The following is a 144,179-nucleotide window of genomic DNA, read 5'->3' on the forward strand; positions in this document are numbered from 1 at the left end:
TAGGAGAAAACCTAGATGACCTTGGGTATGGAAATGACTTTTTATATACAATAGCAAAGGCATGATCCTTGAAAGAAATAATTGATAAGCTAGATTTCATTTATATATTTACTTTTAATTTTTTTTAATGTTTATTTATTTTTGAGAGAGAGAGACAGAGACAGAGTGCAAGTGAGGAGAGCAGAGAGAGAGGGAGACACAGAATTTGAAGCAGGCTCCAGGTTCTGAGCTGTCTGCACAGAGCCCAACACTGGGCTCAAACTCACAAACCAACCGTGAGATCATGACCTGAGATGAAGTGGGTCACTTAACCCACTGAGCCACCCAGGTGCTCCTAGATTTCATTTAAATGCAAAACTTCTGCTCTGTAAAAAACAATGTTAAGAGAAAGAAAGACAAATCATAGATTGGAGAAAATATTTTGAAAAAAACATTTGATAAAGGTCTGTTATCCAATATATATACACAAAGAACTCTTAAAATTCAACAGTAAGGAAGCAAATAACCTGATTTAAAAATGGGCCAGGGTGCTTGGGTGGCTCAGATGGTTAAGTGTCCAACTTAGCTCAGGTTATGATCTTGCAGTTCATGAGTTGGAATCCTGCATTGGGCTCTCTGCTGTCAGCCCAGAGCCCACTTTGGATCCTCTGTCTCCCTCTCTCTTTGCCCCTCCCCTGCTCCTGTGCTTTCTTTCTCTAAAAAATAAATAAACATGGGGCGCCTGGGTGGCGCAGTCAGTTAAGCGTCCGACTTCAGCCAGGTCACGATCTCGCGGTCCGCGAGTTCGAGCCCCGCGTCAGGCTCTGGGCTGATGGCTCAGAGCCTGGAGCCTGTTTCCGATTCTGTGTCTCCCTCTCTCTCTGCCCCTCCCCCATTCATGCTCTGTCTCTCTCTGTCCCAAAAATAAATAAAAACGTGGAAAAAAATTAAAAAAAAATAAATAAACATTTAAATAACAATTGGCCCAAAGTCCTTAGCCATATGACATATAGCCATATGACAAAGACATATGACTTATGACATAAGACATAATGCAAAGAAGCATATGGATAGATGCTCCACATCATTTGTCACCAGGGAAATGAAAATGAAAGCAACAATGAGATACCCCTACTTTCCTTTTTTTTTTTTAATGTTTATTCATTTTTGAGAGACAGAGAGAGATAGAGTGTGAGTATGGGAGGGACAGAGAGAGAGGAAGATACAGAATCTGAAGTAGGCTCCAGGCTTTGAGCTGTCAGCAGAGAGCCTGATGCGGGGCTCGAACCCATGAACCACAAGATCATGACCTGAGCCAAAGTCAGACACTTAACTGACTGAGCCACCCAGGTGCCCTGAGATAGCACCACTTTCTTATTAGATGGCCAAAATCTGGAAGACTGACAACACCAAATTCTGGAAAGGAAGGGAAGGAACAGAAACTCTCATTCATTGCTGGTGGGAATGCAAAATGCATTCCACGTATTCTATGCAAAACTAAATATATTCTCACCATATGATCCACCAATTGTACTCCTTGGAATTTACTCAAAGGTGTTGAAAAGTTATTTTCAAACAAAAATCTGCACATGGATGTTTATAGCATCTTTACACATAATTGCTAAAACTTGGAAGTAACCAAGATCTCCTTTAGTAAGTGAATGGATAAATAAACTGTGATACATCCAGACAATGGAATATTATTCACCTGTAGAAAGAAATGAGCTATCAAGCCATGAAACGACATGGAGAGACCCTAAATTCATTATTACTAAGAAGCCAATCTAAAAAGGCTATATACAGTATGATTCCAACTATATGGCATTTTGGGGTAAAAAAAGGAACAGAATTATGGAGGAAAAGATCAGTGGTTGCCAGAGATTGGTGGGGATGAGGGAATAAACAGAGCACAGATTTTTAGGACAGTGAAACTAGTCAGTGTGTTACTGTAATGGTGGGTACAGGTCATTACACATTTGTCCAAGCCCATAGAAAGTGTAATATCAAGAGTGAACTTTAAAGTAAACAATGAACTTCTGGTGGTTATGTTGTGCCAATGTATCTTCACTGGTTATAACAAACGTACCAATCTGGTAGAGCATGTTGATACTGGGAGAGGCTATGCATGCGAGTAGGTGGGGGTATATGGGAACTCTCTGAACCTTCCCCAATTTTTCTATACTTAAAACTGCTCTAAAAATAAATCTTACATAATAAATAAATAAATAAATAGAAGAAAAGGACTGAAATATTAAAATAAAAGCAGAAATCTAAAAATTATAAAACAGCAGAATTTGTTGATGGGCAATATTTGTTAGAAGGCAAATTCATAAAAATCCAACACAACCAGAAGTGGGACTGATAACAAGGTTTTCGGAGAAAAAAAGTTACGAGAGTGTACAATTTTAAATGAGATATTGAAGAGTCAGACAAGAAAGTCAGACAAGAAAGTCTGAAGAACTGGGCAGAATTGTGGAATATTTTGCAATCCTGTGATTCCTAAATGGGGTGTGCTGAAAATACAATGATATTTGACCCCAAGAGTTCAAAAAGGCTGAAATTGTGGACAGTACCTCCCTCCTCCCAGGTGTGAGACATCAGGACCTCCTAACCATATTATGGTAAGTTCTGATATCAGAAAATCAAACCCTTAAGCAAATGAAGTAAGTGGTAATTAGAAATGGAGCCAAGAGCAGTGAAGTCAAGTGTAGGGAGAATTTCAGGAGGGTTTGGGTCAGAAAGAATGTAGTAATGAGAGAATATTAAATTATGTAGAAAGAGTTACCTCCAAAAGCATGTGCCTCAAGATGGCTTCTGGTTAATTAAAGCTTTAGGTTGGTCTGTTCTCCAAGTAACTGTGGCCATCATATCAATACAATGGCTAATCATATCTGACATATCTGTGATGCCTGGTCTGTTTGACCCTCTGGCTCCCTCTGCCAAGTGAAGCTCCTGTCCTGGGCCTGGAAGCCAGCGAGGGTGGCAGTTTCTCCCACCTGTGGCTCCTCCTTGCACAGTGTGTAAGCTGTTCCAGAACAGGTCAGGTCAGCACAAATCCAACAGGGGCTGCGGCCAGTTCCCCCAAACTGATGAATAAATCTAAGGGTTCGGTGCTTGAAAATACAAACACAAAATCCTTGGTGAGTCAATTCAATAAAATCAGAAGAAAGGAGAAATGTACACAGTTAGAAATAAAAAACTAAGGAATAGCCACCAATACAGAGGAAATTAAAAAATTCTAAGTGCCTGTATTGTAAATCTATGCAAATATGTTTAAAAAAATTGATTGTAACTAGTTTTCTTAAAACAATATGTAACTAGGGGCCCCTGGGTGACTCAGTTGGTTAAGAGTCTGATTTCGGCTCAGATCATGATCTCACGGTTCATGGGTTCAAGCCCCACATCGGGCTCTGTGCTGACGGCTCAGAGCCTGGAGCTTCAGATTCTGTGTCTCCCTCTCCCTCTGCTCCTACCCCACTCACACTCTGTCTCTCTCTCAAAATTAAAAAAACATTAAAAATTTTTTTCTTTAAAAAAATATGTAACTAAAGGTGACTTCAGAAGTGCTTGAGGACCTAACTGACCCCATGGGAGGAATTCAGAAACATACCACTGGATGCCCAGACAGCCACCAGGTGCTTTCTTTTTCACTTACAAAAATGATTCTAAAACCAAGTATCTGGTTGCAGAATGTAGAGATTTTTGTTTAGCACACAAAAGCAAGCAGCAGAATGATTAATCTCAATTATCAATATTAGTAGGAAAAATCACAGGTAGGGATCATCTCAGGAACATTATAGTGGTTTGGTCTTAAATCTATAAATATAATACAACTACTAGAGCAAAGGAGGAAAACCTTCTGATCATCTCCATGGATACTGAGAGGCTATGACAAAAATCTAACTTCCCCAGAAAGCCTTAATAGTTTGAGAATACAAGGATACTTTTTTATTATGACAAGGAAAATACATGTCTTCATACAAGTTGAATGGTGAGACACTGAACCATCCCATTAATGTCAAGAACAAAATAGGTATGCCACCTGAATCACTATTATTTGACACTGTTCCCAAATGCAATTGCCTAAAAGAAAGAAATAAGGGAAATTATTGGAAAGGACAAGGCACAAGAAAATCTTAGAAACAGTAAGAAATTACCATTAAAGTGCTTGATTATGACATTAATATACAAAATCAACTACATTCCTACACATCCAGTTAGTAAATAAAAAGGAAGAAATCATTCCACTGAAAATGGTACCCAAATGATAAAATATCTAGAAATAAACAAGAAATTCATAGGCCTGTATGAACAAAACCATAAAAATTTACCAAGTGGTATAAACTTAGACTGAATACAAGCCTAGACTGTAGCAGTCTTTTTCAACGTTTATTTATTTTTGGGACAGAGAGAGACAGAGCATGAACGGGGGAGGGGCAGAGAGAGAGGGAGACACAGAATCGGAAACAGGCTCCAGGCTCTGAGCCATCAGCCCAGAGCCCGACGCGGGGCTCGAACTCACAGACTGCGAGATCGTGACCTGGCTGAGGTCGGACGCTTAACCGACTGTGCCACCCAGGCGCCCCCGTAGCAGTCTTAAGTAGGAAGACTCAATCTATAAATTCATTGTGACCTCAATTAAAAAAAAAATGTGTGTGTGTAGGAGAGAGGGAGTTAGAGAATACAGAGGGAGGGGGATAGAAAGAGAGCAGAAGGGAGAGGGAAGAATGGGTGGAGGGCATGGTTGTTTTGAAAATATTGATATTTGAATATTTGATATTAACATGGATAAAGCTTCAGATTTGAAAGGCATTCTTAGACAGATCATGAGTAAAAATAGCCCCAAACACTTAGAGAAACTTAGTTTACAAATGAGGTGGCATTTTGATCAAAATGGGGAAAACACTAACTGCCTTACAGGGATACCCCATTATATATTTTGTTGGCACAAGTGACCAACCAAAAAACAAATGCATTTTTACCTTAATTTCCTGTAATAAATGAATTCCAGAGAGTAAGAAGATGTAAAGGTAAACAAATGAAACCATAAGAATTTAGAAGAAAATATGAGTAAATTTATTTATAATCAGAATGGGGAAGGCCTTTTAAAACTGGAAACAAATCCCAGGATCTACCGAGGCAAATATGGATAAACTGACAACATAAAACTTAAAACTTTATATATGCTACAAAATAAATAACACCAAAACACAAATAATAAACAAAAATGTTTCTAAACAAATAAAAATATTTTCAAGACATAAGACAGAAAAGTTCCAAAGTACACAGGCAAATTAAGAAAAAGCCAAATAACCCAACTGTAAATTGTATAAAGGACATAAATTTACAAAAACTGAAATTTACAAAAAACATCTGAAAAGATACTCCATTTATAATAAAATTAACTTAATCAGAATAACATTGCAATGTAATCTGTCACCAGATTAGAAAAAAAATATTAAGTTTGATAATAGTGTTGAGAAAGCTGAGAAATCGGTCTTTTCATTACACTCTTGGTAGGTGTATCCATTGATCAGTCTTTGGGGGGTAATTTGGCAATACCTACCAAAATGTTAAATGCACATGTCCTTAAATCCAGCAATTCCATTTCCAACTTAGAATTTACACCAAAGTATAGTCACAAAAGTATGCTAAAATATAAATCAAGGATGCTAATTACAGATTTGTGTATAAAAGTAAAAACTGGAAATATTCTATATGTTCACTAATAGACTAACCAAAGAAATTATATCCACTGAGACAATGGTATGCCAAACAGCTATTAAGAAGAATGAGGTAGATCTTTATATGTTGTTATGTAAAGATAAAACACTAAGTGCAGAAAGCGAAGTGCAGAGTGCTGTGTGCATAGCATGAGTGGTTAAAAAAAAAAAAAAAAAAAGGAGTCTCTTTCCACACCCCATTTCTCCCTCTCCTGGCCTCCTTCCCTTTCTTTTTCTTCCCTTCTGGAAATGCCTCCTAGTCCTCAGAAGCTCACTCATAGGTGGTCCCTGTGGCCATTCATGCTTTTCTTTTCTTTTTCTTGCTTGCTCTTTCTTTCTTTCTCTCTCTCTCTTTTTTTTTTTTTACTACATGTGCATCTTTTCCTTATTATTACTTTTTAAAATGGCAGAGCATTATTTTAGTGGTCAACATACTTTTATTTGCTTTTTTATGTTTTTCTGTATAAAATACAAAACCAAAAAAGGTTTTTTCCAAGGAAAAATGTTACAGACATTAATTTTCAGATAGCAGTAACAAATGAAACATTCTCTTAGATATCAAAACACCTCTACTGATTTCTAAAATAGAAAAAAAATAAACACAAAAAGAAAAGATTGTGCATTGTTCATCTATCCCATGTAGAATGGGTAAACTCTGAGAACAGCCATACTCCCAATGGTGTGATGCTGGAATGCTTTTATTTATCAACCGCCTTATAAACAAGGTATCCTCTCTGCAGCTGCAATCAGTGCTCACGCGCCCACATGCACAAGCCTCCACAGAGCTTACGTGCCCACAGAGCATGCACCAAGCCTCCATATTCCTCAGTGCAAACCAATCCATGCTCATTACCCAGAAATGAGTGAAATAAATGGCTGGAGAAAGGTATGCAATTTCTTTTCCTCTGAAAATCTAATCTTCCCTCATAATATATACCCATCTCAGGGGTTAGAAGCAAATTAAAGATCCCCAGGAGCTCAAAGCCTTCTGTAGTTTTGAGCTCTGAGCAGTTACTATATGAAACAATAGAACAGGAGAGGTTCTGTTGTGTTTCCCTCTCCTGTCATTAAAAAATAAGGAGAATGGGAAAAGGCAAAGTGACTTTTGTCAGCTGGATTATGTTAAATGGTGAACCATGTCACCATGTAGGTTTAAAATTAAAGTTTCCTGGCTTTCAAAACACTTATCTCCAGGGAATCTACCTGCTCAAGCCACCTTTCTGGGCTAACATTGGGGTAGATGAGCTGTGGGTAAGCAGATCCCTAAAAATCAGAGACTGGAGTTACTGGTTGTATAGCCATTTTTAGCCTGCCAGCCCCTTCTGTTGACTTCCATTGGCCTTTCATCCAGGAAAGCCAGTGGCCACATCATTCCCTTCCCAGTTCCTGCCATACAGGGAATGAGAAGATGTCCCAGACCTTGCCCCTGGCCTTGACACATAAAGAAAAGCTTGGCATATTTTCACTTTATGTTGTGCATTTGTATGGACCCACAAGTTTCTAACACTAATCAACTCTAGTACATGTGAAATATCTAATATATTATTTTAAAAAAAAAGAAATACATAGCTGGTTTAATTTAACCTCTAGCTATTACACTGGGCTGGTAATTCTAATAGAACTCTATTTGTCCTTTGGGTGTTTCAGAATAGAGCAGACTCAAGTCCCCAGTGTCTGGGGGCAGCACAGGAAATGTGAGTCACTAGGAGCTATAGCAATCCCTCTGACTTGCCTGGGTCTAGTTCTAGTTCAGAATCAACACACATCTGTGTCTGTCCTAATTCCCTCCACAGGGTAGACTGGCAGGACTCAGGCTGGTAAAAGCATAATTTATAAGATCAACTGTGTGTGTGTGTGTGTGTGTGTGTGTGTTTTAAAATGTAGGAACAGCATAAAACTGTTTCTCTCTACCAACTGTCTATGGTAGAGAAAAATAAAACCTGAATTGCAGAAAACACCAGCAGTTAGGTTTTTAGTTTTAGTTTTGTTTCCTTTGACCAATAATTTGAATGGATCTAGTGACTGCAGCTTATTATTATTATTATTATTATTATTTTCAATCTAGGTTTGTAAACAGGCAAAAGCATATGTTGAATTTTCATGTAGGCCTTCTTGGCAAGTGACATGCAGGCATGCAAACCAGGTGTACAGGCTTCCCTTGGCAGTCCTGAGCCACTCTGACCTCTCTAAAGGGCTCACCAGGCACTGGGGAATGGGCAAAATGACCTCTCAGTGGTTCTGGGGACCCTAAGGATGTTCCAAGGATATCGAGGAGCCCCTCTGAGAGGATGAAACAAAAACGTGCTGAGATCCTATTACTGAAAGGAACAAGGAGACTGTAACGACATGACTGACAGCTACGGGTACATCAGTGTCCTCACGTTTAGTGTGGCTATGGGATTAGCACCCCAAATTATCCCCAAGCTAATGACATCACCTGTCTGTGCATTTTCCTACATGCTGGGGACCAGAACCAGATTAAGCAAAGTCTTTGGACACAGCCTCCACGAAGTTTGGGGCGGACATCAGGATGCCGATGGTGCAGATGATGGTGAAGACGGAGAAGGCCATGAGACACAGGCGGTCCACCACGCAGGCGGCAAACTTCCACTCACTGCAGATGGCCTCGCTCTCGTCCTGGCAGCGGAAGCGATTGGCAATGTAGCGGACCTCCTCCAGGATCTTGGCCAGGTCGGGATCCCCCTCGGGGGGCTGCCCGCCATGTAGGAGCTGCTCGTCGTGCGTGGGGGAGCAGGCCATGCGGCCACACACGACGCCCGAGTCGGGGGTGGGGGCACAGTGCACACCGTCCAGGCCGCGGAAGCCGATGTAGAGCAGGTTGCCGTTGGTGGTCGGTGGCCCTGCCACCGCGCTCATCTCCACGCTGGCCAGGCTGCAGCGGCGTGGCTTGTGCTGGCAGGCCGGCCGCACCTTGTCCTCCCCGGGCCTCTTCATGCGCAGGAACCATGCGCACCAGTTCAGAAGGATGACTCTGGTCTGGGGAGACAACGGGGCAGTTAGCAGGGTGGGTGGTGAGCCTCAGCTGATCCTAACAGCAAGGTGATCCTAGGACCTCAGCCCTACTTAGTGGACCCGAAGGGTGACATGCCCCTGCTCCTTCCGGGGTGAGTTTCCACAGGCAGGCAGTGCCAACACCTTACAATGGTTGAGTCAAATGTGAGCTACGCAGATGAAGGCAATGCAGAAAGGCCCCCCAGGATTGAGTGAATTCTCAGTGGCAGACACACAGCAATCTCTGGACAGATAAGCAGGTGGGAGGCGAGGGTTATCTTAGGAGAGTCCTGCCTGAGCTGTATGAATAAGACCAGTCATTTTCCCTCTCCAATCTTTCCTCAACTGTAACTAACAGCCATCATACCTAACTGCCTGTAAGGCACCCCAGTGTCCCATGGCACACCCCTGGAGATTTAAAGATTTTCAAGGGTGACCCTGTGACACCTATCAGATGCTGCATGAACGCCTAACTTGAAGCAGTCCAGACTGAGACACCAGATCCCTTGCGGTGATGACATATCATTACAAAGCAGTTTTTGTTGTCCTGATGAAAAGCAAGTGCCAAGAAAGTCAACATGGGACAGGAAATTAGGGTAGTGTGCTCCTAAGATTTGAGAGGTTGTGCTGTACCAACAGGTGCTAAGTGGTCAGGACATAAATACTTATTAAGTTGTTTTGACCAATGTAATAGAGAGAGTCATTAGGTTGTTTGTTTGTTTGTTTGTTTGTTTTGCCCCGGGGGCTGTGAAAAAATCCCCGAGACACTAAAGGTGCTGTGAACCAGGGAAGTTTAGGAATCTCTAACCTAATTCATCAGGACACAGTGAAGACTGAGTAACATGATATGTGGGAAAGTACTTGGAAAAATCTAAAGCAGGGGTTGGCAGACTTTATCTTTAAAGGGCCACACAATAAAGTCCATAAGGTCTCCATTGCAACTACTCAGCTTTGCTAATAAAGTACAAAATAGTCATAGAAAGCATGTAAAGAAGCAAACGTGGCTTTTTTCTAATAACATTTTATTTGCAAAAACAATTGGTGGGCCAGATTTGACCATCAAGGCCATAGTTTGTCAATCTCTGGTTTAAAGTGTTTTATCAACATATATCGCCCACATGCATACAAGATGCTTGAGAGAAATCACTGATCGTTCTTGTTTTTCCCTTTAATGAAAAGAAGGGAGCCATGTGAAGACTCAATCCAGATTAAAAAAAAAAAAAATTCTTGGAAGCCTATTTAGACAAGTGTGTGAAAAGTAGGCTCTTTCCCTGAAATTATCCAGATATTGATTTTAACTTTGGTTTATGATTGTGGGCGAACTCCATCAGCAACATAGCAGGTATGTTTCACATCTATAAGTTTAGGCAGTAAGTTGTGAAGTTCATGCCTGCAGCACTTTCTTGGTAATCGTTTTTATAACATCTTATCAGAGATAACTGCAATAGACCGGTCTGGAGAAAGGTAATGAAAGAACAAGAAGGCATAAGAGCAGGTTCACTTAAGCTGTAAAGATAACCTTTTGTTCATAGCAGATGGCAGTCTATATATCCTGCCCACACTCTATGGACAAACCTCCAGAGCCTGGAAAGGGCTTTTTGCAGACCCTGGAGGGTTTTCTGTGATCATTAAGGGGCAGGGCCACATGGCCCCACATGTGTCCCTCCACAGGAGGCTCCTAAGGCATGCCATTTCACTTGGGCCTCTCAGAGGTTCTGTGAAGTGAGTATAATCTCCCCACTTTACAGACAAAGAAACAGAGGCTTCAAAGAGGCTAATAAATTGGCTCAAGGCCACATAGTAAGCAAGTTACTTATGTGTTTAGACTTCCACAGCCTCATCTGTAAAAGGGTCTACCATGTCTTCCTCAAAACACCTGTGACTTCAGCCCACCCCCTACCCGCACTTTGAAGGCACAGGGAAGACTGAACCAGAGCTCAAGGGAGTGCAGTAGGCAATAAATGCGTCCAAACCCAGAGGCAACTGTGCACACGGAGAGCTAAGGCCAGGCGTGTCTGTGGTGGTGGTGGTGGTGGGGGGGGGGGGGACAGGGGGTGTTTGTGCATACCCTGGGGCACATCTCAAACTAATATTATCCACGCTGCCAGGTCTATTTTGAATTCCATGGCCTGAATCATTAGCTTTCAAGGCTAAAGCATCTCAAAAGATGAAATTATCCTCTTGGCACTTATCAAACTGTGCTCATGACCTCTTCTATTAGGTTATGGTTTTGTGTCTGGCTGTGCAAATGTCACATAATGCCGCTGCACTGGCAGTATCTTCTTCATAGCAACACATCATAATAAAAGTTCCTTGGAGGCTGTTTATGTTTCAAATACACACAGAAAGAAAGAAAAATGCAGTAGGGTATATAAATTGAAAGCGAGACATACAAGCTTCATGTTTCATTTGCAGCCATTGGTTTGGACACATTTGTGCTGAGAGGTGAATAATTAGCATATCGTCTTAATTAAGATTTTCTTTCTGGGGGCGCCTGGGTGGCTCAGTTGGTTAGGCGTCCAACTTCAGCTCAGGTCATGATCTTGTTGTTCATGAGTTCAAGCCCCATGTTGGGCTCTGTGCTGACAGCTTGGAGCCTGGAGCTTGCTTCAGATTCTGTGTCTCCTCTCTCTGCCCTTCCCCTGCTTGTGCTCTCTCTCTGTCTCTCAAAATTTAAATTTAAAATTAAAAACAATTTTAAAAAAAGATTTTTTCCTGGATACTAAAGTACTACCAGGTTGGTAAAATTGTTTTTTCTTCATGTCTTAAACATAAGAAATAATAATATATATTTTTAGCTTTATATCTGCATAAATAAACACTTGAAGGATAATGGAGGAATTAATTGAAATGGCCATCAATATTGGTGGTGGAAGCAGAGTGACGGGCAGGGATGAGAGCTGATATCCTTCCTTACAATTTTACTTTTATTTCGACTTTGGGAACACGTAACTGTATTACTTATTTCAAATGGAAGGATGGGTAGACAGAAAGTGTGTCAGGGTTATAAAAGTCAGATGAGAACGCAGGTGAATGTGGACAGATGTGTTCCAGCTTTTAATGAGGGCACCTTCTGAAAACAAGCCAATGGACTGCAGTGATTAGACATGTGTGGGAGATAACACCATTTCTGGGAGCTCACTCTACTGCTGATGCAATGAGCTATGAGAGAAAGTTTTTGTTAAGTGTAAGAATTTCCTATGGAAGAGAATCTAAGAGGACACATTAACTTGGTAAAGCCATTTTTTTAAGTAGTTTTTCTTAAGTTCACTTTTGAGTAACTGTAAATTATTGCACAATGAATATTTTTAGAAGGCCTGGAAACTCCCTGTTGCTGGAGGTTCACAAAATGCATCTTGCTTCTTGCAGCTGCATTTTAGCAAGTTGGTGAGTCCTAGACTCCTTTCTGAACTTGGATGCAAGGTTACAGATCTCCAAAGAAAAACAATCTTGTTTTCACATAAGAGGCTCCTTTAGCTCCTACTGCCCTCAGGCTATGCTCTCTGGGCAAGAAGACTGGAAGGATTGCAGGGCCCAAGTAAGTATCTTGGGTGGGGGGCATCCCTCCCCTGCCTTGGGTGTGAGGTGAGGAAAGCCCAGGACCCATGTGGCCTTAATCAAGGTTTCCTGAGTGTCAGGTGAGCGTCAGATACTGGACTCCTAAGGAGCACAGCATGTGACTAGGTAAGCATCAGCCTGCATGCCGGTGCTAAGCAGGTGCTGGTAAGGTGTGGCATGCTCTGGGCTGACACAACAGGCTGTTGTATTCAATCATTTGGTTTTCATCCTTTAGCTTTCATCCTATACTCCCTTCCCCACTGGTAACTACTAACCTTTATTTTATAGGCCTGTGGTAAGTTTACATTCCTACATATATTGACTACGCAGGTTATTACATGGCTCACTCTTTCTTACCCTTTTACTCCTCATTCTGTTTGGAAGATCCAACCACATGGCTCTGTGCTTATCTTGTCTGTTGCTTCCAACCACTGCACAGTTCTCTGTGGTGTACATGCAAAAAGTAGTTTCACAAACACTATGGTAGCAAAATGTACAGAGCAGTCTGTGTGTGAGCCCTCTTCCGGAATGTCCAATTGTAAGAACAATGCCATGGGAGCCTAAGAGCATGCTCACCAGAACTGTCCTCTACATATAGACCATGCAATAATGTAGATGGGTGGGGTGCTATGAGAAATATGGTTCTGTTTAGGAATGCTGGGCTGTGTGTGGGATTTTTCAGATAAATAAATCATTCCTAGAGCCTCCCTTGGGGAGGAGCCCTGACTCCCTGTGGTGAAGCACAGGAGGAACGCACCCACTTGGGCATCTTGCCGCCATCGGGGTCGTGGTGGTGATACTGCAGCACAATCACTGTCACGACCACAGAGAGGCCCACGATGATCATGGTGCTGGCAAAGTACTGGGCTGCAGAGACAAGAGACACAGGGTGAGACCCAGGGCCTCCATGGCACAATTATCACAGGGTGGCAGGCAGACCCAGACGGCGGTGACTGATTGCCTGGGGCTGGATGGTGAAGCCAAGAGCAGGGCAGGGCCACCTCCAGGCCTGCAGACTCCTGTCCACATTCCTGGCAGGCAGAGGCCAGCCCAGAGCACAGAGACCTGGTTTCCTGTCCACGAAAGCAGCCTGGCCTACCTAACTACACTGTTTTGAACTCCATCCATTGCCTCCTTCATTGAGGGTTAACAGAGCCTCACCAGATGCTGAAATGATCGTTCCCAGGATAAAGGATGTGGACTGTCACAGAACTGAAAACACTTGGGTGGTGAGGGTGTGGTCACCACAGGGATGACTACAGGCTGTGAACGTGCTGGGGGTGGGGATGGAACAAGGGCAAACCTGGGCATCACCGGCTGTCTTATGAGGCCTGGATAGCTAGTATTAGTGGAGAAAACGAGGCTGGGGCACCTGGTAGCTCAGTTGGTTAAGCATCTGACTCTTGATTTCGGCTCAGTTCATGATTCGTGACTTCAAGACCCGCATCAGGCTCTGCACTGACAGTGGGGAGCCTGCTTGGGATTCTGTCTCTCCCTCTGTCTCTGCCCCTCCCCTGCTCATTATCTCTCTCTCTCAAAATAAATAAACAAACATTTAAAAACAAAAAAGTTAAGAAAATGAGTCTGGCCCCATCTAATGAGAGATAGGAGGAGGTGCCAGTTGTGTGAGGAAGATGTGGAAGGCAGTGACTTTCCAGGAGAACATTAGCTTCAGCTCTGATGGGCAAGAATGGGTTTCTCCATCTTGGCCCCAAGGAGAAGCAGCATGGGGCATCCAAAACAGTCCTCCCCCAACCCCCTGCCCCCATCCAGTGGCTGCCATCTGTGAGTTTACACAGGCTACTCAGCCTGTTTGGGCTTTAGGTTATTCACCAGTATAACAGGGATAGCAAGCAGTGCATTCTTTGCAGGGTTGGTGCAAGAATTAGCAATTATATGAGCACAGGATCTAGGAGAAAGTCTGACACAAGGAAGACATTCCTTGATCAGCAACTCTGATTATTAGAACTTTGGTGTGGCTTTCAGCTCAAGGGGGGTGAGGTCTAAGCAGAAGACATTCTGTTGCAGAGGCTAAGTGTGTGACCACACACCTGGTTAAGAACACTTCCTTCTCTCCAGGCAGGAAGGAACTCACTGACCCACTGTGGAGACCAAGAGGTACCTTGGTGAGGAGTTGCCAGAGATGGACATTTGAGGCTTAAAGTTAGCATCAGGGATTTCTAAGAAAGGGAAGGGTAGTAAACAAAACTCTTATTGGTATGGGCTGAACTGTGGCCTCCTTAAATTTATATGTGGAAGCTCTAACCCGTGGTACCTCAGATTGTGACTGTATTTGAAGACCGTCCTTTTAAAGAGGTGATTAAGTTAAAATGGGGTCCTTAGAGTGGGATCTGATTCATTATGACTGGTGTCCTTATAAGAATGGGAAATTTGGACATACAAAGGGGTACCAAGGATGCACCCAGCAAGACCAATGTGAGGACACAGCAAGAAGGGGGTCATCTGCAAGTAAAGCAGAGAGGCTTCAGAAGATCTCAAACCTTCTGGCATCTTGATCTTGAACTTCCAAACCCCCAGAACTGTAAGCAAATATATTTATGTTGTGTAGGCCACCCAGTCTGTGAAATTTTATTGTGGTCTCCCTAGAAGACTAATACAATGACTTGTGGAGGTGTCCATGGTCAAAGGATCCCACAGCTGAAGTCTCAACAACAGAGGTCAGAGGCCAACAGCATCACATCTTTCTAGAAATAGGCTATGTATCAACCATGCTTTTTCCCCATTGGTTCATCAGTCAAGGCAGTTTCTGCCAACTGCCCCACAGGGAGTGCTTTCTGCTGAAAGTCTCTATTGAAAGTATTGTGTTCGAAGGTAGAAATAATGGGGTCAGACCCTCAAGTTGAAACATGGTTCCTTGCTCTCTGGATGGTACTGAGAGAACTAGGAACACCCACAAAGGCTTTTCATACCAACAATTATTCTCTCTGGCCAAACTATTACACATTAAGGGAACTCCACAAAGATGAGCCTTGGCTTCTTAGTTTGTGAAGCCTGGGAGTATCCATATAAGCTCCCCTACTCCTGTCCTCCCTAATTAACCACATATGGCAGCCCTTAGGTGGCATGGGTCAACAGGAATAATCATAGACTCCTTTCCTGTTTCTGATCTCCATCACCAAACTAGAGTAGGGATTCTTATATTAAACCTAATATCCACTGTCAGAACGTTTGCTTCCCATTCTCAAAACTGGCTGGAGGTCTGATTCCCTAACCAGGAATGGAACCCTGGCTTTTGGTGAGAGTACCAATCCTAACCACTAGACCACTGAGCACCCCTTTGCATGTTCCTGCTTATTCCAATCCAGAGAGGGGTGTAGCAACAAGTGATGCTGTCTTCTATTTCTGCCATCCTGCCCTGGGCAGAAAGTCATGCCTTACATCTGTCTTGGCCAAAATATAAATATATTTGTCCTGTTTACATTTCCTCACAAGCTTTAACTTTATACAGAGACATTGAGGTATCTCAGGAAACAACGGCTAAGAGTTAAAATGTGAGATCCTTACATTTTGGCAAAGAATTTGTGGAAAAACAATGACTCAGATATAGTTATAGTCACTATAGGTATATAGTCACTATAGGTATGGTCACTCCTTATGGCAAAGAGAGGATTGGGGGCTCTTCAGGGCACGGAGGACAGATTTATGCTCTGTTTCCATGCTAGGAAATCCTGGGTACTCTCTAAGTCTGTGTCTTCAAGAGAGGTCCAACACTTGCTTACCTATCAAGGGCACTGAGTCAGATGTCGCAGGCATGATCTCAGCCACCAGCAACATGAAGACAGTAAGAGAGAGTAAAACTGTTATCCCTGAAACATAAACACAAAGGTGCCTGAGATAGAACAGATTATAGGGACTCAATTCCACTTAACTGTGCCTAACCTGACATTCAAATAACTACAGAGGTATGGGGGAGGGGTCAGTGACATCCTGAAACTAGATGCAGAATCCTCTGTACATATAGGCATGGCCATTTTTTCTGGGGACTTCTCATCATTTACCAGAGTCCTAGATAGAGATAAGTTTAGGAGCCAGAATTTTAGAACAACAATACAAAATGAATTACGGAACTCAACACAAGTATGTCTCGTTTTCTTTACTACACTAGGATCTAGAGGTAGTTTCATATAGCATGACAAAACAAAACAAAAACAAAAAAACATGCTATCCAAAGACCTGGCTTTTGGTCTTGACTTTGCTATTTACTTCGATAAGTCACTTAACGTGTCTGAGCCTTGCACTTAAGATACGGGTTTGAGGATGATTTCTACATGTACTAAATATGGCCTTGGTAACTCTTTAAGATGTTGAGAAATTCATCTCACCATTCCAAATCTTAGTTTTCTTATCTTTGTATTGGATCTTAAGGAATCACCCTGTGGACAGCAATATACAGATGCAAACTGGTACTAGACTAAACTGTTCCCTGTCCATAACAAATGCTGGTCAGTTGCTACCAAGGAACAGGATTGGGTGGCAGGAGAGGAGAAAGCAAGGCCCCTCAGGACAGAACTCAGTAGTCTCTCGCTGGGCATTTTTATATTCTATGCAGGATCACAGGATCCTTCAGGTTCTCAGGAGGGCATGGACATCCAGCATGGAGCCTAGATCAGGAGCCTGTGGTGTCAGGAAGATGCCCTGGGCTGGCAGGTCAGCGTGTGATGCACCAAGAAGGCTCTGCAACATCTCTGCACCCAGAGCCGTGACAAGTCCTGCACTGTCCACAGTGATCCCTACAGCACTGACCTGGAGGCCAGGCCTCCTGTCCTGTTGCAGACTCCCACCCAAGATCAGGACACTTACCCAGGGATATTTTCTCCCCAGAATCTGCAGGGAGCAAGAAGACGAGGAGGGCCAGCGCAGAGATGAGCACACAGGGGATGAGCAGGTTGAGGCCATAGTAGAGGGTCCTGCGGCGAATGGTCACTGTGAAGGTGACATCTGGGTACGGCTCTTTGCAGCACTCATAGAACTTCTCACTCCGCTTGCCTGGGATTCCTCCATTAGCAGGGGGTGGGAAGGAACCATTGTCTGAATAAAATTACCCTGCTTGTTTATTTTAATGAGCATATCACACAAATGACCATGGGGTTTGTTGAGTGCTAAAAACCTGGATAATCAGTGTTTGAATAAACTATTTGTTTATTCAAAGAGGCCCAGAAAACTCCCTAGTCTTTTCTATGTAAGAACACAGCCAGAAGACAGCCATCTATGAATCAGGAAGCAGGCCCTCAGCAGACACCAGATCTGCCAGTGCCTTGATCTTAAACTTCTAGCCTTCAGAACTGTGAGAAATAAATTTCTATTGTTTATAAGCCACCCAGTCTATGGTATTCCATTATAGCAGCCTGAAAGGACTAAGACACCAGGATTATAAATAATACATTATAAGCTTTACACCATTATAAATGTAATTATTGTTTTTCTATTTAAAATCATCAAATATAGTTTCCCACGAATTGCAATTTACTGTCCAGCCTGATTTTAGGAATGGAGCAGATTCTAATATAAAGATGCCTATACTAGCACTGACTTGTTTAACTACATACTTTTCATGGAAAGCATTGAATTTTCTAATTGTTTTTTTTTTTTTTTTGGTTGTTGTTCTCATTGTATAGCTCTCAGTAAATTACAGAGATTGCTGCAGGGTTCAATAAATGTTCACACTGAAAAGCAGAGTGGAAAATCCCAAACTTTTAAAGCCAGCACAGGAATAAAGTGGCTTTCTACAAGGCCACTGGTCTCATGTCTTTGCTAGACTTACCCACAAGGTCCCATTCTCCGTTTGGGATATAGCCGCTGATATCTGCCTCTTGCATCTGTAGATCCAAGGACCACCCTCCGTAGGACCAGGACCCAAACTTGAGTTTGCACTGCTGCACATCAAAGGGGAACCAGCGCACATCAATGTAACAGGAGCTCTTGAATATGCCTACGTGGACAATGAAAACGGCCAGAAAAACTGAAATGGAAGGTGACTAAAATGGAAGGTGACTGCTTTAAATACACAGCATCTCACACTGTTGGTGGGAATGTAAACTGGTGCAGTCATTAAGAAAACTGTATGGAGATTCCTAAAAAAAATTAAAAATAGAACTACTATATGATCCAGTGACCCCACTTTTGGGTATATATCTGAAGGAAACAAAATCATTACTTGGAAGAGATATCTTCACTCCCATGTTCATCGTGTTCATTACAGCATCATTTGCAATAGCCAAGACACAGAATCAACCTAAGTATTCATTGATGGACAAATAAATAAAGGCAAAGATTATCAAATCTCTCTCTCTCTCTCTCTCTCTCTCACGCACACACACACACACACAATGGATAATACTATTCAGCCTTAAAATAAGATGGAAATCCTGTCATTTGCAATAACATGTGTGAAGCTGGAGAGCACTGTGCCAAGTGAAATAAACCAAAGACAAATACTATGTGATCTCATATGTAGATTTTGAAAAAAAAAAAAAAAAAAAAAAGGAAACAACTGAACTCACAGAAGTGTTGAAATGCCAGGAGCTGGGGGTGGTGGGGAAACGGAGAGGAGTTGGTCAAAGGGGACAATCTTTCAGTTACAAGATGAGTAAGTTCTAAGGCTCAAATGTACTACATGCTGACTCTAGTTAAAAATATCGTATACTTGAAATTTGCTAAGAGAGTGGATCTTAAACATTCTCATGGAAAGCAAAACCAAACTCAGCCATGTGAGGGGATAGATATGTTAACTTGATTGTGGAAATCATTTTACAATGTATATGTACATTGTCATCATGTTGTACACCTCATTACATTTTCATTTGCCAACTGTACTTCAATGAAGCCGGAAAAAAATTAAAATATAAATAATATATTTTAAAATACAAAAAAATACAGGGGCGCCTGGGTTGCTCAGTCAGTTAAGTGTCTGACTTCAACTCAGGTCATGAACTCGCGGTTCATGAGTTCAAACCCTTGCATTGAGCTCTGTGCTGACAGTTCAGAGTCTGGAGCTTGCTTCAGATTCTGTGTCTCCCTCTCTCTCTGCCCCTCCCCCACAATGCTCTCTCTCTCCTTCAAAAATAAATATATTAATGTTTAAAAATTTTTAAATATAAAAAATATATTTTTAAATTTAAAATATAAATAATTCAAATAAATAAATACATACATACAGAGCAATCCTTTGATTTCGATCCTCAATATGCTGTTCATAATATGCAGTGCCTATTCTTCATGGCCTAGGAAAGGGCTGACGAGTTATACAACACATTACTTATGATTTCAGCACGTCTTTTTAAGGAGGGCCTCATGCACACATTGTTCTGACCCACCTGTGTTCCCTTCGAGAGGAGGTGACGTAGGCTTCTGGGCATCTAGACTAGGGGTGAGTAGAGAAGCATTCAGCCCCTGCTCCTCCAAACTACAGCTAGACCTGTCCAGAATAAGCTTGGACATTTTTGGGAGATGTCTAGAAAGAAAACTTGGGTGAAGCTTTCTTGTTTTTTTTTTTTTTTTAAATTCAAAGACAACACCTTTATGCTCCATCGAAGACTGTTCTGAGGGATTTCTGTGCAAAGAATTAGAAGTTCTGTAAACTTGCCATGCCTGTGTATCTTCAATCTCTAAATAATAAGAAAGAAGAATAGAAAAAAATCCCAGAGAAATTGATAAAAATGACAAAGCGTTTATTTAGAAGCAGAATATGAAAGGGATATGAATATGAAAGAATATGTGTGTCTGTGTCTGTGTCTGTGTGTGTTTGTGTGTCTCTGTTTGGTGGGGGGGGCGCAGCGTGGGCATTTTCCTTATGTTAAAAATTGAGAAAATACTTGGTTATCTAGAAATCTATGTAGGGAATAATTTTAACTAGTTTAAATTCTAGATTACGAACAGAACAAAGACTGGTAAGTTTAAATTGAAGGCATAGCGCTTGGGCACAAGTGACAGTTTCCATTGAAACGAGTGATTCCAGGGGCACCTGGGTGGCTCAGTCCGTTGGGCGTCTGACTTCGGCTCAGGTCATGATCTCACTGTTTGTGAGTTTGAGCCCCACGTCAGGCTCTGGGCTGACAGCTCAGAGCCTGGAGCCTGGTTCAGATTCTGTGTCTCCTTCTCTCTCTGCCCCTTCCCTACTTGTGTTCTGTCAATCTCTATCAAAAATAAATAAATGTAAAAAAAATTAAAAAAAAAACAAAGAAAAAGAGTAAGTCCAAGCTAAGACAAGTTGGGAGTGAATTTCTTCCAGGTCAGAGAGGAGACCAGATAAACCCTTCTAGCAATTTATGCCCATGTACTCCTCCCTGCCCAGAGAAAGGCCAGAAGGCAAGAGAAGGCACAAAGAGCTAACTAAGGGTGCCTCTATTCCTGCGGACAGAGTCAGCTCTGTACATTTCTGCTACTAAATTTAAAAAAGAATGAATGGAGGAAGGGATGTAACAGCCTTGCAAACACAACCCTCACCCCACAACCAAGTTAGGAGAGGGTAATAACTTCCTGTCCCCTCAAGTCCCTTTAAATATGATGTTCAGTGTTACACCCAATGTTCATGGGCATCTGGAAGTCAATACAGACACTGCCCTCCCATTAATGGGCTAGATCCCTTCAAACCTACATTGCCTGTAGAAAATGTAACTCTATAACTGAATTATTCCATTTCTATGAAATGGCCAGAGAAAGAAAATCTCTAGTGACAGAAAGCAGATCAATGGTGGCCTGAGGCTGGCAGTGAGTATGGGGATTAACTGCAGACCAGCACAAAGGATCTTTTCAGGGTGATAAAAAATGTTCTAGGAGCGCCTGGGTGGGTTAGTCAGTTAAGCGTCTGACTCTTGGTTGCAGCTCAGGTCATGATCTCATGGTTCGTAAGATGGACCCTCATATTGGCTCTACAGGCTGATAGCTCAGGGTCTGTGTGGGAGTGTCTCTCTCCCTCTCTCTCTGCCCCTCCCTTGCTTGCACTTTCACTCTCAAAATAAATAACCTTAAAAAAATAATGTCCTAACACTAGATTGTGGTAATAGCTGTACAACTCTGTGAATTCACTAAAAATCATTGAATTATACAGTTAAAAGCAGTGAATTGTATGATATGTAAATTATACTTCAATAAAGCTGTTATAAAAATATGAAATAGAAAAGAAGGTAATTTCATAACCAAGTCTCTATTTCAAATCTTGTACCCAAAACATTTTTTTTTTTTTTGCCTGTGCTTCATTACATGAACAGAACATCATCCCAGATCTGTTCTACATGACCCCCAGGGCACAGTCTTGCTGCCCCAGACCAGAAAGTTCCAAACTTCTCCTGCCAATGTATGGAAGACTCCCACACTCACAGCACAACATGCCTGTCCTTACCAGGCTCCTGGGGCCATGGAGGCTGGGACACAGGAATGAAGCCCCAGAGGGGGCTATTGCACACAGGCAGCTTGGGGCTCAGGAGTACTGCTTCTTGTAGCTGAAAATAGCTTCAGCCTTCAAAACAATCTGTAACACCATATTCTTGTATACTGATGACTACTGGAGATAGTTTTTTAAAATAGCCCTCATAATAAAAGCTGCAACTCACAGCCTGGTGAAAAAGAATGTCTGTGCATGTGATGGAAGGCTCATCCCATAGCTTCAGTCTCCAACGGTCTCCACTGTTAGGTGGAAAGCCTGCTTGTGCTGGGGGAGGGGTGAAGGAACTGGGGAAAGTAAAATGGAAGCACGTGCTTTAAAACAGAAAACCTGAAAATCTATAGCTCTTCAGTCTGTACAAACATTATTGAGAGTTACCTGCCTTTGATGGATTTAATCACTTACACATTCATTTATGGACAGGTACCTGGTTGATTAGTGGTGGTTCTAAGGTGTATAAACATGGAATCTTCCCATGGGATGCTTATCCTCCACTAAGGAGGAAGAGCATTTAAGCAACAACTCAGGAGGCAAGGCCAGCTTTGCTGTGCTGTGAAATGAATAAGAAGGTATACGTGTGGTGTACAGTGTGTGTATGTGGGGGGGTGTGTTGTTGGTGTGTGGGTATGTGTGAGGGAGGTATGTGTGTGGGGTGTATATGTGGGGTTTGTGGTATGTGTATGGTGTATAATGTGTGTGTGTGTGGTGTAGGTGTGTGTGTGTGTGCGGGGGGTGGTGTGGTGCATGTATGTGTATGGGGGAGGTATATATGTGGGGTGTTTTGTGTGCCTCATGTTCTAAAAATTTAATCCACAGTGAATGCAAGTCCCCCTTGTCAGGTCATTTCCCGTTCTCCTTAAAACCTGCAATCTGGGCAACCCTGGACATTTTCTGGTAGGTGGTGTGTAATGTGTATGCATGTATGTGTTGTGCAGGGGGTGGTAGGTGTGTGGGTATGGTGTGTGTGTGTGTGTGTGTGTGTGTGTGTGTGTTGGTGGTGAGGTGGGGGGTGGTTGCAGATTGCCTGGGAGCAGGAAGTTAAATGGTTGCAGTGGGGAAATAATCCTGGAAAGAACATGCAAAAAATCATCTCAAAGATTTCTAAAACTCTGTTAATACCTACATGCCTCAAAGCATTAAAACCCAGGTTCCTCATGCTCTATATTATTCAGTGAACAGCCCAGGGCCCAGTGAATTGACAGAAATGATGGGCTTTTGGGAAAAAAAAATCAATCCCAGGAAGCAGTTAACCATCAACTGGTTGGGAAGGAGAAGAGAAGCTCAGTTAGGAATAAGTCATTGATGAGCCCCGCTTTGAAATCACTTGCTCTTATACCCAACACCCAAGTCCTCTGTAACACACACACTCAAGAAGCCAGCAAGTCCACCATCTCGCCCCAACACCTGAAGAGCAGCACCTGCCAAGATACGCAGTCTGGTGGGAGGGGAAATGGTGAGCTGAAATGGGTGGAGAGAATGGCCAGGGTTGCCCAGCTTGCAGGTTTTAAGGAGAACTGAAAATGACCTGACAAGGGGGACTTGCATTCACTGTGGATTCAATTTAAAGAACATGAGGCACACAATAAGAACATATGACACATGCCACCAAAGACAGTTTGAGCCATGACCCCAAGACAAAAAAAAAAAAGGGAAAGATGGCATCATCAAGTTCAGGAAATACATGCAAGCACACAGGGAAGAAAACAGGAAGGGGTGGTTGTGAATGAGGCAAAGGAGGCCCACCACTAGTGTGAGCAACCATTGGGGGATTAGCACCCCAAACATGCCGAAATTGTCTAACTACAGGAGGACAAAGGAAGTGGATCTTACCTGGAGGGAGGTACTGGCAATGTCCAGAAGAATTAACTAACACGTTGGTGTGGAATGTGGCATCAAATCGCTCATCAGCACTAGAAACACAAAAAGGATTTCATGAGTCAGCACTGCCAGGCAGTGGGTTTCCCATGCCCTTAGGTCTGTCGTGACTGTGCTGGAATAGCTCTGGCAGGTGCTACTCTTCGCGCTTGGGTCATGCCACCATTCACAGCCTGCCTGGGAGATCTCAGAGCAGAGGTTGGTAGAGGCCAATGTCCACCATCACCCCCTCATTTCATATGAACTGTTATTTTCATATGCATATAAAACAAAGTTCTCAGCAAAAGTCAATCCTGAAGACAATTTCATAGGACAGGAGCAGATGAGAAATTTCTATCTATCTGTAGGGTAGAAGCTCTCTGCCATTGACAGCCCCATGCAGGCATGGATTTTGATCCACTGTCCTCAAAGCTCCAGTTCCAGTCTCCTGAATGTGCCCAATGCTTGGTTGATGCTTATCCAATACATCTTGAATGACTGAAGCTGCAAGCGCAGGAGGTTGCCAGGCATAGGCAGAGCCCAGAGGCATACTGGGTACCATGAATAGCAATGACGGGAATGTGGGCAGGTGAAGAGAGAAGAATTAGGTATAAGTTTTAGATAGATCCTCCCCAGCCCCCTCCCTGCACATGTTCAGAAACTCCTGCAGCCAGCACTTAACAAATTCTATAAAGGGGATGGGAAGAAGACACAAAATAGGAAGAAAGAACAACAATTAAAGCCAACAGCCCTTATTATCCATGTCTTTTATTTTCTGTATTCTGATGCTTTGCTGACCCTGGATGAAGTGTGCCCCCCTTCCGCTCCCAGGTTAGCCAGTTCCCAGAGATAGCAGACAACTTGTTCACCAGTGTATCTCTCAAATGCAAACCATCAAATCCAGAGCCCACGCCCCAGCCACCTCCTTTATCAGGGTTTCATATTCTAGGCCTCTGTCCCTCTGCCCTAATAACCAGAGGGCCAGGTACCAGACAGCTAGGGACAGCCCCTATCACCCAGAGCCCACTGAAATTATTCACACTGGCCAATCTGAACTCGGCTCATCCTGCCTCACCAGTTCCATTCCACGGAAACCACAACAAAGGCTCTTGCCCATGTTCCCCCTTCACTCCCTCTGCCTCCTGACCCACCCCGGTGTTTTCTTGTGTGGGTCTGCATGGTGTGCTATGCTTCCTGTTTCTAGGGAACTGTGAATAAAAACTGCTTCCTCCATGACAGCTACTTCTGTGTCTGTATCTGTTAGCATACCTCATTAAAACAAATCCTGGCTATCCTTAAATAAAAAGAAACAGAACTCCCTCAAGAAAATACAGGCAGTGGGTCAAAATGCTAGCACCAAGGAGTTAAGTTCCTCTCCTTTTAGCAACTGGGGACCTGTAGTAAGTCTGCATACTTCTGCAGAGGCTGGGGCAGCCTTTCCTAATCCTGAGGTCCTCTGAAAGGGAAACTCAGAGGCACAAGATATTTGAGGACAGCACTCAGCATGAGAGACACAATTAAAGACACAGAAAAGATCCAAGAAGAAGAAGTGAACGAAAGGAACAAAAAAAAATTGCTCCTTAAAAAAGTAATATCCTCACAGAAATTCAAGAGGATATTGCATTTAGTAAAACACAGCAATACGAAAATTAAATTTTGACTTATGAAATAAATGTTTATAGACAGGTAGGAGGTCTGGCTGATAAGAATCACAAAGATGAAATGTGAGACATTGATGAAGAGGGCCTTCAGAGTACAAGGCCAGGAGAACTCACTCAACAGCTGCTGGAGAAACAACAGGGGCAATGGGTGGGAGGGAAGGGCCAAAGAAATCACACAGAGAAATTCTAGGGCTGAAAGAAACCAGTCAAGCATGAAGGCAAAGAGAGGCACCTTCAAGAACATTAAAGGCCTTACAGAGCTTGTGTCCCACGTGCTAGACTTGAGGATGAGCTCTAGGAAAATGAGAGTGAATACTGAAAAAGAAGAAATAAACTTTTGAACTAAAACTAAGTATGAGGGCAGGTGGGTGGTTCAGAGGGTTAAGTGTCCGATTCTGGATTTCAGCTCAGGTCCTGATATCATGGCTCAAGATCTAGCACCTGCATGGGGCTCTGCGCCGACGGAGTGGAGCCTGCTTGGGATTCTCTCACCCTCTCTCTGCCCCTCCCCTGCTCGTGTATACGCTCTCTCTCTCAAAATAAATAAATAAACATTTAAATAAATAAATAAATTGGGGTGCCTGGGTGGCTCAGTTGGTTGAGTGTCTGACTTCAGCTCAGGTCATGATCTCACGGTTTGTGAGTTCGAACCCCACATCAGTCTCTGTGCTGACAGCTCAGAGCCTGGACCCTGCTTCAGTTTCGGTGTCTCCCCCTCTCTCTGCCCCTTCCCTCTCTCAAAAATAAACATTAAATTTTTTCTAAATAAAAAATTATAAAATAAATAAATAAATAAATAAAACTAGGGATCAAGAAAATGGATTTCCATGATGAGCTGTGCAGTGGACCTAGAAAAGGCACAGAGGGGGTGTGTTTACACATTACAGCAAGATACGAGGTGTCTCTGAAGAGACTCAAGTAGATTCAGAGCAATAGAGAGAAGAAATAAGCTGGAAAACACCACAGATTCTGTTAAAGACACATTAAAAAAAATCACTGTAATAAGAAAAAGAAATGTCAACCACAAACTCTGCGGAAAACACTGTACAAAAAAAGTCAGGGTGTGAATATGAAACAAAAATGTGATGATGTGCAGAGGAAGAAGGAAGAGAGAGAGACTAAGCCACCACAAAAGGATAATCCTTTGAGATGAAGGACACACCCACCTCCTTAACTCTGAGCACACACCAAGGGAGAAGGAGGAGGGGGCAGGCTCAAGGTGCAAATATTCTTTGCTTGACTGTGGTCTGTACCCGACTGTCTCAATGAATCACATGATAAACAGGGACTAGGCACAAAATAGCTGAAAATGTGGACCTTCACAAAATCACTTTATACCATATCATGATTTTCAAACTGAGTTCTCAGGAACCATGAGATTCTGTGGATGTGCTTTGGAGTTTCTGTAAATGTTTATTCCAACATCTCATTTCCTTGTATTTTAAAATGCTAATAAAAGTCCAAACCCACTCAAATTTTTACAAAATTTTAACTCTTCAGAATAGACTACCTACCAGTGGATTAATGCATGTGGCCCATTTAACTCCTTTTTTGGTGGAAGTTTAAGCTAAAACTTCTCTTGGCATGGTTATGCTGTATTTATAAACCTCTTGTGAATGAGTTACCCAGTAAGACTTCAGTTTTGCACTGCTCTTTTTAAAACTTCACATTTGAGCCTACAATTCCAGCTCAGAACCAGCACATGTTTCCACCTCTGTAGCTACAACTGAGAGCACCGTGCGATTCATGACAGAGGATACATAGTTTTGCTTATTTTAAGCTTGGGTTTCTTCTCTGATTTTTACATTTATAACAAAGACTGTGAGCATCTGTTAGATCAGTGACTCAATTCTAGAAGGAAAAAAAAAAATTCCTCCAAGCTCTTCCTCCATACATTTGGATCAATTTTATTTTTATTTTTTTTTATATATGAAATTTATTGACAAATTGGTTTCCATACAACACCCAGTGCTCATCCCAAAAGGTGCCCTCCTCAATACCCATCACCCACCCTCCCCTCCCTCCCACCCCCCATCAACCCTCAGTTTGTTCTCAGTTTTTAAGTCTCTTATGCTTTGGCTCTCTCCCACTCTAACCTCTCTTTTTTTTTTTTTCCTTCCCCTCCCCCATGGGTTCCTGTTAAGTTTCTCAGGATCCACATAAGAGTGAAACCATATGGTATCTGTCTTTCTCTGTATGGCTTATTTCACTTAGCATCACACTCTCCAGTTCCATCCACGTTGCTACAAAAGGCCATATTTCATTTTTTCTCATTGCCACGTAGTATTCCATTGTGTATATAAACCACAATTTCTTTATCCATTCATCAGTTGATGGACATTTAGGCTCTTTCCATAATTTGGCTATTGTTGAGAGTGCTGCTATGAACATTGGGGTACAAGTGCCCCTATGCATCAGTACTCCTGTATCCCTTGGGTAAATTCCTAGCAGTGCTATTGCTGGGTCATAGGGTAGGTCTATTTTTAATTTTCTGAGGAACCTCCACACTGCTTTCCAGAGCGGCTGCACCAATTTGCATTCCCACCAACAGTGCAATAGGGTTCCCGTTTCTCCACATCCTCTCCAGCATCTGTAGTCTCCTGATTTGTTCATTTTGGCCACTCTGACTGGCGTGAGGTGATACCTGAGTGTGGTTTTGATTTGTATTTCCCTGATAAGGAGCGACGCTGAACATCTTTTCATGTGCCTGTTGGCCATCTGGATGTCTTCTTTAGAGAAGTGTCTATTCATGTTTTCTGCCCATTTCTTCACTGGGTTATTTGTTTTTCGGGTGTGGAGTTTGGTGAGCTCTTTATAGATTTTAGATACTAGCCCTTTGTCCGATATGTCATTTGCAAATATCTTTTCCCATTCCGTTGGTTGCCTTTTAGTTTTGTTGGTTGTTTCCTTTGCTGTGCAGAAGCTTTTTATCTTCATAAGGTCCCAGTAATTCATTTTTGCTTTTAATTCCCTTGCCTTTGGGGATGTGTCGAGTAAGAGATTGCTACGGCTGAGGTCAGAGAGGTCTTTTCCTGCTTTCTCCTCTAAGGTTTTGATGGTTTCCTGTCTCACATTTAGGTCCTTTATCCATTTTGAGTTTATTTTTGTAAATGGTGTGAGAAAGTGGTCTAGTTTCAACCTTCTGCATGTTGCTGTCCAGTTCTCCCAGCACCATTTGTTAAAGAGGCTGTCTTTTTTCCATTGGATGTTCTTTCCTGCTTTGTCAAAGATGAGCTGGCCATACGTTTGTGGGTCTAGTTCTGGGGTTTCTATTCTATTCCATTTGGATCAATTTTAATTGAAGACTCTTGAGATCACAAGACAAATGAGTAAAATCAAGATAAAAATCTGTTTCCATTAGCCAACAGTTTACCTATGTGACTCACTGATTTTTAAATGCGGTCCAACCAAAATAGAATATTGAAGACAAACAGAATTGTAACTCTGTCATCATTATCAAAATTCAAATCTTAATATTTTTTGGCAGTTTTAGAATTCTTGTCCATTTTATACATAAATGATATAAAAGTAAACTCCTGTAATAATTGTATGTTAATACCATTTTATCTGTTTTGGCCATGATAACTGGAGATAAAGTTTGAAAAAGGGCCCTATTGCTAAAAACTGAGTCTGAAAACAGCTCTCCAAGGCAGGTAATGAAGTCCCTATGAAACATGAGTAGCCGAAACCACTGCAGTGACACAGGAGGTGACAGTGTCAGTGCTGTTTGGCTTCCGGCCCAGCACTATGTGCATTCAGTGATGTACAATGGGGGTGCAGCAGATAGTGACCATGAGGCCATGTGGTAACACAGTCTTGCAGCCAGCAGAAACTGATAACCATGGGTTGGGATGGGTCCAAGGACTCAGTTCATTCCTCTTTCTGCTCTGTTGTGCATGTGAACCTTTCTGTATTAAACAGTTTGAATATATATACTAATATATATTAGAACACGATGTGCTCACAGAGTTCTTGACAACTTAGGCACATGGCCCCTTCATTACCTTCGAGGGCTCCTCTCTCTAGCTGCCTGGGTCCTTGTCCAGCCAGCGAAGGGCAGACAGGCTCCCACCCCCACCACTGATGGGGCAACAAGGGCAATGGGCCTTGGTCATTGAAAAGTGACCATGGACAGGAGGGATATTTAGCCTAAATATTCACGGTTCAGGTCCTATGTCCTTAGTGGGGTGGTCAGGAAAGAAAGGGCATCTGGATATGCTCTAAAGATGGGCAGAACTCCAGCAGGTGGAAAGGAAAGTTGCTATATCCCCAACAGAAGGCATGATCTGATCACATATCTGGAGGTTAACTAGACAGAGGGAAACTTCATGAAGGTGTGGTTTGTCTGGACCCTGAGGTGAGTGAGGTATTGCCCCAACACCTTATCTTAGCACTTGCCTCAGCAGCAAAGGCTAGCATGGAGGCTTGAGAGCAAACTGTGGGTGGCTATGACTGCAGGATCCAGGAGTCAATCAATGCTTATGGAATTAATTACAAGCTGTGCTTTCAGAAGCCATTGAAGGCACGGCCAGCAGAGGTGAACCCTGGAGGTCTGGGATTAGATTTCTTCCTGTTTTCCATTCCCTAGGGCTTGCTCTGTGCCTAGTTCCACCCCTGACTCCTGGCCTGGGAAGCAGAGCCTCTGAACCCAGCTCAGTGCAGCCTCCTGCTTAGCCTGCCCTACAGCAGTGACCCCCACTGAGGAGCATGGAGGAGCTCAGCCTCAAGCCAGGGAAAAGAAACTGAACATACCACCCCCAGAATCCTTTGGTCCTGGAGTCTGGCTGTCAGTGCCCTGAGAGAGAAGAACAGGGTGACCAGCCATCAAGAAAGCCCAGAAAGTCAACTCCCAACAGGCCACATACTCACTAAACTATGATTCTACATGTAGGTAATTCTGAAAGAAAGAGGAAAAAAAAAAATCCAGGGTCACCCTGCTGTACCAAAGAGGGTAGGCACTAGGTATGTGGGTTCATGAAGACTCTAATGAATAAGGATTCATGTACAATCCGCCCCATTCCCTCTGAGCTCACATTGTCCTTGAAAGAAGGACGGAAAAGCAGAAGAGATGAAAAATGATCTCAACTGTTCTTACCACAAAATGAAATAATGATTATGTGATGTGATAGAAGTATTAGCTAATGTTACAGTGGTAATTAAATTGCAATATATATTTGTATCAATACATTGCACACAGTAAACTTACATACGGTTATAGGTCAATTATATCTCAATAAAATTTTTTAAAAAATAAAATTAAAACATTGGAAGGAAAAAAAGTAAAGGGGGAAGAAATAGAGAGCCAATCTATCTCAAAAGACAGTGGATCAAGGTATCATTTATTTTAAATCTCTTTTTTAAAAAAGCTATCAATTACATGTTAAGACATCTCTGATATAAAGTATGTTTAGATTTCAGAGGGGAAAACAGTCTGTTTAGAATAGATGAATTTTTTTTCAAAAGAGTAATATGAGACTCTTAAATACAGGAAACAAACTGAGGGGTGATGGGGAGGTAGGAGAGAGGGAAAAATGGGTGATGGGCATTGAGGAGGGCACTTGTTGGGATGAACACTGGGTGTTGTATGTAAGCGATGAATCATTGGAATCTACCCCCAAAACCAAGAGCACACTGCATACACTGTATGTTAGCCAACTTGACAATAAATTATATTAAAAAAAAAAAGAGTAGTAAGTCCTTTTTCGGGATACTTTTAGTTCTGTATTTTACTCTAAAATGTTAAAGGTCTACTGCCAGCAATGTGGCCAGTCACAGTCTGTGAACAAAAAGTCTTGAACAGAACTGAAATTTTATGGCCATTTCTACCTGTCAGAGATCCCAAGGGACAGATATCTGGGCATCAGCTGGAAGCTTCCAGAGCAATATATTCAATCTGTTCTTTATCCGCCAATTTACATGTTAAGTGGCATGTAACATGGATGTTATTATAATAATTGAATGTAACATTGGATGGATTATAACCATGTTATAAATAAGAAAATGTTATTACAGTATGTATCAAGTTTCTGAGCTCCCTATTTTGTTCCTTGAATTATATGACTATCTCTGACCTAGTACAATATCATCTTAATTACTACAACATAATGAAATGTTGGTATTTGGCAGAGTAAGTCCCCCAACTTTGTTCTTTTGTTTAAACATTGTATCACTGGGGCACCTGGGTGGCTCAGTCCATTAAGTATCTGACTTCAGCTCAGGTCATGATCTCATGGTTATTGGGTTTGAGCCCTGCATCAGGCTCTGTACTGCCTGCTTGGGATTCTCTCTCCCTTCCTCCCTGCCCCTCCACAACTCACTATCTCTCTTCCTCAAAATAAATAAACTTAAAAAAAAATTTTAAATGTTGCATCACCTACCCTTTACTCATCATTGTAAATTACAGGATCCACTTGTCCACTCCCACTAAGACCTTGCTGAGACTTCAGTTGCAATCACATTAAATTTATAGAATAGTTTGGGAAAATTGGGCATCTTTGCAATATTCAATTTTCATATAAATATGATATAACTCATCATTTATTTTGGTCTTTCTTATATTTATTTTTATTGGTACTTATAAACACTTGCAGATATTGGAAATAAAATTTGTTAAATTACATTTTCTAATTGTCACATGGGTAAAGAAATACATTCAATATTTTTACACTTGTCTTATATCCAATATATTTTGTCTAGGTAGTCTCTAAAAGTTTTTTTTTTTTATGTAAAGAAATTGCATATTCTATGAATGATGATAATTTAGTTTATTCCTTTCTAATACTTGATGTTTTATTCCTTTGTTTTCATTACTACTTAAATTCATACCATTGTTAAGATATGTGATGGCAATGATTATCCTTATTTGTTCCACATACAGAAACTTCTAAATGTTTGAACTTTAAATGGGTAAAGACCTTACATCAAGTGAAATTAAGTTTTATTCTATTTCAGGGTGCCTGGTGGCTCAGTTGATTAAGTGTCTGACTTTTGATCTCAGCTCAGGTCATGATCTCATGGTTTGTGTGTTTGAGCTCCTCGCTGATAGTGAGGAGTCTGCTTTGGATTCTCTCTCTCTCCCTCTCTCTCTGCCAATAGCCAGCTTGCCCATGTGTGCTCTCTCTCTCAAAAAAATAAACTTAAAACAAAAGTTTTATTCTATTTCACAAGTGGGTATTAAACACTGTCAGTTGATTTTTCTGTACTTACCAAGATGATCACATAATTTTTCTCCATTCTGTAAACAGGATGAGTCATATAAATGGATTTTTCTAAAGTTAAACAAAACTCATATTTCTAACAGAAAACTAAATTTGATAGGATTTATTTTTAATTATTGCTAGATTTAGTGAGCTAATATTGTAGTTAAGATTTATACATGTATATTCATAATTGACATTATACACTAGATGGAACTTGCCTATAAAACCCACCTTTTCCTTTCTTTTTCAAAACATATTAACCAAGAAAATGAAATTGCAGGCTTCAGATGTGGAGAAAATGTTTGAAAAAGACATACCTGATAAAGAATATAATCTAAAATACACAAAGAACTCTTGAAACTCAACAATAAGGGGAAAAAAAAAACAACCTAATTAAAAAATGAGCCAGAAACCTGAACAGACACATCAACAAAGATATACAGATGTCAAATAAGCATAATAAAAGATTCTCCACATCATATGTCATTAGGGAAATGCAAATTAAAATGAGAAACATTTCTTAGATGGCCAAAATCCAGAACACTGACACCAAACGCTGACAAGGATATGGAGCAAGAAAAACTCTGATTCATTAATGGTGGGAATACAAAATGGTACAGTCACTTGGGGCTATAGTTTGGCAGTTTTTTACAAAACTAAACATACTCTTACCACACAATCCAACAATCATACTCCTTGGTATTTACCCAAAGGAGCTGAAAGCTTATGTATGTAATACACAAAAATCTGCACATGGATGTTTGTAGTAGCTTTATCCATAATTCCTAAAATTTGGAAGCAACCAAGATGTCTTTCAGTAGGTGACTGGATAAATCAACTGTGATACATCCAGACAATGGGAAATTATTCAGCAATAAAAAGAAATGAGCTAACAAGCCATGAAAAGACATGTAGGAACCTTAAATGCTTATTACTAGGCCAATTTGAAAAGGCTACATATGTAGGATTCCAACTATAAGACATTCCAGAAAAGGCAAAACTGCCAGGGGTTGTGGTGAGGGAGGGATAAATAGGTGGGGTAGAAAATGTTTAGGGCAGTGAAACTACTCTGTGTGATATCACAATGGTGGATATATGTCATTATACATTTGTCCAAACCCAGAGAATGTATATGAAGAGTGAACCCTAAATGAAACTATACTTAGGTAATAATGATGTGTTAATGTAAGTTCATCAATTGTATCAAATGTACCACTCTGATGTGAGACACTGATAATGGAGGAGGTTATGCAAATGTGGGGGCAGAGGATATAGGGGAAATCTTCGTATTTTCCATTCAATTATCCTGTGAACCTAAAACTGCTCTAAAAAATTAAGTCTAATTATTTTTAAAAGTTGATTTATTTTTGACAGAGAGAGAGCACAAGCAGGGGAGGGGCAGAAAGAGAGAGGGAAACAGAATCTGAAACAGGCTGCAGTCCCTGAGCTGTCAGCACAGAGTCTGACAGAGGACTCAAACCCACAAGCTGTGAAATCATGACCTGAGCTTAAGTCTGACGCTTAACCTACTGAGCCACCCAGGAACCCCAATAAAGTCTATTTTTAAGAAATATATATTGATTCAATTTTCTTGTCTATTTTTTCTATTTTGTCTAGAACCAGTTTCTATTTTTCTAGAAAAAAGTTAATTCTGGCTAAATTTCCAAATTTATTGGCATAAAGTTGTCTATATTAATCTCACTTGTTTTTGTTTTTAATATATATGAAATTTATTGTCAAATTGGTTTCCATACAACACCCAGTGCTCATCCCAACAGGTGCCCTCCTTAAGGCCCATTATCCACTTTCCCCTCCCTCCCAACCCCCATCAACCCTCAGTTTATTCTCAGTCTTTAAGAGTCTCTTATGGTTTGGCTCCCTCCCTCTCTTTTTTTTCTCCTTCCCCTCCCCCATGGTCTTCTGTAAAGTCTCACTTGTTTTAAAATGCCTGTTGGTGGTTATAAACCCTTTACATACCTAATAAACATTTGTTTGTATCTTCTTTATTTCCTAAATAATTACTCTGAGGTGTGTTCATTGTATTAGTTCTTAATTATCTTTATTTTTTTATTTTATTTTTTTTATTTTAGAGAGAGACAGCGAGCATGAGCAGGTGAGGGGGACAGAGGGACAGAGAGTGAATCTTAAGCAAGTTCCACACTCAACATGGAGCACAACTTGAGGCTCGATCCCACAACCCTAGCATCATGACCTGAGCTGAATTCAAGGGTCAGACGCTCAACTGACTGAGCCACCCAGGCATCCCTATTAGTTCTTTTTAAAAACAGTTTATTTCTTGATTTCTATCTTACTTGTTTAATGTATTTCTACTCTTTGTTGTCCCTTCTATTTACTTAATATTAATATTTTTCTAACTTCTTGAGATTGGTGATTAACTCACAAATTTCCTTTTAAAATGTTTTCTTTGTTTTTGTTTTTTATTTTTATTTTTTATTTTTTAAAATTTACATCCAAGTTAGTTAGCATACAGTGCAACAATGATTTCAGGAGTAGATTCCTTAGTGCCCCTTACCCATTTAGCCCATCCCGCCTCCCACAACCCCTCCAGTAACCCTCAGTTTGTTCCCCATATTTATAAGTCTCTTCTGTTTTGTTCCCCTCCCTGTTTTTATATTATTTTTGTTCCCCTTCCCTTATGTCAATCTGTTTTGTCCCTTAAAGTCTTCATATGAGTGAAGTCATATGATTTTTGTCTTTCTGTGACTAATTTCACTTGGCATAATACCCTCCAGTTCCATTCACTTAGTTGCAAATGGCAAGATTTCATTATTTTTGATTGCCAAGCAATACTCCATAAAACCTTTTCTAATGTAAATATTTAAGGTTACATATTCCCCCTACATACACACAGAAACAAAGACACATAGACACACACATACACTCTCACACTAAAGATATTTAGTTCTCCAGATATTTACTTTTAGTAAAACAAGGATAAATCTATTCCTATATCTGTGTCTATGTATATCTCTATTAACTATCATATTTATATATTGGATAAGTATTGTTAACTGTGTAGTTAAAAACTTAGATATCCTTGGTTTTTTTTTTTTTCTCTTCTTAAACTATCAATTACTGAAAGAAGTACATCAAAATCTTCTGCCATAATTATGGATTTGTCTGTCAATTGTCTTTATTTGTTTCAAAGATATTTTGTGTTTATTGCATACATACATGTGAGATTTGTTATACAGTCCTTTTTTAAATGTTTATTTATTTATTTTGAGATAGAGAGAGAGAGAGTGTGTGTGTGAGTGGGAGGAGGGGAAGAGAGAATCTTAATCAGGCTCTTCACTGTCTGCATAGAGCCTGATGTGAGGCTCAATCCCATGAACCATGAGCCAAAATCAAGAGTCAGACACTCAACTAATTAAGCCACCCAGGTGCCTCATGATTTGTTAGAAACTGTTTCTCTTTTATCACTGACTTTACCTTGAATTTTAGTTGTTCTTTTTTCTTACAGTGTGTGTTGTGTTTTTTTGTTTTCTTTTTTTTTGTGGGGGGGGAGTTGTTTTGTTTGTTGCTGTTGTTTTCCTGTTGTAAATACAGCCATTCTCATTCCTGGTTCCTGTTTGTCAGGTATCATCTTTTCATTTTTTACTTTTTATTTTAATTAGTGTGTTTATTTTTGTCTCATGTACTTAAGTGCTTTAGTTCCATCCAAACAGCCAATAGCTGGATATTTAAAAGTATATATAGTTGGGAAACCTCGGTACTTTTACTTAGCTACCTAATCCATTTACTTTTATCTCCTATGTTGCTAATGCTTGGTTTTATTTCTACTACTTAATTTTGTGCTTTCAGTTTCTCTCTCCTTTGATTGTCTCCTTTCTTTGGGTTTCTTGTATTTTCCTTATTTTTCTCCCTACTTGCTCTCTACCTGTTTGAAAGTTCACTATATTCTTACGCTTCTGATGGTTATTCTTATATTTTTAATGTGTCTCACTCAAAAATGATAACTCTATGCCCTGCCAGAGCAACTTAAGTACAACAGTGTTTCACCTGCACTTGCTCTCCAAGTACTGCCTTCCACATAATTATTTCCAGCATTTTAATCTCTTTGCTTTTAATACCTCCAAGTTCATCACTATTATTTTATATATTCTAATTTGTTTGTATTTACCTGACTTTTTAACCAACTTCTTTGCTTACCATTCCTTTTCAAACCTTGTTCCTAAATGTTTATTCTGGTGGTTTCCTTAATAGTAGTATTTCTGGCAGTTTCCCACTGCATGGGAAACTTTTTTAGTCTTTGTTTTCCTGAAAATGTCTGATTTTGCCCCTCATGTAAAAAATGATTTGGCTGGGGAAAGACTTCTAGGTTGATAATTATCCTCTCTCAGTACTTAGACAATATTCTCTCTCTCTTGTTTTTATTAATGGATTCTACTGTGGCTTCTAAAAGGTCTGCAGTCTAATTGTCACATCTTTGTTAGTAAGCTGCCCTTTTTTCTTTCATTGTTCTCAGGATCTCCTTAGCTTTGAATGATCTGCAGCTTTTAGAAATGGTATGTCTAGGGGCTCATTTCCTACTATCTACCTTTCCTCAGACTTGTATGTCCTGAATCTGAGGATTTATGTTTTTCATCAATATTATTAAATTTTCAGCCACTCTTTTGGAACACGGCTTATGTTGAAAAAAAGTGTTGTTTCAGTGAAAAACTGTATCCTTGCTAACACACAGTTCTGAGTTACCCTGTCATTGTGTTTGAGCTATTTAGCAGTTCTTTGTAAGCTCCAAGCAATTGATAGATGTATAAATTATATGCTGTCTGGTAGTGACTTAACTGGTGGTGATTTTACTTTCTGTGCGTTGTAGATAAACAAGTTTTGTGTCCGCCTACAATTTATCTCAATATTCCCCTCCTCCATATAAATCTTCCTGATTTAACTTCTCCTTTGAACTGGCTCTAACATCTGTCAGTTATATAAGTAAAATAAATTCTTTAACATGTGTTCATTTTTTATATCTATATACAAGTCACAATTTTACCTTTCTTCTGATTATTTTCAGAATAATCTCGTGAAACTTCTCCCACATACCATTATTTCCTTCTATTTTACTAGCAAACATGTGTGGGAACACTAATCCTACATATGAGAGGAACCCATACTCCATGTCTTGCAGAATTAAGTACATGGTATCCCTTAGGTTCATGCTTGCATATCTGCTTTCTGCATGACCTCAGACACACTGTGCTTTAATATGATTATGATCATGATTATTTATTCCTATTTTACCCTATTTGCAAAATAGGAATAATAATAGTACCTTTCTCATAAGGTTGTTAATATATGTAAGACAACTGGACCAGGACCTGGCACACAGAAACATCACAGAAGTGTTAGATTTTTTTGCAATTATTCACTATTCTTTTCATATTTTCCATCTATTTAGCTTGCTGTAATTCATTCAGGAAATAGCCTCTTCTTCGACTATGTCTCATGATACCCAATGCCTCCACTGAGTTTTTAATTTTGATGGTTAAATTTCTCACCCCTGTTAATCCTGCTTGACCTTTTAAAAATTTTTTTTAATGTTTATTTATTTTTGAGACAGAGACAGAGCATGAACGAGGGAGGGTCAGAGAGAGAGGGAGACACAGAATCTGAAGCAGGCTCCAGGCTCTGAGCTGTCAGCACAGAGCCCAACGCGGGGCTTGAACTCACGGACCGTGAGATCATGACCTGAGCCGAAGTCGGACGCTTAACCGACTGAGCCACCCAGGTGCCCCTTGCTTGACTTTTTAAAGCTGCTTTAAAAAAAAAAAAAAATTCTTTAATGTTTATTTATTTTTGAGACAGAGAGACAGAACATGAACAGGGGAGGGTCAGAGAGAGAGGGAGACACAGAATCTGAAGCAGGCTCCAGGCTCTGAGCTGTCAGCACAGAGCCCGACACAGGGCTCGAACTTGCGGACCGTGATATCATGACCTGAGCCAAAGTCAGACGCTTAACTGACTGAGCCATCCAGGTGCCCCTTAAAGCTGCTTTTTAAATGGTACATTCCTCTTTTCTTGTGTTTTCAATTCTTTTTTTTTTTTTTTTTAATTTTTTTTTTCAACGTTTATTTATTTTTGGGACAGAGAGAGACAGAGCATGAACGGGGGAGGGGCAGAGAGAGAGGGAGACACAGAATCGGAAACAGGCTCCAGGCTCTGAGCCATCAGCCCAGAGCCCGACGCGGGGCTCGAACTCACGGACCGCGAGATCGTGACCTGGCTGAAGTCGGACGCTTAACCGACTGCGCCACCCAGGCGCCCCTTCAATTCTTAATCATGTTTAATTCTCTTAAAAATATTTGTTAGTTTCAATTATCTAAAGTTTAGATCTAAATCTATTTGCTGTGTTTTCCATTTGTTCCAAGTGAGTGGTTTCTTTGTTTTATAATTTTAATTTTCAACTCCTCTTTAGCAGGGTTTTTGTTTTTGTGTATGTATATACTTTTTAAGTGAGTTCCATCTTACTTTCTCTGCTGTTTCATTCCTTATAGAGTCTTTGTACCATTTTCTGTAAGAACAAAAGCTCATGTTGGTGTTGATGCAGAAACAGCATTGGTGGGAGAGGAGGGCAGGGAAGTGAGGGGACAGTGGGAAGAAAGAACAGAGTCCTGTGGCTTTCCTGTCACAGCTGTACAGCCCTTGTCCATGGACACTTCTCCTTGTCCTGCCTTGTACTATTTGTCAGGCTGCAGAAATCACATGGCTCAAACACAGATTTACCACCTGTGGAGCTTGAACAGGGCACAAAGAAGCTTCCTAATGGGACAGAATGGAATGAACCTTCAGCCCACTAGACCCAGAAGGCAGCTTCCCCCAGCACAGCCTGAAACAGGCAAACTTCTTTTTCATTTTCCTGCACTGAAAAGTAAGTGCTTTCTTAGTCCACTTCTCACTGACAGCAGCATTTCCACACCATGCCAGCTTTCTCAGTTTCACCCCACCTCTTAGGGGGCAAGCGAGAGGAAGCACATGTATTACTCCTGCCTTGGTGGGTGATTAGTTTTGTGACACAGAACAGCTCGTTGAACTCTCCAGGGCCCCATGTGGGAAAGAGAGAGATGATCTCCGTTTTCCAAGGTCTGCTTGTGGCCTGGGCATTCCTTCTAACACAGTGTTTTAGGTAGCCTATATAAATTGATGTGAAGAAGTCAATGAAAGAAGAAGTAATTTTTCATTCCTGAACTATGTAGCCCATGACACCTTTTCTGACTCTAGATACATGAAACAAAGAGAAAATTGGAAAAAATTAATCACCCTTGTCAGTGGAAGACAAAGTATTCTGCCATTGGTATGACCATGTATTAAAAGACTATAAATTATATGCAGAAATTCACATATGTGTGTGTGCAGGGTGACTAGAAAACACGATGGTAAAGGTAACAATATCCAACTCTGCCCACCTGTACTCCAGAGATCTCTATGAGCTTGGGAACCCCCTAAATAAAAGGGGGCCTGAGTCCTTACTAACGTAACTGGCTAAAAAGTGACCACATTAATTTTTTAAGGGAGCTTTTCTCTTCAGATTGAAGATAGTAAAGAAACTGATCAACATTAATCTGAATGATTAAGATGCCTAAATAAACTAAGCATATGTTTTCAAAAACTGCCACTTGCTATGACATATTAAAAACAAAAGATAAAAAACATTATTTTTGTCTTCAAGAAGTCAATCTAAAAATTTCCTGCCCATAATGATACTATTTCTACCAAAATAGTGAAGCAAAAAGGTTTATAATGAATTATAAAAACCAAACTTGGTTTACATTAAGTGGAATATAATACTGGGGCCTAATTTCTTTTCTTTTTCCTTTTCCTTTTCCTTTATTTTCCCCTTTCCTTTCCTTTCTTTTTTTTGAAAGTGTGCAAAGTTTAGGCCAAAGAGGTAAAATAAAAACAGCTGTTGGGAATGAAGTGAACCTAATTTTCTTTAGGAGTAAACCAAGTTGGTATAACATGCTTGGAAAAAAATTTCACAAAATACAATAAGAGCATTTAAGAGCCTTAAAAATTCCATGTTTGGTCTGGAAAGTTATCTAAGATTAAAACAATTATAGTCACAAATGCATTTATTACCATTTTGATAGAATAAAAAATAGAGCTCAGACTTTCAGTTATAGAAAGACATACTTTTAACTATTTTCTATTGACTGATTTTTGTCCCCCTCCACCCCTCACCAATCCACATATTGAATCCCTAACTCCCAATGTGACTGTACTTGAAGATAGGGCTTAAAGGTTGAAAGGGGGTAATTAAGGTTAAATGAAGGCATAAGGATGAGGCTCTAATCCAATAGGACTGGTAACCTTATAAGAAGATATCTCTCTTTCCATCTTCCTCCCCCCACCCCCGACTCCTATTTATATGCCATATGAGGACACAGTGAGAAGGCAGCAATCTACAAGCCAGGAAGAAAGCTATCAACAGGAAAGGAATTGGCTTGCTCCTTGATCTTGGACTTCCAGCCTCCAGAACTGTGAGAAATAAGTGTCTCCATTTTTATGTATCCATTAAGATGACTTTGAATTATTCTTGGGAGCAGCACTGTATATAAATAAATAAGAAATAAAATTTAATGGCTTCAGGATTCAGTCTAAAATATCTACTTTAGTACAAAAAAGAAAAAAAAAACCCACCCGATATATAGTACGTTGTTATGGCAGCTCAAGTTGACTAATCCACTATTCCTTCCATGATTTATGACTAAAAACTCTGAATATAATAAATAAATATAAGGAGACACGAAAAGTGCATAGAAGAAGGCAGAAGGAATGACATGAGGTCCCTATGTGTTCCATTTGCGTCCTATATTCCAAACTGGGTACTTGAGAAGCACAAATGGGCATAGACCAAAACCAAACCAAAACAAAACAAAAAAGCCCTGAGAAAAAGCCTTCTCTGTGTAGCCCAGTGATCAGAAGGGCAGCCAGTCACACAGAAAACTTTTAGACAATATTCATGTCTCAGCTAAACACCAAAGAAAATCACGTTCCACTACTAACCCCATCAACAACAGCCAAGTGAGGACTCTAGACTTCCAACCAAATTATATATACCAAGAAAATATTATCCAAAAAAGCAAGAACAACTACATTATCATCAGATAAAGTAGATATTAGAGGAAAGACCATTACAAAGGGTAGGCATAAATTTACACATTGATAAAGTCTCACTCTACCAAAAAGACATAGTAATCATACATTCTTTCCACAAAGAAGCTGCAGAATATGTGAACCAAAACCATATGGAAGTGAAAAAAAGGAACAGACAAATCCACAGTTACAGTTGGAGACTTCAACACTCCTCCCTCAACAACTGACAACAGGACAAACAGAAAATCTGCAAGGATACAAAAGAACTTAACACATCCTCAACCAATAGGACCTAATGGACAGAAAATCCTTTCCCTAACAACAGCAAAAACACATTCTTTTCAAGACCCCATGGGACATATAATAAGACCATATCCTGAGCCATAAGACAAATCTTGACAACATTTGTTAGAACTGAAACTATACAGAGTGTGACATGTGCCCACAAGAAAATCAAATTAGAAACAAATAACAGGAAGTTAACAGCAAAGTCTCAAAACACTTGGAGTCAAAACACCAAATTTCTAAATAATCTCTGAGTCAAAGAGGAAGTCTAGAGGGAATTCAAGACATACACTGACTTGAATGAAAATAAAAAATGCATATCAAAACCTATAAGATGTAGGTAAGGTGCCCACAAGGAAATTTATGGTAGCAAATGCTTACATTAGAAAAAAGTCTCAATTCTATAATCTGTGATCACCCCCCAAGGAACTGGAAAAAGAAGAGAAAAATAAATCTATAGTAAGTAGATGGAAGGAAATAATAAAGATAGGAACAAAAGTCAAACAAAGTGAGAAGAGAAAAAAAGTAGGGAAAATCAATGAAACAAAAATTTACTTCTGTGAAAAGATCAATAAAATTGACAAACCAGTATTAGGAATGAATCTGAGTATAGCACTATATGCCCTGTAGACATCAAAAGAGTGATAAGGGAATGCTATAAACAACTCCTTATACATAAATTTGACTGGCTAGGTGAAATACAGAAATTCCTCAGAAAGCACAACTGCTAAAATTTAACCAAGAGTAAACAAGTAAGATGAATAGTCCTAAAACTATTAAAACAAATTAAATTAATAAACACCAAAAACTCTTTAATTAGTTCTCTAGATCCTGATTGTTTTACTAGAGTATTTTATCCTATGATTAAAGAAGAATTAATACTAACTCTATAACTCTCTCCCAGGAAGTAGAGGATGAGAGAATGTCTATCAACTAATATTAAGAGGCTAAAATTATTCTGAAATGAAAACCACAAAGATAGTATCAAAAAAACAAAAAAGCAAAACAAAAAAAGAAGAAAAAAGAAAGAGAAGCGGGGGGGGGGGTGGGAAGAAAGCTACAAACTACATTCCCTCATAAATAGACATAAAAACCCTTAACAAAATGTTAGGAAATATAATTCAGCAGCATGTATAAGTAATCACACATATATAACCAAGAGGGGTTTAGTCTATGGGTACAAAGCTGGTTTAGTATTTTAAAACTGATCAGTGGCATCAACCATATTTAAGAGCCTAAAGAAGAAAAAGAACATGACTATCTCAATTGATATGGAAAAGAGAGTGGTAATATTCAATACTCATCCATTAAAAAAAAAAAGTTCAGAAAACTGGAATAGAAAGGAACTTCCTCAGTCTGATAAAGAACATTTACAGAAAAAACTAAGCTAGCATTATACTTAATGGTAAAAGGACTGAATGCTTTTCCTCTAAGATGAGGGACAAGGCAAAGATACCTTTTTCGACACTCTTAGTCAACATAATACTGTATGTCCTCACAAGGAAAATAAAGGAAATAAAAGGCATAAAGATATTGTGTATATGTGTGTGTGTGGTATATATATATATATATATATACCACATCTTAGACACTTCTCCAAGGAAAACATCCAGATGGCCAACAGACACATGAAAAAATGCTCAACATCACTATCATCAGGGAAATATAAATCAAAACCACAATGAGATACCACCTTACACCTGTCAGAATGGCTAACATTAACAACTCAGGCAACAACAGATGTTGGCGAGGATGCGGAGAAAGAGGATCTCTTTTGCATTGTTGGTGGCAATGCAAGCTGGTGCAGCCACTCTGGAAAACAGTATGGAGGTTCCTCAAAAAACTAAAAATAGAACTACCCTAAGACCCAGCAATTGCACTACTAGGCATTTATCCACAGGATACAGGTGTGCTGTTTCAAAGGGACACATGCACCCCCATGTTTACAGCAGCACTATCAACAATAGCCAAAGTATGGAAAGAGCCCAAATGTCCATCGATGGATGAATGGATAATGTATATTTTTGAGAGAGAGAGAGAGAGTCAGAGAGACACTGTGAGTGGAGGAGGACAGAGAGAGAGGGAGACACAGAATCTGAAGCAGGCTCCAGGCCCTGAGCTGTGCACATGGAACCCAATGGGGGGCTTGAACTCACAAAACATAAGATCATGACCTAAGCCAAAGTTGGACACTTAACCGACAGTCACCCGGGTGCCCCAAGGTAGGATTATTTTTTTTCTAATGTTTATTTATTTTTGAGAGAAAGAGAGAGACAGAGCATGAGTGAGTGAGGGGCAGAGAGAGAGAGGGAGACACAGAATCTGAAGCAGGCTCCAGGCTCCAAGCTATCAGCACAGAGCCCGATGTAGGGCTTGAACCCACGAACCGGGACATCATAACCCGAGCTGAAGTCAGACACTTAACCAACTGAGCCACCCAGGCGCCCCAAGGTAGGATTATTTTTTAAAAAAATTAGAAACTTTACCAAATATCCAACAATGGTCAATTAAAATACATCTTCTCAATGGACTATTATGTCACCATTAAAATGATGATTATGAAAAATCCATGGAAACATGGAAAATGTTTATGATGACTGAAAGATGAAGTCATTACAATCACCTAAAAATGTATTAAGTGGATGGACCGAAGGAAGACATATAAAATGAAATTTAGCTGTTTAGGGAAGGGGGGACAGAAATTAAGCATTTTGACTTTGTCATGGCCATTAATGATAGTCTTTTGAAATATGAAGATGTCTGTCTTTAATTTGCCTTCAATATGAAGTTAGTTTTCATAATAAATAAGGGTCAACAAAGACAAGATAAAAAGTGACAACATGTATTGGAAGTTGAGAGAGAACTGCAACCTTCACACCTAGATGCTACTGCCACAGGTCTTCCATAAGCCTTTTATTTATTTATTTATTTATTTTTTCTTTAAGAGAGAGAGAGAGAGAGCAAGTGAGCATTAAGGGGAGAGTGGCAGAGGGGGAGAGAGAGAGAGAGAGAGAGAGAGAGAGAGAATGAGAATCTTAAGGAAGATCTGTGCTAGGTGTGGAGCTGGGCTTGGACACGGACTCAATCCCATGACCCTGGAGTCATGACCTGAGCCAAAATCAAGAGTTGGATGCTCAACTGACTGAGCCACCCAGGAGTCCCTTCAGTAAACTTCTTAGAGGAACCATCTGGAACACCATAAAATGGAATCCACACTATGTTCTGCTTACCAAGAACATCAAAGGACTATGTTATAATCATAACACATCTTACCTGTTGATTACAAAAATGAGTAAGGAATCCTGTAATGAGTCACTAAAATTGTCTAGCATTAACGCATCCCTGGGAAAAATAAGAAGCACTAAGTAAGTAAGTACCAGAAAGAAACATTCAGATGGTTAAAATCAAGTTCTCATTGGTTCTTTTGCCATAGTCTCCAATGGCATGAGCACAATTTAGCATTTAGTTGGTCTATTTCTCAACGGCAATAGGGAGACAAGAATAAAATTGAGGTTAGTGTATGGGCTGAAATTCATAACTTCCAGCCACCAAATCCCTGCTGGCTTCCATCTAATTAAAGGAATGCAAGCTGGTATTAGTGCTCAGCAGGCAGGGTCTTCCAAAGTTTGGCCTGGGGACCATATGTGGCAGATTCCTGAGCTGTACTTCACATTGCTATATTTGACCCTGAGGAGGTAGAGATGATGTCTCCATTGTTAACAAGTACTCAAGGAGCTTCTTAAGTCAGAGCAGAAGTCAGAGAATCAAAACAGAAGAGTCAAAGTGGGCAGCAGAATGTAGAATGCTCTTAGGATTCAGAGGGCCACCAAAGGAACCACTGAAGAATCTGAGAAGTTTCAAAGCTAATCTACTGTCTCCTCATGGACCCTTTGACCGGGTGCAAAAAGACTGCAGACATGGTTCTAGAGCCTGACCTAGGAACCTCCCATAGCAGTTCTGCTACTGCATCCTGCTTTCAATGTCTGGGTGGCCACATTGGAAAGAGGGTTGGGAAGAACACACATGCCATTTCACTCTCTTTGAGATGCTTTGGTGAATTTTATAGTTTTCCTCACAATGGTATGGCACATTTGTACCAGGTTTTTTCCCTCAGTATCTCACAGTTATCTTTACTATTGTAAATGAGGTCTTTTATTCCACGTTACTATCTGCTGATATGTAACTCAGCTGCTATCTCTCTTACTTGTTGAATTCTCTTATTAGCTCAAAGTTTGTCAGCTAATTCTATATTTAGACAAATAATCAACTAGTAGCAATGACTGTTATGTCTTGCTCTGTAATATCTAGATCTCTTATTTTTAATTTGCTCTGGCTAGGGCCTTCCAACAGACCGCTGGCAGCAGGAATATCTGGCATGTTTGCTTTATCTCTGACTCGGATGTGGATCTAACTTTTCAACAGTTAACTTTATGTTTGTTGGAGTTTTCTTGTGGATAATATTTATCCAATTATAAAAGTTTTCTTCTAGTCTTAGTTTATAATGTGTTTGGATCAAGAATTTAGCTGAACTTAATATATTTTTCTGTCAGTTGAGATTTTTTCTTTGTTTCCTTGTTTAACATGGGTATGTAGTGAATTCCATTAGCAAGCCTATCACGTTAATCCATCTTTGCATACCTGGGATAAAATTTATTTGGTCTTTTTCACTTAATGCACTGCTTGATTTTATCTGCCAGTGTTTCATTTAGAATATCTGCATTCCATATTCACATGCAAGATTTGTTGATAGTTCTCTTCTATTGAGATGTCTTTGCCATGTTAATTTATAACAGTGGTATAAATTTTCCATCTTTTATCCATGTTCTAGAATAATTTATAATGTAGATTTATCTATTCTTTGAATATTTAAAATTCAAATGTAAAAATGTATTTTTTAAAATGTAAATATTTGCCTATCTTTTACATTTTTAAAATGTATTTTTAAATCTATTCTGATTTTCTACTTTTTAGGTATACTCAGTAATTTGTATTCCCCTAGAAAATCACCCATTTAAATGAGATATTGTGTGTGTGTGTGTGTGTGTGTGTGTTCTTTCATTTAGTCATTTAGGTTTTTTTATGTTTTTAAAGAACTAGATTTTAGCTCTGACTTTCTTGTTTCTAAATGTGTGTTTGTTTTGTGTCTTTAAATTTTTTTCTGCTTATCTCTTCATTAATTCCTTCCTTCTGCTTTCTTCAGGTTTATTTTGGTATGCATTTTCTAACTTTTTGAGGTACAGGCTTACTAACCAAATTTCAAACTTCCTTGTTTCCTATTTTGTAGGCATTACTTTTACATATCTCCCTGGTCTTGCTATGTTTGCTCTCATTGTCATTCATTCCTTAAAAGATATTTCTTGAAAGGTTCTATATACTGAGACTAATCTGAGAGTTTCTTTAAAAAAAATTAGCTACAAATTATAGATACATATACAAAAATAATACTATATCATAATCCCCTTGTTGTTATTTCTACTTTTATGGCATTTGATCAGAGAATATGAGCTGTAGGAGATCTGTTTTAGAATATACACTAGATATTATTTATAACTCAAAAATAATTTTTTATAAATATTTCAAGGGTATTTAAAAATGATTTTTGTTTAGGGGCGCCTGGGTGGCTCAGTCGGTTAGGCGTCCGACTTCGGCTCAGGTCATGATCTCATGGTTTGTGAGCTCGAGCCCCGCGTTGGGATCTGTGCTGACAGCTCAGGGCCTGGAGCCTGCTTCTGATTCTGTGTCTCCCTCCCCTCAGCTCCTCCCCTGCTCACACTCTGTCTCTCTCTCAAAATAAATAAAGGTAAAAATTTTTTTTTTAATATTTTTTGTTTATTGGGTACAAATCTATTTCTTGGTTCAGTCTTATCAATTATTTTATTTAATCCTATTAACCATATTTATTTCCTAAAATTCTGGTTTTCTCCATTTCTCTTATATATTTTATCAGTATTAGTTGCAAATATCTTGAAGCTAGATTGTTTGCCATGTAATTGTTCATAACCACTTTGTTTACTCAGTAAATTTTCCTTTAATCAATATAAAAAGATTAATTTTGTCCCTGTTCATGCCTTTTTTTTAATTTAAATTTTAGTTATGTTGTTCTTTTCATGCCTTTTATGTTTTATTTTTTATTTGTTGAATAAGAACACTGCTAAACCAGGTGTCTTTTTTTGGCATTTTTAATACAAACCTTTTTCAATCCCTTTAATTCTGCTAGATCATTTTTATTAAAATCTGTCTTTTGTATATAGCACACCATTGGGTTTTTGTTTTTTTTTTCTTTTTTTAATTTTATTTATTTTAGAAAGAGAGAGAGCATGAGTGGGGGAGAGGGACAGAGGGCAAGGGAGAGAGAATCTTAAGCAGGCTTCAAGCTCAGCACAGAGGCTAACCCTGGGCTTGATCCTACGATCCTGGGATCATGACCTGAGTCAAAATCAAGAATTGGATGCTCAACTGACTGAGCCACCCCAGCACCCCTGTATGCCAACTCAATCAGAGGGTCTATTTTACTTTGGGGATTGTTATGGGATTTAAACCTATTTGCATTTTTGTGATTAGTGACTACATTAACTTATTTCTGCTTTTCTATTGTCATTTTACCATACTTTCTTATATTATTTCTTATTTTTCTATTCCTGAATTTTGGTGTACTAGTCAATTTCTTCTCATTATTTGTTTTATGTCTAGTGGTTTGGAAGTTATAATACCACTTCTTCTCCTCTAATATATCTACTCAAATATGCAACATATAAATTTACTTGTACTTTTTTTTTGCCATTTTGTACATTTAACAGGGGTATCTTTACCATATACAAACCACAGAACAGCAAATTTCCATGCCACACTCCTCTGTATCTCAATCTCCTACTGACCCAAACCTCTTAGTTATTATTTTATTTAAACATATTATCAAATATTTAAACTTAACTATGACTTTTAGTGTTTTCCTTGATAACAATTCATGAATATGTTCCATGCTTGCCCCTTTTTTTGGGTTTCATCCCATTTTGCTAAGTATATCCTTGAGTACGTAAATCACTCAAGTATTCACAAATTTGAAACTACGTTAGTTTTTGCCTGGGTAGTTCAGTTCAGTAAAATATTTTCTTTTGAAAAGAATTTCCCTCTAATACTAGAAAGTAATGCTCTATTAACTTGGGCAAATTTGTTTCTTGTTACAATGATTTTTCACTTTGAGAGCTTTGATTTTTCTCTCATCCTCAATGTTTTTAAATTTCAGTGTGATATTCAAGATATATGTTTCTTTTTTTGTTTACCCTGCTTAGTATTCAGTATGCTATTGGCACATGAAGAGACAAATACAACCATCCTATTTTAATTCACTGAGGAAAAGACGAAATGCTCATTAAATCATGTTCAATCATTTCCTAGTCTTGAAAGTGAAATAAAGGGAGACTCTTACCTCATACCATTTATGAAAATTTAAAGAAAAAAAACCCACAAAATACAAAGCAACCTCTTTGGTTTACCTTAGTAGTTTAGTTTCATATAAACTTTTTAAAGTATTAAATGGATGCATATATAATCTTCTAGTATGGGATCCCAAAGCCATAGAGGATACATAAATAAAATAACGAAATAGGTTTCCTTCACTAAGAATGCAAAATTTGTTTTAAATAAAAGACCATGAACCATACTAAAAGACAACTTAAGCAATTATCATTGAATAATCCTTCATGAAATTTTGGTATGGAAAGTGAAGGACAAAGAAGAATGATAATCTCTAGGCTAATTTGTTTCTCAGGCTAAAATCCATGTATATCTTAATGACTCATACCCAACATTCCCACCCCAAACAACCAGAATTTATGTATGTATGTATGTATGTGTAATGTATGTATGTACTTGGTGTTGGGAAGAATAATCAATCCAGTGTGAGTTCCTAGCGCTATTACCCGAGTTCTGACCTCCAGAAATTCCCTACTGGGGACCCAGGTAATGTCCCCAATAGTGCACCTGTTCACTGTAATTTGATGTTCTCCATGTGCTATTTGCCACACTAACTTTGGGGGATAAAGCATGCATACAGCACATGGTCTCTCTGACAGAGATCACTACCCAGCAGGGAGGGAGGAGAATGTTAAACCGGATTTTTCCATGTGGCATGCTACTTAGAAACACCAAGTCCCCATGGCACACAGTGGCCCAGGTAGGGACAGCCCCAGAAGAGAAGCCTGGCCAGACTGAACTGAATTCCTGATTATAGTTCATCCTGACCTTATCCTATTCTTCATCCCCTTCCTTGCATTCAAAGCACATATCTGCAACATTTGATCTCTTTAGGATTCTTCCCCACCACTTCTTTTAAAGAGGTATGTGTTATGGCCTAACTTCATATTTTTTCTCACGAAAATGCCCTCTCTTGGCACCCATGTCTTAATCTAACTGTTCTCTCTAGATAGCCACTGTCCCAAAATGAGGAGACCACATATATTATTGTCTAAACTGAGTCACTCCTAGAAGTTAAAGGGGCACTATTCACAGCTGTGCCAGGACAGCAGACTAAAAACCCACAACTGTCTCAGGAAGACAGTCCCGACCACCATCCCATAAACAACTACTCCCCTCTGCCTTCTGGATGAGGATCTCCCTCTTCCAGATCTTTCTAAGATGCCAGATCACTGACACACATCATTTCTCCCCTGTAAAATGATCTTCTGAGCCTTTGTCAATATCCACGAAGAAGGTGTTAAGCACTGGGAAAAGTGAAAAGGCCTGGAGTCAAGGCTGTGGTTCTGCGTGCAGGTCATTTAGTCTCAGAAACAGATGAACTGGGGATCTTAATTCCCAGCCATGAAATCAAATCATATGAGACCACCCAGGGTAAAGTGATTTTTTAATGATTACAAGTGCCTCCAGGACACTGAATATGTGTCCTCTTAGAAGCACAGCATCTCACACATAGTAGGTCCTCAGAAAATTCTCCTGAACTGAACTGACAGCATCAACCACATCACACCTGTGGCACTGCCCTGCAAGTTAAAGTACCCATTTCTCCAGGCTTTCATACTCTCTATGGGGCATGTTCTGCTTGGGCAGTGCATTCTGTAGGTCAGCCTCCCAGGGCTTGCTGGGGAGGGCCAGTTTCTCTTTCTTGCATCTCTTCCTGTGAATAACAAACTCCTATGTGCTCCTCCATGCAGGTGGCTTTGAATACAGCCCTGGGTGGGCAGTGGAAATTTGCAGGGACCCCCACAGCAGTCTGAGAAGTGCAGGCAAGGGTTGATCTTGGCCCCCACCACTGTGCTACCTGTCCAGTCGTCTCTCAGGCAGCTCATGATGATGACTGAACTTTCCATTGAATTCCTGTCTCACATATTTATTACACAGACCCTTACAATCATGTTGGCTCTGTGTCCGATGCCACTAAGATCAATAAGCTCATCTCCAAAAGCCACGCTCTTGGACTCAATCAGTCTCACAAGGCCCTCAGGGTGCAGGGAGGGAGCGGGCACTCAGTGGACTGGCCCCGTGCCATAGGCAGAAAGACAGTTTGCCTGGGCCATCTGGATGCAAAGCCGTCCATAGAAAACTCTGCTTGCTGCAGCACCTGGCCCTCTGTTTGAAATTCTGCTCAAACCCTTGCACAGTGGTTTGCATTTTGTCATCCCACTCTGGCTGGCAAAGGATTTGGTGAAAGAAAAGTTGGATGTCAGATGCTCTGAAACCGGGAAGAGACAGACTCACCTTTCCAGAATGAAAGACAAAAGAGATGCCCAGAGAAGGTCTAAAAGCAGAGTCAACTCAGAGGGAGTGAGAGAGGAATTATTTTGCTTTTTCTAAGTTACAGAAAAATAAAAGAGCTCTAAAAAGTATGACCACAGTCAGGCCAGCCTAGGGACATGAGACTCTGGAGTCAGGCACACCCTGCTGGGTGACCTTGGGCAAGTGGCTGGACCTCTCTGAGCACCAGTTTCCAGCCCTGAGAAATGTGGATGTAAAGACGAACTCTGGAGCCATCCAGCCCTTTGCAGAAAGAGTGGAACCAGGCAGAGGTGCTAAAGGTTCACTAGGGACAGTCCATGCTGTCCAGTGTAGACAGGCTGGGCCCTGAGTCAGCCTGGGGCAGACAAGTATCTGGGCTGACAGTGGCTGAATGACGACATGTGTTCGTGTGCCCACCCTCCATCAACATTTCCAAGAAGCTAGAGGAAATAACAAAAACAAAACACATCTACCACCATCATCTTGGAGAAGTGTACAAGCAGAGAAGAACAGGTAACTTCTGAACAAAATAACCATGGAATGTGAATCAGTTGATAGCAGAAGAAGTCAGATGAAGAATATGAATAAGTATTTTGACAATTATTCAGAGCAAAAAAAGAAAGGAATTCTACCAAAGGATGAGAGCCTCTCCCATGTCATTCACAGTAAAAGCCAAGACCCCCAACACTTGGGCCACACCCTGTTGTTTCTCTGACCTTCTCCACCCTCGCACTCCAGCCACATCACCCCCTTGTGTTCCTCGGCAGACCCAGATGGCATGTTTCCATCTCAGGGTGGTCAAAAAAGATCAATTTGTTTCAAAGATAAAAGCATGACGCACAAATATAAAATGAACATGTGTCAAAGTTTTTACTTAAGTCATTAATTAATGAAGGAACAAGCAAGGTGTCAAAAACCAATTCCCAGAAGCATCCAAAAAGCTGACACATACAAAGGCAACCAGAAACATGGATCAGATATGTTAACAGGAATCAGTCCACCAGACAAAATCCATTTGCTTCTCTATGGACTGGAGTCCTTTGCATTACTATTGGTTTCCTAGAACTTACAGAGTTGGAAAGTAGTTCAAAGACCATGACATAGTCCGAGATAGTTTCTGATAACCTGGAAGGTGTGTGAAACCACACATAACATGCCATAGGCTACTGGGTCATCTTTCTCTTCTCTGTTTTGTTCTCACATTTCAAGGCTTTTCAAAACCTTCCCTGAAAGGCCTGTGCCCTTGTTATTCTTTCCATCAAGAACGTTTACCTCGTTGATGCTCTATGACTTGTTCCTCCACCTCCTTCTGGCTCTTCTGTTGGCCTCACGTCCTACCCTAGGCTCTACCACTCCCTACATGCTCTCCATGCTTTCTTTTTCTTGGAGCCCCTGATATCTGGCATGTGTGCTCCCCTCTTCTATTTGTCTACAGCACAGGGATTTTTGTCTGGCTTCGTCACTTCTGTGTCCTCAGATCCTAGGACAGTGTGTGATAACAGCACGTAAGCCTTCACTAAATATTGGTTCAGTGAACTAACAAATTAAAAACAAACATCAAAGGGGCAGGGGTGAGAAAGGGGAGGGTTGAACAGACAGTTCAGAGGATGATTTTGGAGATGCACACATAGGTTGGCCGCTTCCACTCACTACTTAAAAACAGGTAATTGCTCTACTCTTTTCCCCCCACACCTTGTTAGATACAGCCTCCCTCCAGATTAGGTCTGAATATTTGATAATGCATATCATGCTATAACAGCACATCATAAAACCTCATTCTCTGGGAGGTCCAAAGCTGAAAAATTATCTTTGCTTAACTGAAGATTCATGCCACATCCAAGAGCTGCTAACTCATATTCTTTTGGTAATGGCCTTCTGTTCCCATCCCCAGCCCCAGACCAGCCATGATTGAACTTTGGGCCCTTGAACACCAACTGGTTAACCTTCTTCAAGAGGCATTAAATTGAATAAGAGACTTGCTCCCTAAGATCCCATTCTTTATGTGGGCTGATGTGATACCATGATAAGACATGAAGCCCACAATAGGGCTACAGCCACTCACAAGGATGCAGGTCCCGGGTCTTCTCCATTATCTTTGCTACCTGTCTGTCTCCTCTCTGCTTTGGCTGAGAAACCCCCTAAGTCCTTATGATGTTCTCCTTCCTACTCACTTCATTGCTGTCCTCCCCATCAGGAGTCAGGATTGGAACTTCAATCAGGCAAAGGTGACAACAACTGAAACTTGAGTGTGAAACCCATGTGTGCTGTAGCTAACCACATCAACAGCTGTCCTTATCAGACCCAAGGCCCTGACAGCTGCCTTTTCCAACCATCACCAGCCCAGCTTGAGGCTTGAGGTTCTGGCCACCAGCACACATTCAGTCCATGCATGGGGCAGGCAAGCAGAGCCGGTGTCAGGGAGCTGCCATTCCTGGAAGCAACTGTCAATCTATGACAGAAGGCAATTGACAGACCAACACCACAGAGGTCTCCAGCAGGAATGGGTCCCCACTGCCCAGAGCAGCAGCTTGCTTTTTAGCGCATTTTTAATGCATATATTATCTTCCCTCCCTTCTCTGAGTCACTTCCTCTCCCAAATAAACCATGCACTGAGGGGCACCTGGGTGGCTCAGTTAAGCATCAGACTCTTGGTATCAGCTCAAGTCATGATCTCATCGTTTGTGAGTTCAAGCCCCGCGTCGAGCTCTGTGCTGACAGCGTGGAACCTGCTTGGGGTTCTCTCTCCCTCTCTTTCTCTGCCCCTCCAGCACTCACAGTGCTCTCTCTCTCTCTCTCTCTCTCTCTCTCTCTCTCTCTCTCTCAAATAAAAAATAAAATCCATAAACCATATGCTGAAGTACTTGTTGTAGGCTGACTTCTGGGTGAACCAAATCAGTGACTCACTGATCAGCACACAATCATTAACCCTTATCGGCTGGATCACCAAGTTCCACCCAGGTGTGTCCTGCCTACATCACCCCCTCTCCAGGCTCTGCTGTCAGCCACAGGGTCATGGGAATCTGTGACAGAAAGAGGGTTATAGCCAGAGGACTCTAATCTCAGAGGCAAACATGAGTCCGCAGATGTGCAAATGCAGCTTTGCACAGGGTATAAGAAAGGGGTGGTTGATACCTCATGCCCTACCAATACAGAGCCAACAAAAACATCTTCAAATACACTCATCAACAAAGATTCCACTATTATTACGGGATTTTCTGACTGAGCAGCTTAAGAGTGGAGAAGACCAGAGAGGCTGAGGTAGCTGCCTGCAGTTGCACAGGGCAGGCAGGGGTGGCCAAGGTGTCACTGCAGTTCAGGCTTTCTTCTGCAAGCCGACTGCTGATAAGAGTGAGGCCTTTCATTCCGTCCAAATGGGAAAATCATGAAAAACTATCCACAACTGCTACTCACTTTGAGCAAGACTGTGTTCAGAAAAATCCTTGAACTGCAGGCTTAAAGTAAAGCAGAATAAAGCAACCAAGAAAGTACTGGGATCAGCATCCGGCAGGGATGCTTTTATCAGCGCCTGTCCTCTCCTCAGAGCAACCCGGCCAGCTGGCTGGCAGCACTGTAACTTGTTCACCATCCATCAGGGAAATAAAGCAGCCCATCCCAGAAATGATGCCGAGATGGCTGCTTTGCAATGACCCAACCTCTTCAAAGCACAGAAAAATGTATTATATCCCCAAAACCATTAGTGGCTCAAGCTTGGACTCCAATATCAAACCAGAATAGAGCAAGAAACGTGATGGACGTGTTTGTGATGCTTCCCCTAACCTGAATCAATGCTCCCTTCAAAAGCATGGCTTATGCAGAATGATGGTATGCTCCCCTCCTTAAGGAAAAGCTCCCCCTGCAAACACAACAATTTAATGAACCATCACACAAGCCTACTGAGAGAACATACTATTTGGAGTGCCTGGAAGCTGGCAGAAAGTATTAAGCTCAACATCTCTCAAAATCTCCAATAACAGAATATCAGAAGGTCAGGATCCTATTAAATTCAAGCCTGTTTTTGCTACTTCCTCTGTCAATTTTTTGGCTCAGGCCCAGGTTCATATTTTCCAGCTTGCCAATATGATTTCCTTCCTTCCTTCTCTTGTTGTTCTTAGCAGTGCTCATGTCACAGAGACCCATCCCCTTCCCCCTTTCTCTTAATTCCTGCATCCCTGCTTCCTCCTTCCATCCTGTCTGTGCACAAATATTTATTAAGCACTCTCTAGACCCCCAGGGGGGTGGCAGAGCCCATGTGCCATAGGGGACAGGAATGCCTTTCTGTAAGGCATGACAAAAAGACACAACAGGGACTCAGTGGAACAGGGAGTCAAGCTGAGGTCTGAGGGATGAAAGAAGGGTAAGCATTCCACACCAAGAGGGGAGCTCACAGAAATGTCCTGTAGTGGAAAAGAGTCCAGACACACCAAGGAGGTGAAAGACAAACATCTAGCCAGGAAGCAGGAGGTGTAAGAGGCAGCTGCAGGGGTGGGCTGGACCACTCATCCCTGCCAGCCAGGCCACATGACTTGTGTCCAGACAGTAGAGGGAAGCCAGCGAATAGAGGCAAGGGATAAGGAGATCACTCTGTGTTTGGAGACTCTGTCTGCTTGCCTACCTACCTTCTGTCTCCTTCCTACCAGTCCCTCCAGCATGCACTTAACTGAGTGCTCCTTCATTACAAATGTTTGTTTTGGTCCTTCATTCCCCCCTCAACTCTAATCTGGCCTTCCTGTTTCACCTCTTCCCTTCATCTTCCTTCCTCCCCCCCCCCAACCTGTGTGCCCTAGAGACGTGAGGCTGACTTCTGCTTCCCTGATCCAGGCTGAGCTCCTGCCTACTCTGCCCAACAGAGTGCAGTGAAGGGGCTGTTCTAGGATTCATATGCTCAGTTCATAAGGAGCCTGGTGGCTGCCACTTCCTTCCTCTCTGAACACTTCTTGCCACACACTGGGGGTTGCCTGCATCCTATGGAAAAGGCTCATGGAGGAAGCTAAGGTGGCACAGGTAACTGTCCCAGCTGTGCTCCCACCAACAGCTGGGGGGTGTGGCTCTCCACATTCCAGCCCATCAGAGCCTCAGCCCCTTGCTTTTTGCCAACAACTGATTTAAACAGACAGGCCACCACATGGGTCAGTCAGCCCACAGTGTGGTGAGAAGTCATATGCATACATTTTTTTTAAGACACTAAGTTCAGGATAGTCTCTCAAGCAGCAAAAAATAACTGACACTGTGTCTATGACTGGCTTACATGTATTCTGTAACCTGCTTATCCTACATCATGTCTGTGTGGACATGCAAGCCATATATTTAACAGTTACTTCAGAAAGGAAGTTCTATATCCCATTTTTCAGAAAAACTAAAGCAGAAGAGGAGGCAGCCTCTACAGATTCCATGATAGAAGCTGGTGGATGTGGTCAATGGGGAGATGAGGAAAAGAGAAAAGAGAAAAATAGTTATTTAGAGCTCAAGGGGAAACATGAGAGGAAAGGGGCTCTGGGACCATCAGCTGGGTCAGATGTGGGGGGGGGTGGGTACCATTATTTCTGAGATCCTGCTCCCTGGTGACAGCAGGTGGAGACTGCATCTTTGCTCCTTGAAATTCAGTTTGCATAGAATACGTGGTAACTCTTCCTTAGCCAGAACATTAAAAGCATCAAACATTTTATTTATTAGGTTTTGAGGTGCTACATATAAGTGATAAGAAGCACCTCATGAAGTTTCTACCACATTGTAATATCTATTCTTGATTTCAAATGAAAAAGAACTAAATTAGGCACAATGTAAAAACATTATTGACATTTATTTTTGAATTACTCTGAGCAGAAATCCTCATCACCATGTCTATAAATGCACAACCACCATCACTGAGCATTCAATCTTTGCCAAGTACCACACTAAGTATGCTAGGTGCATCCACAGAGTTATCCCTTCCAAACTCTGAAGCTGGCATCTCCCCCATTTTTCAAAGGAGGAATCTGAGACTTAATGTTTATAACATACTAAATATTACAGCTACAATTTATACCCAGACTTCTCCAATGCTGACTCTTTGTCCTTAAGAAGTCAACTGCAATGCCCCTGTTATGGGCTGAATTTTGTTCCCCACCCCCCCACTCCCGCCAAATTCACATGCTGAAGTCCTAGTTCGTATGTTGAAGTTCCACAGTATGTGACTGTATTTGGAGGTTTTAAAGAGGTAGCTAAGTTAAAATGAGGTTGTTAGAGTGGTCCCTAATCCAATGTGATGGTAGTCGGCACAAGAGTAGATCAGAGAACACAGACATGTGCAGAGGGAAGACCATGTGAAGACACAGAGAGAAGACGGACATCTACAAGTTGTAAGAGAGGAGACTCAGAAGAAACAAAACCTGCAGACACCTTAATCTTGTATTTCCAGCCTCCAAAATAAAATGTATTTCTGTGGTCTTTTGATGTCAGTGGCTGGGAAACTAATGATCCAAAGATGAGCCATGGGGTTTCCATGTGCTTCACCTACTCAGTTGGGGACCACTTACTCTAACTTTAGACATGTTTCAAAGCTCAGGTGTCTGAACTAATTTAAGAAACTGAAGAGTGGCAGCAAATCAGAAGGGAATACTATTCTTCTAGAAACAAGCCCAATTATTCAAATGAAATGTAACTGCCAGCAAGAAAGAATTAAAAGTTGACACAAGAAATGAAATCACCCAGCCTCCTAGAAGCAGTCAGTGTAGGACAAACACATCAGCTGGTGACAACCAAGGACAGTAGCCAATGGTCACACTGTTTTCTAAGTCAGGAAGGCATGGGACTTCCTTCTCTTCCCGGTAGGACCAAATGCAGCAGTTGTAATTAGGAAGTATCTTTCTTTAATATTAAGCTTGTTATCACATTCTAAACATTACTGGGAAGAGATGCTCTGGATCCCCTTATTTTGATTATGTAGCTTAGCAAAAAAAGATTCAGTGCTTCTAGAAATTTACCTTGCCTGAATACCTTTTAGGCATCTGGTTTACAAATCAGACTGTCCTGGTTCACAATGAATCCCTCGTTTCTTGACCTCAGGAGCAGGATTCCTGTTCTTAATCCATATTAGAATATGACTATTATCTGTCTTTTTTCTATCAAGTACTTCACCTGCATCACAAGCTTCTGAGCACAGCTAAGGTGATGGTCTTCATGCACTCAGCTATAGGCAGCAGGACTCTCCCAATGCACAATGGGAATACATCAGATGAGGACCTGGGTCCAAACAGTGGACTCCAGTCATGCATGTCAAGGGCCAGCAACTTATTCTGTGACCATAATTGCTGCCATTCAGGTGCAAAGGTAATTCCACATGTAAAAAATGCCTCAGTGCCAATATGCACAAAAGTATATATGTACCTATAATGCACAGCCCTATAGACATGTGCTCAGGCAGAGTGCTGGGTAATGCAAGTCTGCATGCCAAGGCAGAGAACATGGGAGAGGGGGACAGAATGTTTCTCAAAGGCCTGGCCATTTACAAAGCATCATGGGCAGCAATGGTCCCAAATTACAGATCATGGGTCTGGCATTTCGATGAAATATTCAAATATGCTTGGTTGTTACATATATGCAAAACTAAAATCATTTCTCCTTTTGTCCAGTGTGCTTACCTGTTATAGAGAAGAATGTCTGGCTTCCAAATCAGGCCATCTGGGAAACGAACAGTCTTCACGCCCGGATATTCTGACATATTCCATTGTAAATAGTGATCTGTCCAAGACTAACACACACAGACAATGACATTAGCAGCACTTTGCTTCCTTGCCTACTAATATTTCTTATAAGGGATTATTAGATACATTCAAAGCCAAAAAGAGTTCCAGATACTATTTACATAATTGAATTGTTATCTATAAAATATAAGGAAACTGAGAATTAAGTAATCTCTTGCAAAATGACCATGAACAGCATAAAAATCACATTTAAGATCCTGCTGTCACCATGACCACATTCAAACAGTAGCATTAAAGTTAATTCCAGTCCACTGCATGCCCCGAAGGCTTCCCCTCCCACAGCAGATGTTTTTTTTTCCTAGCCAAATGAGTAACTGTTTTGCTTTCAAAGTTCTCCACTGAAAGGACACTTTGGACAAATAAATTCACTTATTTCAATTGGAATATGAACTAAGCTAGAAAAATTAAGAATATTTATTTCCATGAAACAACTTTTTGCAGCTGCTGGGGAACCTCTCAGAAGCTTCTAAGGAGGATGTGTTTTTGGACTGGAGTTCTTATTTTCATGCAGGAACAGTGCTTCTGATGCCACAACCCCAAAATGCAAACACATGGCCTTGGTGGTAAAATACTGAATCAGGACAAGGGTGAAGATGGGGACTCAGGAAATAGTCATAAACACACCAACACAGGTGCATCTGCTTGACGTCAGGTCCAAAATTGGTTCTTGAGTGACCTTTGCCAGAGGAAGGCCCATGCCTGGGGTCCCTTGTCCAAGGACCACATAGCTCAGCCCTACCTAGGGTCCACTAGCTCTGTAAAGACTGCTCAGGTAAGATCCCACCTACAGCTTCTATACAAACAGGTCCACCAAGCCAGGGTTGCAGGGCTGGCCCGTTTGGACTCAGCACCTCCTACAAATGTGCCATAATCAGGGCAGACCCCCAGTAAAGGCCCCATCCTGTACCCAGTCTCCCTGGGGCCACCCATGATCTGGAGCTCAGACCTCAGATTTAGAAAGGTATGTGATGCAACACTTCCAGCTGGGATCTAGGCAACTCCCCATAATCAAACATATCATTATTTCTGCAGCAAAACGTGCATACTGATACTAAGTAAGAAAAATAAATGCCTCCACTGCACATCTATTTCGGTTTGATTTTAGACTCAGTGAATTTGATGCAAAGTTACAAAAACAACATCAAGGGGGACAAAAACCCTTTAATTTTCAAAGCTATTGAGATTTGGGAATTGTAGCCAAGGGGTTGTGGATCACAGAGCACGTCCCAGAGATCCCACCATCCTCTGGAGAGGACAGGCAAGCATCCAAAAAGGCTGTTCCAGTTCTGGGACCATACGAAGTCAGATGAGAGGGAATAGCCAGGTGAGTAATGTGACTTTATAGCCATGGGCCTCTGAGAATGAAGATCCGTCAATGTATAACATGGTGAAAAATCACTTGGAACATTTAGGATAGAGCCACCCTACTGATGTTTCTAATTGATGTGGGTAGTTAGTAGTGGGGAAGGGAGGAGGGGAGAAGAGCAGGAAGGATACGCAAGGGGAGGAGAAGGACAGTACCCAGAAGGGCCAGTCTGGTTGAAGCTGGTTTGCAGGAATGCCTAGGCATGAACTAAACTGTGTTTGCTCCGGCCTGCTCTGTCTCTGTACCATTTGCCCAGTGCTCCCTTCTTTTCTCTCCCTTGTCAGGGGGATAAGCCCTTCCACACTCAACACCTGTGCCTTCCTTACCAGGATCTCATATCTCACCCTGGGATGCCTGTCACTGTCACTATTGCCACCATGCTAATCATGGTCATAGGGCTCCCAGAGCGAAGGTGGGCATGGCAGGCAAATGCCCATCTCCCACACCTGCTGAAATGATGGGCAGAGCAGGGAGGGAAGGCAGGGAAGTAGAAGCCCTTGGTTGGTCAAACCGCAACCTCTTCAGATGGCACGTGTGAGCTGCACAATACTTCTCCAGCAATTTCACATCTCCTCAACCCAACCCATCATCTTAGCTGCACGTGTCCCATGGGTATGTATCCTGACCATTTGGTTTGTTCAGAGTCACGTGTACACCTTGCTTGCCATGATCCAGGGATGCCAGCATGATTACTATTCCTATTTATAAGAGGAGACCAGGGCACAGAGAAGCAACATCCTTTCAGTCAGACACTGGGTCAGGACTCAGAACTGCATTATTTGACTTTAAGAAGAGTGATCAGTAGGCTCTACCATTAATGTTTCTTCCAACCCAATCTCTCTACACTGGCAGTTGGGGGCTGTTCATCCTCTCTGAAGGAGCCCCCCATCTGCTCACTCAAAAGCCAACCTGAGTCTCCCCCACCCTCAGGAAAGAAAAGGGGGGCTGCAGAGAGCTGTGGAACTCAGGCACATCTGGGTTTACACCAAGGCTGTGGCAGAGACCAGCTGTGTGAGCTCAAGCAGATTGTTAATTTTTTTTTAACGTTTATTTATTTTTGAGACAGAGAGAGACAGCGCATGAACGGGGGAGGGTCAGAGAGAGAGGGAGACACAGAATCTGAAACAGGCTCCAGGCTCTGAGCCATCAGCACAGAGCCTGATGCGGGACTTGAACTCACGGACTGCGAGATCATGACCTGAGACGAAGTCGGACACTTAACCGACTGAGCCACCCAGGCGCCCCTCAAGCAGATTGTTAAAAACAAACAACCCAGGGCACCTGGGTGGCTCAGTTGGTCAAGTGTCAGACTTCTGCTAAGGTCATGATCTCAGGGTTCAGGAGTTCAAGCCTCACATCAAGCCTTCTGTTGTCAGTGTAGAGACTGCTTCGGATCCTCTGTCTCCCTCTCTCTCTGTCCCTCCCCAGCTCATGCTCTCCCTCGCCCATCTCTCTCAAAAATAAACAAACATTAAAAACAAACAAACAACAACAACAAAAACATGGGCCCAAAATTACTTAGGCCAAGTAACCAAACTGAGGCTTAATACTTAACTGTATTTTCAACCTCCCACAGAAACCTAAGTCTTAAAGGGCCAATCAGGAATTTTCTGATCAGCCTCTGTGAAGTCATCCATTGCCACAGGGTCCTCTCCATCCCTCAATGGAAGATGAGATATAATCTGCTTGATAAAACCCCCTGCCCCTCCCCCAAAGATAAGGTTACCTTGCCTGAAACAATCCTTTCTTTTCCCTTGCTTATAACTTTCTTGCCCCACCCTCCTTTCTATAAAAACTTTCCATTTTGTACAACTTGTGGGAGCTCTCTCTACTTGCTAGATAGGGTGCTGCCCAACTCACAAATCCTTTAATTAAGCCAATTAGATCTTCAGGTTTACTTGGTTGCATTTTGTTTTTTAACAAGGTAAATACCCGCTCTGGGAGCTGCAGCTTCCTCACAGGTGCCTGCCTCACAGGGCAGGACGGCACTGGAAGGATGAAATGTGTGCAGCAGCAGGTAAGTCATGTAGCCCTGGTAGGCCCATGACAAATGATGTCTTAAAAAAAAAAAAGAGGGATTCCTCCATTTCATAAGATACTACAGGACAGGAGAGCTGTAACAACCAAGCTACAGCTAAAGGTGCAGAAGCTCCATCAACTGGGCACTGGGAGCCGGAGTGGGAATGTTGGGGCTGTGTGCCCTGGGAGCGGGAGAGCCCAGGACGCCACAGGTTTCCATGAGCATTTCTGAAGAATGGATGTGTAAAGGGGCTTGTGAATAATAATGTTCCAGAAGGAGCTTTTCTATCCTCTTAAAGCACTTACTCCCCACTCAGATCCCTGGAGGGCAAGAGGCCCTGCACAAAATCTTCCTACAGACAGTGTGTGGCATGTTGGGCAGCTGATAGTGTCAGTCTAGAAACGCCAATACTCCCAGACCATCTGGAAGAGTCTGTGCTTTTCCTTTTCTCCCTGTTTCTGTGGGATCCCTTCTCATTTAATCTTCAAGATATGACTATGTGGGGTTTTAAGGGGACATACAAGGGAGGAAGGGGCCCTTGATCTGAGATGTACCATAAGAATCCTAATTCTTCCATGGGTCTCAGAACTGGCACCCATTAACATCTACCTTGAGGCCATAGGAAACTTTAAGTTTGTGTGCATGTACATGCATGAAAATATTTATAGCAGGATAATGAGAGAGAAGAAAGGGAACATTTTCTTTGTTTAAAAAAAAAGGACATTATGGTATAATAAGAAACATATTTGGTCTATGTCCCAGGTTCTTGGCACATGGTTTCTAAAACCTTGGGAATTTCCTGAGGATAGAAGTGTCTCTTATTATTCATATAGAGCACCTTCTGAGCCCACCAGAGGTTATTCTATTGAGGTGAGGTGACTTAGGGCGGGTGCCTGAGATCATCTCAGGTTGCCAGCATGCAGCCGGTCATCAGAAAGATCAAGCTTTGATTACAGGGTGGCAACCTTCAGCCCCACCCAACCTCAGTCTCCAGGGAGAAGAGAGAGAATGGGGACTGGGTTATAAAAACTCTTGAACCACAAGATTCGGAAAGTTTCCAGATTGGTGAATACATCCAAGTGCCAGGATAGTAACTAGCCCACAGAAGGCATGAAAGTTCTGGGCCTCCCTCACACCTTGCCCTATGCATCTCTTCCATTCAGCTGTTCCTGACCAGGATTCTTTATAATAAATTGGTAAATGTAAGTGTTTTCTTGAATTCCATGAGCTGTTCAGCATTCAAACTCAGCTGGATAGAAGTGTGGGCAGCCTGGACACCCCCTTTGCACCTGGCATCTGATGGGGTAGTCTTGTGGGATTGAGTCCTTAACTTGTAGGATCTGATGCTAACTCCAAATAGAGAGGATCTACCCAGTTGGTATCCTAAGAATCAGAGAATCAGTTGCTGGTGTGAAAGACAGCATGTACTTGGTGTTGGAAAACTCCATATAAACATGTTTTGGAAATTCTTCCAGTCAACCATTTTGATCTCAGATGAAGAGAGTGGGCCTCCTTCTTCCTCCTGCTCCCAACACTTTTTCTCTCATTGTGACAGAATGATTGAAATCACCATTAACTATGGGTCATCATGAGGGCCCTAAACAAGCCACTGGCTAGCCTGTGTGTGAACATAAGGTGTGGCATTCTCAGAGATGAAGTGGTAGAAAATGCAGCAATTAAGTATTTTAGAAATAAACATGGTTTGCAACCTAGCATTCTACAGTGTGAATGCTATTCATTCCATAATTATAATCCATAATCAGGAAATAAAAAATAGGGAATAAACATAAGAAGGATGGAAAATGTAGAGTCAGAAGAATGGTTAAAATTCCATAGAAGAAAAGCACAGGCAAGTCTTTGGATGGCTCAACTGTCTCTTCAGAAACTGAAATGCTGCTGCCACTTCTTCTTATAGATTAAATCAGATCATATCTGACAGGCCTCCCAAAATGATAAAACTAATCTACAGAGAAACTACCCCAATTGCTTCCTGCTAGGAATAAGAAGAGGTATATAGAACAGCAACTTTCTCTTCCTTCGGGTTATTTAAATAACCAGATAGTCCTACAAAATCAAGGGGAAGTGAAAGAAAGGAAAACAAAATAACAAACTGTAAGTCAAAAGAGAATTTAATTTATTTTACTTTTTTGCCCTTCTATTCTGACTGTATAGAAAATCTCTAATTTGCAGAATATTGACCTCAGAGTTTAAATACCCTGGGAAAAAGATTATTCAGATTCAGATTTTCAGAACAGCAATTCAGCAACATGAAGCTCTGGGGAAGAAAAGTGGCTGAAGGCAATTTCCTTGATTTTCTGTCCTCTCCTGTCCATATTTCTGCCTCCCTTGGGTCTTCTGACCTCTTGGTCTTCAATATGGAGCTTCACTTCTTATTCATACCCTTTATTCAGGCTAGGTCAGGTCAGGCTGGTCACCAGCTAGAGAACATAACAAGCAGGAATCTAGGTGATGGTGGCTTTATAAATGGCCCCAGTGCAACTTCCAAGGCCTGCCATGGTGACATTCAAGTTCCTTATTTCCATGCTGTGGCCTCAAAGGAATTCCAAGGCTTTCCAGGGGGAAAGAGCTTCGATTAGGTACCTGTTAAGGCCTGTTCTAAACCCAAGATACCTATGATTCCTTAAAATTCATTCAGAAGCCAGTGTTAAAGCTGCTACATGAGCTACAGATACCACCTTCCAGATAAATATGTCACCCCTGCTTTGTAAGGACACATGCTAAAAAGGCACCCAGCATGTTTCCAGGTGGTGGGCATGTGGAAACAAGTATTAATTAATGATGCAACACCTACACACACCAATGCTTCCTGATCTTCACATTTAGAAGGGTCTATGCCTTTCCTTCTCTCCCTTCCATTTCTGTAAAGCACAGATTTTTCCCACCTCTGAACTCCACTGTCCACACCACCAGCTGGCCTCCTGCCATACTTCAAGGGAGTCACTTGTTCACAATATTTTAACCTTTTTGTTGGGCTGTAAATTGCACAGTCTGATTGTAAATGGCTTAAGAGAAGAAATTGGGTCTCATCCATTTCTGGGTTCCCCCTCATGTGACCTACTTCAATGTCTTCCCTGTAGCAGGCATTCAAAAAGATAAGGTGAATAGGTAAGTGAGATAAAAAGGTGATTTTTAAAACATATGAAGCTGTGGACATTTTTGCAAGTGCAATAATGAATTAGAAATAAGCGGTGCTTGAAAGAAATTTAGAGGTCTCCAGTGACATCCTCCAAAGCAAGCATGCTTATTTATGGAGCACCTGAACTCAATGCAATCATTAATAATCTAGTTACTTTTTTCCTAGAAAACAACACTCTTTGAAAAAAAAAATGCCAAATCATATATGTTATTAACGATCATTTGCTTACTGAGGGATAAGGATATAGGCACCAGGAAGACAGACCTGTCTCTGATCTAATATGTAGTGAGCATATTAGGTGTTTCTCTCTTTATAAAAAAAATGTCAACAGCAGCTCTGTACCATAGAAAACATGGGAAATGCCTGGTTTTATATAAAAAAGGAAACATTTGTATTATCTCCCAGAATTCCCAGAGCTTACACTACAGTGTTTAAATGTGAGATGGAGTTGGCTTTATTTTGTATCATCATATCTTAGCCCTTCCTAGGTTCACCTTGAGTTTTTTGTTTCATTCATTCATTCTACAAAACTTACTCATGCCTACTGGGGGTAGAGTAGTGAACACAACTGGAGTCCTGCCCTCCCAGAGGACACATTCCAAGTGGGGGATGAGAACTCAGAGCCAGAGAACAAATAAACAATACAAAGTATGGGACAAGGGCTTTAAAAACAAAATGAAGTAGACTTAGGGAATACATGTTGTGTTCCCCCAAATTCCTATGTTGAACTCTAATCTCAGTGTGAGGGATATCAGAGGTGGGGCCTTTAGTAGGTAATCAGATCATGAGGAGAGAGCCCTCCCAAATGAGATTAGCACCCTTATACAATGGGACAGATCCCTCCCTAAGAGATTAGCACTCCCATTTCACCTAGTGAGGACACAACAAAAATGCAACTCAAAAAAGAGCTCTGAATAGAATGCAACCATGGTGGCACCTTGGACTTCCAGCCTTCAAAACTGTGAGAAATAAATATCTGTTGTTGATAAGTCACCCTGTTTATGGTATTTTGTTATAGCAGCCAGAAAGACTAAGATACCGAGGTGAAGAGAATGGTATGGGCTGGGGGTAGGCAATGAGGGTTTGAGATAGTAGGGTTTGAGAGGAACTCAGAGAAGACCTCACTGAAAAGGTGATCTTCAGGTAGATACTACTAAGAAGTGAGAAAGAAAAGCAAGTGGTTCTTGGGGAAAGAGCCTTCTAGGCAGGGGAAGCAAATGCAAAGGCCCTGAGGTAAATGATGTGTGTAGGGCAACAAGCAGGGCAGGGAACACAGCAAGAAGAAGAGGGCTGGGGAGGATGTAGAAAAAGCAAGGGCCTGGCATGCAAAGTCAAAGACCACCTCAAGGACCTCAGCTTGCTACTGGGTGAGACAGGAGCCCCTGGAAGGATCTGGGTCAATGAGGCTTGTGGCTAAGCCTTCTTCTCTTACTGGGATCACGCTGACTGCTATATTGAGAACAGACATCGCTAGTGGAGGTAAGGGCTGAAACACAAGGCCCAGCTATGAATCTCCATAGTAACATAGGTGAGAAATGATGCTGGTTTAGACCAAGGTGGAAGCATTGGGGTTGATGTGCAGTAGTTAGACCTTGGCTCTGTTTTGAAGGTTGAGATCAGAGGTAGGTGTGAGAGACTAGAGTTAAGGGTGACTCTGAGGCTTCAGATCTGAGCAAATGAATACACGGAGTTACCATTTATCCAAATGGAGAAAGCAATTGTAGGGGCCAAGGGGAGGCTGCCCAAAACGTGCCACTTTGTCATACTGATTACTTTAAATAAAAGTTAATTACGATACAGCTTGTTCAAGAGGGACACTCAGACCCTCCACTGTCCCCCTGAAAGCAGGAAATAAATCTACCATGTGAGAGGTGTCCTCCCTCAATTAGGATGTAGAGACATCCTTATCACCAGAGATAGGGAATTTAGAGCCAAGAAGACTACATAAACAACCCCTGTGACTTTTTACTAATTTACCACCCCAGCCCAAGTTCATTTTAGAATTCCTTACTAATTAAAGCTCCCAAAGTTAAGGCTTTTTGTCCTGTTAACTCCTCACAGATTTATCGTGTCTTTGTCTGAAAAGTTTAAAAACTATCTGCCTTTGTCATTTCCTTAGGTGTCAAAGTTGTCAAAGTCATTATTTGGCCTCCGTGTGCACATAATAAAACTCTGTTTTGTTTTTTTTTTTTCTCCTGTTAATCAGTCTCATGTAAATTCAATCTTAGTCCAAGTGGAAGACCCCAAAGGGTAGAGAAGAATTTTTCCTTCCCTTCACTATAGAGGGAGCAAGTGAGAAAGAGAAAGAAAGGACACACTGGATTTAAGAGCCTACTGGGTGCCCATGTAGGGGCACCAGGAAGGCAGTTGGGTTGGTGCTTTAAGCCAGGATACTGGGTTCTCCAACTCTTGGGACAAGGAATGACTGCACAGAGATGAAGAGACTAGCAGGGGGAACTCAGGAGTCACTAGAGAATTAGGAGGAAAACCTAAGGACAGGTAGCCAAACACTAAATGTAGAAGGATTTCCAGTAAGAGGGACCAATCCACTCTACCAAATGTTCCTGAGAGACCCAAGGTAAGAGGGAAGAAATCGATCCCTGGAAAAACCAGAATAAAGGTGTTCTATCCTTGGTGGAGAGTGGAAAGATAGGACAGGTATTGACAGGTAAGGGACATCAGGTATCACCTGGGGTGATGGCGAAGTTCTGCTTCCTGATGGGGGTGGGACTGAGGAGCTGAAAGCATTCCTGGCTATTCATTGACTGATACACTTAGGATCTATACATCACATTGTATGCAAAATTTTTACCTTGAAAGAAACCCTGGTCAAAGAGCTGCCTGAAACATGTAGGTGAAAATGCACCACTGTCTGCTATTCCTCTTTGAAATGAACTAAAAAAATAAGCTAGGCTGATAGAAAGATGGATAAATAGCCAAATGGGATAAAGTAAGAATTTAAAAAAAAATGCTAATTACAGAATCTAAGAGGTGAGGCTATAGACTCCCCATAAATTCAAATGTTAGGTATATTTGAAAATTTTCATCAAAAAATTAGGGAAGGGGCACCTGGGTGGCTCAATCAGTTAAGTGTCTGACTCTTGATTTTGGCTTAGGTCAATGATCTCAGAGTTAAGAGTTTGGGCTCTGTGCTGGGCATGGAGCCTGCTTAAGATTCTCTCTACCTCTTCCTCTGTCCATCTCCCACTCATGTATGAACTCTCTCATTCTCTCAAAAAAGAAGAAGAAGAAGAAGAAGAAGAAGAAGAAGAAGAAGAAGAAGAGAAAAGGAAAGAAAAGAAAAAAAGAAAAACGGGGAAAAACATTAGAGTATAGCATTCACAACCTGGGGGTTAGTGGTTTGCTCACCCCAAGTCAGCTAAGGGTGAGTTTAACTGAGAATTCATGGGAAGAGAGTGGGGATGTCTGGGGAGGATGCTGCTTGAAGGAACATTGCTGTAAAGGTGAGAAGGAAAGGAGAGTCACTGGGGAAAGTTAATGGAGACAAACAAACTGCAGTTTGTATGCTAATGAGGCCAACCTCTAGACACTATTAGGACATGACTTTAGAAGCAACAGGGACAACTGTGACAGTAAGGCTCTCAGCAGGCCCCAGAAGAGGGAACCTCTTCCCAGGAGGGAGGCGCCATCTCCAAGGGGAGCACAGACCCAAGCCCACGTGCCCAGACAAAAGGAGGGAAGCTAGAGCAGATGTGCACAGGCTGAAGATAGGATGTGCTTACTAAAGAATGTTGCTTTACTGGAGAATGTTATGCTAAGTGAAATAAGTCATACAGAGAAAGACAGATACCATATGTTTTCACTCTTTGTGGATCCTGAGAAACTTACCAGAGGACCATGGGGGAGGGGAAGGAAAAAAAAAAAAAGAAAGAAAGGTTAGACAGGGAGGGAGCCAAAACATAAGAGACTCTTAAAAACTGAGAACAAACTGACGGTTGATGGGGGATGGGAGGGCAGGGAGGGTGGGTGATGGGTACTGAGGAGGGCACCTGTTGGGATGAGCACTGGGTGTTGTATGGAAACCAATTTGACAATAAATTTCATATTAAAAAAAAAGAGAGAGAAAGGGGATGTGGGGGCAGGGGGTAAATGGGAATTCTCCACACCTTTCCTTCTATTTTGTTATGAACCTAAAATGGCTCTAAAAAGATCAAGTCTTTTAAAAAAGGGAAAGTAGTATATAAATTTCAAAGGAAAACTTAAAAAAAAAAATGTTGCTTTAAATCCTGCAGGGAAATTCTGCAAAGGTTCTACTTTATTCATTACAGGCAGGTTCTGTGAGGCATCTCTTATATAGCAAAGCCTGCTCTGGGGACATACAGCAGATGGCTTTAAGTGAATCTGTTTTCTATTCCCCAACTTCCACTTGCATTCCCACCAAAACTCACCTGCCCAATAACCACCTGGGAATATCCCTTTCCCCACATTTACTACTCTGATTTCTGCCTTACAAAGAAAGGGAATTTCCCTCACCTCAACTCCTATCTTGGGACATTGACCCAAGAAGCAAACAACAAAAGGCAGATTCAAAATACCAGTGTCTGTGTAAATTGTGCTAAAAATCAGGTGACAAAAACTTTCAAAGATCAGGCAGGTTTTAATTCCTTGTTTTCAACAAAATTGAATGAGAAACTAAGCAAGCTGTCAGCTAATACATTCCAATGAAACTATATTATTTTTGTCATGTAATCTGGAAGAAGTTCAAGGAATTGACTAACGTTTTAACAAAATGCCTTTATTAATGAACGATACACTACTACATCTATTTTAAAAAGTCATAGAATTGATGGTGAAATCTGCATTAGTGTCTCATTTCGTAATAAAAAAAATCATCATCTACAAACATATGAATTAATTTAAAACAAAGCCCCATCTTTGGTAGAGACATGAATGCCACCGTGATGAATTAAGAACCAATAATCATTGTAATCCTAAATCAATCCAGAAGAAAAAAAAAATTAACACTTATTGTCTAAAAGAATGACTTTATGTTAATATCTACACTTGAGAGAACCAAGACAGAGTGATTGATAACCTGCAAACATGAAATTACAGAACATTAGGATAAGTTCTGTGTGAAAAGTGGCATAGCAATACAAGTGCAATAATAAAAGGAAGGGACTGTGCAAGACATCTGCAGCGAGAAGGCCTTCTTTATATATTTCCTAAATGAATGATATGGGCATCAAATCATTATGGTATTTAGTTTCCACTTAAAATAGAGACTAACAGTTTTACTTTTAAATGCCAATATTTACAATTTGCTGGAAGAGACATCATTTGCAATTCATTAAATTTAGGTGAGAATTTTACATGTCAAGCTAAAAATGCATGAATGGAATACAGCATTTCAGAATTCTTGCAGGGGTCCCCAGAGCACTAAGCATGACTGTGACAGCCTCTGGCTTAGGCAACTCTCTAGGATTCCCATTATGCGCATCTAGAGGGCATAGAGAGTGAGGCGGGTGCCCCTAAACCCTGGGGACCAGTTAAGGTGCATGTTACAAACAGGTTACCAACAATGTAGATCTTCATCTTATTACTTGTTTTGCATGAGTGCTTTTAAAATTTCCCCAAATCACCCTGTAGGAAATACACGCATTCACTGAGCCCTGCAGGACGAAGTGAGAAATACCCAAAAGTGGATGTTCTACTTCACATAAGTTGGCATGTGTGGAGTTAGGGAGGACAATCCTGACTCTTCTCAGGGGCTCTCTTCCTCCACTGCATTTCAAGCAGGAGCATCTGAGAAACCACAGCAGGAAGACCCATGGGAGAGGACTGCCCTTGTCTCAACTTACCATTTGCAGCCAAATGTTGGTAGTTAGAACTTGGTTCTTCTCATCCTTCAAAGAAAAAGAAAGAACCATAAATATTGCTTATATGGTTTACAAAAGAGGGACTGATGCCATTATTCATGCAGGAATCATACTACTGGGGCTGTGGGAATGCGTGGAAACTAGGAGGAACCAAGCAGTTCCAAACACACTCAAGCCGCATTTCCCCAGAGTTAAGCTTGTTCTCTTTATTCTGAAGTAACAGACATTTATTACAGAGCACTTACAAAATGCAAAGTATAAAGAAGAAAATTAAAACCCACAGCCCCACCATCCAGAGATGACACTTCCTAATGATTTAGCTTACTTTCCTTTGTACTCTTTAAAATAATTTATACGCTTAAAAAATAAAGTTGGGTACAAATTCCAATTTTTTAAAGTCAAGTTTATTACCAGAAAGTATAGAGTTTTAAACAAATATAAATATCTCACGTTTCCCTCCCCTAGGAAAGGGAGCATGACCTATGACAGCTATTGTACCATATGCCAATGGTAGTGTGTGGGCCACATTTCTCCCTGGTCCCTGTGGATCTGCTTACCTTTTCTCTCATCTTTTATCTACCAGGAAGTATTCCTGGCCCTTGACACACACTTGCAAGGTAAATTCTGTCCTAATGAGCAAACCAAGTTTCAGAAAGGTGAGGTGACTTTATGAAGGAGCTATTCAAACTTGGATCTTTCTGACCCAAAGCCCCTTTTTCCACAGTTCTGAACCACCTACAGGTGGCATCCAGAAGAGTGCCAAGTCTGTGCTTTAATCAGAGCTTGGGATAGTGTACTAACCATGGCTTTGTCCCAGCACAGGACACCTAAAGAAAATTCTAGTCAACAACAGCCTTTCCAACTGGGATGCAAGCAGTGTTTTACCACAGCTGGTTGAGCCCAACATGGCCTAGCAAAAACCAGTGTGCACACACCAATGACCAAGTTCCATGCAATACTTATACTGAGATAGTGGTATTCACTACTTAGCACTCAATTCCCACCCAAAGGACTCTACAAATTGACAACTGCCATTCTCTCTAAGAGAAAGTATTTATTAATGCCCCCAAGCAGAGTGCCTAGAAGCTGAGACTGTGAGCTCCTCCAGCAGGAATTACCTGGTCCAGTTATGGCATACACAAAAACAATCCCAATGGCAGAGAGAACATGGCATCTGCTGGGGCGTGGTCATAGGGAGGGATGCAAACAAGAAACAAATGCTGCTTCTCATTAAAATAAAAATGTATTGAACATGTAAGGAGTTGGCAAAGATTACTTGATGCATCAATGGCCCTGGCCCAGCAACTCACACTCTGAGCACCTTTGAGAGGTGAAACTAGGAGGTAGGGAGGTATCTGAATCCTGAAGAAAGAACAGGGCTACTTGAGGAGGGACAGGGAAGAATGTCCTAGTAGGGTCTCAGGACACAGCTGAATCCAGAAGTAGATGTCAGTTTGGTTACAGGAAAAATACATTCTATTTTCCAAAATAAAACATGGCAGAGTCTTCTGGGTGGAAAAAGTTATGGAGCTAACATTTCTCTGTACTCTGTACTAAGCAAATGGTTCCCAACGGAGCCATATATTTGAACTGCATGAGTACTCTAGTTCCGGTTCAATCTCCAATATTATTTGAAAGCATCAGTGAACTCTTTTAGGACATACATCCGTTGTGTCAACTTATTAAGGAGTTGTTGTTTTTAATGGACTTAAAATTAGCCGGTGTTCCACTTGGGTGGCTTTCCTTCTTTTAATTGCATCTGTGTCTTCAGCTTCTGAGAAAAAGGCTTCTGTGGTTTGGGAGCTCAATTACTACCAATCTAATTAAAAGGCTTTCTTCTTTCCAACATTTGAACTGAAACCTCATTAGAGTGAAACGGAATTTCTGTGGTGTGTAGCAGCATAGGACTAAAGTGCCAGCATTTCAAACTGTAATCAACACTGAGCAGCAGCCAGCCACTGCTGGAGAGCACAACGATGCCAGGTAAGGGAGCCTTCCGTGGAGATTTGAGAGAACCAGCCTGCAGATCAGCAAGGAGGCTGCTGTTGGCATTCCCAGAGTAGGTCTCTTTCCTCCCAGCTTCCATCCCAGGGCCACCGGCTGGCTGAGGCTCTCAGCTCTCTCAGTCCGCACAGAGACAAGGTGTCCTACCTCTTCACCACCCCTGAGATGCAGCGTCCTCTCCACACTACACATTGAATGTTTGCATTCCCCTGAAATTCACATGTTCAAACTCAACTCTACTGGGACAGTATCTAGAGGTGACCTTTGGAAGGAGATTAGGTCATGAGAGCAGAGCCCCCAGGAATAGGATTAGTGCCTTATAAAAGAGACTCCAGAAAGCTCCCTCGTCCCTTCTACCACGTGAGGACATAGGGAGAAGATGGCTCTCTATGAACCAAGAAGCAGGTTCTCACTAGATACCAGATCTACCAGTGCACGGATCTTGGATTTACAAACAGCATCACAACTGTAAGGAAGAAATGCATGTTGTTTAAGCCACCCAGTCTGTGGTATTTAAGTTATGGTAGCCCAAGCTGATGAAGACCACACACAGTCTGACCTCCACTAAGCTCCAGATGGAGCTCTCTGCCCTCCTTCAGCTGCACTGATCAAAGAATCAAAACCAAGGTTCTCAGCGTAGCACACAGCCTTTTCTACAAGCCATAGTCCAGCCATGTGCTCATTCATTCATTCATTTATTCATTTATTCACTCATTCAACAAATGTTTGCAGAGTACTTCCTGTCTCACGCATTATGCTATTCAGACATGTAGAGTAGGAATTGAACATTGTTCTTGAGCTCATGGAATACAAAATGTGAGTGGGGGGTGGGATTACACAACTCAACAATGATATAATTTCAAAAGGTGATAGTAAAGGAATGAGACACCTTCAGAGAGGATGACAGGGTAGAGTCCCAAGGATGAGCCTTCACTTTTACACCCTATGATATTGGAATACTGAAAGACACAGATCCCTCATGCCATCACCTGTACCACTTGCCCTTTAAGAACTCACTCCTCCTCACCTCCCAGGGCCTTCCCTGTCCCACACCTTCCTCCTTTCTCCTGCTCCAAGCCAGGCCCCCCCAACAGGCAGCCCTGGACTGAAGTTGCCTCCTCGATCACCAGGGATTCCAGCACAGAGCCAGCAACCCAGACAGACCTTGGCTTTGCATAGGAGAATGAAAGTCAGTGAGGAGAGGCAGATTTCAGTTCAACATGAGGAAGAACCTCCCTGGCCTAGAACAGTTCAGCCTACTTCAGAAAGGATGTGGCAACCAGCTCCTGGAGTTATAAACACAGAGGACAGCCACCTACCTGGAAAGGACACTTTCATCCTTCGGTGGCCCTCTGAAGGTGTAGTCCTGGTGACCTAGGGCCTGTGCAGTCTACAGTGGCCAGGTCTCCTACACACCCCAGTGCCCACACTTACACCCCCTACACCAGCCACTTGGCCTTCCTTCCTGCCACCCTGAGGATAGCCAGTGTCCTGCTTCCTGAGCCTTCTGCAAGAGGGCCCAGGGCACAACTTCAGCCTGCATTCAACTGCCATGCCTCAGGGTTTACACATCGCTGTGCATGCTGAGGTGATGTGGAGAACTGGGCATGGAGACTGAGCCTTTGGTTTAGAAAGTTGGCAGATGGATCTGCAGTTCCCAGATGTCTCTCTGGCTTCAGGCATTAGGATGTTCCTGGAAGAACATACAGGGGCTCCATTCCCTCTCCCAAAATCTACTTATTCTACCCAGGAGGGAAACTTCCTTCCCTCTCATCTAAACATCCTCCACTGACAGCAAAGCCACCAGCCAGCCTCCTGTACTGCGCTTGAGCTTGTTTAAATCCTGAATCAGCTGATGAAACTGCATTCAGTAGTCTCTTTCCTCATGAGTTGGATGTCACACTGGTCAAACACTGGGATTCCTGTGGGAAGGAATCCAAACCCCAGCCCAAGGGCCTCTGAATAAATAACCAGCAAGCAGAACAGAATCTGAATATGGTTTCAGTGAATACCCTGCCTGGTAGGACAGCATGGTGGAGCAGACCCCACGCGGAGGAAGACCCTCCAGACTTCAATCTCAGCCCTCTAATTTCAGGCACTCAGTTTCCGTGGGTTTCAATTTTATCTCCCAGAAAATAAGGAGACAACAGCTTTCCTGACCACCGCCCAGAGTGGGAGAGGCGAGGGCAGCCTCATACAAGCTGTGACATGTGACTCAGTGCCAGTGGCTGTTCCTGTGGGGCTGCCCTCACACACACAATTCTCTTGCAAGACCCACACTTCTTCCTAACCCTGGGACCACACAAGAGGAGACACGACTGACGGTTGCCATGGAATCACAGGATGCCCTTGTGACAAAGCACCCCCATAGCCAACTAGTCTAATGCCTCATTTAAAAAAAAAAATCTGAGCACTTCAGAATATAATTCAGCCTTAAAGAAAGATGGAAATTCTGCTATTTGTGATAGCATAGATGAGCCTGGAGGACACTATCCTAAGTGAAATAAGCCAGACATAAAAAAACAGGTACTACCTGATTACACTTACATGAGGAATCTAAATTAGTTGAACTCACAGAAGCACAGTGTAGAAAGGTGGCTACCAGAGGCTAGGGGAGGGGGAGATGGAAGGTCTTAGTCCATGGGGACAAATGTTCAGCTCTGTAAGATAAATAATTCCTAGAGATCTGTGCAGCATGGAGCCTATACTTAACAATGCCATATTACATATTTAAAAAATTTCTAAAAGGGTAGATCTAATGTTAAACTTTATCACAGAAATTAATAATGATAATAAATAAATAAAGAGGGCTGGAGGGAATTTTTGAAGTGATGGCTATGTTTATGATACAGATTTTAGGGAGGGTTTCACAGGTATATGCTTGTCTCCAAACTTGTCAAATTGTGTACATCAAATATGTACAGTTTTTGTACGTCAATCATACTTCAATAAAGTTAGTGTTTTTTTTTTTAAAGTACACTTTGATTTAAGTAGCTATGCTTTTTTGAATCAATCTCCCAGAACAATCATGTATCTGTTTTGAGTACAATGGTTCTGATAATGTGTAATGTGCTACCTTCCATTTCATATAGCAATTATTCTTCTGGAAGTTATACAGCAACATTATTCAAAATTATTTTTCATAGTTCCCAACACTTTCTTTTTGCTTTTGTGTAGACACTGAGAAAAGGAGATAACAATACATCTCACTTTGTCTAAGTTCTTGTTTGCAGAGAAAATTGCTGGATAACATAAATTCCTATTCGTGTAGTCTTTGTAGTTTATAGCAAGGATTACTTCTTTTATCAAATTTAATTTTACACCAACCATATTTTTGCCCTAGTTTTACAGAATAATAAACTGAGAGTCCGTGACTTCCCCTAAGTCAGCGAGATCGTAGGTCTGACAAAAAACTCATACCCAGAATAAGAAATAAACTCCTACATATCAATAAGAAAAAGGCAGACAATCCAAGAGAAAAATGGGCAAAAGATGAACAAGCACATGATTTTCACCACAAAGAATATCAGTAATAACATAGCTAGGGTACCTGGGTGGCTCAGTCAGTTCAGCATCTGACTTTGCCTCAGGTCATGATCTTGCAGTTCATGAGTTTAAGCCCCACGTCAGGCTCTGTACTGACAGCTTGGAGCCTGGAATCTGCTTCAGATTCTGTGTCTCCCTCTCTCTCTGCCCTTCCCCAGCTAGTGCTCGTTCTTTCTCTCTTTCTCAAAAATAAACATTAATTTTTTTTTGAAAAAAAAAATCATAGCTAAACCTTCAGTAGACATTTGGATTCTTGCAAATGTCATGCGTGGATGTGTGCGTTCGCACACACACACACACACTTTTTTTAAACTATATCAGTCTTGTGACAACAACCCAGGAAAATCAGTACTATTATTATTCTCATTTACCAATTGAGATAATGGGAATGCTCCCAAATTTAACCTAATATGTCTCTGTTCTGCTCCAATGTTTTGCAGTGAGCATATATAACCTTTATAATCAAGAGAGAAGGGGTGAATAAAGATAGCATCTGTAAACAAAGTAAGTTCCTAGCCCTAGGTCACACAGCTCAGTGTAGAATCTGAGATCCAACCCCTTATCTTTATCTGTTTATCTCAACACCTGTGTTTGAGGCACCATGAGACTCCTCCGAATATCACAACAGTGAGCACCTTGGTGATGCTAATAAAAAAATGGTCCCCTTTGGTATCTGTATAGCAGAGAAATTCTCAATTACTGTATAGAAACCTCTGAGGTTCTGAGATGCTTTAGAGGATCAGTGAAGTCAAAACTTTTTCCATAATCATTAGAAGTCTTTAGGCTGTTTCCCCCTCATTTCCTCATGAGCAGAGGGGACAGCTTTGCAGAGACCATATGGCACATGATGTCAGCAGCAGACTGAATGCAGAGGCAGATAAGAGAATCCAGCTGTCTTCTATTAATCTTGGTATTTAGGAGATTTACAAAATATAAAACAATGCCACCATTCTCAGTAAAATTGTTTTGCTTGGGAAAAATGGTTAATTTCCACAAAATATTAGTTATGTTAACAATTTGTAATTGTTTATTACAATTTAAAAATGAATTAATGAACTTGAAACATTTTCTTAGTTTTCATTTCTAACATGGTAAATATTGATAGATATAATCCACATAAAAATGGGGGGAATTCTCAATAGCTTTTGTGAGAGCAAAGGGATTCTGAAGCTCAAAAGTTTGAGAGCCACTGGTATAGGGCTAGGCATTCATAAGACACCCTGTTTCTTGTACCTAAAGACCTGGCCCTCTCAGGGTGCAGACCCCTATTCCATCTTTGTTTTCATTTGGGGTTGCTCATGATCTTTGTCTTGGGAGTGCAAATGAAAAATCTAGGTATCTATCACAAGCAGACCTGGTTGGGTCACCATCAAGCTGTGTAGACTTGGAGTAGTCATTGAGCTTTTCTGAGACTCGGTTTCCTATATGTAAAAATAGGAAACTGAGGGGCACCTGGGTAGCTCAGTTGGCTTAAACATAGAACTCTTGGTTTCGGCTCAGGTCATGATGTTGCAGTTCACAAGACTGAGCCCTGCACTGGGCTCTGTGCTGGCAGATTCCCTCTCTCTGCCCCTCCCCAGTTTGTGTTGGCTCTCTCTCTCTGTCTCTCTAAATAAATAAATGAATAAATAAATAAATAAATAAAAACAAAAAATAGGAAACTGATTGCCACATCACCAGCAAGTTGCAAGGATTAAATGAGTACCACACCAAAAGTGACTAAAACATAGGAAAACTTTCCAACTTTCAATTATCAGAAATAAGTTCTTCCAACACAAAGGTACTGGAGAGGCTTAGAAAGTTTGGCCCAAATAGGTAACATCTCTCTACCTCCAACTGCCTACCTTTCAGTGTGGTGTATCATTACATTAGTTTTATTCTCACTGAAATCTGGGCCTATGAGATTAATGTCTCAATGTCAGCATTTAATTTTTGTAAGTTTATTTATTTTGAGAGAGAGAGGCAGAAAATGAGGGAGAGTGAGAATCCTAAGCAGGCTCCACACTGTCAGTGCAGAGCCCAATTCGGGGCTTGATCTCACAAACTGTCAGATCATGACCTGAGCCAAAAATCAAGAGTAGGACATTCAACCGACTAAGCCACCCAGGCACCTCTCAACAATTAATTTTCTTAATGGGTTGAGGGTTATTCTGTGATGTATGCATGTTCAGATATGAATCTTTTCAAAAAGAATGTATGCAACACAGTTTCCTTCAAGCATTGGATCTAACGTCCCTCCACCAGCTACCCAGACTCACAGCAGGCTTGGCCAAGGAATCTCACTATTTTCCTACCCAGGTTCTGGAACCCCTTAATCATCACTTACCTGTTTAGAGATATACACTTATTTCTAGCAGTATTTTTAAGTACTAATAAAGGAAACGTGTGTGCTCTGTCCCTTTAAAACACAGCACTCTGAAGAGCGTGATACTGTAGATACTGCTCCAAAGAACTCCACAGAGACAGGCTATAGTCCTTGGAAAATTGTCTCTAGAACTCCCCAATGTGATTTAGGACCCTTTTATTCTATTTTTAGCTACCAAAGTTAATCCTACATATCTCTAGAACACTGTTTTCAGGAGCAATTCAGAAAAAGACTTGAGGAAATCTCTAAAATCATGCCAGAGTATATAACAGATACACATTTTTTTCCTCCCAATAGGTCAGTGTGTAATTCTTTACTGACTTAATCCCAGGTAAGACACATCATAATGAAGGGTACAAAACTGACCCCATCAGGCTGACTCCTTTGGGAAGTATGCATGCCAGGTGAAGTAGTGACAAGCGTGTCTCAGGCACTTAGGTCCTTGCACCTATGGTAACTGATTTTCTTTCCCCCATAAAACCCACTGCCCAGTGCAATATTGAAGGGACTAGGGCCCATCACTGAGCCACTCCAGCTGTCTGTGTGTGAAGGTATGAGAGGGATATTCTAGGGAAGTGACCCACCCTGACGGTGTAGCCATTTGGTTCCCGCTGGGTGGACCCCATACCCAGCACTGCCCAGGTTCCCCAAGGGAGGCATGGAGTTTCAAGAGTGTACTTTTAACTGGGACTAAAAGGTCTTCTTTCCACTTCTGTAAAAGGAAGGGCCTCCTTATCTCCCCCAGAAGACCCAAATCTGGAGGAACAAAGCTGTGAAAGGGGATTGTGAGAGTGGAACCTAACAAAGACACAGCACCTTGACTTAGAAGAGCTGAGAGGTGGAGGGGGTGGTGGAAGGAGGAAGCAGGAGCGTGGGAAGAAGATTATGGAGTGCAGGAGAGGCAGAAGGGCTCCAGATGCACTCAGTGACCCCAGAATGAAGATTTATCTCAACTCTCCTTGAACAGACACAATAAATTCCCCTTTTACACTTAAACCATCATTGTAACTGAATTAGTGTCCAAGCATTGCCTTCACTGTTTACAACAAATGCAACACACATAACACATTATCTCCTACAGGGCTAAGAGTAAACAACTGCACCCACCGCCAGACCCCACAAATGCCTGAGAAATTACAGAAATGTGTGCAGCTTCAACACCAGGCTTTTCCAATGAAAAGCAGGAACTGGTCCTGGCACATCTTATCACAATTAGGGTCCTCTAAAGACATGAACTATAGATACAGGGATCCCAACATAACACTCCATGTGGAACTGGTGCAAAGGTGTGTTTAAAAGGCCGAAGGGAATGGGATGATGTACGTGAAAGGAAGGAGCAGGATGTAAAAACAGTAACATTTTTCTTTGTTGTTATTTGACATTTTTATTACATTTTTTTAATGTTTATTTATTTTTGACAGAGAGAGAGAGAGAGAGAGAGAGAGAGAGACAGAATATGAGTAGGGGAGGGGCAGAGAGAGAGGGAGACACAGAATCCGAAGCAGGCTCCAGGCTCTGAGATGTCAGCACAGAGCCTGATGCAGGGCTTGAACTCACAGACCACAAGATCAAGACCTGAGCCAAAGTTGGACACTCAGCCAACTGAGCCACCCAGGTGCAATTTTTATTAAACATTTTTTTCAAAAAAAAATTTTTTTTAACGTTTATTTATTTTTGAGACAGAGAGAGACAGAGCATGAACGGGGGAGGGTCAGAGAGAGGGAGACACAGAATCCGAAACAGGCTCCAGGCTCTGAGCTGTCAGCACAGAGCCCGACGCGGGGCTCGAACTCACGGACCGCGAGATCATGACCTGAGCTGAGGTCGGCCGCTTAACCGACTGAGCCACCCAGGCGCCCCTTTATTAAACTTTTTAATTTTTATTTATTTTTGAAGGAAAGAGAGAGAGAGAGAGAGAGAGAGAGAGAGAGAGAGAGAGAGAGAGAAAGAAAGTGCCAGCAGGGGAGAGGCAGAGAGAAAGGTAGACAGAGAATCTGTAGCAGGCTCCACACTGTCTGTATACAGCCTGACGCAGGGCTCGAACTCACAAACTGTGAGATCATAACCTGAGTTGAAATCAAGAGTTGGACACTTAGGGCACCTGGGTGGCTCAGTTGGTTAAGCATCCAACTTCAGCTCAGGTCATGATCTCACAGTTCGTAGGTTCAAGCCCCGTGTCGGGCTCTGTGCTGACAGCACAGAGGCTGGAGCCTACTTTGGATTCTGTGTCTCTCTCTCTCTGCTCCTCCTCCACTCATGCTCTCTCTCTCTCTCTCAAAAATAAATATTAAAAAAAAAATTTTAAGTTGGACGCTTAACCAAGTCATCCAGTGCCCAGTTATTTGGCATTTCTAATATTTCTACAAGTAATGTAGATTAATTGGTTTAATGAATTAAGGACAAATAAATAAGACCAAAAATAAGGAAAAATGATATAAAAAATAGCTCGCCACCATTATAATACAGATTATTAAAAATTATGGGTATACATATCATGAGGGTAAGTCCTGGGCAAGTTGAAAAAAAATCTGGAATGACAGCTGCATAAACAAAATATAGCAGTATATGAATGAATGGATGGATACACTTTTTTAAAATAGCAAATACAAGGAAGAAAGGAAGGCAAGCAGATAGGCACAAATAAAATATAAAATATAGTCTGGAAAAAAAGCCCAAACAAGGACATGCTTCCCATGAGTTCTTTATACAATATAACTTAATAAAGCCTTGAATCAAATTAAACATGATTTCAAAGACAAGATCATTAAATAACCAAATGAAGTGAAAGGGAAACTGCAGAGTTAAATAAATAAACTTAGAACCAAAACAACATGATTACATAGCTAGTAAATTAGACACAGAAAGGGACAAAACAGATCCAGCTAAAAATTGAGTTATTGGCATGAAAGCAAGGCATGAGATAATCACAGTTTGTGCAGAGGAAAAACACAAAGAGATTAAGTCAATTAAAGAAGAGGTCGAAGATGGAGGTGACACAGGAAGACAGGACTAGAGCTGAAATGGAGAACAGACACATGAGAAATAGTAAGCGTTCTGGGATAATGCACAGAAGACATACTCCTGGTCCTGGTGAAATGGTAGACTCCATAACCTTAACACCATTGTGCCATAAAACACCTAGAAATTCTGAAATCTATTAAAATACAAATCTAAGCTCATAAAAAAAAAAGCACAAGAAATCCCCCAAAACAAAAAATTCAAGAGGAACGTAAAAAGCACATTGTGAGTGCACAAGTTGATGCTGGCAGAGCTCTGTGACTACTTACAGTCACAGAGTGAATGTGAATGGTGACTACTTATGTTCACAGAGAGTTTGAACAGTGCCTTGTTGGTACTGAGGACAAACTTTGATTCCACAGGTAGAGGGGAGCTGAACCAAACCCCCACACCTCATTCATCCACGTGACACAGGCCACAATCCTATGGACACCCCTACACTTTCATGGATTTTATCTCCAGGAGCCCCCCGCCTCAACCAAGTTCTCATGAAAACTATGCAAGAAAAATCATCTTGAAACTCTGACATGGGGAGGGAAGGAGCAACTCTAGGGAAATAAGCCATCCAGCACCTTCTCCTCAGCACAAGCCTATCCTCCAGACTTCATGAGAGGTTTATTCCTGCTGGGAAGAGGACATCCTGCCCACATCAGTACCCTGTAGTCTTTCTGTCTCACCAGAATGGGAGAGGGAAGAGCTGTATCACCAGGAAATACCTGAGAAGTTCAAGCCCAGGAGCACAGGCCTACCAAAAGAGTGAGATTTTATCGTAAGATTACAGAATGCTTCTTCTCCCCACCTTTTCACCACACCACAAGGCTCCAGTAGGACACCAGTGGGTACAACTGAAAGAGTTACAGACTCTCTGCCCAGGAGTGCCAAGGGAAGGCCAAGGTTCAGGGAGGGGAGACAAAAATATGGACACTAGAAGAATGTACAGCTACAGCAAACAATAAAGTGTAACCATAGTCAAACATAAATTCTCATGCTAAAGGTGTATTTACTTCAATTCCTATTACCTTAAAGGTCATTTCTAGCTTGTGACAGAAAAACCGAAAGGCAACTAAAAGACAAGAAAAAAATAATCCAAAAGAGACAAAGCAAGCATCAGAACAAGGCTCTGACATCAAATTTCAAATGCCACTCAACTGTAAGACATATATATTTTCCAAAAATGTTAAAATGTGAAAAAAATAAACATCTCAGAACTGATGGACTATGGTGTAAAGTTATTTTTACAGATAATGAAAGATAAAGAATGAAAAGTAGCAGAGACTTCTCTAATCCATCTCAACATCATTCACTCCAATGTTCGAAAAACAAGTGGGGGCAAAGAGCCTACATGGGAGTTCCTTCCAGAATCAACATGGAGATTTTTATACATTATCTGAAAGGCAGAGAAATTTCTAAGTTTGCAGATATTCTTAAACTCATTCAAGCAGAGAAGGCTAATTGGGAATAACCTATAGGAATATGTCGCTAAACTATGGGAATTACAGAAACAATGAATTTCATTGTGGTGATGTCAGAGAAATAAACAACTGCAACTCCGGAAAAGAAGTTGAGAATCCTTGTCACCCATTCCCCAGTAGCATGTTACCCTGCACACCTCAATCAAGGATTATAAAGTCATGCCTGTGTGGCTTGGTTAGGCGTCTGACTTCAGCTCAGGTCATGATCTCATTGTTTAGGAGTTCGAGCCCCACGTCAGTCTCTGTGCTGACAGCTCAGATCCTGGAGTGTGCTTCAGATTCTGTGTCTCCCTCTTTCTCTACCCCTCCCCTGCTCATGCTCTGTGTCTCTCTCTCTCTCTCTCAAAAATAAACATTAAAAAATGTTTTAAATAAAAAAGGATTATAAGAAGCAAAATGGGAATACTTCCCTCTTCTAAAGATTTCAACAAAATACAACAGGAACAGAAAAGATGGACATTTAAAGCAAGCAAAGATCTAGTAAGAGAGAGGCAAGATAGTGGGGGCTTCTGTAAAAAGAGAAGCCAATATCTACTCTGAGACCCCTTCAGAGGAGTCAGAGGTCAGGTGGTATCTGAGAGCAGGGGTGGGTACAGTCTGTACAGTGGGTCCCTGACACATGAGCATGGGGAAGTGAACACCATTGAAGTAGCAGGTCCCTCCCACAGCAGTTGACTCAAAAGGTCTTCCTCTTCAAGCTAATTATGGGACTAAATGCCCAGTCCTGGTGATGCGCTTTTATTAAGTTCCTACTCTCTGCCATATAGACACCTGGGGGAGTAGCAGGAGCACTGAGCATTATATGGCAACACTTTACCCTCTACAGAGGCTCCACAGGCCCCACCCTGACCTAAAGGTGGCCCAACCCACCTGTTCTGAGTTTTTAATGTTCTCATTAATGTTGCTACCGAGGCAGCCCCCAGTGCCAACTCTGAGCCTAGGAACACATTAGCAGAGGACTTTCCATTTGAGGTTCCACCCTTTAAGGAAACTGGGCTGGAGTTGATGAGGGAAACAAAGGCAAGAGAAATGTAGCTTAAATTAAATCTCCGTACAGCTTGCAGCCCACTGATAAATACCTGAGGCATACAGAGCATGACCTTCCTTAAGGAACTCATGGCTGCCTTAGTGCCTTAATGATTTTGTTTTATTAAAGACTAAAAGTCTTTATCTTAACAGCAGCTACCCCATAAGGTCTTCAAAGCCTTGCTTCAAAATTCCTTGGAAACTTACTTTATCTCTATTGGCTCTCCCTCCACAAACTTAAAAGTATATAATCAGTCACTCCTCACAATTCCAGTGCAGCTCTTTCTGCCCACAGGTCCTGTCCCTGTGCTATGATAAAACCATCTTTTAGCACCAAAAATGTCTCAAGAATTCTTTCTTAGCCATTTGCTCATGAGCCACACTTTAAATTTCATCAGGGTCACTGTGGAAACCTGAGGGCTAAAGAGTACTACTCAAAAGATGTACATCAATGAAGAGAAAGCACTACAGTGCTCTCTCACAGATTCCTGGTTCACACTGTTACCACAAGGATTTTGAGAAGTCTCGAAGAACTTGTGGTTTACAATGGAACTATAGGATCCTATACAATCTATAAATAATGAGTCCTCTACAGATCTTTAGGCTCGAATCCTTTTCTTACAGACTTGTATGTAGAAAGCTAATAAATTACCAGTGCCCAGAAATAACTTGGCAATTCATTCTAACTAATCACTGCAGAGTTCTAACACTAAGAAAGGAAATTCTATACCTCTTCCCCAGCCCAAAAGTCCATTTCTCCTAATACACAGCATATTCAGATGTCCTATTCTATAAGGAACAATGAGGAGCTAAATAAGCCAAATTCAGACTATTCACAGACCTCATTTCTTCTTCTGGGAAGTACAATGAAGTGATTCATGCCATAAAGCACACTATACCAATTACCAAGAAAAATGTTCCTATCACAAAATCAGGAACAGAATGACTTTGGAACTTTTTTGTAATTCCAGTGATTAAATAGTTTGCATGAAGTTCCAAAGTATGCCCTTCCTTAATAAATGACCTTTTGTTATGTATAAGCCACTTAATATGTCAGGGAAAGTTTTTTCATTATAAACCCTGAATTAGCTAGGTAGAAAATGCTCAGTGCAGGGGATGCTTGAGTTTGAATCTACAACAATTATAGCTGAATCTCTATTCCACAATTTCCCACCTCCTCACCTCTATCTACAATCATGCCTTAACCTGTAGATCAGAATAAACTTGCACCTATTTTATACTCATTGTAATCTAGAACAACAATTGGTTTCTCTTCAATATAACAAGGGGATGCATTTACCCTAACTTGGATTTCATAGACAAATTATTAAAAAGGATTAGGTTATAAAATAAGAAGAGATCCCCAGGGAAGTGCCCCTTTGACATTTCTTACGAACTTTCAGTAACTTCTGAAAGTTCTCTATAGTCTTCCCAGTTCACAAAGACACATCTTACCCTCCCCTGACCAACCACATGACTCAACACTCACTTCCTCCTCTGCCCCCAGAAGGACCTTCCCAAGATGCAACCGGAGTTGTTTTACCAGGAGTTTAAAGGCACTCCTCTGTTCTCCTGTGTTTCTACAGTCTCTGATGGTGGTCATCTCCATCAGAAAGGCCTAGGGGAATGATGGTTAAGATAATTAGTACACACCTTCTCTTTCTGCTTTTGAAAACTGAATAAACACACTAATAAGACAGAAAATCTTGCCCAATAAACTCACAAATAAAGAGGGAAAGAATAAAATCACAAACATTATGAATATATATTGCTGTTTTGGCTGAGGGGTAAAATGAGGCTTCCCAAAATATACAAATGGGGAAACAAGTGGCAGGTTGCCATTGAATATGCTTGTCTTCTCCCATTGTATTGGATTAATTCTAACATCAAATTTATAAATGGTGCACAAAACTTTGAAATATTGCTACATGTTCACATCCTGGACTCGTCCTCCTCTGGGTGTGGGCTCATGGATTTTTCACTGTAGATAGTAAGATATGATCCTGAGAAAGAAAGAATTATTGGTTTCCACAACTGTAGACCATTTTCTTAAATATGTACTAATGCAAAGGTGTATGTATATAAAATAAACCAAATCTCCTTTTAAGTATTTTAAAATGATGAGATGTAAAAGCTGATGACAGTATAGTGAAACTGGCAGTTTCCAGCACTGTGAGTCAGTTTGTAAACTGTTATGTACTTTCTTCAAAGAAACCTTTAAATTTGCCTTTATGTCAAAAGATTTAAAAAACAAAACTATTAACTTTTTGGGCTAATTCCACATCTAAGAAATAACCTTAAAGAAATAGCTGGGAGTCAGAATAAACAAGTAAGTCCAAAGGTATTGATTATGTAATGGATAGTGCCAACAATATTATAAACAAGTTAAATGGCCATAATCAATTGCAGCACATCCATAAAAGGGAATACTATGTAATTAATTATTAAAATGTTTTTAAAAGAATGTAATCAGGGTGCCTGGGTGGCTCAGTCAGTTGAGCACTGGACTCTTGATCTTGGTTTAGGTCATGATCTCATGGTTCCTGGGATTGAGCCCCACTTCAGGGCTCCCCACTGTTAGTGCAGAGCTGCTTGGAATTCTCTCTTCTCTCTCTGACCCTTTCCTGCTCACACACATGTGGGCGTGCTCTCTCTCTCAAAATAAATAAATTTTTAAAAAGTTAAAAAAAAAGAATGTAATCATATGAAAAACACATTAAAATATAAAATGGGAGAAAAGCATCCCATAAATTGTACTTATAACATTTTCCATTGTTTAAATTCTATTCTGTGATCCTCATATTTCTCACTCCCTGTTTAGTCATGATCTGATCATTTCAATATTGAACTGATCTCTTAAATCTTTCTTTACATCCAACCTGCTTTACTAAGAATTACTTGACCTCTCCAAATAAAATATATGCAGGATGTGATACTGACCTTACATATACAAAACTACAGGAGTTATGATTTTTATCTGATTTTTTGATATTTTGACTTATTATAGAATTTTTAAATGCTTATAGCAAGAGCAATAAAAATGCCTAAGTTCCAGAAAGATGGAATAGATATACTTGTTCCCATTATTACCACTAAATACAACTAAAAGCAACTAAAAATTGTGGATATTACATGTAAAGTAAACACAAGAAGACTCTGAAAAGTATACAGGAGAAAGTAGACTGCCTGTATGCCTTAGTACCCATGGAACAATACTGCAGTGACTTTCCTGGGTTTTATTTTTGATTCTTACATCCCATAAAGATAATTTGGAAGCCGTGAGTTTCATTTCCACTAGTCAGTAAGCTGGGGTGGGGGTGGGGGGGCAGAGTAGGAACTCCGTATCTGTCCAGGAGTAAGGAGGAGTTTATCCTTTTTGCCTCCCCTCATGTCAACAGAAGCCAAGCAGGAAATCTCAACTTCCACCCTCACCTAGCAGTTAGACAATACCCCTTCTTCCTCTGCTAGAATGGTGTCAGAGAAAGCCAGGTAGCTAGAAAGTTTAAATAAGACCCAGAGTCTCACAACATAATAAATTGTCTAGGTTCCAATTGAAAACAGCTCATCATACAAAGGACCAGGAAGATCTCAAAGTGAATTTAAAAAGGCAATCAAATGTTGCCAACAACAAGATGACAAGCAAAATATGTCAGAATTATCTGCTAAAAATTTTAAAGCAAACATCATAAAAGTACTTCAATGATCAATTACAAACATGACAGTAATAAATGAAAAGATATTCTCGGCAAAGAGATGGAAGATTTAAGTAAGAATCATAAAAACTTCAGAGCTTAAAAATAAAATAACCTAAATAAGTGGATAGGCTCAACACCAGAATGATTGAAGAATGAATGAACTGGAGGATAAACCAATGGAAATTACCCAATTTGAAAAAAAAAAAAGAGAAAAATTAAACTAAGAAAAAGAAAACATAAAGCCTCAGGGACCTATGGGACTACAACAAAGATATAATAATTGTACTACTGGAGTCGTGAATCAAAAAGAAGGTGTAACTGAAAAAGCACATGAAGAAATAATGTCTGACACTTCCTAAATTTGACAAAAGAAACAAATCTATAGATTGAAGAAGTGAGTAAACTCCAAACAAGGTAAATCTAAAGAAATCTCCACCAAGATACATCATAGTCAAAAACTAAAGACAATGAAAAAACTTTAAAAACAGCAAGATAAAAACAATAACTTACCTATAGGGCAAAACTAATTTAAATGATGCTGTATTATTTATCCTAAACCATACTGACGAGAAGAAGTGGCATAACACTTTGATATGTTAAAATAAAGGTCAATTCAGAATCCCATATCAAGTGAAAGATTGGTCAGGAATAAAGGAGAACTCAAGGCATTTTCAGATGAAAGCAACTAAAAGAATTTGTTGCCTATTATCCTACCTTAAAAGAATGGATAAATAAAGTTCATTAAACAAAGGAGACAGTGAAAGAAGAAAACTTGGACATAAAGGAGAAAAAAACAGAGCAAGTAATACAATACAGCTTTATTTCTCCTGTTAAGTTTTCTGCATTGTGTTTGATGGTTGAAACAAAAATTATACAACTGTCTGAGATGGCTCTCAATGTATGAAGAAGAAATAGTAGAGATGATTATATTATAAACAAGGGATGGTAAAGAATGCAAACAGAGGTAAGACTTCTATGCTGTACTGAAGCAGGTAAAATGACCAAATCAGTAACCAATAAGCTATTTCTACATAACATAATCCTAGACACCCACTAGAAATTTATACAAATAATTTTGCTCAAAAACACTCTTGATATGGGGTGCCTGGGTGGCTCTATCAGTTGAGCACCTGACTCTTCATTTTGGCTCAGGTCATGATCCCAGGGTCATGGCATCAAGTCCTGCAACAGTCTCCATAATGAGCAGGGAGCCTGCTTGGGATTCTCCCTCCACCCCCCCCCCCCCGCCCCTCTCCCTGCTCTTGTGCTATCTCTATCAAAACAAAACAAAACAAACAACAACAAAAAAACACTTTTGATAAATCAAGATGAAATTCCAAGAAAACGTTTAAATAACCTATAGAAAGTCGGTAAAACAAAATAGAAAAATGAAAAAAAGAGAGAAACAATCAGAAAACAAAAACAAAGTGACAGACTTAGGCACTAACATATCATCAATTATATTAAATGTAAACAGCCTAAATACAGCAATTTAAAGACAAAGACTGGCAAAGTAGATTTAAAAAAAGTGACCTAACTATGCTGTCTACAAGAAACTTACATCAAAATAACAATACAGGAAAGTTGAAAGTAAAAAGAAAGAAAAATAAATAGCATGTAAACCTTATCCAGATATATCAGAACTGGCTATATTAGTGTCAGATAAAATAGCCTTCAGGGCAAAAAAAGTTATTAGAGACAGATAAGGGCATTACATAATGATAAAAGAGTCAATTCACCAAGAAGACATAGCAATTCTATATGTGTGTGCACAAAACAACAGAACTGCAAAACACATAGAAGAAAAAAACTGAAAAAAAAAAATCAGAGGAGAAACAGAAACACCCACTATTATAGTTGGAGCTCTCCATACTTCTCTCAGTACTTGAAAGAACAAGCAGAAAAAAAATCAGCAAGCTTACAGAAGAACTTAACAACAATACCTATGAACAGGCTTTAATCAACATTTATATAACACTTCAACCAACAATAGCAGAACACTCTCTTTTCAAGTGTCCATTGAATGTATACCAAGATAGATCATATTCTGGTCCATAAACAAACCTTAAAAATTTTAATATAATTGAAATCATACAAAGTGTGTGTTCTCCAACAACAATGAAATTAAACTAGAAATCTATAATAGTAGGACAATAAGAAATTATTCAAAGGCTAAAATGCTGAAAAACATATTTCTTTTTTTTCAATTTTTTTAATGTTTATTTATTTTTGAGAGAGACAGAAAGAGAGTGTGAGTGTTGGGTGGGACAGAGAGAGAGAGAGAGAGAGAGAGAGAGAGAGAGACAGAATCCAAAGCAGCCTCCAGGCCCCAAGCTGCCGGCACAGAGCTACCAGCACAGGGCCTGACACAGGGCTCAAACCCACAGACTGTGAGATCATGACCTGAGCTGAAGTCAGACACTCAACCGACTGAGCCACCCAGGCACCCCCTGCAAAACATATTTCTAAATAATGAGTGGGTCAAAGAGGAAGATACGAGAGAAATTTTAAAAAAATACATTGAAAATGAAAATATAACATCAAAATTTGTAGATGAGAAATGAAGCAGTGCTGAGAGAGAAACTTATAGCATTTGAATGCATATGAGAAAAGAGAAGTCTCAAATTAATAATCTATATTACCACCTGAAGAATCTATCAAAAGAAGAGAAAAACACCCAAAGCAAAGATAATAAAAAAAATAAAGAGCAGAAACCAATAAATTTTAAAACAAATAGAGAAAATCAATGAAACAAAGAGATAATTTTTTTAAAGATCAATAAAAGTAATGTACACTTAGCAAGACCAACAAAGAAATGAAAGAAAACAAACATAAAGAATAAAACAGGATATGAAAAGATCCTTCAGACAACCAATAGATAATAAGATAATATATTACAAAGAACTCAATTCATGTAAGTTTGAAAGTTTAGAAGAAATAGACCAATTCTTCCCCCCACCTCCCTCAAAAAAGAAAAAGAAACTATCACAATGCATCCAATACAAAATAACATAAAAAGCCCAATAACTAATAAATAAACTGAATTTGTAATTTTAGAACTGTCAAAAATGAAATCTCAAAGCTGAGATTATTTCACTAAATTATACCAAACATTTGAAGAAGAATTAACAGCAATTATATGCTACTGCTTCCAGAATTAGAAGAGGAAGACATACCAACATATTTATGAAACTAGTATTACCCTGAAAACAAAAAAGTACAAAAGATAAAACATATGACAATATCTCTCATGAACATTGATAGAAAAATCAGTAACAGAATGTGAACAAATGGAATTCAGCAATATAAAAAAAGAATGATGTGTCCTGACCAAGCACAGTTTTTTCCAAGGATTTGATGCTTGTTTAACATTTAAAGATCAGTCAATATAAAAATCAAAATATTAACAGGCAAACAAGAAAAATCATCCAATCATATCTACTGCATCAAAATAAGCACTAAACTCTAAAAAAATGATAATAAATTTAGAAATAAAAGGAGTAGAGGGGAATGGCCTTCAACTTCTTAAGGAACATCTACAAGAAATCTACAGCTAACATTATATTTAGTGGCAAAAAAAACAATTTTTCCTCAAGATCAGAAATAAGGCAAAGAAGTCTGCTCTCAATACTCTTATTCAACATAGTGCTGGAAGTTCTAGCCAGGACAGTAAGTTCAAGATAAAAAAAAAAAAAAAATGAAAGGCATACATATGGAGAAGGGTGAAATAAAGTGTTACTATTTGCAGAAAACATGACTGTCTGCATAGAAAACTCCAAGGAATCTACAATAATAGCTCCAATAATAAATGAGTTTAGCAATGTGGTGATACAAAATGAATACACCAAAATCAATTCTATTTATACACACTACAGTGAACAAAACATGAACAAAATTAAAAAAAAAATACATTACTATTTATATTTGTTTACAAAAAGAAAGGAAAGAATAAATGAAAGGAAGGGAAAGGAAGAAGGAAGGAAGGGAGGGAGGTAGGAGGGAGGAAGTAAATCTTATAAAATATCTGCTGGACATATATTCTATAAACTACAAATATGGGTGATAAAAGTCAAAGATATAAATAAATATGTAGTCATAACATATTCATGAATTAGAAGACTCAATGCTCTAAATTTATACATAGATTTGATGCAACTTATATCAAAATCTCTGAACGATAGTTGTAGATATTCACAATATTATTTAAAATATATATGGAGGGGCGCCTGGGTGGCGCAGTCGGTTAAGCGTCCGACTTCAGCCCGGTCACGATCTCGCGGTCCGTGAGTTCGAGCCCCGCATCAGGCTCTGGGCTGATGGCTCAGAGCCTGGAGCCTGTTTCTGATTCTGTGTCTCCCTCTCTCTCTGCCCCTCCCCTGTTCATGCTCTGTCTCTCTCTGTCCCAAAAATAAATAAACGTTGAAAAAAAAAATAAAATAAAATATATATGGAAAGATAATAAGAAACAAGAATAACTAAAACAACTTTGAAAAAATGTGAAGAATATACTCTACTATATTTCAGTTCTTATTAAACAGATTCATTAATAAAGACTGTGTGGTATTAGCAGAGGGTTTACCACACAGATCAATGGAATAAAATAAAGAACCTATTTGTAGACCCACAGTAGTGTGGTCAATTGATTTTTACAAGAATGCAAAAATTCAAGAGATAAAGGATAATCTTCTTGACAAGTAGGGCTGTAGCAATTAGATATCATATTTTAGAAAGTAAACCTAAATATCATAACTTATAAAAAAAGTAAATTGGATCACAGATTTAAATGTAAAATGTAAAACTTTAAACTTTTAAAGAAAACATAGGAGAAAATCTTTAGGACCTTGGGCTTGCCTTTTCACTTTCTTATAGTAATTCTCATGTTTTTAATTTTGACAATATGCAATGTATTTTTGGTTTTATTACTTGTGCTTTAGATGTTAAGAAACCATTGCCTAATCCAAGGTCATGAAGAGAAACTACTGCCTAATCCAAGGTCACGAAGATACACCCCATTTTTTTTCCAGAGCTACATAGTTTTTAGCAATTACATTCAGTTTTTTGATACATTTTGAGCTAATATTGGTATATGGTATGAGGTAGAGGTCCAATTTTATTTTTTTAACATGATATCCAATTGTCTCAGAATTGTTTATGGAAAAGTATTCTTTTTTAAAGCTACATATTTTTTATTATTATTTGATTTTGAGAGAGAGAGAGCGAGCATGAACAGGGGAGTGAGAGAGAGAGGGCTGACAGCCCAGAGCCCAACACTGAGTTTGATCTCATAAACTATGAGATTATGACCTGAGCTAAAATCAAGAGTTGGACACCCAAAGGACTGAGCCACCTAGAAACCCCTATTAAAAAATTCTTACTCATATTATCTTGGCACACTCATCAAAAAGCAATTAGCCAACAATTTATAGATTTCAAGATCCTCAACTCTAATCCTTGGATCTTCATGTCTAATTTTATATAAGTATCATACAGTCTTGATTACTGGAGCAAGTCCTCCAACATTTTTTTCAAGATTCTTTTGTCCAAAAAGAGTCAGCTAGGAATTTGATACAAATTGCATTGAATCTGCAGATTAATTTGAAGAGTAGTCCCATTTTAACAATACTAAATCCACAGATATGGGATATCTTTCCAATTACTCAGTTATTCTTCATTTTTTTATTGAGGTATAATTGCATATATTAGTTTCAGGTATACGACATAATGATTCAATATTTGCATATATTGTAAAATGATCACCACAATAAGTCTAGTTAACATCCATCGCCATATATAGTTACAAAATGATGTGCAATTTTGAAATCTGAAAATATGTTAATTTCTTCTTCATTTTTGAAAGATAATTTAGAGAGATATACAATTCTTAGTTGAGTCTTTTTTCTTTCAGCATTTTGACTATTTCATCCTACTGCCTTCTAGCCTTCATGATTTGTATAGATAAATCAGCTGTTAATCTGAAGATACTTTGCATTCTACTGTTTTCAAGATTCTTTCTGAATTTGGCATTCAATAGTTTGATTATGAAGGTTTTTTTTTTTTAAGTTTTTATTTTAATTCAAGTTAGTTAACATACAGTGTTAGTTAGTTTCAGGTGTACTATATAGTGATCCAACAATTCCATACTGGTGTTCATCATGACAAGTGCACTCCTTAATCTCCATCACCTAATTAACTCATCCCCCTCACCCACCTCCCCTCTGGTAATCATCAGTTTGTTCTCTATAATTACAAGTTAGTTTCTTGGTCTCTCTCTCTCTCTCTCTCTTTCTCTCTCTCTCCCTCCCTCCCTCCCTCCCTCTCTTCTGTTCATTTGTTTTGTTTCTTAAATTCCATATATGAGTGAAATCACATGGTATTTGTCTTTCTCTGATTTAATTCACTTAGCATTATACTCTCTAGCTCCATCCATGTTGTTCCAAATGGCAAGATTTCATTCTTTTTTATGGCTAAATATAATTCCATTGCATATATCACATATTCTGTATCCATTCATTTATCAGTTATGAAGTGTTGATCTTGTAGTTCAATGAGCTTTATGGATGTATAGATTCATGTTTTTCATCAAATTTGGAGCATTTTCATCCATTATATTTTTGAATGTTATCTCTTTCCCTTTATCTTCCCTTATAGGACTCCCATTTTACATACATTGATACATTTGTTGGTGTCTCACAGGTCTTTGAAGTTTAGTTCATTTATCTTCATTTGTTTTTTCTTTTTAAATTCTTCAGATTGGATAATCTCATTAGTTTATATTCAGATGCCTAGTTATATTCTACCACTTGCTCAAATCTGCTGTTGAAACTCCCTGGTGAGTTTATCATTTCAGTTACTGTAATTTTCAATTCCAGAATTTATATTTGGCTCCTTTTAATAATTTATATCTCTTTATCCTGTATGTGGTGAGACATCATTCTTATACTTTCCTTAAGTTCTTTAGACATAATTCTCTTTAGTTCATTGGACATATGTAAAACAGCTGATTTAAAGTCTTTCTTTAGCATATCCAATAAGTGGGCTTCCCCAGAGAAGTTTCTATTGATTGCTTTGTTTCTGTATATGGGCCACACTCTCTTCTTTTGCTGCACATCTTGTATATTTTTGTTGAAAAGTGGACACTTTATATAATATAATGTCACAACTCTGGAAATCATTTTTCCCTCCCCCAGGTTTGATCTTGTTGTTGTTTATTTATTTGTTTAGTCTGTATCCTTGTGTGTGGCCACTGAAGTATCTGTTCTAGTTAATAATGGAATAGAGATTTCCTTAAACACCTGTAACAAGTAAGTCTCCTAATCTTTGTCAACAGGCTCTGTGTATGTGTTGAAGTAAATTTTCAACAGTCAGCCAGGCAGCTGACTACTTTTCTTTGACATTTACTTCCTGCTTGCACACAGCCTCAAGGTCAATCAAAGGTGAAAAGTTAGGGCTTCTCAGGTCTTTGCTTAGCATGTGCATAGCCTTACATATGCTTTTTGGAGATTTTCAAAGACCCTATCGGCATCTAATTCCCTAGCTTTTACTATTAGTCTTTTGGTTAGATTGGTATTTTCCCTCACATGCCATCCATTGACTCAGGCAATTCTAAGCTTAAGCAAATGCTTCTAAAATTTTCAAACTGGAAAACACAACTCAATAGCAAAAAAAAAAAAATCCAACTTAAAAAATGAGAAGATTTGAACAGACATTTTTCAAAGACATATAGATGGACAACACGTACATTATAAGATGCTCAAAATGGTCAACCATAGGGAAATGTAAATCAAAACCACAATATCACCTCATACCTGTGGGAATAACTCTTACCAAATCAATCAAACAAACAAACAAACAAAAAAACCACAAGAAATAAGAAATGGTAGCAAGGATGTGGAGAAAAGGAAACCTTTATTCACTTTTGGTGGGAACATAATTTGGTGCGGCCACTATGGAAAATAGTCTGGAGATTCCTCAAAAAATTAAAAATAGCACTGCCATATGATCTAGCAATTCAATGTTTGAGTATCCAAAGAAAATGAAAAACCTAACTCAAAAAGGTATCTGCATTTCCATGTTCATGGCAGCATTGTTTACAATAGCCAAGATATGTTTACAATAGCCAATAGCATCCTAATTAACTGTCCATCAATATATGAATGGGTAGGGAAATTGTGGGATACATATATACAATGGTATATTATTCAGCCATAAAAAAAGTGAGATCTTGCCATTTGTGTCAACATGGATAGACTTAGAGGATATTATACAAAGTGAAACAAGTCAGACACAGAAAAACAAATACCATATGATCTCTCTTATATGTGGAATCTAAAAGGAAAACAAAAAACAAGCTCATGAATACAGAGAATATGTGGGGTTGGAGTGGGGGGAGAAATGGTCAAAAGGAGTCAATAGGTAAAAAGAAAAAAAATACAAAAACAAAGAAATTATGATGGTACCGAAGGAATACAGAAATGAAAGTCAGAGGAAAAAAAATTTTTTTTCAACAAATGCTCCCATGGAAAAAGCCTTATGGACCTTTTTCCGTAAAGATCTGGATTAGGTCTGTTAAAGATAGCCCTGCAAGTAGTGTTTACTAAAGAATCACCAGACGGATCAAATAATGGCCATTCTCTGACAATGAGACTTTCAAGGAACCCTAATGCTGTTCTGCTGCCTTCAGTGCTGGTAAGCTGATGGCTTTGAGCATGATTGCAGACTGTAGGTTTCAAGGCTCCTGGACAGCTGGAAATATGGGGAGGGAAACAGGGCAAGTTACAAAGCTCACTCTTCTTACCAAGATTCAGTTGACTTTCTTTAATGCTCCCCCAGACTTCTATAAGCCTTTGGTTAATTTCCAAAGCTTTTAAGAAGTTTCTTTTTTAATTTTTTTTAATGTTTTTTTTTTTATTTATTTTTGAGATACAGAGAAAGAGCACAAGCAGGGGAGGAATAGAGAGAAAGAGGGAGATACAATCTGAAGCAGGCTCCAGGCTCCGAGCTGTCAGCACAGAGCCTGATGTGGGGCCCAGACTTGTGAACTGGGAGATCATGACCTGAGCCGAAGTCAGACATCCAAATGACTGAACTACCTAGGTGCCCCAAGAAGTTGTTTTTATAAAAAAAATTTCACTTTTCTTCTTGATTTTCTAGAGGAGAGAATTCTCAGGGGTTCCTTACTCTACATTTTCACTTATACCCTTAAGGCACTCATATTTGACCAAGTTCTTCATAGGGCTCTGGCACATAGTCCTGGTTCAACACCACCATTCAGAAAATTCCTATTAAAACTGAAATTGGGATATAAGCATGCATTCTCTTCTTCCCAAATTAAAAAAAAATGTTAACAAAATGTGTCAAGACATAAATTCACATTTACAATAAAAGACAAATATGAAAGGTGAAAGGAGACACAACATAAACAGCTTGGAATCTGAAACCTAAGTGGACAAGAAATGATGATGACTTGTCAGAGTCTGCAAAGTACAAATCGAAGTCAACATAGAGGAAGCTGAGACAGGACCCAGTACAGATCACAAATTAAAGGGAGCAGCTAACTGTGACACTAAAAGTGTAGATGGGGTTAAAACAGGAAGACTGGAGCAAAGTATTTATAAGAATAATTTAAATGCCCCAATATACTCACATTCACATCTGGCAATTGCTCCTCCCTGTCCTGGTAGAATTTAGAACTTTACTCTCTGGGCTCTGTATGAGACACACAGGTTCAACAGAGATAACACACTGAAAATAGATGTGGGGTTAAGAGTACTTGACTTCCCTAGCCCCTGTCCCTTCCTGGCTCCCAGAACTCTGTCAGGCTCATACTGTCCAGGTTGCATAATAGAAATATTTTCTCGTGGCAAACTGAAAAGCCCCAAAGAAAAGATCTAAAAGTACTAAGGTCCACAAAATATCTTCCCAGCCAGACCATGCTATAGTGAAATCCGCTCCCCCACCATCACCAAGACATTCATGGATACATACAACACCACTCTTACCAAAGATCACCTCACTATGAGAAAGCCTCTAACATGAAAAACAGAGACCAAAATAAGCAAGGAATAAGGAGACTCTGAAGAAACAGACAATATGAGGAGCAGATGAAAACTTTCAAAACTTTAAAAAAATAACTTCAGAGATGGAAGAGAAGCTATGGCATCAATGCAAGAAGAACAAGTTTCAACAAGAAGCAGACACTACCAACAAGAAACATTCAGAATGCAAAACAGAGGTCTTGAAAGCTGGAACACTGGAAGTTAGAGGACAAAGAAACAACAAAATTCTGAGGAAACATTATTTAGCTTATTTCCAGCTAAACTATCCATCAAGTACAACAAAAAATAAAGTCACAAAAAGACCTTGCTTCATATAAGCATATTCCTCTATGCTCCCTTTCTCGAACGGCTACTGATGGTCACCATCCATCAGAATGAGAACAGAAACATAGAAAGACATCATGGGTTCCTGAAAAGGACATAACTAGAGAATGAGCAACAGAAATTCTGTACTTGATAGTTGTGGCATAGTAAAAAATAACACACACACACACACACACACACACACACACACACATACACACACACAATCTTTGTTCCATGTTCCTGAAATTAGTTTTAAAACTTCTTAGAATTTCCTGAATGATAATAATGATTTCATTACGCTAATGAAGCACTTAAGGCAAAAGCAGGGGATTCCCTAAAAGGATTCAGGATGGAGGGTGATCATCAGAAAAACCCTAGATGAGAGTAAAGGGCTGGAACTTTCAGCTCAGCTTTCGAGGAGGAGGAGGATGAGATGCTGGAAATCGAGTTCAATAATGCGGCCAATAATTTAATTAAGGGTGCCTACAAAATGGAATTTCATTAAAAATTCTAGACAACAGAGGTTGGAAGAATTTCCTGGTTGGTGTACAGGGAGGGTGACATGATCTGGTTTCTGTGTTTGGGACCCTCCTAGACCTTGCCCTACATAGTGCTTTATTTGGCTACTCCTTTATATTCTTTACAATAAAACAATAATTGCAAGCATAGCATTTTCCTGAGTTGTGTGCATTGTTCTAGGAAATTATCAAACCTGAGGGGTTTTGGAAAGCCCTGGCAGAAGTGCTGATAGCCTGGAGACCCCACTTGTGGCTGGTATCTGAAGGAAGAGCAGTCTGGCTGGGTTCTATGCCCTTATCTTGTCAGATCTGATGCGAACTCTGGGTAGTTGGGATGAGAATTGAATTGAATTGTAGGACACCCCATTGGTATTTGAGATTTGTTGACAGAACCCAATAGTTAAAGAAAATACCAGTGTGACAGCTATGCAGCAGACCTAGGGAACAACCAATTTAGTTTCAAACAGGAGGACAAAATGCTTCAAAAGATATGTCTCTAAGAACCTGAAAAATAAAAAACAACATGTGTCTGAACATAAGAAGTACAATTTATACTTCTACTAAAACGTTTAGGGATGAAACAGTGATTTTTACACAAGAAATTCAATGACTGGAAAAAGATAATAACATTAGCTTTGAGGAAAATAAAAAATTATGCTAGAAAATAAATACAATCACAGTCTACTACATGGCTCAGATGTGAATAGTAATTTCGTAATTATATTTCATACTGTATATTAACTTAACCAAAAATGATGATATAATTCCATTGAGAGAAAATGGGAAGAAAGGGGGAAGTGTATTACTTGTTTGGGGGTGGGGAGTGAATGGAGAAATAAATCTTCACTTCAGCATTGGGAAGTACTTAGATAGTGAACATAACTCTAAACCAAAAGGTAGTGGTTATTGCAAGCATTTCATTTAAAGATATAGATGTGAATCTCAAAGAAACAGCTAAGAAATGAAAGTAGTTGCTTCTGGGAAATGTAAATGGAGGCAGATATATAAATAAGCCATAGAGATCTATTTCAGTTCTTAATTTATGTGCAAGAATTATATTAACAAAAATACAAATTTTTAAAAGTATCACCACCTACAAGAGTACTGTGACATTATCACAGTAAGTATTATTATTTTAAGGGACAGTATCCAAGAGGTGTGGCAGCATTCCCGAGCTCACACAACTTAGGAGGGTTTGAGCTCAGATTGACTGATTTTCAGGGAGGGGAGGAAGGCCTGAGGGAAAAAGAATCTCAGTCAGGCTCCAGTCCCAGCGTGGAGCTGAAGGTGACTCCATCTCACAACTGTGAGGTCATGACCTGAGCCAAAATCAAGAGGTGGACACTTAAGTGACTGAGCCACCCAGGCACCCCTGAGCTCAGTTTTAAACTCTCTTCTTATGATGTCAAATCTTGTGTATCTGTCTGAATCTACCTAGCAGCAACTTATAAATAAGTGAAGTGTTTTGATATCACCAAAGGGAAAAAGATTAATTCTGACTAGAAGAGACCAGGAAATCTCTTTGTAGAAATGTCATTTGAACTAGGCCAGGAACCATTTCAGACTGCTCTTTACAGGCAGAGTAAGTGCCTAGACAATTTTCCTCCCTTCTCTCTTGCCTTGACTTGGCTTCTGGTCTGGGCTGGGTGAAGGATGCAGTAAGTACAGTCCACTTCATGACTCCTGATGCAAGGGCTGCTGAGCTCTCAATGGTTTTTAAGCCATTTGTAGTTTCTCAACACATGGCAGCTCCACTTTTACAATTACCATGAACTCACACCAACTTTGGTGTCCAATTAACAAAATACAGTGAATAGCAGTTCATTTGCAGGGCTGCAGCAAGGACTAAATGCAGAGCCAGGTACTGACACCTGTTACTGCTGTCATCCCTCTGATCTTATAATTCACAGTGAGCATCCAGAGCCCTCAAGGCCCACAATGCTCCTCAGGGTACACAGCTCTGCCATCACACCTTGACATGTATGCTCTGTCCTCCCAGTGGACTTTGAATACTTGCTTCAATGCCTTCCCACCTCACTGAAGCCACCTTCCCTCCCAGGCCAATTGCAGATGGCCTCCCTTGATGAGTGCATTAGTCAGCATTCCCCTAAAAAACAGTAACTATAGGACACACACACACACACACACACACACACACACACACGAAATTTATTATAGGAATTGGCTTACACAATTACAAAGGCCAAAAAGTCCCATGACCTGCTGTCTGCAAGCTGGAGAACAAGGAAAGATCTTGGTGTAATTCAGTCTGAGTCTGAGTCCAAAAGCCCAAGAACTAGGGGCCAACGGTATAAGTCCTTCCAGAACTGTGAAGTTGGAAAACCCATGAACCAGGAGCACTGATGTCCATGGGCAGAAAGTGGATGTCCCAGTTTAAATATGGAGAACAAATTCACCCTTCATCTGCCTTTTTGTTCCATTAGGGCCCTCAATGAATTGGTTGATGCCCAGCAGCACGGATGAAAGTGATATTCTTTACTCAGTCTGTAGATTCAAATGCTAATCTCTTCCAGAAACACCCTCACATACATCCCTATAAATAATGTTTTACCAGCTATCTAAGCATCCCTTACCCAGTCAAGTTGACATAAAATTAACCATCACAGTGAGCCTCCAATAGAGGAAGATACAATAGTGAGTCCACTGTTATATCTCCCTGTTGCAGCATTTTCCCATCTAATATTTATCTATGTCTTTTTATCTATTAGTACCTGAGTAGTTTTAATTTAAAAGTGGCATAATTTGATTAATTTGAAATTAATTTGGAAGTGGCATTTAGCTGGAACTTTGAAAAATGAATCTGGGCTTCCTGTTTTTAAAGGTGCATCTACCCATTTCACAGTAGTGATTAAGGATTAAGACTGGCCTTGTTTCTGTCATCAAAATGGGTTGCTATTTTCCCCACAGTGTTTCTGGTGTGTTTCTTGAAACCATCTGTGTATATTACTGGATGAAACCATCTGTATATATTACTGGAATATTCAAGTTTCTTTGCTTCATTTTTCCCATTCAAGGTTGAAAATTTTATAATTTTCTTATAGTGCTTATTTAAATTTTTGAAAAAAATATTTTCATTCATATATACGTTGAGAGAGCAAAAGAGAGATCTGGGTTATAGACTGCTATTAAAATTGCAGGGATTGTTGTTGCCTGACACTTTAATTAGGCTTAATGAGATTTTTTTTCTTATCTCTGACTACTTGTATTTCTTATACCCCACCTATAAAGGTTTGGTTAGGGTTTGCTTTTTGTTTTTGCATAACTAGAATGCATTGGATAGCAATTCTTTTAAATAATTTGTGGGTGGTAAACCTTGAATCCTTACATATTTGAAACTTTTTTTTTTCTTTTCTACTTTACTTTGTAGAGATTTGGGGGATAATAATAATCAGTTTCTCATCTAAGCTTTGGCATTATAGCCCATTGTCTTCTCAAATCCAAGGTTTCCTCCTATATGACAGATGTCATTTTGGCAATCATCCTCTGGCAAAATGATTTTTGCCTGTTATGCACGAATTAAAGATTTTCTTTTCCTTTACTTGGCATGTTAAAATTGAAGTATTCAGTGTGACTTTTTCATCTAAGTTTTCATGTTTTCCTTGAACTCCAGAAGGTTTTTTTTTTAATCATTTCTTTATTATTCTTACTTCCCATTTTCTCAGTTATCTCTTTCTGAGATATATAGTAGACTCAAGTCAGAATTTATTCTATTACCTACTGTCAATCAGTGATTTCCAAACACAATTTCCCACTGACAGGCTTCTTGATAAAAGGGGATCTAGGTCTAGAGTGGGAGATACACAATGAACTTGTGACACCTCATTTTATTTTGTGCTAGAAACAGAGAAAATATCCATGGTCACAGAAACCATGCCAAAAAGACACAGAAGGTAACCTGACATTTTGAGCATTTAGAAATATTTACTGCAATGCAATAAAACATACCAAATATCCCCCAGAATAATTCAAAATGATAATAAAATCTCATTGGTCACCCATTTAAAATCTTCAATATTGCATAATATATTATTTAAAAATCCCCAAATTAAAAAAAAAAAAAAAAAGGAGAAGACCTGGGCTCGAACCCCAAAGTTTCTCTGCCTAAACAAGAATGACCATAATAATATAATATGTAGTTCACATGATTACTGAAGAGACAAAAATAAGGTGTGTGACAGTGTTTGAAACTTTAAAGTTATATACATACAGATGATGACATTTTAAAGCTCTTTTCAAATACAGACATTGAGCTATACACCCAAAGTCAAACCATCAAAGCTACTTATAGGTAGGGGAACCAGACCCTGAATCCTACCCACCTCAGGTCTTACCCACCTACCCACAGCCTTTTCCAGATTTCCTGGCAGATACAATGATAATGTCAGAAGGACACTCATTTTCAAAAAAATAGATTTCTGAAATCAGTGCAATCTTTCCCATCTACACAATGCTACACCATGTATTCCATCTTGCTATTCATTTCCTCTGTTTGAGATTAAGTTTCAAGCACTTTATAAGCATTTCTCTCTAATCTGGTATGCTATTTGGAAAAATGCAGGAAGCCAGTGGAAAGATTGTTTGTGAAGAGACTTCTGTGACGAGCTGCTCCCTGCTGGTGCAAACCACTACTGGAAAGGAAACGCATTTCCTATCATGAATGTTCCCTTTCAGTTTTTCATGTAATCCACTGCCCCTAATTTTCTCTGTCATAAGCAATGAAGGTGCCATCTGTATGTTGCTGTTTTAATACACACCCAATGGTTACTGACAAAGGATCATCCAAGGCCATGCCTGTTACATTAATTGCTCCATACGTGGGAAGAAGATGAAGGGTCCAACTGTCCTGACTCCCTCTGAGGGAAATAAAATAAGGAGAAACTCCCTGTGGCTATGGACTGTATTCCAGTTCTGTTCCAGCTTCCAGAGAGCTGCTTTAAAATCCTCTCTCATTCCTGGGACCCTAAGTCAGAAAATACAACTCCTTGGCCTAATGACTTTGAGAAAAAAAGCCCTTGATGCAATATTCTGGAACAATAAAACACATGACTACTAATATAAAGAACAGGGAAGCCTCAAAGACAAATTTAGATAAATTCTCCTGCTTTAACTATCTACACGGCCGGCTCTTTGTGTCACTTAAAAGAAACAAACAAAACAAAACAAAACAAAAAACAAAAAAACAAAAAAAACCAAAAACCTATCTCTTGACTTCCAACTGCCTCTAGGATATGCCCCTGAAAAATAACCAGAAATATCTGAATGTTCACAAATACCAAGATTCTATGGACTTTGCCCATTTTTAATCAACATACCTATTATTCTTTAGTTTTCATCACTCAGAATTGTATTGATCCTCAATCTACAGATATTTGAGGCAAATATAAAATACTGTTGTAAGTGATTCAGGAATAATTTGCTGAGTATAACTATAACATTTAATGAAAAATCTAAGAGTTACATTTTAGTTTTAAAAAGAAAACCTTTTAAAGAAGTTTTTAAATGTTGAGGATTTTACTAAGTATTTGTAAAGGTTTTGCCAATTCATAGAAACACACACATAGATCATTGGAACAGAATAGAAAACCCAGAAATAAACCCATGATTATATGGTCAATTAATCTTCGACAAAATAGGAAAAAACATCCAATGGGAAAAAGACAGTCTCTTCAACAAATGCTGTTGGGAAAACTGGATAGTGACACACAGAAGATGAAATTGGACCACTTTCTTATACCATACACAAAAATAAATTCAAAATGGATGAAAAACCTAAATGTGAGACAGGAAACCGTCAAAATCCTAGGGGAGAACACAGGCAGCAATCTCTTTGACCTTAGTTGGAGCAACATCTTACTAGATATGTCTTCAGAGGCAAGAGAAAGAAAAGAAAAAATAAATTATTGGGACTTCATCAAAATAAAAAGGTTTTGCACAATGAAGGAATCAACAAAACTAAAAGGCAACCAAAAGAATGGAAGAAGATATTTGCAAATGGCATACCTGGTAAAGGGTTAGTATCCAAAATATATAAAGAACTCAAACCCCCCTCCCAAAAAAACATAATCCAATTAAAAAATGGACAGAAGACATGAATAGACACTTTTACAAAGAAGACATCCAGATGGCCAACAGACATATGAAAAGATGTTCAACATTACTGATCGTCAGGGAAATGCAAATCAAAACTACAATGAGATATCACCTCATTATCAGTCAGAATGGCTAAACTCTAGAATACAAGAAAGAAACATCAAGAAGCATCAGGTATTATAAAGGATGAGAGAAAGGGGAACCTTCTTGCCCTGTTGGTGGGAATGCAAACTGAAAAAACTGATGCAGCCACTCTGAAAAACAGTATAGAGGCTCCTCAAAATGTTAAAAATAGAACTACCCTCAATCCAGCAATTGCACTACTAGGTATTTATCCAAAGGATACAAAAGTACTAATTCAAAGGGATACAGGCACCCTAATATTTATAGCAGCACTATTTACAATAGTCATTTTATGGAAACAGCTCAAGTGTCCATCAAATGATGAATGGATAAAGAAAAGTGGTGTATATATGCAATGGAATGTTATTCAGCCATAAAAATAATGAAATCTTGCCATTTGCAATGACATGGATGAAACTAGAGATTATTATGCTGAGCAAAATCAGTCAGAGAAAGTCAAATACCATATGATTCCATTCATATGTGGAATTTAAGACACAAAACAAATGAGCAAAGGGAAAAAAGAGAGAGAGGAAAACCAAGAAGCAAACTCTTAACTATAGAGAACAAACTAAGGGTTACCAGAGGGGAGTTGGGTTGGGGATGGGTTAAGTAGGTGATGAGGATTAAGGAGTACACTTGTAGTGATGAGCACTGGGTGTTATATGGAATTGTTGAATCACTATATTGTATACCTGAAAGTAATATTAACACTATATGTTAACTAACTGGAATACAAATAAAAACTTTTTTTAAAAAAAGCTTTAACCATTTAATTTTTAAATTAATTAATTTAATTTTTAAAACCCACAAAACGTTTCATTTAATATATAAGATATGAATATAAACTAAAGATTTTTTAAGCTTACGTACCAGTAAGTTCATTATCTCATTACAGGCTCTCTTTGAAAATAGTATAGAAAGATTTTAAGTTGCTTAGGACACTTTGGAGAACTTTATTTTGATTTTTCTTCAGTATCAGATTATAAGCATCCAAAAGAAAGAGAACAGAAAATCCATTTCCATCTCATTTAGGAGCCATGAATCTTCATCATGAGACCCCACTTTAAGGAACACCCTGTCATTCATCATAAACAAACTTATCCTGAAACTAAAAATACCCTACTGAAAATTTTCAAATAATAGTGCTTTAACCCTAACAGGAGTCCAAAAGTATTCGATAATATAGTAGTTCGTTAGAGTAAATGTATCACTTTCTACAGTGGCTACTTTAAAAGAAAACATTTATTTACATTTAAATAAACTGTATATGTAAGACATATGTGAAAATGCTTATTATCTCATTCTTGGTAAATTCAAGGGTGTTGCCAAGGACGAGGAAATTATAACTTCTACCTGTATTTTTTAGACAATACCTATTAAGCATATATTCAACAGGTCACAGAATGCCATCTGAAGGACATGGTCATACAGCATTCTAAGGAACTACACTAATATAAGAAAATGACAGAAACAACTGTGCCCAAGTGTTCACTGCCCAATCAGTTTAAAGGATCCCTTTAAATATCAAAATGAATTACAGAAGTATCAACATGGACATGTGAATCAAACAATGGATTAAAAATACAAAACAACATATTAATGCCATTGGCTAAGTTGCTGATAAGAATATCCTGTAAGTTTCCAGTTTGAGATGTCAGCCTAAACATACCCATTTATTTCCATTTTCCCTCTAAGACCACTGAAATTAAAATAAAGGAGGGAAGTGGTATAAAAACCCCCAAAGAGAATGGGAATTAAATCATAAATGGAATCATAAATAAAAATATTTCAATACATTACAGGAAAACAGCATGTGCATGGAGGCTTGGTGACTGCAAAGGTAGAGTGAAGGTAGCCACTGCTAAATACTGGAGAGGGGACTGACTGCAGGGTGGGAGGAGCAGGTTTGCTGAGTGGAACCTCACTGAGTTCAGAAGTGAACAGAAGGAGGCAAGGTGGATGGAGTGGAGCTGACACAGGTGAATGACAGAGAGCTCTGGAAAAGAGAGCTACCAGCTCCCTTCTAAGAATAACCATTAGCCAGGGTTTCTTCTCAATACAGTCAAAACCCAAAAAAGTGGATTGGTTAGAGCTGTGGAGTCTAATATGGTAGCCACTAGGAAAAGGTGAGTCCTTGATAAGTGACCGCTGCTGAAATGTGCTGAGTGCAACATACACATGTGATTTCTAAGACTCAGCTCTGCCCTCCCCCAGAAGTGTAAACCATCTTATTAACAATGTTTCTGCATTTGCTATGTGTTGGAATGTTAATAATTTAGATATATTAGGTTAAGTAAAATATATTATTAAAATTAATTTCACCTATATGTTTTTAAGTGTGGCCACTAGGAAATCTAAAATTACATCTGTAGCCGACATTATACTTCTATTGGATAGTAATGAATTAGAGAATAAAGAAGTTAATGTGATAAGAGATGCCCCTGAGGCAAACCATCCAGCTCTTTGGCATTTAGGGGCCTCAAAAATTTTAACAGTCCTCACTCAGGCCCTAAAACCAGAGCTGAAAGACACTAAATCCTACTCTCAAATATAGCACTTCCACCAATGCTTCTCTTCCCTAATTTTAAAATACAAAAAGATGGGGTGTCTGGGTGGCTCAGTCGGTTAAGCGGCCGACTTCAGCTCAGGTCATGATCTCGCGGTCCGTGGGTTCAAGCCCCACATCGGGCTCTGTGCTGACTGCTCAGAGCCTGGAGCCTGTTTCAGATTCTGTGTCTCCCCCTCTGTCTGACCCTCCCCCATTCATGCTCTGTCTCTGTCTCAAAAATAAATTTAAAAAAAGTTAAAAAAATTTAAAAAATAAAAATAAAAAATAAAATACAAAAAGAATTCTAAGAATCAGAAGTCATTTTAGGAAAGCTTGCCAAACAAACCGTAAAAATAAACAGAAAGACAAATAAATAAATAGCAAAATTAAAAGAAAAGGAATAAATTACCTTAGAAGAAATAATATAATCCAGTTTAAAACACATAAACTAACTAAAGAAATGAACAATAATCTTCAACTGATATCATTTGAGAAAGGTGATCAACTGTATAATGAACAGAGAGAATAATAAAAGGAGGATCCACAGAATAAACTGCATGACTAAAGATTTAGAAAAAGAAAGGTATGATATGATTTGGTAAAGAGTATAAAAAAAGACAAATAGGGACGCCTGGGTGGCTCAGTCAGTTGAGCGTCTGACTTTGACTCAGGTCATGATTTCGTGGTTCAGGAGTTTGAGCCCCACATCAGACTCTGAGCTGACAGGTCAGAGCCTGGAGCCTGCTTTGGATTCTGTGTGTCTCTCTCTCTGCCCCTCCCCTGCTCATGCGCGCTCTCTTACGCGTGTGCGCTCTCTCTCACTCTCTCTCTCTCTCTCTCAAAAATAAAAATAAATAAAACATTTAAAAAGAGAAGAACACTTGAATTTGACAGACACCAGGATCAGTAGACAACAGATACACTCCACCCCAATGAATGGCACAGAAGCCACAGCATTGGACCCATACAGAAGGAAGTATAGGCTCAGAAAAATAGCTTTGCAGACAATACAGTTTACATTGTCACAAAATCATAAAGACTGCTTTAAAAAAAAACAGAATCAAATTGCAGAGAAATTAAATATGATTAAAAGAGAGAATGTAAAGGTTACCAACATGGAGACAGAAGGAGTTAAAGAAAAGTAGGGACAGAACTAGAGGGCTTACAGAGAGAGAAACCCAATTATGGATAACAGAAATGAAAAAAAGCCTTAAGAACTGTCTTTTGAAGGTATAAAAGCGATCAGTGAAAATGACAACAGTGGTATGAGAGTAGAAGTGGGGAGCTATGGTGAGTGAGCCAAGTTCATATCCTGTCATAACAAGAAGTCAATAGCAAGTGGATACAGTTGATCAATCAAGGAATAATAAATGGAGTATTAAAACAGGAGTCATAACCAGAAACAGACCACTGGAGGTCTCTGAGGAATGAACAGCAATGGGAAATGTGGGGTTAGGGGTTAGGGCTTCTTATAAATCCTTTACTGTTGGCTCTGTAACTGCTGTATGTCATATCGACATGTTTAAATACTTAAAAATGTCACAGCCTATACATTTTATCCATATTATACACACATTAAATAACTGAAACATCTATCTGAAGGCAGACACAGTGGATACACAATGTCCAAGTGTAATATAGTTCAACATTCACACAGCAAATACACTACAATCCTTTAATTATCTTTTAAAAGACAAAATAAATTAATCATCAGTCAAGATTTCCACAAAACTACTTTAAACTATACTAAATTAAGAGACACCTGGGCAGCATCTGACTCTTGATTTCAGCTCAGGTCATGATCTCATGGATCATGGGATGGAGTTCCACATCGGGCTCTGTGCTGACAGTGTAGAGCCCGCTTAGGATTCTCTCTCCCTCTCTCTGCTAGTCCCCTGCTCTCTCTCTTTCTCTCTCTCTCTCTCTCTTTCTCTCTCTCACTCTCGCTCTCTCTCTCAAAATAAAATAAACATTAAAAAAATAAACTATGCTCAACTAAAAATCAATTCTAGGTAGATGGTACATAAAATATGAAAGGTAAAACAAGAACAACAAAACGCCTCTATGGGAAAATATTTTCATGATGTTGAGACAAAGAAAGAGTTTTTAAATAGGACACAATAAGCATTAAACATAGAAAATAGGGTTTCATGAGTTGGGCCACATTATAATGAATTGCTGTTCATCAAGACAGCATCTCTCTAGAAGTATATTATACTTTGATTAAAGATTTACAAAAGACAGAAAGAACATTAAAAGAGCAAAAAGACAAGCCAAGAGTCTGAGGGAATATTTGCAAAAGCATTTAAGTGCCTAAGGACTCATATCCATAATACAGAATAACTCATACAAATCAAAAAGGAAAAACAACACAAAACAAAAAAAATAGAAATGATAAAAACAGGCAAGAGACATGAACAGACACTTTTCAAAAGAAAATAATCAAGCTGAAAATTAGGAAATAAAAATGTCCTTGACTTCACTGGTAATCTAGAAACTGCTAATTAAAATCACAAAGAAGAAGGTCTGCCAAGGTGACTCAGTCTGTTAAGCACCTGACTCTTGATTTCAGCTCAGGTCATGACCTCTCGGTTTATGAGTTCGAGCCCTACATTGGGCTCTGCACTGACATTGTGGAGCCTGCTTGGGATTCTCTCCCTCTCTCTCAAACCCTCCCCTGCTCTGTCTCTGTCTTTCTCTCTCTCTCTCTCTCTCTCTCAAAAATAAACAAACTAAAATCACAAAGAAGGGGGCCTGAGTGGTTCAGCTGGTTAAGGATTGACTCTTGATCTCAGCTCCAGTCATTATCTCAAGTTTCATGGTGTTGAGCCCCACTGAGCCTGCTTGGGATTCTCTCTCTCTCTCTCTCTCTCTCTCTCTCTCTCTCTCTCCCCTGCTCATGCTGTCTCCTTCTCTCTCTCTCAGAATAAACATGTAAATAAATAAATAAATAAATAAATAAATAAATAAATAATAAAAGCCCCACCCACCAGAATGGTGAATAAAAAAGATTGAAAATACTAAGAGTTGGTGAGTATGAAGAGCAATAAGAATTTTTCATACGCTTCTGGTGAGAATATTAATTGGTATATAACCATTTTTTAAAACATTTGGGGGCACTTGGGTGGCCCAGTGGGCTAAGCAGCCAGCTCTTGATTTCAGCTCTGGTCATGATGTCACGGTTCATGAGTTCAAGCCCTATATCGGGCTCTGCACTTAACAGCGTGGACCCTGCTTGGGATTCTCTCTCTCTCTCTCTCTCTCTCTCTCTCTCTCTGCCCCTCTCTGCTCGCTCTCTCTCTCTCTCTACGTCTCTCTCTCAAAATAAATAAAATAAACACTTACAAATAAATAAATAAAACAATTTGGCTTCATTTGGAAAACTTAAAGATATTGCCACTTTATGACTTAGTCCATTTCTATACATATATGCATGTGATAGGCAGAAATGCATACACATGTGCATCAAAATATATGTACAATAGGAATATTCATGGCAGAGTTCTTATTAATAGACAAAAGCTGGAATCCGAATATCCATCAACAGAATAGCAATAAAGATGAATAAATTACAATAGGCAACAACTTGAATGCACTCTCACAAAAATAAAATTGAGCAAAAATAACCAGACCCAAAAGAATACACACCATGTGCTTGCATTATTCCACCTGCACAAACTTCCAGAGAAGGGAAAAACTAAATCGTGGTGCTCAGTGTCATACTAATGGTTTTTCAGTGAGAAATAAATGCAATTTTCTTACTTTATCGATATGCCTTCTCCCTGGAATATAGACACTAACTCTTTTACCCCAAGTCAGGAATCTTTACAATGATCTGGGAGTGAATTCCCCACTTTGAGAATCATCTCACACAAATGGCATTTGTTAACTATGACAGTTACAATTCCCTCCCCCTTTACCAACTTCTACCTGTCACTGGGACAGATCAGCTCCTTCATCTACTACCTGACTTGGGGCCTGGAGTCAGCACATGTCCAACACTCTCCCACAGCCCATTCTCCTTCAGTGACTTTTAACCCAGAATGTGGGTTTTTGTACAATTCCTTATTTAATATCATGTTAGTTTTATCCAATTATTTTGGAAATCTGGGAGCTGTAATTCCTTAGCTTTTTCTGTAACTTCCAGCTTTTTTTCATGGAAACTTAAGCATACTGTATGATATCTCATTTAGAGGTACCCAAAGAAAATATTCAACAAGGAGAGATAAGAACGTGTGTGTGTGTGTGTGTGTGTGTGTGTGTGTGTGTTTATATACACATAAATAAGTACACAGACCCATTATTTTTATAATAGTTTTGGTTTAGGGGAGTTGTTTGTTTTTGGTTTTTGCTAAAATGATTTATAGCTGATGTTGACTGTCAATAAATTACTGAAATAAATACCATGGGAATTGCTATTAGAAGGTTCCAAATGACTCTCCTTTTCTCTGAGGAGTAAAACACTACCTAATCCTAATAAATCAATAAGAGAACAGAGATTTTGGTTGGCATCCCTCCATAACAAGACTATTTCTCTTCCTTTAACAGCATGTCAAGGATGAATCAGGAACTCTGAGAAAACTGAACCCTTTGGGGAATACCTTCAGTGGTAGACCTGAAAAGCAACATTTACAAGAAAGATTCCTTTAGTAAAAGTGTCCATACTTCTCAGTTTATAAAGCTAAAAAATTTGTATGTTTATTTATGTCCCAAAGCCATAAAGAGGTTTGAGAGGGATAAAATCTCCACCATAATAAATCTGGATCAATTATAAGGATGCATTATAAACATGCCTTAATTTAGAATTTCAATTCTGCTACCATCAATGATGAACAAAGTGGTTCTCACGAATCCTCCAGTTAGAACAATTAGGATGGAAAATGCAATGATCACATGCATAAAAACACCAGAGAAATTAATAGAGCAATGAGAAATTGCAGCACCAAGATCCAGAAGGAGAGGGAAGCCCTGGGTAGATAACAGAGTTTGGGGCACCTTTTGGGAACCATTTGATGATTCCTGAAACAATGCCTAAGAGACCAAAAAATTAAGCACATCTTGACAGACTTGAGAGCTAGGGGAACCAAACAGGAGTTCAAGTTCCACTGAAAAGAAAGAAGACTCTAGCAAATTCTTTATATTTATATCTAGGTATGTATAAGCAAAAATCAACAGCAGAGCAGCCCTTACAGGGATGGAAGTCCAGGCCCTCATCATCTCAATGATTAACTGGATTAAGGCAGTTTGTGCTTGTGCTGGTGCCATGACCCAGATGTCGGCCAGAAACAAACATGAAAGTTGATAAATATAGTATCCTCAAGACCCTCAAATTATACCTACAATTCTTCATATGCACTGGGACAAAATAAAAAGGCAACCAGGTTTAGAAACAACATCATGAATCATTTCATGTAACTTAAAAGTCACATCATGAATCATTTCAATATACACTTTTTAAACGATTTCTAAAATAAAAAGAGGGACAGAGATTGAACATGCACTAATGTGAGAAATGCAGGATAGTGGAAAATGAATTTGATTTTATTTTAAAACTCGTATTTGTTTACTACATGGCATATTGGGGGGAGGAGTTAATATGGCGGAGAAGTTGGGGGACCCTGGGCTTTCTTTGCATCACTTTAAAATTAATGCCTGTTAATATGGTTTAAGGTGTTGTAATGGGGTTATACACTTTTTTTAAGTTTATTTTTGAGAGGGGGGAGGAGAAGAGTTAGATGATTAACCAACTGAGCCACCCAGGAGCCCCCACTTTTTTTTTGGTAGAGAGAGAGAAAGCATGTGTGCAGTGCATGCACAAGCAGGGGAGGGGCAGAGGGACAGGGGGAGAGAGGTTACCTTAAGCAGATTCTATCCCCAGCACTAAGCCTGATGTGGGGCTCATACTCATGAATGATGAGATCATGACATAAGCTGAAATTGAGAGTCTGATGTTTCACCAAATGAGTTACCTAGGAACCCCTAAACTTTTAATTTTTAAATATTTCTCTACACACTCTATAGAGAAAAGAGACCATGAACTACACCAGAATGGCTTGAATAATGGTAATTGGGTGATGATTTTCCCCTCGGGCCTTTTTGTTTGTTTGTTTCCTACACAAAATATATATTACCTTTGTAGTTTTAAGAAATATGTATACAAACATTAGGATACTTAATTGAACATTGGGTTTTCTTCACACATGATGTTCAAGATGTACAATTTTTACAGTTAATATTTGATAACATTAAGTTAGAGTTATAGCATTTTAAATAGTGGCTGGTAGATGAAAAATTCTAAGCCTGGAAAAAGCAAAGGCCCCGTGAGGATGTGTCAGGTAACACACAAGCCCTTAGGATATCAGGCTCCACAACCATGCCCGCCACTGGTAGCAGCAAACCCCAAATGCATGACCACTTAGTTCAACTGTCTTGTGACTAACGCTTCTAAAAGGCTGAATCTAAAAGTAAAATCTATAAAATACCAAAAATCATTTGTGCATAATTATGTGTTTTACATTGTATAATAATTATGTGTTGATTCACATTACTCATTTTAAATACTTTGCCTTCTGGACAGGCTTTCATAACTGTGCACATTTATTTTATGCAAATCAACACTTAGAATGGCCTTAAGATGTATGCATACAGGTGAATGACTAAATGGCACAAATAAAGGAGAAATATTATGGAAACTGTTGGCAGTTTAGAACCCTGCATTTGCAACACTTCAAAATGATTTCTTGTGTCTTATCTCATTCGTAGCCCAGTTACAAACCCACGAAGTAAATTAATAAACTCTGTGAGTCAGAGTATGCATTTAGGAATAACTCAGGCACTTTTACATAACAAATTTATCTATGTAGCTACATGAAGTTTACATAAACAGTTATACATCACAGATTGGCTATGCAAAGTGTCTTTGGAATCTGTCCACTTTTCACTTTCCCACAATGTGGGAAGTTTCGACCTCTTCATCCCTTGCCTACATACACTTCACCTCCTCTCCAAACAATTCCACACACATACTGCCCTCAACATCCTCTATCTAAATAAACACAGATCTGGTTACATCCCTCCTCTCCTTAAAAATCCACCAGACCTTCCCACTCTACACCTAGCACTTCACCAAGGAGCCTATTAAATAGCTAGAACAGACCACAGCAGGTAAAACAATCCCTTTGAAAACACATGCTTTGTCTTTAAAATGTGTGCATCTTTTTTTTTCATTCTAATCTATAATTTATACTTGTTGGATTTAATACAAATATCACAGTTTGGATTGTTTCCATTTCTAGGAAAATATGCTATGGCAAGCTGATCTTGCAGCTTCACAAATCCCCTGGCACCACTGCCTCCTCATGCCCTCTGAGATACCCAGACGAGGGCAAAAGCTCAACTCTGCAAAAGCATACACGACACATTACACTCTATTCCCCTCCTGTCTCTGAACTCAACTCATAATCCTACCAAAAAAATAATCCAATCCTTCACCCTGCAAGGTGTGTTTCTAGAACATAATTCTTACAAAAGAGTCTGTAAAGAAAAATTAGTAGTTTGGTCAATGCTATATCCCTCTTTTAGAAATTCTCAATAAATATAAGGACATTCAATATTCTAAGAAGTCTTGCAGTAAAACTTGTAGTGAAGGTTAACCAGGAGACAGTGCTTCATAGAACCCATCTTGCTGAAGGTATGCTGCCCTCCACCAAAATCTCTGTCTTTCCTCACCCTGCCCCCATCACCTGGAAAGTCTCTCCTACTTTCTCCAACTGTCAAATTCCTACTCATTTTTAGAAATCTAACTACCTCCGCTTTGAAACCATTCCCAGCCATGCTAGCTGGAAATAAATGTTTTCTCCTATGTGTATTTGTAGCACTTTGTATAGGCATGTATGTTAAATTACACACGTCGTAGTCTTGGATCTCCATGTCAGTCTCCCCAGCCAGATTGTGAGGAGTTTTAAAAGTAGAAACCATCCCTTATTCATTTATGAATCCTCTGAATCAAGCAATGTTCACAAAAACAAGTTCAGTAAATATGTGTGGAATAAATTGGTGAAAGAGAAATGATCTTTCATGAAAATAAGATATGCAACATCATATGCCAACTCTCCATCATTCCATCCAGGAAACCTCTGCTGGCAAAAAGGGGAACAATAACAAGACTTAGGGGGAGGGATAATGGTCTCTAGAACAGCTCAGTCAGAGTGCATAAATGACCCCTGTTACCAGATTTATAAAGAGAATTTTGCACCAGTCAAGACTGTCACATGAATCCCTTATGAGAGCCACTGTGTCTCTGTCCACGGTGCTAAGATTCCAGCTGGAGAGCCCTGCTTCAAAACCAGGCAGAGTCAATTCCAACTGGAATACAAATGTTTGCATATTTCATTAATTCTGATACAGAGACTTCCTTTTCACCTAGGATCTCAGGACAGTCACACTCAATCAGTTACAGTTCAGCCAGTTTAAATAAATCAAGCTAACTATTCTGCAAAAGTAGTTATCAATTCTAAAGGAGGCAAGAGATGCAAAGAACTTGCAAGTCAGATGTGGGTTTTCCTTGCAGCCCTGCCTCTAACCAATGAGCAACTTTGGGCAAGTGACCACAGCTTTCTAGGCATCAACTTCCCAATCTCTGAGTTGAGTAGCTACATAATTAAGATTGAGCAAACCTTCAGTGAATCACTAGTGTATGTCAAGTACTTTTTCTTATTTAATCCTCTTGAAACCTGGTGAAGTGGGTATTACCATTCTCATTATACACATGAAGAAACAGGGATTAAAGAGGTAAAGAAATCTGTTCAAGGCCACACCATGAGCTAGCAGCATTGCCTGCCTAGGAAGTTCAATGGGGTCATGGCTGGACAGCCAAGGTGAGATCAAGGCTTTTTCCCCTCCCACCTTCCCATTACCTCACGCTGCTAATGGCTGTCTTCACGTGTTTCTCTAATACTGTAATGATGATGATATCCAGTATTCATGATTTTTGTTTTTTTTAAAACTTCCTAACTTGACACAAGTTTGTGTTTTATTATTTGTCACATTGTGTAACTCAAGTTTATGCCTAAACTTCTCATAAGACCCCCAAATCCCTTATATAACCTGATTCCTTAAGGGTCTCTTAAAGAGTCAAAAGCACTCAGAAAGGCTTGCAGCTGCTCAGTGAGTGGTCTCCTCTCCAAAAGAGATGGCCAGCCTTAGGAGGACAGCTTCACTTGCTCACTGTTCCTACTCCTTGGCTAAGTAGCCACTGTAACTTCACATACCACCCAGCCAGCACAAGGACCACTCAAGAGAGGCAACTGTGTAGCATACCCATGGTAAGGCTGTCTTGCTGGCTGGAGCCAATCCTAGGCAAATGGGACAGTGGGAGGTGGGTTTCACCTTCCCAGCCTATCATGCACCAACTGTGGAGTGTGTTGACTGGTCCTTTATCATGTGTGTAGGGGATGGGGTGGGGAGTGCTGTTTGGTTTGGTATGTTTTACTGAAAATGACCACAGTCATGTGCTAACTTTGTGGTCTCTCAAAGTGCATTCACATATTTAGCTCATCAGTGACCAATGAAATGCTATCATGCACAGTACAGACTCCGATCACTTATAAAACTTACCTAATAGCAATCATCCACAAACTGTCAAAGCCAGAACCCATCAAGGCTCCCAAGTACAAATCCTGAACCTCTTGAAGTAAAAGAGAAGTTGCTCTGTAAAGTACTTGCCTCTCCAAACACCCAGAGACTTGTGCCCCTCCCAAGGCCTCTGTACTTGCATTTCTCTGACCTGGCTTCATTCAATGCTAGAGCTTCTTTTTCAGTCTCTCTTCCCCTAACTCCAACTCTTCATCCTTTCCCCTCTCCTATAATCCAAGCTCTGTAAACAGCAATTTTTGCAAACTGTATGATGGCACTTGTCTTTCTTTACAGCCCTCCTTTCATGATAAGTTGACCATGTCATCACATATGCATTGAATATTTTAAAGCATAGTTCTGTCTGTAGGAGAAAGTACACATTTAACACAGGTGTAGTATGGGAGAGGAACACATTCATTGTGGCAATTCTAACTAGGTTAAGTGATGCAACACGCATCAGTGTGGTAGTGTGGGTACTCTTTGTAAAATTATGAAATATCACATGTCTTCTTACACCACTTATCTGAACCTCTCTGGTGGCTCTTAGCACTTTCTGTGTGGAACTTAGGCCATTCGCACACCTCTTTCCTCCCTGAACACCACCATCCCTGTGTCCCACTCTTATCCTCATGTGCCCCAGAACAGAATCTGATGCCTTGTACAGACACCGCACAGAAACCCATTTTTAACAATGAAACGCTTTTGTAAAATATTTGTATTGTATGAAGGATATAACAATGAAAACTGAACCTTCAGAGCAGTCTAGAAGAGCAAAAAAGAACTTGTCATACATATGATACAGATTTGTCCACTGAAATGAGCACTAGCAAGTCCACAAAGAAAAAACCCCATGGGGCTGAGAGCAGGTGCCTGAAGGAACAGACAAGTGCATCTCGGGTGTGGACCCAAAGCTGGACTACCAGCACTACTCTCACCAGTAAGGGGCCAGGGAAAGTCCATTACTGGTATTGTGGTGAGGGGCGTGTAAATGCTCACAGCTGGCCAACTGCCTGGACACATTAACCAACTAAAAAGCCCAAGGCCAAGCCCCTACCCAAAGAAATTACATACCTCAGGCACCAGCAAAGTCTAGAGATGGCTAAATTGGCACAGACTGCATGCTAACGCTTAGCACATAAGGAGCACTAAAATGTGATCATTTGGACCTTATTCTTGCTGATTCTGGCTCAGGATGGGGATACTTTCATCCTGAGTTTCTAAGCTGAGGGAAAGGTGGGACTGAAGTACCCATGCACAAGTAGCTGGGGCAGTGAAACATGCTTCACGGGGTTCCTCCTCGATTGGTGGGGAAACTGAGGCACGCAGTATATGGGGAAACTGAGGTAGGAAGCAGAGGGCAGGCCCAGGTCAGGGACTGAGCGCGGGCCCGCCTCACCCTGAGCCAACTAGCGCGTCCAAGCCAAGCCACCCCGCCTGATGCTTCCGCGACTCCTCAGAGCCCAAGGCGGGGAGAGGGCAGCCCTGTGGCCGGGGCCAGGACTCACCACGTCCATGATCTGCAGGAGGCTCAGGGAGAAGTAGACGGTGAGCGGCTGAGAGTCGTTGGCCACGGGCCTCTCCAAGGGGTTGTAGTTCTTGACCAGCTCCTTGTAGAGCTTCCTCTGGAACTCGCCTTGCAGGGACACTTAAGGAGAGCCCAACGGGCTGTTCAGGGAAGGCCACCGGGGGTGCACCCCACACCCCCTGCCCGCGGACCCCCACCGCCCAAAGCAAGCAACCCAAACGAAAGGGGCTCTCATTCCCAGGACAGCCCCCGGCAGCGCCGCCCACTGTCCCTCGCTGGCGCGAGCCCCCAAACCTGGCCCGGGCGCGGGGCGCACGGAGCAGCCAGGATGCGCCCGGGATCCCGCGGAGGAGGAGTAGAGGACTGGGAGATTCGGCGGCTTTACCGTGCAAGAGCGACGCGGCCAGCGCCAGCCACACCGACCGGCGCATGTTGGGACTCTGAGCTGCCGCGGCCGGCGCGCCCAGCGTCTCGCTAGTCGGCCCGGGCCTGCGCCTGCGGCCGCGGAGCCGCCTCTCCGGGTTCGGCTCGCGCGCCTTTAAAGAGCCGAGCGCGCGCCCCCGCCCCGCCCGCCTCCGCGCGCTTCTCCACGTGACGAGCCCCGCCCCCGCCCCCGCCCCCACCCCAGCCAGCCCGCGGGGCCCTTGGCGGCTCGGCGGCCGCCCAGGGAACTGCAGCCCGCTGGTATAAGTGGGAAGTGAGTACTGGTTACAGCCAGGGCACCCCGCCCCGCCTCCGTCTCCACCGTTGTCCCGGTCCCTCCGCATCACACCTCCGGCCGAGCCAGGGGCTGTCCGAGGCCAGGTTCTGTCTCTCCCTTTTGTCCTTGGTCCCCACTCCGCTCCCTCCTGCTCTCAGACAGAAGCTGCACGGGTCCTTGAGAGAGAGCGGGACAATTCTGGGGTCCAGTCTTCCAGGGTCCTCCCCTCCCTTACGACAGTGGCTGGGTGACAGCGACTAGGAACCAGGCGCCCACAGGTTGGGACGTCTCTCCAACCAGACAAAACAGACATGAGAGGAAGCCCCCCTCCTACCTCCCGCCAGGGTGTTCTGTCAGCAACCATTTGCTGGGCATCACCAGTCCGATTCTCATCTAGGTTCTCATCTAGGTGCTGGGAGAAGAGGGGAAATCTCTGCCTGGAAGACATTCTATAGGGGAGGAGAAACGCCGCAGAAGTGTGTGATGGCAATCCCAGTGGACACCCTTTTTATGTCTCGTTCTCTTTTAAAGGAGATTTAAAATTGAAAAGTTACTTCCCACCCCTTTCTGGAAGGACAACCAAAACTTGGTGGTGTGATTTAGGCTTTTCTCCTTTTCCTTCTCCTTCTCCTTTTTAACTCGGGAGAGAGTTAATTGACATGGGGAGGCTCAGAGTAAACATCAGTCAAATGGTCAGAGGCTAAGTCGAGTCCTAGACGTTAAGGAGGGGGCTTGGATTTGGAAGAGGAAGGGGGTGAGGATAGGGAGGCGGAAAGCTCTGTCCCACTAGCTCTCTGCAAGAAGGTTGCAGAAAGCTGAGTGCAGCAGGTTCCCTGCGCCCACGTAGGGGGCGCTGCCCCAAAGTGATCTACACCAAGAGCTCAGGCAGGTTGGACCGGCAGAGGCAAAGCCCACATTTGGGCACTGCATAAGACACGGGATTTTTGGATGACATTAAAAACAAACAAACAAACAAAACACCAGAAAAGCTCACCAAAACGTGACTGCCTTTGAATTTACCGGAGCGGCAGGAGTGGGTGACTGAGCCAGTTATTTGATTTGGAAAAAAACAAAGAAATGTGACAGCCTTGCAACGAAGTGTCTGATACCAAATTCACACCTGTTAACTGATGCATGTATAAGCAAATAATGAGTGTAAGCTTTGAACTAAGAGAAGGTCCTAGAGGAAAGAAAGATTGATTCTTTCTGGGAAAGAGTTCATAGACATGACAGCCAACCTGTGCTTGCCATAAAGGAAGGGTCCAGCCAGGAGAAGGGAACACCAGAATAGAATTTCCTGGTGAGCAGACAGGTATGCTCTTAGCTTTAATCGAGCTCCTGAGTTCTGCAATCTGGCAGTCTGGATACCCACAGAGCTGGCACTGGTGAAGAAATGAACTAAAGGGTTTCAGCTGCTGGCAAAGAGTCAGAGAAAGAAAATAAAATATCAGAATAGAGGGGGCATAGGACACAACAGGGAGATTCTCACCGGCATGCCATCCCCACTGGTCATCTGAATGCAACACTAGCTCTCAAACACATTTCCTGAAAGTGTCTAAAAGCCCAGCCTTCCATTCTAGAGGGACATGAGCCTAGAGGGGCCAAGGGAATTCATATACCTTGAGTTTGGCCATTGGGATCACCTTCCTAAAAGCATAAAAACTTCTTTTGTCCCTTGTACCCATAATATCAGAAACCTAGAATTAAACTATTTTCTAGTGGGACAACCAGTCAATGAGTTTTTATGTATGTCCTATGTTCTGCTAGATGCCTGTAGGACCTACCAGCACAATCCACTCACTCAGTTTACAATTTAGAGCTAACATGAGTGTGGATAAATAAATTTCAGTCTGTGCTGTGCCAGTAAATAGGTCTGTGAGTGTGGCTGTGTTCATCCCCATATAAGACTCAGTTTTTTCATTTGTAAAATAAAGAAAGGAGTGGGACTTTCTGGGAGTTGAGCTGACAGAGCTGCAGGTACCCCTTTCACTCCCATTCCCAACATGAATGGTAAGTAAAATGTAAGAGAAAATTAATACATACTTGAGCTTAGAAAGCAGGGACCAGAAACAAACCCAGAATAGTTACTCACAAGCTGGTGCTATTATCATAGTCCAGGAGAGAGGCATATCTAGACGTGGGCTCCAAGGATAAGAGTCTTAAATTTTAACAAACCTCAATGAAGCAAACTGGTCTTGAGTCTATGAGAGGTGGGGGACTGGAACAAAAATATCCAGATAAATCTAGAGCCTGCAAAAATCTCCCCTTTCATGTAAAAATAGACCAGCAAACCCTAAATATGACCAAGGGTAATGGGAGGAAACATGTTTTCTGCTTTGAGTCTGGATAGGCGGAAAAGGTAACTATACATTTATAAACCCAAAATTGCAGGGGCACCTGGGTGGCTCAGTCAGTTGAACATCTGACACTTTATTTCGGCTCAGGTCATGATCTCGTGATTCATGGTTTCGAGACCCACATTGGGTTCATCTGTGCTGTCAGCGCAGAGCCTGCTTGGGATTCTCTGTCTTCCTCTCTCTCTGCCCCTCCCCTGCGCTCTCTCTCTCTCTCTCTCTCTCTCTCTCTCTCTTTTTGTCTCTCTCAAAATAAGTAAATACAAACTTTGAAAAAAATGCATAGTTCTTAGGTGTGTGCCCAAATGTATACAACTTACATGGTTTAGAATTCAAGAATCCCTCTGGGAACAGCTTCTATAAATTTACACACATGGAGCTCAAAAAAACTATGACTTTCATGAAAATGAATTCCAACTAAAAAATATAAAACCCACTCCGAAATAAACTACATCCCCTATGAGGCAATAGCCAGTAGTAAGTGAAAGTACACAGACCACAGACAAAAAAAGTTAGTACCCCATAATTTGAAATAAGAGGATGATTTGGGGAAAAAAAACTATAAAATAAGTATGTTTAAAATGCCAAAGTTATTGAGTAATATCAGCTGCAATAATAATCCACAAATCCTGTTGGCATAACACTATAAAGTTTATTTCTCTCTCATACTATAATCAAAAAGTTCCAGTGACTTCCCTAGGTGGCTAAGCTCCTCAAGTCTTTTAAAGATACAAGATCCTTTCAACAACTGGATTGACTGTATTCTGGGGACCAGAGGAATGTGCTAATTGAAGTCTGCTGCTTTACACAGCCTGCAAACAAGTAGAGGCGTACCTGGACCAGGACTGAAGTTGCTTGTATCATTTCTGCCCACATTTTCTGGCCAGAGCCAAGTCTCTTGATCACAACTTCAAGCAAGAGAAGCTGGAAAGCAATCTTTTTATCTGTGCCTGGGCAGAGAGGACAAAGGTAAGCAGTATCAATAATATGGTATACAGGGGATAAAGTAGGAATTAATAGCATAAGGAGAGAACAAACCACAGAGGAAAAGAAACAAACAGAAAATAAAACATGAGCATCTAGGAAAAAACCCATAACAATTAAAATTGAAAATCTAGCAAATGTGTTAAAGAGGAAACTGACTAATGATGAAGAAAGCATTGGTACTCTGGGAGCAAGAGCTGAAAAATGTACCCAGAAAATCACCTGGATAAGAAAGGTTAAGGGATAAGAAGGATAGAATAAGAACTCATCTACTAGGACTCCTAAAAAATATTAATAAAAAGAATAGGTGAGAAATTATTTAAAGAAAAAATGACTAAGAGATGCCTCGGTGGCTCAGCCGGGTAAGCGTCCAACTTTGTCTCAGGTCGTGATCTCTCAGTTCACAGTTTTGAGCCCCGCATTGGGCTCTGTGCTGACAGCTGGGATCCTGGAGTCTGCTTTGGATTCTCTGTCCCCGTCTCTCTCTGCCCCTCCTCCCTCATGCTGTCTCTCTCTCGTTCTCTCTCTCTCTCTCTTTCAAAAATGAATAAACATTAAAAACAAATTTAAAGATAAAATGACTAAGAAGTTTCAGTTCTGAAAAAAATATAAATATCAAATTGAGGAAGTACAATAAGCAATGATCTGGCACCAGGCTGGCTTTGTTGGTAGAACACGTGACTCTTGATCTTGGGGTCATGAGTTCAGACATCATGTTGGGAGTAGAGATTATTTAAAAATAAAATCTAAAAAAAAAAAAGTGGCGATCATGTTAAGTAAACAAAAGATTCATCATTAGATAGTGAAGCTGGTGAAACTATTAAACAGCAAAAAAATAAAACACAGATTTTAAAGGAGACAAAGAACATTAACTTAAATGCAAATCTAAATAATCAATGACTGTTAAGTAGTAAGAACACTTTGGAAGCGAAAGGGTATAATTGAAGAGGACATTTCTGGCCCTTGTAAGACAGCAAATTCAGGTAACAGGCAAAATCTGCTGAAAAAAAAAAATCCAACCAGCCAAAATGACAAAGTATATTGGAGATTGACAAACATTAAGAAATTAAGAAATTTGGTCTGGTGGGCATTTATAAAAGCATGCACACCCAACAATTAGTGAAAACACATTCTTCTTAAATAAATATACACGTATATATATATGTACATATATATATATGGTTCCTACTCTTCATTCTTGATATTAGTTTGGTATATTATTTTTTTTTCTTAACTACTCTATTTTAGTCTTTTAGTTTTTAAAATAACTATTATGCACTTGATTATTTTTTCATTAATTCACATCTTTTTAAATTCCTTCATGCCTATATGTTTCTAGTTTATTTCTATTATAACTTCTTAGTTAAATGATCACATCATTAATGTTTAATTTTTTCTTGTCTAATAGAAAAACAAACCAAACTACTAAAGCTAGTTAAGTACTATGAAAAGAAAGAAATTTTGGACAGTACAGCTTATAGAATTAGAAATAGAAACCACATTGCAAATAGCAAACCAAATTAAAAAAACATAAAAATTAATAATCATCAAATAGGATTGTATTAGTCAGCTCAGGCTACCATAACAAAACACTCCAGTATTGATGGCTTAACCAACAAATATATTTTCTCATAGTTCTAGGGGCTGGAGTCTAAGATCAAGGAGGTATTAGGGTGAGTTTCTGGTTAGGCCTCTTCCTGGCTTGTAGATGGCTGCCTTTCCCCTGTGCACACACAGAGAGAAAGTGAAACAGGTCTGATGTTTCTTTCTCTTCTTCTAAGGACGCAGTCCTATTGGATTAGGGTCCTGCCTTTATGACCCCATTTAACCTTAATTATCATCTTATAGGCCCTATATCTGAATACAGTCATAGTAGGGAGTTATGACTTAAACACATGAATCTGGGAGAACACAATAAAGTTCGTAAGAAGGGCGTATCCCTGGAAAGCGAGATATAGGCAGACTTAGGAGATATATCGTATTTGATTCCAGACTACAACAGTAAAGTGAATATCCCAATAAAGCAGATATTACAATAAAGCAAGACAAATGAATCTTGGTTTCCCAGTGCATGTAAAAGTTATGTTTACAATATACTGTAGTATATTAAGTATGCAGTAGCACTATTCAAAAAAAAAAAAAAGAAAGAAAAAGAAACTAGTGTACACACCTTAGTTTAAAAATTGTTTAATGTTTATTTTATTTTTGAGACAGAGAGAGACAGAGCATGATCCAGGGAGGGGCAGAGAGAGAGACACAGAATCCGAATCAGGCTCCAGGCTCTGAGCTGTCAGCACAGAACCTGATGCAGGGCTCAAACTCATCAACCGCAAGATCATGACCTGAGCCAAAGTTGGATGTTCAACTGACTCAGCCAACCAGGCACCCCTCATATCTTAATTTAAGAAAAATATGATTGCTAAAAATTGCTAACCATCATCTGACCTTTCAGCAAATGTAATCATTTTTCTGGTGAAGGATTTTGCTTCAATGTTTGTGGCTACTGATTGATCATGGTGGTGGTTATTGAAGTTGGGGTGACTGGTAATTTCCTAAAATAACAATGAAGTTTGACACATTGACTCTCATTTCACGAACAATTTTTCCATAACATGTGGTGCTATTTGATAGCACTTTACCCACAGTAGAACTTTCAAACTTGGAGTCAGTCATCTCAAACACTGCTGCTGCTTTATCAATTAACTTTATGTGATATTCTAAATCCTTTGTTGTCATTTCAATAATCTTCACAACATCTTCACCAGGAGTAGATTCCATCTCAAGAAATCACTTTCTTTGCTCATCCATAAGCAGCAACTCCTCATCCATTAAAGTTTTATCATGAGATTGCAGCAATTAAAATAAAATAGCAATAAAAAAAGTTTAAAATGTTGTGAGAATTACCAAAATGTAACACTGTAACACAAAGTGAGGAAATGCTTTTGGAAAAATGGTTCCAACAGACTTGCACTGCACAATGTAGGGTTGCCACAAACCTTCAGTGTATAAGAAAAAAAAATGTGCAAAGCACAATAAAATGAGGTATTCCTGTACTCATTACTATGTTAACAGGCCAACAAAAATATCATCATGTCAACATATATTGAATAAAATTCAATTCTTATTTATAATTGAAAAATAACCAACCTAGGATTAAAGGAAGCTACTTTAATCTAATTTCATCTTCTAAATCTAAGTTCATCTTCTAAAAGCCTATAGCAAATATTGTGTTTTTGTTTTTGTGTTTCAGTAAACTTCTAAATTTAGAAAAATTTTAGCTTTTAAGAAGATTGTGGAGATAGTACAGAGAATTCTCATACTCAATACCCAGTATCCACTATTGTTAACATCCAACATTAGTAAATGTTTTTCCAACTAATGAAAGAATACTGACACATTATTATTAACTAAAGACCATACTTTATTTTTTAAGTTTATTAAATTATTTTGAGTGAGACAGAGAGAGAGAAAGAGAGAGAGAGGGAAAGAGAGAAGAAGAAGAAGAAGAAGAAGAAGAAGAAGAAGAAGAAGAAGAAGAAGGAGGAGGGGGAGGGGGAGGGGGATAGAGAGAGGGAGAGAGAGAATCCCAAGCAGGCTCCACACTGTCAGCATGGAGCCTGATGCAGGGCTTGATCCCATGAATCATGAGATCATGACCTGAAGTAAAACTAAGAGTTGGGCACTTAACCAACTGAGCCACCCAGGCACCCCAAGACCATACTTTAAAGATTAAGATTTTCTTAGTTTTTACCTCCTGTCTTTATGTTCCAAGACTTTATGTGAGACACAGCATCACATTGAGATATCATGTCTTCTTGAGCTTCTTTTGGTCAGGATAGTTTTTCAGTCATGTCTGGTTTTCACTGAGCTTGATAGTTTTGAGGAGTACCGTTCCGCTATTTTGCAGACTGCCCTTCAGTTGGGGTTTGTTAATGTTTTTATTGTGATTAAACTGAGGTTGTGGGTTTGGAGAGGAAGACTACAAAGATAAAGTGCCATTCTCATCAGATCATATCAAGGATACATACTATCAACATGACCTACCAATGTTGATGTTGACCTTGATCACCTGGGTTGACACACTGTCAGATTTCTCTACTGTAAAGTTACTCTTTTTTACCTCCCTCTCTATACTGTGCTCTTTAACTGAAGAATGTCAGTATTCACAGCCCACATGTAAGGAATGAGGAGTTATGATCAACCTCCTTAAAGTGTTCTCATAAATTTTAAGTACTCCTTAAAGTATTTACATAAATATTTTAAATCCTTCTGCATGATTTATCTTTCCTCCCTCATTTATTTATTCAACCACTTATTTATATCAGTGTACTCAATGATATTTATTTTATACCTTGAGTTATAATCCAGTATGACTTTATTTATATTCTTGCTCAAAGTGTTTAAGCTTTGATCAATAGGAGTTCTTACAGTTGATTCCTGTGACTCTTTCATACATTCCCTTGTGGAGTCTTTCATACATTCCCATATTTTCTAACACTACAAGATGCTCCAGACTCATAATATTTCTGGCCCCAGTCCTAGAATCAGCCATTTCTCCAAGGATCCCTTGATTCTTTTGATTGAAAATGGTATTAGAATTGAAGATCTGAGGACTGGACATGCTTGTTGCTACTGGGTGAGGTTGCTTCTAGGCCTCGTGAAACTGTCAGAGGAAGGAGATAGGTGTTTATCTAACCCATGTATACACACATACCTATCTGTATCTATTGCAAACCACACATAAGTTCACACTAACATCTCCAACTCTAACCTAATACCACATGGATCATTCTAACCTTATCCCGCATTGTCTATGGACAACCTCCAACTCTAATAGTGAGAAATGACTCCAACCATTGTCATCTGCTTACTTACTGGTTGAATTCCAGTACATGTATACAAAGGTTTCAGATGTGTGCATTATTAACTGGAGTACAGTGCATATGTAGTCATTTTTGCCTTTTGTCTTAAAGTATTCACTCATTTCCAATGTTACCTATGTCAGTACTTTCCCCCCAACCTTTTCACTGAGGTTATTTCAAATATTCTTAATACCATTAGATATTTTTGTCATAGTCACCATTCCATCATGGGATCCCTGAATTCCTAAACGGTTTTTTTTTTTTCAGTTTGCATCAATTTAGGTTCATTCATTTTGCATAAAGTCCTATGGATTTTGAAAAAATTCATAGCATCATGTCTTTAACATTAAAGTGTTATACCAAATAATTTCACTGTCCTATAAAATTTTCCATGACTCCTTTGTTAATATCTTACCTCTTTCCAAATGCCTGGCAACCACTGATCCATTTATCATCCTTATAGTTTTGCCTTTTCCACAATGTCATATAAATGGAATCATACCATATGTAGCCTTTTAAGACTGATTTCTTTCGGGGCGCCTGGGTGGCTCAGTCGGTTGAGCGTCCGACTTCGGCTCAGGTCACGATCTCGCGGTCCGTGGGTTCGAGCCCCGCGTCGGGCTCTGGGCTGATGGCTCAGAGCCTGGAGCCTGCTTCCGATTCTGTGTCTCCCTCTCTCTCTGCCCCTCCCCCGTTCATGCTCTGTCTCTGTCTCAAAAATAAATAAATGTTAAAAAAAAAAGACTGATTTCTTTCATTTAGCAATGTACATTTAAGATTCATCCATATTTTTGCAGGGCTTAGTAGCTTAATTCTTTTTATTGCTGAATACTGTTCCATTATGTGAGTGTAACATAGTTTGTTTACTCATTCACCTACTGAAGAACATCTTGGTTGCTTCCAGTTTGGGGCAATTATGAATAAAGCCATAATTACCAGTCAAGTCCAGATTTTTAGTATGTGTGGACATAAGGTTTCAAATCATTAGATAAATAATTATAAATGTAATTGAGTATTATATGATCAGTCTATGTTCACTGTAATAGTTTCTTAACACCACCATAATAAAAAAGCACAAACTGAGGGGCTTAAACAACGAACATTTTTTGTGTCATAATTATGAATCTAAAAGTCTGATTATTAAGGTGTTGCTTGGGTTGTTTTTTTCTGAGAGCTATGAGGGGGAGTCTATTGCATATTTCTCTCATATCTGCTGGTGGTTTGTTGGCAATCTTTGGCATTTAGAAGCATGATCTGATCTTTTTCTCCATCTCTGCCTGGTGCTCGCAATGTGCTGTATATGTCTCCAAATTTCCTTTTTATAAGGATAGTGGTGGGCATTGAGGAGCGCACCTGTTGGGATGGTCACTGGGTGTTGTATGGAAACCAATTTGACAATAAATTTCATTAAAAAAAAGGATACTGGTCACATTAGATTAAGGACCTACTCTACTCTAGTATAGCTAATTAAGTCTGCAATGACTCTATTTCCAAACATATTCTGAGGTATTGGAATTTAGGATTTCAGCATATGGGGGGGAGGGGTACAATTCAATCCATAATATTTAGTTTTTCAAGAAATTGTCAAATTATCTTCCCAAGTGGCCATATTACTTTGCATTCCCATCAGGAATTAGAAAAGTCCTAGTTGCATTATATTCTTGCCAGTAATTAGTATTACCATTTTTTTTTTTGGTAATTTTCCCATTATAATAGGTGTGTAGTGGTAACTTATTGTTTTAATTTGTCTTTCTCTAGTGAAAAATGATCATGAGCCTCTTTTCATATACTTATTTGCTATCTATATGTCGTATCTGATGAGGTAGCTGTTTACGTCTTTTGCCCATTTTTAAATTATGTTGTTTGTTTTCTTATTGTTGAGTTTTAAGTAGTCTTTGTATATTTTAGAAGTCCTTTATCAGATATGTGATTAGTAAGTGTTTTCCACTTATGAATTGTCTTTTCATTGCCTTAACAATGTATTTGCAGAACAAGTTTTAAAGTTTAATTTTAACAAATTCGAATATTTTGTTTTGTTTTGTTTATGGGTTATGCTTTTGGTGTTGTATATAAAAACTTCTCAACAAACCCAAGGTCACATGGATTTTTTCCTACAGTTTTATAGTTTTATAATTTTCTCCTATGCCTTCCTGAGAATTTACTCTGAATTTTGTTGAATCTATAGATTCAGCAATTCAATTGGGAAGAACTGGTATCTTAAAAATAGTAATTCTTCTAATTCACAAGCAAGGAATATTTATCCATTTATTTATATCTTCTTTGGTTTCTCTCACTGATATTTTGTAGTTTTCTGTATATCTTGTACATATTTTGTAAGGTTTATTTTAAAGCACCTCATTTTTTTTTTTTTTGGTGGTATCATAAATGGTACCACTCTGAATTTTAAATTCCAGTTTCTGGTATATAGGAAGGCAGTTTACTTCGGTATATTGACTTTATATCCTGCATGCTCGCTACACTCATCAAATTAGTTCCACAGGTTTGTGTGTGTGTGGGGGGGGGTAGATTCTTTGGTGTTTTTCACATAATCATATTGTCTGAGAATAAGAATAGTTTTATTTTATCCTTTCCACAATTTATTTATTTTTCTTGTCTTCCAGGATGATAATGAATAGAAGTGGTGACAGAGGACTTCCTTGCCATTTTCCCAATCTTAGAGGGAAACAGTTTAGCTCTTAGCATCAAATATTTTGTAGGTTGTTTTCCATATATTCACTTGAGTGAGTAAAGCCATTCTCTTTCCCTCCTAGTTGTTGCTGTTTGGTTGTGTTTATGTTTTTGAGAACTGTGCTATGAATTGGCATATAATTTCATCAAACACTTTTAATGCATCTACTTGTATGATATATTTTTAAAAATTAAATTTTTATTTACCATTCAAACATTGAAGGTATTCCATTTAAAATAAGGAACAGTATAAAATTGCTCACTATTATAATTTCTATTCAATATTAATTGAAGTTATTTTATACATTTCAACAACTATGTACAAATTTTTTAAAGTAGCTTATTCATAATACCAACAGCCTACGACCTAGAAGTCAATCAAGCAAAAGATTGCCTGACTTTTATTTTGAGAATGTTTTAAGACGTTGTTTAGTTTCAACTTAGTTTAATAAATGGAAAGATGATGGTTTTATAGCTAGGAAGATTCAGTATATTAAAGATGTCAATGGTCTCCAAATTAGACTATAAGTTTAATGTCATAAGTCAAAATCCTGAAATGTTATTTTGTGAAGATTTATTAGCTAATCCTAAAACTCATATTCCAAGAGTAAAGGAACAAGGAACTTCCAATTTCTGTAATGGCAGATTTGATAATTCAGAAAAAAAAAACTTAGAACAATTAGAAGTATTGGTCCAAATGTACTTTAAAAATCTGTTTGGCATTATGCTTAAAGGAAGAAGCCAGGAACCAGAGTAGGTATACCATATGATTCCATTTTTATGAAGTTCTAGAAAAGGCAAAGCTAAACTATGGTGATAAGACAGATTAGTATTGCTTGGGGCCAGAGGCAAGAGGTTGATGAGTACAGAGGAACATGTGGGAAGTTTTTGTTATGATGATAATGTTTCATAGCTTGATTATGATGGTTTATATACAAGTAAGTATATATATTTGTTATAACTAATCCAACTAGACAGCATCTTATTATTTATAAATTATCCCTCACTAAAGCTGGTTTTTAAAAATCTACCTGAAGATATCAGAGGGCTAACAAGTCAGTGAGCAACAAGACAATGTCCACTAAAGACAAGGGTCTTGAGAAAGGCAGAGACACAGGAAGTTAACGCTGCATTTGGAGAAACTTCTTCTAAAATGGCAATTGCAGGGGCGCCTGGGTGGCTCAGTCAGTTGAGCGTCGGACTTCGGCTCAGGTCATGACCTCGCAGTTCATGAGTTTGAGCCCCACATTGGGCTGTGTGCTGACAGCTCAGAGCCTGGAGCCTGCTTCAGATTCTGTGTCTCCCTCTCTCTCTCTGCCCCTTCCCTGCTCATACTCTGTCTCTCTCTGTCTCTCAAAAATGAATAAACATTAAAAAAAATTATAAAAAATAAAATGGCAATTGCCATTTCCAGATGATGAAACCAGAAGATGAACTGACAGCCTCATGAAGCTTAGCCTTCTTTCTAAGACAAGAACTGATAGAAGACCCAAAAGGAGAAGAGATCTAGTAAACCTCTTTTGCTTGGTGTTAGTACCTGTATTGGTTATATCATATACATAAGTATGAATCAGAAGTAGACAAGACCTTTCTGTGGATGCAGCCCAACTTTGAACCATATTAGTCCTGGGAATTACTCTGAGGTGAGCCCAGATTGCACTTCCAGGTACTTGGGGTGAATGTGAATCTTCTATGGTGGGAGATATCATTGTAAACCTCAAGCTATTTTTAGTAAGAAGTTTGCAAATGCCATGACCAACACACAATAAATAGTAATCAAGCAAACTTCTAAAATTCTCAAAGTCATCAAAAATGGAAAGTCTAAGAGACTACCACACACCAGAAGAAGCTAAGGAAACATAGTAACTATATGCAATTTGGCATTCTGGGTAAGATCCTGAAACAGAAAACAAATACTATGGTAAAACTGTTGATACAGAAATTGAATGTGGAGTTTAGCTAATGGTTAGGTACCAATGTCGGTTCATTTTGTCACAAAAGTACCATAGTAATATAAGACAATAGCAATAGAAAAACAGTGACAGATAGATATAAGGGAACTTTATATACTAATTTAGCAATTTTTCTGTAAATCTAAAACTAAACTAAAAAGTTTATGGAAAAAAAAGGAAACCAGTCACACAAGGAGACAAGACCAGTTAGAAAGAAATAGGAGCAATGATTACTCAATAGAAATAGACTAACAGGCTCAGAAAATTGAAATGAACAGTAATAGACTTTAAAATTACTATACTCAATATGTTCAAAGGAGATTAAAAAAAAACTGGATGTTGGCAGAAAGTAAGCACTATTTTTTTTAAACAGACAAAAATCTATATATAAAAAAATTTAAACACTTGAACTCAAAACTTAAAATTATAATTTCAATGGATGGGAATTTTTTTTTAAATATCTGACATGTAAAGAGCTTGGTAGTCACACTTCCGTCCTTACAGCAAGAAAATGCAGGCAAACTGCCACACCAAAATCTGGAGTCATGTACAGCCAGAGAGATACAACCCCTGAAACTTGTTTGCGTAGAACAGAAACTGCTGGAGACCCTAAATTAAGAGGGACCCTCTTTCCCTCCAGCAATCACATCAGGTTCTCCAAGTGAGGATATGAGAAAGATTCCTTTGTGGTCATGGCAAAAGGAATCGAAGAGCAGCCATTGATAATCCCTTCCAGACCCTTCTTCCTGACAAAGACTTACTTCCCAGGGGAAAGGTCTTCACCAGAGGGTAATGCTAAAACCTCATTCCAGCTACAGCAGGAAGAATCCAATTCACTCTAGTCTACTCCAGGATTTCTTTCTCATCTATAAAAAAAAAAACAAAAAAAAACAAAAAAAAAACCACTCAACATGTGACACAACTTCATGAAAATAGACTGGAAATGCTGCAGCCATGGAAAGAAGTAGGGGGCATGGAGGGAAAATCTACACCCCTAAAGGAGGGATAGGAACACTTGTGGAGGCCACACTCCAAAGATGGAAAAAATACTTGAAGGATATATCTGGGATCTTTCCAAAATTAATGACAGATGACAAACCACAGATTGAGTAATATCTCTGAGAGCCCAAGCAAGACAAATACAATAAATAAATAACAACAACTAAGCAAATTGTATTCAAACTGCAGAAAACTAAAGACAAAGAAAATTTTGAAGATTTTAAAGAAAATATTCAATGGATGGATTTAACAGCAGATTAGGCATGGTTAAAGAATGAATTAGTGATCTGAAAGATAGGGCAAAAATAGGCTGAAGCCTATGGAAGGACAAAAGGATGGAAAATACCAAAGAGAAAAAAAAGAAACAAAGATTCAAGATCTAGCTTTTTTGATAGACATGGGACAAAAATAATATTAAAAGAGTAAATTGTGAGAACTTTTCAATATAGATAAAAGATATCAAACCACAGACTCACTTGATCATGAATTTGATTAATACTGAATTTTATTAATTAATAAGTTTTAAAAGAAATTTCTATCTATATCCAGAAGACATATTCCTCTGTAATTTTCATTTCTTGTAATGCCATTGTCCAATTTTGGTAGAAGAACTACTATGGCCTCAAAATAAATTGGGAAATGTTTTTCCTCCTCTATTTTCTGCAAGAGTTTGTGCAAGATTTTATTTCTTCTTGAAGTGTTTAATAAGACTAACTAGTAAAGCTATCTGCTTGGAATTTTCTTTGTGGATAGTTTTATTTTTTTAAATATAAACTCAAGTTGTCATAGATATCATGCAATTCAGAATTTCTTCTTGTGAAAATTTTACTAAGTTGCATTTTTCAAAAAATGTCTATTTTCTTTGTTATTGGATAAATTGGCATAAGGTTATTATATTCCTGCATTACCATATTTATGTCTGTAAAGCAGGAAGTGATACCTTCTCTTCATTCCTGTTTTCAATAATTTGTGTTTTCTCCTTTTTTGTTCTTGATTAATTTTGCCAGGGTTTATCAATATTATTAATTTCTCTAGAGAAACGACTTTTTTGTTTTGTTAATTTTCTCAACTTTAATTTCTTAAAAAATTTCATTGATTTCTACTCTTAGGTTGGTTGTTTACTTCTACCAGTTTGGGGGTTAACTTACTGATCTTTAAACATTTCTTAAGGTATAAACTGAGATCATTGATTTTAGACTTCCTCTCAAATGTAAAAATTTGAAGACATAAATTCCCATTTGAGTACTGCCTTAGTCGCTCCTACTAACATTGATGTGTTCTATACCCACTACCTGCAGTTCAATACATTTTCCAATTTTTTTTGGTAATTTCTTCTTTGAGCAATAGTTCATTTCAGAGTGTGCTATTTTATTTCCCAATATTCATGTCTTTTCTAGATACATAATTTTTATTTAATTCACTTGTGGTGAGAATAAATGTTTTATGATTTCAACCCTTTAAACTATATTAAGACTTACTATTGGCCCAGCATATGATAAATGTTCCTCCATGGTGAACTTCGCATGTGTACTCGAAAAGAATATATTTTCTGAAGTTGCCTATAAATGTCAATTAGACAAGTGAGTTTATACAGTTGTTCATATATTCTGTATCCTTACTGATTTTTTTAATTTTTAAGAGACTATATTTGATGATTATTCTAATCTCCCTTTAGTTTTGCCAGTTCTGCTTCATGTATTTTGCATTTTTTACTATGCATATAGGCATTAATAACTATTAGGTTGATAGATTGAATCTTTTAGCATTATGAAATATTGCTCTTTAATTCTGATAATTCTTTTGGTGTATTTTGATATAAATATGGTTATGCCAGCTTTCTGTGCTTACTGTTTGCATTTCAAATTATCTCTTATTTCAGTTTCTGTCTTCATATATAAAATATGTCTTGAAGATAACATAGAGTTGTGTGATGCTTTCTTACAGTATAAATACCTCAGATATTACTTAAAGTGTTGGTCCATCTATATTCAATACAATTATTGCTTTGGTTAGGTTAAGTCTATCATTTTTATATATGTTTTCGAGTTAACCAATCTACCATTTGCACCTCTCTTCCCACTTTCCTGCCTTATTTTTGATAACCAAATTTTTATGTACTATTGCATTTTAATTTCTTTGTTGCATTTCTTAATTATACCATTTTGCATTTACCATTTGCTCTAGGAATTTCAATATGCATCATTAACTTATGACTGTCTATTATGGTTATTATTGTACTACTTCCTATAAAGTGTAAAATCTAACATTAGTAAAATTCTATTTATCTCTTTTGTCTTTTGTACAACCATTATCATATATTTTACAACTACATGGGCAATAAAACTCTCATTACAATGTTATTACTTTTTTATTTAAATAGTGAGTTGAGGCGTGCGTGGCTGGCTCAGTCAGCAGAACATGTGACTCTTGATCTTGGAGTTGCACGTTTGAGCTATACATTGGGTGTAGAGATTACCTAGTAATATAATCTTTAAAAAAATAGTAAGTTGAGTTTTCACAAACTAAAGAAAAAGAAATAATCCTTCATAATTATTAATAATAACTATTTGTGGAATTTTTCTTGTTTTCCATCTCATTTTCCTGTGGAATTTCCTTTTGGTATTTCTTGTAGTATAGGTCTGCTGGAAACATATATGCACTGCTATTATTTACCTTGATTTCATCTTAATTTTTTTTTTACATTTGTTTATTTTTTAGAGACAGAGAGAGACAGAGTATGATCAGGGGAGGGGTCAGAGAGAGAGAGGGAGACATAGAATCAGAAGCAGGCTCCAGGCTCCTAGCTGTCAGCACAGAACCTGATGCGGGGCTTGAACCCACGAACCGTGAGATTATGACCTGAGCTGAAGTCAGATACTTAACCGACTGAGCCACCCAGGCAGCCCTCATCTTCATTTTTAAGAACACTTTTAGTGGTTACAGAATTCTGGGTTGACAGGATACCAGTTTCCCAATATGATCATTCTTTATGAATATATTTTTATTTATGTTTTAGAAGAAACTTAAAAGAGTTGGTTTAATGTCATTGTCTGTTATTTCCAACATTTGGGTCACCTTATGTTTTGTTTGTATTGACTGTCTTCTTTCTTCTTGATTATGGGCCACATTTTTATCTGATTCTTCCTGTGTCTAGTCATGTTTTAATTATGCCAGAGATTATAGATGATTATAGGGAGTGCTTTAAAGAGTATTGTGTTTTGTTCTGGCTGGAAGTTATTAATAGGGTATTCTTCTATTCCAGTTTTTATTGGTTTCATTCTTTGTTTAGGTGTATTATTCCACCTAAGTTATAAACTTAGTCCAGAGCCTAGCCCTTACTCTAAGGTGTGGTTCTTAATCCTAGGCCTTGGCTTTTTTGGGGGATCACAACTTGAATGGCCAAGGTATTCAGCAATATGTCTCTACTTATGACCAGTACAAAACGCCAATATCACTCAGCAGATATCTGCCATGTCTGTTCGGGTTTCGTCCCTGTAACAGGAAATCTCTCCTAGGTTTTATGGAGTTCCTTCTGTGTATGGCATGTGCAGCCATGTTCTTGGCCAAATACTCATGGTTAGCTCATTCACAAGTTTCTGAACCACCACTGTCTGCATTATGCCTTTTTCTTTAGGTATGCTAACATACAAATGCCAGCCACTTTCTGCAGCTTAGAAATCCCATCTTTGCTTCCTCAGCTCAGTAACACCACTGTGTTCTGCTTAGATTCCACCTCTCCATGTCAGGGTCCCAAAAGTTCTCCCAGGCAGAAAGCAGGGCTTGCTTTTTTCTTTCCACTCTGAAATCACAGTCCTGTACTGCCTATTATCCAACATCAAAAAACCATTGTCAGATAATTTTGTAGTTTTTTATGGTGGCAGTTACTCCTTCATGGCTTGAAGCAGATAGCCTCTCTACTCATAATATTTAAAAGTAAATATCTAGTTTTCTACAGTTTAAATCAGCATTATTTGCCTTCCTCCAACACAAGGAACTTAGAACACTTAATTTTTTTTAATGTTTATTATTTGAGAGAGAAAGAGAGAGAGAGAGAGAGAGAGAGAGCAGAAGTGGGGAGAGGCAGAGACAGAGAAAGACACAGAATCTGGAGCAGGTTCCTGACTCAGAGCCTGACTCAGGGCTTGAACCCATGAACCATGAGATCATGACCTCAGCTGAAGTTGGACACTTAACCAACTGAGCCACCAAGGCACCCTGGGACTTAGAGCACTTTAAATGTTATTGCAACCATTTGAGTATTATATGCAATTATCACTAGAAGTTTCATTTCTTTCTTGCTTTTTACCCATGAATATATGCATGGTTGTTGTTGTTTAGTTATTGTTTTTATTGTTATTATTTTAATCAGTAAATATTTGCCTATATTTCTCCCATGTTTACCTTGTATTTTAACCATGCCATTTCTTTTTACATCTCAGCTATGATTGTTTTACTTTTTCAGAAACACTTCCTTGTGATATTACCACACTTAAAATCTAATGATTTTAAAATCATTCCAGTTTTGGGGCACCTGGGTGGCTCAGTCGATTAAGCATCCAACTTCGGCCTAGGTTATATTCTTGCAGTTCCCGAGTTTAAGCCCCATGTCAGGCTCTGTACTGACATCTCCGAGCCCTCAGCCTGCTTCAGATTCTGTGTCTCCTTCTCTCTCTGCCCTCCCTCACTCACACTCTCTCAAAAACAAATAAAAATTTAAAAACTTTAAAAAATAAAAAAATAAAATCATTCAAGTTTTGTTTTCTAAATGTGCTTTATTTTGGCTCTACTTTAAGATAAACTTTTTGTTGAAGGGACACATAATAGAGAACGGCACAAATCTTAAAAGTACAGCTCAATGAATTCACAAAACTACAATACCTTGTAATAAGTGCCTAGATAAAGACACAAGATATTAGCTGCAAAACCGGAAAAGTCCTTTTCAGTTTCTAGCCTTCCCTGCAAAGTAATGATTAACCTGATTTCTAATACTAGAGCATGGATTTGAATGTTTTGTATTCATATAAATTGAATCTTACAGTTTGCATTCTTTTGGGTCTGGTTTCTTTTACTCAACATTGTTTTTGAGATCCATCCATGTTGTGGGATATAGTTTAATTTCTTCATCCTTTTTAAGTTTTTTTAATGTTTATTTATTTTTAAGAGAAAGAGAATGCACAAGCAGGGAGGGGCAGAGAGATGGGGAGAGAGAGAAAATCTCAAGCAGGTTCCAGACCATCAGCACAGAGCCTGATGTGGAGCTTGAACTCACAGACTATGAGATCATGACCTGAGCAGAAATCAAGAGTCAGACATTTAATCGACTGAGCCACCCAGACTCCCCTAGTTTCTTCATCCTAATTGTCATATAGTATCTGATGATAGTAATATACCCCAGTATCTACTATTGATGGAAATCTGTTGTGTCTAGTGTAAAGCTATTACAAATAATGTTGCAGTGAACATCCTTGAACATGTCTTTTAGGGAACATGTGTACATATTTCCATTGGATACTGTGATATTGTGCATAATTATGTGTTAACTTGACCAGGGCCATGGGAACTAAGAGTTTTGATACATTTTGAGGTTGTTTCTATGAGGGTGAGGGTGACATTTAAATTGGTAAACCGAGTGAAGCAGATCGCCTGCCATAATGTGAGTGACCATCATTTAATCAGGTGAAAGCTTTAACAGAACCAAAAGGTTGACCTTCTCTCAAGTGAGAGAGAATTCCTCCTGTCTGTGTACTTTCAAACTGAGACACTGGCTTTTTCCTACCTTTGAAATGGAACTACATCATTGGCTCTCCTTAATTTCCATCTTGCTGGCTCACCCTGCAGATCTTGGGACTTGTTGGCCTTCATAATTATGTGAGCCAATTTCTTACAATCCATCTCTCTCTCTCTCTCTTTCTCTCTGTGCATATACATATACATATATATGTACATATATATACATTTCTCAGGAGAGCCCTGCTGTTCTTAGAACTTGCAAATGTTCAGGTTTAGAAGATAGTCAATTTCCCAAAGTACTTGCTCTAATTACACTCCTACCACAGTGTATGAGTGATCTAGTTGCTTTGCATACTTATCCACTTGTCTTTGATTTAATTTCAGACATTCTGGTTTATGGATAATTTGATCTCATTGTGGCTTTTAATTTGCATTTCCTTGTTGAGCAGCTTTTCATATGTTTATTGATACTTTTAATATCCTCTTTTGTGAAGTGACTTTTTAAGATTTTTGCCCATTTTTCTATTAGGTTATCTGCCTTTTTCTTGTTATTTGTAGGAATTCATTATTTCTTCAGGATGTGAGTCCTTTGTAAGACATATATATTGCAGACATTTTTTTTTTTACTTTTTTAATGGTATCTTTTGAGTAACAGATGTTTTTACTCTTAGCATAGTCTAATTTCTCAACATTTCCAATCACAATTTGCATTTTTTTGTATCTTGCTTTAGATTTCTTTGCCTATCCCAGTCATGAAGATATCACCTTATGTTTTTTCCTAAGAGCATTGTTTTTACCTTTCACACTGAGACTTCATCCATCTGGAATTAAAACCTTGTGTGTGCTATGAAGTATGGTAAGAAGAGAGATTTATTATTTTATATGGATATTCAATTGACCCAATACCATTTAATGAAAAGGTAATCTTTTTCTCCCTCTATTACCATATCACCTTTGTGCATCGGATGACAATACCTATGCAGGTCTGTCATGTTTGTTTATCCTTATAGCAACATCAGACTCTTTGAACTACTATAGGATTTTAATAAGTCTTCATATGCCTGGTAGTGTGAATATTCTTTTTTCTATTTCTTCAATCTTGCCCTGGGTATTCTTGACCCTTTTTATCTTAAAATAATTATTATTCATTTTATAATTTGGGGGGGATTCTGTAGAATTTTTAGATCAATTTGGGAAGAATTGACATCTTTACCATATTGAATTTTCTAATCTATGAATATGATGAGCATCATATTTCTTCTGTTTATTTAGATCTTCTCTAATTTCTCTCAATCATATTTTGCAATTTTCAGTGTAGATATTTTGAGAAACTTCCATAAGAATTATTCATAGACATTTGATATGTTTATGCTGTTAAAATAATATGTAAATTTTTTTCATTTTATAACTGTTGCAGATATAGAAATATATTTGACATTTGCATATTGGTCTTACATTCTGAAATTTTAAACTCATTTATTAATTCTAAAAGTTTTTCTATAGATATTTTTTTAAGTTCACAGTCATAACAACTGCCAAACCCAATAGTTTTAAACTTTTTTTCCAATTCTTATTCTTTTGTTTCTTTTTCTTGACTTACTTGACTAGCTAGGAGCATCAAGTTCAATATTTTTTAAATTTCTTTTTTTCAACGTTTATTTATTTTTGGGACAGAGAGAGACAGAGCATGAACGGGGGAGGGGCAGAGAGAGAGGGAGACACAGAATCGGAAACAGGCTCCAGGCTCCGAGCCATCAGCCCAGAGCCTGACCCGGGGCTCGAACTCCCGGACCGCGAGATCGTGACCTGGCCGAAGTCGGACGCTTAACCGACTGCGCCACCCAGGCGCCCCGTTCAATATTTAATAGAAGTGATATTATACTGTTTAGTTGCACTACTGATCTCAGGCAGAAGACATTCAATAATTCACCTGGGTCTTCCATAACAAAACATCAAAACTTAAGTGATTTTAAGCAGAGGAATTTATTGTCTTCAGTTCTGGAAGCTATGAGTCTGAAGTGCAATGGCATTTGATTGTCTCTTAGTTCTTATATTCTGGCAACTCAGGTAGCCCTGTTTGTGTGACTAACTTATTGTTTAATATAGATGCAGCCCATAAATCACAGATTTATTTACAATAAATATTATAGAAAATCCAGGCATGTCATACTAAAAGTGATCCTGGAGGGGTAATCACTATCGAGCAACCCCTGCTGAATCCTTATTTGTTTTATAGCTCATAGATTCTATCATAGCAACCATTCTTTGCTAGGAGTTTTGAGTCAGGATTAAAACTGCCTCAGAAGTAGGAGATGCAATGTTGTCCTGCTCCTACCTACCTTCTAGTCCTGAAAAATAACCATTCGATCTTAGTTATTATTATTTATTAAAATACTGTTGAATTTATTTTGTGAATATTTTCTTTAGAACTGTGCATCTGTGCTTCTCAGTGAAACATACCTGAGATTTTCTTTTTTAAGTAATAAGCCTGTAATGTTTTGGTATCTAGATTATGCTGGCCTCATAAAATGAGTTGGGAATTATTCCTAATTTCCTATATTCTAAAAGAGTTTGTGTAAACTTTGTGTTATTTCCTCCCCACATCATTAGAACAATTAGCTGGTGAAGTCACCTTTCTCATTTTGTCATTTGTTATGGAATCAGTACATACACAGAGAAAGTTTAATTTTGTCATTTTTTATGGAATCATAACATACACACAGAAAAAGTCACAAGTTAGTGAAACTTGCATTGAGATGAAAAAAAAAAAAAGGAATATTGCCAGCACTCCATTCTTCTCCTACATTACAGTTTTTATCCTTCAAAGGGTGGTATTATCTTGACTTCTAACATTATAGATAGTTTTACCTACTAATGAGTTGAACAATGCATTCTCTTTTATCCAACTCTTTTTGATCAAATTTGTATTTGTAATATTTATCCATATTTTTAACTTGTAGTCCATTGATTCTTTTCACTAAATAGCATTTTATCATATAAATAGACCACAACCCTTTCTGTTGTTGATGGGCATCTGGGTATTTTCCAGTTTGGAGCTATTAAATGTAGTGCTGCTATGATCATTTCTTATAAATGTTCTTTTAATACATGGGTGTATCTCTGATGAATATGGTTACTCCACATTCTTATGAATACTTGATCATTTTCCCTTTTATTATAAGCATTTTGGATGGTATTAATGGTATTAGTTATCAGTTTCCTTGTTAATTTTTTAATCTCAGGACATTTCATATATTTCTTCACTATTTAAATATCCTCTTTTGTGAAGTCCTTTTTCAGAGCTTTTTGCCTATTTTTTTTTTTTGCCTATTTTTTTTATTGGATACACTTTCTTTTTCCTATTCATTTGTAGGAATTCTAGTCTAGATATGAGTCCTTTGTCAGAAAAATGTGCTATAATTATTTTGTTCCACTTTGTGGCTTCTCTTTCACTCTTGGAAGACATATTTTGACACATAAAATTTATTAACCTTAGTATAGTTCAATTTATATTGTTATTTATGGTCAGCGTTTTTTTGTGTCCTGTTCAAGAAATATTTTCCTGCTCTAAAGTCAGAAAGATATTTCTCTATGTTTTATTCCAAAAGGTTTATTACTTTATCTTTCACATTTAGAGCTGCATTTCATCTGTAATTAATGTTTGTCTACACTCTGAGGTAAGGTAGGATTCAAGATTTCTTTTTATTCTGTATGGATATGTAGTTGTCTTGAAACAACTACATATTCTTTTCTGAGGTTCTACCTGCCCTTGCACCTCCATCTTGGCTATCCTTGCCTTTATATATAAATTTTAAAATCAGCTGTGTATTCCCCCCTAAATCTACTTGTCTATTATTTTGTTCTATTTCTTGTATTTTAAATTAAGAAAGAAGTTGCATATGGCAAACTATACACGTCTTAAACGGAAACTATAAGAGAGGACTCAACTGCAGTCTCCTGAAATATAGTAACTATAATCTAGGAATCCTGTATACAGCAAAGACATAACTCACCTTCAGGATAAAAGGAAGCCATTTGTCGTGTCATGTATTTATTTTCAAAAGATATTTTCATTAGATACAGAATTCTAGGTTAACAATTCTTTCCTTTCAGTACTATGAAAACATTGTGCCACTTCCTGGCCTCTGATGAGAAAACTGCTGTCATTCAAATCAATGTTCCTTTACAGGGATATGTCACTTTTCTACGGCTGCTTTCAAGATTATTTTCTTTTTCTTTAGTTTTCAGAAGTATGATTATAATGTGTCTGGGTATGAATTTCCTTGAGTTTATCCTGTTTGGGATTTCTTGAACTTCTTGAATCTT

At 39.5% G+C, this 144,179-nt stretch overlaps 1 protein-coding gene across 1 annotated transcript; it reads right to left on the minus strand.

Annotated features, from left to right (window-relative positions):
- Positions 1-7,665: 7,665 nt before the first annotated feature.
- Positions 7,666-120,015, minus strand: LOC124517412 (neuronal acetylcholine receptor subunit alpha-7-like). Its single transcript, XM_047086851.1, is given in 12 exon segments — positions 7,666-8,699; positions 13,030-13,139; positions 16,013-16,099; positions 17,094-17,288; positions 18,055-18,222; positions 23,503-23,582; positions 59,131-59,240; positions 71,619-71,663; positions 119,565-119,704; positions 119,879-119,914; positions 119,917-119,944; positions 119,947-120,015. Coding segments are annotated over 12 exon segments (1,587 nt in total). The 3' UTR covers positions 7,666-8,180.
- Between the last annotated feature and the right edge of the window lie 24,164 nt (positions 120,016-144,179).

The sequence above is a fragment of the Lynx rufus genome, unplaced genomic scaffold (assembly GCF_022079265.1).
Source record: "Lynx rufus isolate CCGP_SWC_20201006 ecotype Redwood Valley unplaced genomic scaffold, mLynRuf1.p SCAF_21, whole genome shotgun sequence".
NCBI lineage: Eukaryota > Metazoa > Chordata > Mammalia > Carnivora > Felidae > Lynx > Lynx rufus.